At 36.7% G+C, this 144,179-nt stretch overlaps 1 protein-coding gene and 1 non-coding gene across 4 annotated transcripts; one reads left to right on the top strand and one right to left on the bottom strand.

The window, feature by feature from the left end:
* The first annotated feature begins 52,076 nt into the window (after positions 1-52,076).
* On the top strand, positions 52,077-101,505 carry LOC150088983 (exonuclease GOR-like). 3 transcript variants are annotated; one of them, XM_090369750.1, is made up of 3 exons: positions 52,077-52,190; positions 93,668-93,859; positions 99,881-101,505. In XM_090369750.1, exons 1-3 carry the CDS (start codon positions 52,181-52,183, stop codon positions 101,152-101,154), a joined length of 1,476 nt encoding a protein of 491 aa, XP_090225876.1. In that variant the 5' UTR covers positions 52,077-52,180; the 3' UTR covers positions 101,155-101,505. The 3 variants fall into 3 exon arrangements, with proteins under 3 accessions (XP_090225876.1, XP_090225875.1, XP_090225877.1); XM_090369749.1 differs by lacking the exon at positions 52,077-52,190 and adding an exon at positions 62,643-62,792; XM_090369751.1 differs by lacking the exon at positions 52,077-52,190 and adding an exon at positions 63,210-63,335.
* A 38,444-nt stretch (positions 101,506-139,949) lies between these two features.
* TRNAA-UGC (transfer RNA alanine (anticodon UGC)) lies at positions 139,950-140,021 on the bottom strand. The gene has a single exon. It is a non-coding gene; the product is annotated as a tRNA-Ala (tRNA).
* Between the last annotated feature and the right edge of the window lie 4,158 nt (positions 140,022-144,179).

Genomic DNA, 144,179 nt, shown 5'->3' on the forward strand with positions numbered 1-144,179 from the left:
ATTCAATCCGAACAAACTTTTAGTGTTTACCATTACAACAACGTTATCATTCTAAAATTGTTTATATATTTGTATATAATCTATTTTATTCTATATTTTATTATTTTTTATAAATTTAATAGTGTTATTTTATCATATACGATCATGAATTAATCCAAATAAAAGCTCCTTTTTATTCTCAGGTACGCCGCCTAGTGACAAAATAAAATTGCATGTTCATTATGAAAAAAAATTGCATTGAAAATTACCAGACAGGCAGAGCCCTCTGCCGATTCAAGAATTTTTTATTGAAAAATTATTCGAATTAAAAAAAAAAAATCAAATAGGAAATAAAAATAAAATAGAAATATGTAAAAAAATAAGTACAGATGAAATATATAAACACGGATTCAAATATAAATCTTTAATAAATTAATAAAGAAAATAAAGCCATTTTTTTCTCATTATGATAATGTTTCATAATTTTTTTTTTTTTTTTTTCAAAATTGCTAAAATTTATGGAAAATCACCAGATAGGCAGATTCAAGAATTTTTTTTTGGAAAATTTTGCCAGATTAAAAAAAAAAAAAAAAAAAAAAATAGGTACAGATACGTATTTGGGTTTACAGGTCCTATATTTATTGGGTTTAAGTTGCACCATCATGGCATCGGATATAGCAGCGCCCAGGCCCTTATTGACCGCAATGGTCACAAATCGCTGTTCTTCAACATCGTGAGGGAAAGGTTTGGGTTCGAATCCTGTGGAGATGGAAAGAATTATTTCTGGCTTTTTTCACTCTGATGGAGTTAGTCGCTTTTTTCTAAGATGGCGTTTTTCAGATGTCGCTATCAGCAATACTGTAATTTAGATTGATCAGTTTTGGTAAGGGGATCCATGAGGAGAGGGGAACTATCATGAAATAACATTATTTTATTTTGGTTTTTGGACACTAGGGTGATCATTGCTGAAAATATTTATTCGTTTGTTCGTATTTAATTAACTAGTACGAAATGGCTTATAACTCATAAAATTCAAGTCACATCCTCAGCTGATCATTTGGAGAACAAAAGCAGCCAGGATATTTCTGCAATACCAAGCAGGACTTCTAAAATAAACATAACTTTGCATGTCTGTTTTATAGATGACTTTTTAAAAGAGAAAGAGATGGTTGACGTGTCGAAACCGTAGTGGAACGTTTGACTATTGGGTAATATGTAAAACTGGCAGCCTGATCTTTTACAAACAACCTGTTGCGACTCATAAAACGCAAGGTCAACAGTAACCCCTTTTCACCGAGCTGCCACGTCGAAACCCAAGGACACACGAATACTCATTTGGTGAGGTTCGCTAACACTTTCAGAAGCGAATAGAGGAAAACAGAAAAACTCCATCTGCATTATATTTTCCACAACTTGAATCGAATATTGCAAATGCACATGTACTATGAATAACTACAAAGGTAGGAGGACGATCGAAATTTCAAGGACTTCAATAGATACAATAATAGAATTTAACTTTTCCTCCATATTCCAGTAATAACATTTTAAGACAGCATTACATACAAAACAGATGGTTGAGAATATCAGTCTCACGTCCCAATTCAAAACCATAACATACTCTTTAACCTTGGAATCTGCCATTTAACCTTTCCTTTCTTCGTGTTTATGAGAGATTAGCGGGTGTGGTGTTCTTATGCGTCTTGTTTTACATGGCAGGTGAAAAGTGACCATTCTCCTTTTGAACAAGCTACTGTAAGAAAATTTTATGGTCGGCCATGTTCTAATGTGACCTCCAAGGAATAAATCATTTGGCATTTTCAAAAGATGCGTTTGCGAGGGAGAAACGCGCTGGAACTGTTTGGGTCAATTTATTCGTCTGCTACTCCCTACATGTCGATTTTGAGTTTGTGCGCATGCGCCAGTTATTGCAATGTTTTGGCAACCGATCAGAAATTGTCCATTCGTAGTTTTCACATACGTGCGAGTAAATATTACCAGTCAACATTTCGAAATGTTGACTGGTGGTATTTTTAACCATAAGTAGTGGGTTTGCTTATCAATTTGTTGCTGTCAAGAAACGTAGAGAGAGAGAGAGAGAGAGAGTAAATGACGTTGATGGGGAAAATCCTGTATTAAAAATTAGTAAACCTCTGATGAAAAGTAAACCTTTTCATGAGAAAAGGTTTACTTGCATGCATGAAAGCTAATTCAAAGGCAATCTTTGAAACGACGCCATAACGCAACAATAAGCGGCGCATGCGCACAAAATCTACATTTATGTAGTAGCAAAACAGAGCAATCAGAATAACGCATTACAGAATTGCAGAGTATTCCTGGAAAGGCTGACAGACTCCAGATTGCAGATCTCTTTAGAAATATTTTACAATCATAAACACTTTTTGCGCCTCAAAAAAAAAAAAAAGAAGCCTATAATTTTCTTGTTTTATATGTGTCCCTCAGGGATCGACACTAGAACCCTTCTGATCTTCTTTAAAGACGTTGAAGAGGGTGTACATGGTAAACTGTCAAAGTTTGGTGATTTGATTGGGTGGATGGTTTGGGTATAAAGCGTGGTCTGAACCTTTCCCTCTGCAGGTTACAAAACATCTGACCTCCCCCTCCCTGGTGAACGTGACGTTACATGTGGATGGTCCCTTATTACTCTGTGCGTTGTCAAATGCTTCAGAAATGTATTATCGTCCCATACACGTCAGAACTTGGTACCAACGGAGAAATAGGAGATAGCAATGGTGAAGTCCTTTTGGGGATTTTCTAATGAATGTAATTATGCCCTGAGCCAAATTTGATGCGTCTTATAGTCCAAAAAATACGGTAATTTTATAATACAGATATCTTTACTGGTACATATTAGTAAAAATATCTTTACTAGAATTAATCGACATTCTATCGCAGGTTTGCGAACAGCAACCTATTGCTACATCTTTCCAAACTGTAAACAGCGTTAATGGTAAGAGCCTGCAACTTTTTCACAGCATGGGCCATTTTGAAACTTATGTTGACAGGAGCACCATAACGTGAACACCAGAATAGCTTATGAATTTTTTATTCTACATTAAAATAGCAAATAAAAGTAATAAATAAATACAGATCAATGCATTTTAAATAGGAGGAACTAAACTCACTGGCCAAAAAATTAGAAATATTTTACAATTGCAAATATAAACTGTCACATGGCATGATCACAAATTCCTTAGTATCAGATAAACACTATATACTTTCCAGGAAGCATAGCTGTATCCAATTTAGGTCTCTCATTGACCAAAATTGAATTCAACCTTGAATTAAGGGTACCTTGACAATATTCCCTTAAAATTAGGCCCATGTCTTGTTTCATATGTATTGTGTAGAATGATAAGCTTCCTTATTGTGTAAGTTTTCATTAAGTTATGTTTAACTTTTCTTTTTCTTTCCTTGGCTTTGTTAGGATTACAATAAAAATACCAATTATTATACGGGTAGCCTCCATTACAGTATTATAAAGGCCAGCCTGAGTTGTTTAATAATCTAAAATAAAAAATGATGAAACTCTTAAGTTCACCAAAGTTACGTAACCTCTATTCACATGGTAATTTAACTCTTCACTATCATCGAAGACTTCTTCCTACTATCAGTTCCTGTCTACTGCCAACTTATAATTACAATACCGGTATTTCAGTTTCTTGGAATCTTTTTAGACTCGACACACATCCTGAAAACCCACATAGAGTATCCTAACAAAAGATCATTAAAGACCCTTTGACTCATGAGCTTAGGCTTAGTAAAAATTAAAAACACCAAGGCTATTTTAAAATGCATAAATGCTTGCATTTATATATACTATTTGGTCACTTTATTAGGACCATACCGGGTGGAAAACACCCGAGTTCGAGTCTCGTCGATGACCTGAGGAATTTTTATGGGCCTTTTTCGCAATGTGACTGAGTTAGGCGGTCTAAGGCAAGGGTAGTATGTTTTCTCTCCCAGAAACTCGGGTTTTTCGTCCAGCAAAGAGCAAATCGACAACAGAACACATGCAGTTTACAGAATATTATATACGGCGTAATACAGCCTAAGTTGCTGATGCGTATAAAACCCTACAACAACAACAATAACAACTTCCAAAGAGGTATGATTGTCGGTGAGCGTTTAGCAGATGATACACTTCTTTGTTCACAGAACAGTTCCATTTGTGTCTTTGCTGGATGGAAAAATGTCCCAAAAATATCTGTGAACCGATAGAACTGTGGCCGAAAATATAAGTTGACAAAGTGAGGTACTCAATAGCTGGCGCACACTGGTGTAATTAGAGTAATTAATTGCTGAATTTAATGGAGACCATCACAGGACATCAGTACATGCACCATGTGAAGAACCCTTCAAAGAATGCACTCTGTAAGAGACCCTCACTATCTTGGAGAGCAACTTGAAAATGCGGCTGCATTACTATCAACAGCGCAAACGGTGGATATAAAGTAACTAGAAGCAAGTCACGTGGTCCAGTTAGTTCCGATTTACGCTTTACAGCGCCGATAACGCAGTGTACATAGAGAGGAAACCACGTGACGCACCAGATTCGAGTCAACGGTTCTCAAACCCTATTAGCCCATGTTCCTTATAAAGTAGCCAGGCAGTATACTTTCCAGAATCTTGTTTTCTTCTAATCTCTGCGTTAGTGTGCGTGTGTGTCCCTCTTGCTTAATTGGCTCTCCTCGGTGCCCCTAGTTACCTTTGTACATAAAGATCTGTAATACGATGGGGTTGACCTAATGTTTCGTCATATGTCCTCCGTTAACGGTGCGGGCGATCTCTTCTACTATTGTTGTATAACCCATCTTGTCACTCACTTAATTCCCGTGCCCTCTCTCGGCCCCCTAACACGCACTGATTCCTATGACTACACCGCAATGGTTGGTGCAACTCTCAACTATCTGCCGACCCAGACTGCGCTGTTACTAGTAAAAATCACGTGACTGAAGAGGCCGAAACCCAGCAAGGAGGCTGACAAATGACACGCAGATAGTGAATAGAAAGATAAAGGCAGGAAATGTTCGAATTGAAATACCGATTTTTACCAGTGGGCGTATTACTTACAACGGAACACGAAACAAAAATCTTTTTTTCTTAAGTCAGACGTCTTGCAGAGAGATCGGGGTTATTTCCTTTAAGAAGACAAGAGGAAAACATCCTGTTGAAAGTTTATTAACTTATTTCTGATGACCTTCCTTACTTCCTTCCTGCCCTTAACTACTTATGGCCTACTGAAACCACAAATTACCCTCTAAGAAATCTAAGAAAGGATGCCATAACACTGTCCAGGCCTTTCAAAGTACTGTAGTAGCAGTAAAAGGATCAACACCTGCGGATTAACTATTTAAGATTAACTATAGATAGAAACGGATATAGGTGGAGAATACGTACATTAATTGTATAATGAATATTTCTACAAATTAATGCATAGACAAGCTTAATCTTTTTTATTAGTATTACTTTAGTATGGAGGAACATAGTGGATATAAACACCATCTTCTCCACATCGAGTGGAAAATGCGCGGGTTCGAACCAATCAATTACGCGAGGAATTTTTATGGGCCTTTTCACGTCTTAGCTGAGTTCTCGGGTTTCAGGCGAGAGTTGCATGGCTTTTTCTCCAGGAAACTTCGGTTTTTCATCCAGTAAGCCATAGAAAATACACAGTTTATGAACACCATTCAAAGTTTATGAATACTGTTCATAAATTATAACTTTGTCGTTCTCAAAATGTAAGGAGAAACAGGTAATTAAGCGAAAAAGTTTCTAAATTCGTGATATGAGGTCACTGTGGCAGGTGGGACAGTGAGAGAGAAGTAATATTCCTATGTCGTTGAAAGTCTCAGCAGGGAATTTCTCATGGAATAGTCATTAGAGAATAAGGGTCAAATTGCATGATTGGAATGGATGTGACATAATTTACATTTAAGCGGGTTTAGAAACTTTACTTTTGTTGATGCAATGAGAATCGAGACTGGATTAAAATTCGTCAATCTAATAATTGACGACTTCGTGAAGTTCAAGCTCATCTATATAAAGTTGATACCGGAATATAAGCAGATTTAAATACAGTTGATGGATTATTGAGGTAAGCAAAAGTAAGCAATAAACTGGAGTGAAATTAAGGTGAACCTTGAAGGATACTTCGAAACAGTAAACGAAGTTGATGTGATCTCTTTTAGCAGATAGTCTAACGATTACTAAGCGGGATAGTTTAAGCAGATCCCTTGAAAAAAGAGATATAGAGCACAAGATTGATATGAACAGAGTCCAATTCATATGAAATATCAAGGGATAGGTATTCTATTTGAGTTGTTTTATCCGGATTAGTTTGTAAGAAATTAAAAGAGAGGGACAGGTTGGTTGGTTGCTCTACGATTTCAGGTGCATCAGGAACTTAGGTCATATTGCGCCGTATATAATTGATTGATTGGCTATTTTTTGGACGAAAAATCCGCGTTCCGGGAGAAAAAACAATACTGCCCGCTTGAGACAGACTAATACATGGTCTCCCCTGAAAAGGACCCATTCGTCGCATCACTGACTGGATTCGAACTCAAGTATTTTCTACCTGGTCTGGGCAGAACGGTGATTATACTAATTATACTACCTACGAGGGTATTTCTGGAAAGAACGGCATGTTGGTGTTTATTGATGAAAGGATTCAAAGTTAAGAAATTAATAACATCAAGTTTCAAAATTATTTTGATAATTTGATAATTGATAATTAACTTGTAACTTCAGGTTACAAGTTAATAAGACTTATCAAAATTGAATATGGTAAGTTAATTATTAAAAAAAAACGATGCACAGATATGGCAATAAAACATTTAAATGAGCCATGGAATTCTTTAGAGAATACTGTCCCTCTGAGTTTTCATCGACTTTAAATAAACCCATGTATTTAGCAAAAGAACTACAAATTGAAACAGAGTTTAAAGAATTTCATTCTATGAAAGAAACTTTCCATTATGAACCATTAAAATCAGAAAAATTATTTCAGATTTAAGTTCGATTAACCAGATTCCAACCCTTAACTAGATTCGATTAACTAGACTCCAATCCAGCCCGTAACAATAACCCGTAAGACTGAAAAAGACCTGCAAAGTACTAAATAAGAAAAAGCCAAAGAGGGACCTAACACAGAACCATGAGGGACTGCACCCATAACATTGGATCATTCCAAACATTTCCCATTTATAACCACTCTGTAATCATCCGTTTATCCATTGTAGCAATCAATTCCCGATGCCATGCTCCTCTATCTTATGCATAAAGACATTCATATGGTACTGTGTCAAAAGTAACCTTGCATTTAGTTACTTTTCGATTACCACATAACACCATACTATGAGGTCAGACGAGATTTCTCTTGTAACTCTTATAATATCATGGCTACTATCATGGTCAACCGCACTGTATCCTTAAAATATAGAACCAGATTTCTTTACTTTCACTATGCATTGTAGCTTACTTGAAATTCGGGTCATTTGCCATTTATTAAGAACAGTTCTGATGGTTAAAAAGCAATTTTTCTTTATAGAAATATGAAACAGTTTTGCCCTTTAGGTTTAAAAAGGGGGGTGACGTCCACCATATTGCGCTGGACATTATTATCTGTAAATTGCGTGTGTTCTGTGGTTGATTTACCTATATGCTGGACAAAAACCCATCCAGAAAACAGGCAAATCGATTAGTTTCCGTAAAAAAAACATGCAACTCATCTCCTCATATCGACTAACTCAGCCACTCAAAAAAAAAAAGGTCCATAAAGATTTTTCGCATTATTGACAGGTTTCGAACTTTCCACCAAGTTTGGAGAGGACGGAGAGGACCGTTACATAACTAGGGAATCATGGACAACTATTCTTATTTTCAGCAATTATTGAATCTGAAGATTATGAGAAGTGGAAGCTTGCAGCTATTTCTTTCTAATTCCATCCACTGTAGTGGAACAGGGCAATTTTTTCTGTAATGTAAACCGACAAACATTTCTTCTTGCTCATTTCGAAACTGCCTCACTGTTTTTTCCCTTTTTACTAGTAGACTATATAAAAAGCGTTCTGATTTATATATTGAGATAATTCGAGTGTTTAAAAACCAAATTCAATAACTGTCCCAAATACAGAGATAAAATTTCTCAATAATATTATAATTGAGAAATCTCAATTATAATCGCTTCTTTAAGAGGAGTGTTTCCATTTGCAATGGATTTCCTCAGGTTACAAGTTATTTTTGGCACTAATCCCCCCCCCCAAAAGTGCAGTTCAAAGTGTCTTGGTCAGTTAAAACTCGAACTGTCGTGCACTCCGTACTCTATCTATCCATATCCTCCTAAGTCTTCCTCTTCCCCTTCTTCCAGGAAGTATCCATTCAAAGATAGTCTTTAGATATTTGGTTTCTTGCAGATATCTAAAAGTTTACATTTCCATACCATTTTAAACACTTTTCTTCGATAGTAACAATTATATTCTTTTTCGTTTCCATTTTCTCTCTTATATGTTCATTCCGTTTACTGCCTTTCCTAGAAGAGCTTGCTGAGCGTCTCCAAAAATCCATTTCTGTGGAGAGCGATTTGTTTTCCTCTCACTAAGAGTACATCTATCCATGTACTCTTAGAGCTTCCTCTTCTCCTTCTTTCAGGAGGTATCCATTCGTACACCATCTATTCATGTCCTCCTAGATCTTCCTTTTCTCCTTCTTCCAGGAGGTATCCATTCCAGGATAGCCTTTGGATATCTGGTTTCTTGCATGTTTTACATGTCCATACCATTTTAAACGCTTTTTTTCTATAGTAACAATTATATCCTTTTTTGTTTCCATTTTCTCTCTTATATGTTCATTCCGTTTACTGTCTTTCCTAGAAGAGCTTGTTGAGTGTCTCCAAAAATTCATTTCTGTGGAGAGCGATTTACTTTCCTCTCACTGCACACCATATATCCATGTTCTCCTAGATCTTCCTCTTCTCCTTCTTCCAGGAGGTCTTCATTTCAGGATAGCCTTTGGATATCTGGTTTCTTGCATCTGTTTTACATGTCCATACCATTTTAAACGCTTTTCTTCGATAGTAACAATTATATCCTTTTTCATTTCCATCTTCTCTGTTATATGTTCATTCCGTTTACTGTCTTTCCTAAAAGAGCTTGTTGAGTGTCTCCAAAAATCCATTTCTGTGGAGAGCGATTTGTTTTCCTCTCACCGTCAAAATCTATTCATGTCCTCCTAGATCTTCCTCTTCTCCTTCTTCCAGGAGGTATCCATTCCAGGATAGCCTTTGGATATCTGGTTTCTTGCATCTGTTTTTACATGTCCATACCATTTTCTCTCTTATGTCTTCATTCCGTTTACTGTCTCTCCTAGAAGAGCTTGCTGAGTGTCTCCAAAAAAACATTTCTGTGGAGAGCAATTTGTTTTCCTCTTGCCTATTCGTTTTATTTAGAATATAAAATTTAATATTTTTATTTAAAATTAATTAATTATAACATTTAAAATTTAGAATATAAAATTTTTAATTAAAAATCAAAATACATAATTTTGAAAACCTCTTAAAAATTAATTAAAAGTAAACTTATTTTATTTTATAAAATATCAAATATTTAGAAAATAATTTTTAATTTTTTTAATTAAAATAAATAAAAAAATAAATTTTATTATTATTTTATTATCTATTTTATTTTAATATGGTTATTAAACATTTCGAGTATATTTGAGGAATAATATTTAACGAAACCTTTCCAGTATTTTATGCTCGAAATGCAAAATACAAAACACAAAAGTACGTCAGACATTTTCAGGAATATTCTCTAATTTTTATTTATTTATTTTTTTTAAAGCCTTATATTATTAGTGTCGAATATCAAGGAAAAAGCTTTTTTAGTTTTCATTTGCAATTTGTTTTCAGTGAAAACAAAAACAAAATCTGTATCTACACAAGGAACTGATAAAAGCAAAGTGTGACTGATAATTGGCACTTTCCTACCATTTTGTGTTTAGTACATACTCCAATTCATGAAGTGAAGAGTGAAATCGTTAAACTGTGCTCGTTCAAAAGTAAGTAGAAAATATTAAGTATAAATTACAGTTAAAAATAATATTAATAAACTAAATTGGACATAATTAATTTCAACAGTTTTGTGTTCTTCTACAAAAATATATTTCACCTAATGTCGGTATCGATGTGTTTCAGCTACAGCGCATGCGCTATCGTTGTCTAGCTACGTATGCTGTTTATAATTACTCACTCTTCAGAATATGGTGTAAGAAATATTTAGCATAAATTCCAAAAGTTAAAAATAATAAATATTGCAACAGTTTTGTGTTTGTCTAGTAAAATGTATTTTAGCTAACGTATATTGAACCAATGTCTTTCAGCTACTGCACAAGCGCCATAGTTTAGTTTAAAAAATTAATATTCCTGGAATGCCATCGTAGGTTGCTTTTAATTTTGGTTATTTATTATTAGGTTATTTATTAATAATCTATTATTAGGTTATTTATTATTAGTAGTACTTAGTAAAGTGAAATATACTCTGATCTCTGCTACGCTATGTAACAAAAAATTTTTATGCTTAAATTTAAGTAGTCCTTATGTTCTGAATCTAATGGTAGTAGTAGTGATGCAAGAAAGCAAGCGTATGAAGCATCAGCCAAAAAAATTCACACAACCATTCCCTCTAAATGTTTGTCCAGTTCCTCCTTGAATATATTTAAGCTATCAACTTCCACAACAACAGATTGCAGTTTGTTACAGTAATTAACCACCCGCTGGCTAAAGGCAAATTTCCGCATATCTATTCTACATCTGTCTTTCCTCAATTTGAATTTATGCCCCCTCAGGTCCGTACTCTGGGCAAGTGGAAGAATCCCATCAGAATTCAGCGTGCTCAACCCATTCAAGGCTTTATACACCTCAATCAGATCACCTCGCAGGTGCCTAGTCTCCAGCCGTTGCAATTTTCAGAACTTAAGCCTTTCTTGGTAAGAGGATCCCTACATTTCCCTCACCAATCTTGTTGCCCTTCTCTGTACACGCTCAAGCAACTCTACATCCTTCTTAAAATGAGGCCTCCAGACCTGTACGCAGTACTCAAGGCGTGGCCTGACCATTGCCTTATACAAAGGGATAATCACCTCCTTTTCCCTACTAGCAAAATTCCTGTATATCATTGACAATACCCCATAGCCTGCTCTGGCAGCCTGTCTGCATTGCTCAGAAAATTTCATGTCTGACTGCACAATTACTCCCAGGTCTTTTTCATTTTCTACGACCTTAAGTGTAGTACCACACAGTTGGTACGTTCCTCTGAGGTTACTTCTACCCATACGCAGTACTTTGTACTTGTTAATGTTAAACTTCAGTTGCTACTTTTCAGCCCATTTATCTAAATTTTCTAGATCCTGTTGCAGTAGTACACTGCCATTACTGTCATTAACAACTCTGCCAACCTTTGTATCATCTGCAAACTTCGATATTAAGCCTGATATACCTTCATCAATATCATTGATAAATATACAAAACAACAGAGGGCCCAACACCGAACTCTGGGGGACTCCACGAATAACATTAGTCCACGAAGAGCAGCACCCATTGATTACCACCCTCTGTCTTTTCCCACTTAACCATCCTTTTATCCATTGTAGCAACTTATCCTTAATACCATTCTGCTCCAATTTGTATAGTAGTCTTCCATGCGCAACAGTGTAAAAAGCTTTCCTGAAATCCAAGTATATGATATCAAAATTAATTTCTGCATCCAGTTCTTTTGTGACCACATCATAGTATCCAATCAATTCAATTGGTGTTGTTGTTTTTTGTACAATAATTTTGCGGAAATTGTAGGTTTTATAATGTTGGAGACTTTTATATACAATATATCATGTAGGTTAGTACAGATTCATCATTTTAACATAGCTATCTACCTAAATAGTTAAATTAATTAATTAAATTGGCATCGTTTTGGTTATATCTCATATTGTGAATGCCTTCACAACGAGTTGCCATGGTATTGTACTATCTCGAATAAATAACACTTCACTAGTGGAGAAGACATTGTTATTTATTCTCAGAGGATACCACCACCCAGACGGCACCGTTTCAAAGCTCGTTGGCTTCTCTTCGGTGGGTGGGAAGGTACCCTGGTGAAGTGTTATTTATTCGAGGTAGTACAATACCAGGCAACTCGTTGTGAAAGCATTCACAATATGAGATATAACCAAAACGATGCCAATTTAATTAATTTAACTACTACTTTGGTAGATAGCTATTTTAAAATGATGCATTTGCACTAACCTACATGATAGTCATTCTACCTCGTAGCATGAGGCCTTTGCCTTTAAATACTTAATAGTCTCTATACAATATATCAAATATGGGGGGGGGCATTCAATAAATTATCTACCTCCCTATGCAGGAAATGATAGAGGCAAAAACCTGGTTTTATTTTTCAATGTAACCCCCTTGTTCAATTTTGTTGCCATTGAGGAAATACCAGACAAATAAAATTCTTTGTCCTACCCATCAAAGAACGCAAAAACAGCAGACTTCAGTTCATTGTCATCAGAAAAGCAACTTCCACGTAAGTTTTTCTTGAGGTGTCGAAACAGGAAATAGGGACCAGATCCGGTCTGCAAGGTGGATGGGTAAGTTCTCTGAAGTCGCAGTCTCTCAAAGTAGCAGTAACAGCATGTGACTTGTGTACCAGTTGTCCTGAAGAAGCAGCATACATCTGGAAAGTTTACCACGGCGTTTTTCCTTTATAACATCCCTTAGGTTGCACAGTAGGGATGCATATGACTCCTCAGTGACTGTCTTCTTGTGTTTCAAATAGCGAATGTACAAAATTCCCTCAGCATCCCAAAAAATGGTGGCCATAATCTTGCCAGCTGAGGGTTGTGAAGAACCTTTGTGCTTCCATTGCATTGATTCTTGCTTGGTCTCAGGATCCCAGTGATGAACCTATGTTTCATCACCTGTAACAATTCTGCAGATGAAAGTTTCATGAGCTCTACTATAAAACTCTAAATTCTCCTCACAACACCGTACTCTGAATTGCTTCTGCATAAGGGTCAGAAATCTGAGGACCCACCTTGCCCTGACCTTAGTCATCCCAAATATTCATGTAGGATGGTTATAACTGTTCCCTCAGACATGCCACATTCCCTAGAGATTTGGGACACATTTGAACGTCTATCATTCAGCACAAGGGTTTTCACAGCTTGGCACATTTCTGGAGTGGTCGCTGTCACAGGCCTTCCTGCAAGTGGATTATCTTCGATGGACTCTCCACCCCACTTGAATTGTAAGAGCCTGTAGTATTCGTATAAGTTATTTCTTTTTTTGCAGTTTGCTATTGTTAATAAACGGAAGTGGAAGTTATTTTCGGATTCGCTCTGGCAATGCTTGTAGATGTTACATAAGCCCAAAAGTAGGTGAGCATGAGATCGTTCGTAGCATCAATTTTTACAGTACATATGAAGCTTAATTTGGAATGGACAAGGGACAAGTTGTAGGTACCTCAGTTCTAATTAGTTTTAAAATAATTAGCAAGTATGACTTTTGCTATACCTCGAATGTGGGAAGAGGGGGAGAGAGCCCACAGACCATCGTGACGACTTGAACCTTTTGTATACTGGATATATCAAAGTTTCAAAAGTCTGTGGATAGAAAAGCTTTGGTGTATCCCAGCATATCAATCTCTATTGAAACCATCCGCTGTAGCCAAGTGTTCAAATGATGTCTTTGTATTCTCTATATCATATGTATTCCTATGACACTACGTGGTCTTCCCTGAGTATAAACTGAAAATTTATTTTGATTTTATTGTTCTGGTGCTAGACAATGAAGACCTGCCAATTCCTAAACCACCTTAAGGAGAAGTGTGTCCAAAATTTGACGATGAACTTAGTGAACAGGATAATTGGGATTACCCCTCACAAGTCTGTTCAATTAAAGGCTGCATTTCCCTAATCGAAAAGAATTGGATGACTTAGTGAGGGAATTGGGTCTAATCAAATCCAATCCAGATCAACTGAAATCCCGTTTAAAAGAGTGGAATCTACGGAAAGATTCTAATAGCTAATGAATAGTTATTTTATAGTTACTATAATGAACAATATACAACGTCCAATTGCAGTGCTGTACAACTAGGTGTTATTGGAAAATTCTAGAATTTACTAGAATATTCTGGACACTGAAGATTCTAGTAGATTATAGTGAAGGTTCTATTAGATTCTAGTAGATTATAGTGAAGGTTCTATTAGATTCTAGTGAAGGTCCTAATAGATTCTAGGGAAGATTCTAGTAGATTCTAATATATTCTAGCAGGTTCTAGTGAATCTACTGGAAGATTTTAGTAAGCGCTAGTGAATCTACATGACGATTTTAGTAGGCTTTAGTGAATCTATTGAAAGATGCTAGTAGGCTCCAGTGAATCTTCTGGAAAATTCTAAGATTCCAGTGATTCTACTGAAAGATTCTAGAAGTAGAATCTAGCTGAAAGACTTCCGCAAACAGAGCAAAGGCATGCCACTTATACACGTTCTTACACTGTTGCAGAATGCTAATTCTGTTGTTTTGCTGCCGCAGTAAGCTGAGTGGACAAGCGCGAGGGTGCATAAGACATGTGGGTTTAAGTGACTGGGTTTGAAGCCCTTAACTGCTAAATACAGTGCTCTTTCTCTCTCTCTCTCTCTCTCTCTCTCTCTCTCTCTCTCTCTCTTGTGAATTCCCGTTACCATGTGATCCATCCGGAGAAATTTTTAGCCACAATTCAGAAGAATGGTGTCTTTTCAGAGACAATTCAAGTAAAAGTTCGAAATCTGCGTTGCTTCACAATTGGAATATACACCCATCACTTCCTGTTGCGCATTATTCATATTTAAAAAGACTATGGAAATGTGAAGCATGTAAATATGGACTTCGAGATATCGGGATCCCTCCTGGGTTTGCTAAGGACAGTAGATCAGCACCACAGGAGGAGAGAATGGTCTAACAGAATTGAGTTGCAGTCTGGAGATTGAAATTGAAAGTGTAGTAAACAGTCCCTTGGTTCCAAGAAACAAGGTCTTCTTCCTCCACTCCATGTCAAGCTGGAACTGGTCAAATAATTTATTAAAGCATTGGAATCTCCAGATGATACTTTCAAACATACTCGTATACAGTTTATGATTTTATTCGTATATCTGTAATTATTTACTTATAAATAATTACTGATATATTTACAGATATTTGTGTCCAATTTATGTGCAGGGAGTATGAGTTCCTTGTTATAAAATTAGTGGACATTCATTCGTACACTTGGGTTAGTTACAGTGTCCCAATTGTAGTTTAATAAAAAAAAAAATTGTCGAAAATAGGTCAGCAGGTTTATTTTAAGTCATCTGTCAACATTTATTTGAATATCGTATAGGAAATGAAGCTACTTTTCGAAGCCCAAAGCATGACTTGAAAGGTGGTTAATGATTTATGGTTGATCTATATCGAACGATTTATTTCCGCTTTGATGGTTTCCTATTCGGAACAAACATCCCTTAACCTTTGCTTTATGATAAAAACAAAAATTAATAAATCATATCTATTAAAGACAGAAAGAGAGAGAGAGAGAGAGAGAGATGTGAAAGTTTACTACTTGTAAAGTGGCTGTAGGACTCATATCTTCAGAATACGTGGGTAAAATGGAAGTTTTGTTTTCAGTTCTACGTCATCGTGACGTCACTACCTTAAATCTTTAAATTAGTCTAAATGGAAAAGCCCATTATTTCATAGCAATATAGTAGCTATGTATTTCAATTGTCTTCACCATGTCCGTTCATCCGTCCGCATGTAATAACTCGTCTCCTACTGTATTTATCATTATATTAAATTCAGATAACTATTAATAATGAAAGAATATTTATATAAAAATAGCATTTCTATCTACAATTCTACTTTTTAAACATTTATTATTTTTATTATCGAAATTTAATGAGCGTGGTATAATTTTATTAAGTAACACAATGTGTCCACTTGAAAATACAAAGAAATGTTACCTTAACAACTGATGATGTAATTATTTACCAACTGTTGGTCTCTTTGTTGATGACTGACCGCAATAAGCAGCTAGTCCGATGTCGGGCAGCCGGTCAGTGTTCCTTAATTTTCCACCAACAAACCTGTTCACTGCTGGGACAGATCTGTTTTTGCAGTCCATGGGCCTGCTTTTAAAAATACGCAGTACTTTCCTGGTAGCGATATGTTTCAATAGCAGGACTGAGAAAAGCCGGAAATACAACCATTGGTCTTGAATGAGTGGAGTAAATGGCTTACCTGCATGCTTAATACGAGTCTTTGAGGTTAGTGCCTTCTCAAGGAGGGCAGTAGCGGGCAGGTATAGAATTATTCGTCCATGTTGACATGCAGTAGCCTTTATTTCATTCCGACCTGGATTTTATTTTTATATTTAAATCTACGTTGCCCTTATAATTTCAATCAATGGAATGCGATAGCCGGATGCATAATAATAAGAAAAACAGGTTGGACCTAAGTTCCTTCTAAGTTGTTAAGTAAATACCCGATTTCTATTGATTAATTATTTTTGTTGTTCAAAACGATGTGCGATAAACGAGTGGAATTTTTTCCTCATCAGATGCATTAGCTGCTAACACTGACTGAAATTGTTGGTGTGAAAAAAAGCACGGGTTCGAATCCCGTCTAGATGAAAGTAATAATTATTATCTTTTCACACCGTTTCTTTGGGGAATTTTCATGGCTTCCTCTCTTTGAAACTCATTTTTAATCCCTATTACTGAGAAAACTGATTATATACTTGCTGGCCGCAAAATTAGAAACCAACTGGTTTCTAATTTTTACAGAAAGTTTGTACTCCAAGAATCAGAACAGTCGGTACTCCAAGAACCAGAATCAGAATCAATTTAGGCAAAGAAAGATTCGCCTGAAGTAGTGCCACCAATGTCAAAACTGAACTGTGAAACAGTAGAAAAAGATCATGTGGTCTGAGGAGTTTCGCTTTACACTTTTTTGCACCAATGGCATGGTGAAAGCGTACACAACAGTCTCATGCCCATCACTCAAGCGATTGGAGTTGATGTCATTGTATTGGATATATTCTGTTGGTAGGAACTGGATCCGGGCGTATCGTTATAAGGTCCTGTTTACTTCAATGAATATCTTTCTGTCGTATCGGACCAATAATGCTTCATTTTTACCCGGATTGCGATGAATTCTTTCAAGACGACAACGCAATTGTTTACCGTGAAAATTTTTTATCTGATTGATTGGATCCAATGAATCCGATTGATCTGAATCCAATTGAGAATGTCAGAATGTAATTTTTATATGTTGGAGCTTCATTTTTTTACCAGGATTGCGATGGATTCTTTCAAGACGACAACACAGTTGTCCACCGTGAAAAATTCAGTTGAGAATGTCAGAATGTAATTTTGATATGTTGGAAAGGGCAGTTTGCTTTCGGAGTTCTGTACAGACCATGCCATGACGTGTAGAGGCTGTAATTCGGAAAATTTGGCCCCGCTAGATATTGAAAAATGGTATCTAATAAAATTACATTCATTCGTGGTATCTACAGGTTTCAAAGGATTCAGGTAAAGCTTACAAGAATATTCCACAAGTTTTCAGAATGAAAACTTTAAACAAAATGGCTTCATGCCCTTGCTGCTTTTCACTTTAGGTATACCAAACGAAAATAATGACATAAAAGCTTATTTACTTATAAATAAGCAAAACAACAACTGAACTTGGAGTTTGCATGTTGTGTTGGCAATAGTAGGGGAAACCACAGGGGATTTCTGAGAAAAGAATGAGTATTAATTTTGATTTAAAAAAAAAAGAAAAAAGTCATTTCTGAGGATAGTGCACGTCCCCAACCTTTCATTATCTTCTTCTCATGACGCACCAAACGAAAACATTCAAGCGGATCGAGTTCATTTCATGTTCAGTGAAAAGTACGGAAGCTGTACTGTGCCGTGGTAGCAGTAAAGTTCTTGGTGGGCTTCATTTTTAGATCATTCTGAGGTAATGCTCAATATTATTTATGAAGACTTTTATAGGAATATAAATTATTGTTATTATTATTATATTATTTTTTTTCTGGTGGATGAGTCCACCCGGTGACGGGTACTGGTACCAAGTGCACAGGGTGGTTGTTATGTTCGGCTGTTATTTCTGCTGGTTGAGGAACTCTCTGACTATCTACAGGTGTTCAAGATCGCGACTTTCTGGAGATCCTTGTAGGTGTTCTCTGGGAGGCCTATTGCTGCTAGGCTATTATGCAGGGTCTTTGACACCATATCGGTGGTTGACACGATGATCAGGATGGTTGTTGTTTGTTGTATATATCACATCTCTTGGATCCTTGTTTTAGGTCTGCGTACTTCCTGATCTTTTCCTTGTAGGTTTTCTGAAGTTTGCAGTGTTGTACACCGCTATGTCGATCAGATAAGCAGCCTTCTTCTACTTGTCGACAAGGGTTATGTCCGCTCTGTTGTACGTCAAGAATAGTAAACCCAAGCCCGGTACTACTTACCTAGGGGCGGCCATCAGGGAGCAGCTGTCCGGGTGTCGGCTGTTCCCTAGTGTCAAAAAGCCTGCCATACAGGCTTGTTTTTCAGAGGTTCTGCTCAAACTCAGTTTATCAGTCTAGGTACCACCATAGTCTAGGTACCACCATAGACATAATAATAATAATAATCGTCAGCCATGAAATGGAAGCCATTTTATCTATGTGTCCTTGATGGAGGTCACTGTAGTGTCTCCTTTGCCCATTTTTACAGCTTTATTTGTTCTGTCTGGGCGGGAAGGGTCTTCTTACTTAGGTTCATTGAAGTATGCCTCTTGTCTATCTTCTTTATGGCCTGGTTGAGTGGCGCTGTGTTTTTCTGGAAGTAATCCTTCAGGTTAGCTACCGCTTTCTTCTGTTGCTGAATGAGGCCAATCAAGCCGTTTCCTCTTTCTTTCCGAGCTATAGTCGGTCTTTCAACTACCGACTTCAGGTGGTGTTGGCGGATCTTGGACATCATTGTCCTTGTCGTTCTTATAATATCTTCCAGTTCAGTGTTAGTCCAATCTGTGATCCCGAAGGATTATTTTAGTTGAATTAACATTCCGGGTAACCCTAATATATGGCTTTAACTGTGTTCCCTCCATTCGCTTTGCTTCGAGAACGCTTCTGAGTCTCCGATGGTATTTTTCGGTCAGCCAGACCTTGATCTCATTATACTTTAACTGCTGAGCGTGCATCATCCCCAGGTATTTGTAGGTCTCCCCTCTGCCATGGCTTCGATCTCTTTACTAGTCTGCAGCTGGTAGTTTCGGCTGACTAATTTCCTCTGATGTAATCCGTGGGTTTTGCATTTGTCAAGACCAAATTTCATCCTGAAATCATTGCTGAATTCTTCGGTGATCCGGAGTAGTTGGTAGAGTTGCTTTTCTTTTGCCGCGTAGAGCTTGATGTTGTAAGGACCCATCCTTACAATAATTTAATAAAGTTTTGTTAAATATTGGGAGAATTAATTGTAGTGTAAATAGTTAGTTTTCAGCAAAAATATGTGTTAGGAACCACTGGAATTTGGAAGTTTATTCCAGCCACGCCTAGCTCTAGTTATATCTTGTTTGTAAAGGATTCCTTAAGCGAGTAAGTAAAAGTATAATAGACCGAAACAAATCCCACTTAAGACAGGAGCATATACTCTATAGAAAGGGCACTGAGTGCGGGAGTGGCCCTCTTAAAGATTTCACGGTGCGACTCTAGCAGGTGTGGGCGAGGTAGTAATGGATGTGAATGTGAGGTCACAAAGAAGGCCTGAAACTTGCTTAGTTGACCGGAACTTACATTTTACCTTCTAGAATGATCTCGTAATTTCCAGACCAACGGAAGTTCGGACACAAAAAGGATGAAAAAACACGCCCACGGAAATGAAAGAAGACGAATAAGAATCACGAAGGAAAGGATGTGGAAGTCAACGATTGGCCAGGAAGAAAGCGGAGGGATTTTTGAGAGAACGTAGAGAAGGGTCTGAAAAAATTGATGCTGAGGGAGATTCGAGGAGTTTTTCTTAGGAAGGAAAGTCGTGGTCTAAGTTGGAGTCGTGGTCTAAGTCCTGGGGTAGATGGAAGTTGTGATAAGAACTCTGCGTACGACTACAATAGGAAGGAATGTTCACCTGTAGACATTGAAGCAGTATGGAAGGAGTAAAGAGAAACACACTCTGAGAATTCTTTAGGCAAAGAATAATAAAATGAGCAGTCGAACGACCGGCCTACTAGGAAAGCACCTCAGTCCACGGAAGAAAAAATGCCGACTAGAAAGGGATATAGGATCCAGATTTAAATCCAGCCGCGCAGTACCCTGTAGGAAAACATCAGAAAGATTACCGTGATCCCGGATGGGCGCCTTCCGCATTCCAGTACACGAAGGGCAGATGGGAAAGGAATCCGAGCAGGGAGAAAAGTCCAGACAATCACGTAAGTGTTAGGAAGTTTACTGAGAATAAATGTACCTATATTAATAAGGGAAGGACTATAGGAGAATGCTATATAGTTAAGGAGGGATGTCTAAGTGATGAATATATGTATATAAGTGTAATATAATTAAGGCGTAAGTAATCTGTAATTGGAAATGAAGTCCTATATATTAAAGTTTGATAGAAAGAAAAGAGGTAATAATTAACTAAGAATTGTTACGATTGAGTAAAGGTTTTCTAACTAGTGTGAAGTTAAAGGTTGAACTTTAATTTATTATGAAAGTTGAATTATTGTGAGTATATCTGATTGGAGTAGGAGTTGATTAACAGGTGAACTATTAAGGAGTTGTGGATTAATTGATCGGAAGGTACTATTTAATTGAGTTGATTAATGTTTACTGTTAACCTGGCTACAAGAAAATGTTTGATTGAATAAATGTACTTTCCTTACAAGTTTGAGAAACGAACTCTTAAAGATTTTGTTAGCCAGTTCATTGACTGGTAGTTTGTTGTTCCATTATACAGACTGTTTAGGAGTAGAGTGAGACGGATTGTATGAGGTGAATACTACGCCCTATCGAAGCCCATGTAAAAACATGAAGAGACACCATGATATAATGTATAAGAATATGTATTAGAATTGGATAATTGTTGGTAAAATAATTGGTTTGAGATCAAGATATATACACATTTAAAAGTTAGAAAGATAACAAGTTTCCAACCAAATATTATAATCAGTTAGATATTATTGCAAGTTTTTATGTATGACATGTTAATAAACATTGTATCATTCTACATTCATGTGTGTGTGTCTGTCATTCCGAAACTCAGCCAGTCCAGTGGAAGAATACCTAATATATTTGGGGTCCCCTTGAGTCTGGGATTTTCTGTAATCAAAACAAGTCAGGTATCAAAGTGGGAGGGGTTTATAAGGGGATATATAAATATAATAAATAAATAAATATAAATTAATACAAAAAAAAGAAGATACAAGTAAAATCACACAGATTTACCACCCCCCACAATGTCATCCATGTACATCAGATGGGAGAGGGTGCACATGTTTTTCCTTCCTTTTTTGAGATTATATACATATTTTCTGTTGTTGATCATGATGGATAGCGGGTTGAGTGCTAGACACAACGACAGTGGGCTCAGGACATCTCCCTGAAAGATCCTTCTCTTAATGGGGATCGGTCTGGTTGTAATATTCTTGACTTTGATGGTGGTACTGCATTTCGTCATGGTTGCTTTTAGGAAGTTTGTCACTGTCGGATCGACTTTGCAGATCTTCAGTGTCTCTGTTAGCCAGCTATGAGGCAAGGAGTCGAAGGCCTTACGGTACTCGAAGTAGGCCGTGTACGGGTTGCGTTGCTTCTTGCCGACTTGCTCTATAACTGTGGCATCAATGGTCAATTGCTCCTTGCATCCCATGATATTCTGGCTCTCTCTTATTATTATTATTATTTTTATTGGAAAGAATTACAATTCAGGTAATCAATAAATTAAATCAGTAAAGAGAAGCATTTATACGAAATCAGTAGGAGTATGTTTTTTTATTTTTTATATTCTTATGGCAGATGGGAAGTCTCTAACTTTGTTGACGTAGAGGTGGAGATAGAAGAGCCTAAACGGGTCAATATCGTCAAGAATATCTTATCGGTTAAATTCTGATTGCGCATTCTAACATTTTGTTTTGCCGAAGTAAAAGAAGTTGACCTTGTGTATATATATATATAATCTTTATTGTATACAAACATGGTATATACAATAGACCCTTCACAGCAGCAATGCCAGGGGTTTTACATTGGATGGTGGACAATAATAGCCTTGGGGAGACGGGGCCCACATCGAAGTTCGGGCTCATTCCCCAGAGCCAACAATAAAATAGAATCAGTGTCAGATTATTTACAGGACATTTTATGGTTTTGACAGTATTTACAATGAAATAAAGATATTCATATTTACATTATGTTATATTAATATTTATATTCATAACGATATTCTTCACTTTATTTACAACACATTCATAAAGACATCGTGCTTTCAACATTATTTACAATATATTGGACATTATTATGCTGCTCTTATTAATGTGCACTTTGCCTGGCCAAGGTCAGGCTCTTAAGGATCTGTCTTCGGTACCCCCGATCCTTCACAAACCTACAGAGGTCGCCGTCAATTGAAACGATTGTGGGGAGCATCTCCTTGGGGAGAAAGCGGTCACTGAGCGATAGTCTGTTATAGTGAGCTGTGAGCATGGGAGCTGACCTCAGTCCGGGTAGAGGGATCCTCCAGCCACACAGTTCCCAGATGCTTGGCTCCGAGACCATTCCGGTTGTCATCTTGACAGTGAGAACAAGGCGTTTTTCAAATACAAGATCTGGAAGTCGGGCAAAGTGAAGTGACGTCGCCATCGCAGTTGTCCTTTGCTGGGGTGGACGACGATGTTTTTGCGTGATCCAACGAAGGAGCCAGTATTCGGCGGAGTACACGCGCTTGATGTTGGTAGGGGCTGCGGACCCCCAAATTTCCGAGGCATACAGTACGACGGAGTATACTGAGGTGTATACGTATCGACGAGTCACATCCAGATCCCTAACGTGGAGCAGTTGTTGTTTTGTGGTCCAGCGCATTTGACAGAATTTTGCTGTGAGCTTGTCAATGTGGGGGTTGAAGCTCAGTTTATAGTCGAACACGACGCCCAAGTCTGTATGCATCTTGACCATTGGGAAGGGAATGCCGTCTAGAGAAGCTTGGATTTCAGTGGGTTGGCGCTTCAGAGAAAAGACCATTTGGGCTGATTTGGCGGGGTTAATGAGGAGGCCAAATTGATGGAGATAGGATCCTAGGTTATGTAACTTTTCACAGATCTTTTTATTGATGTTTGAGAGATGTTCGCCGGGGTTAATCTGAGTATATATTTTAATATCATCGGCATAGCAGAGTATGTCTTCTCTCTGTTGCACAAACGGAATAATAATTGCGGTGAATAATGCTCCGGAGAGAACTCCACCTTGGGGAACTCCCGCAGTGATCTTTCTCCAGATTGTGTGTTGATCCACTTTGAGAAGAATGGTTCTGTCAGAGAGCAGGGCTGTGATAAACCACAACATGTCACCTTTTATGTAGAAGTAGTTTTCTAGGAGGTGAACAAGTGAGGGAATACTGATGGAGTCGAAGGCAGCTTCCAGGTCGATGTAGGTGACAGAAAGCTCTGCTTTCGCTTCTAGTGCACTGAGAATGGTGTTGGTTAACGATGTTAAATTGGTGACTGTGGATCTACCTGGAATGCCATAGTGAATCTGTGGGGGTTTGTGAGGCATGATTTGATTGATGATGGTGGAAAGTAATGTCTTCTCCATGAGCTTCAAGAGGCTGGAAGAATGAGAGATTGGCCTGAACTGTTTAATGAGGGTTGCAGATTGGCATTTAGGGTGTGGCTTCACAGTATATCTGTTCCAGAGAGGGGGAAAGTATTGCTGCGTTAATACACGGTTAAAAATTGATAGTAGAGGACCGATTATAAACGAGCTAAGACATTTAATCATGAATTGTGGCACAAGATCGGGGCCTGCAGTTGCAGTGGGTGGCAATCCATTTATAGCAGTTATAAGCTGCTTCCTGCTGATGCGAACGGTGGCGAGCATATCAGTAGGGACGTCGTTGATGGGTAAGTTGCCTAGGTGCATCGGGGCCACATTGTTTGAGAACCGTGCAATGTGGTCCATCCACAGTTCAAGGTCCAGTGCTTTAGGGATTCCTGTGTGCTGAGAGTCATAAAACGATTTGCCTTTTCGTAGGGTTGAATTTAAATGCTTTTTAATTGCAAATATTTTCTGACGGTTGAAAACTGCCCGGGCTCTGGAGAAGGCAATACGATCTTGTATAGCGCCTGATTTTTTCCATCTCTTATGGAGATTTTGTTTTTGTTGAAAGCTGTTGTTCAGTGCTGGTGTCCACCAAGCTCTCGAACGGGGAGTGATGCAGACAGTCTTTGTAGCACCATAACTTGCAATGGTTCGAATCCATCTGGTCATGAGGTCCACAGCTAGCTCGAGATCACAATTATTGAGAGCCTCCCAAGGTATCGAGGATGCAGCTTCGAGACATCGTGATGGATCAATGAATTTGGGTGCTGTGATGTCTTTTTTCTTTTTTGGGCCTTGGATATCAAAGTTAGGTGCGGCTAAGTGCAGGAGTATGGCAATGGGTTCGTGATCGGATTGAAATAGGTTTTGAGGACTGTCTTCGAGGTCGCATGGTGCTGAAGAGAACATTAGATCCAAGAGATTAGATCCTCTCGTGGGGTGGCAATTGAGTAGGCCGATACCCAATGAATCCATACTTCTAATGAGTTTCCTACTAAGATGTGTGAGAGTAGGTGGAAGATTGAAATCTCCACAAATAATGTGCTTAGCAGAGGCATGGAGGTGATTTACCAGCCAGTGGATCACATCTTCAATGATGTCACTGTTTGGGCCTGGTGGAATGTATACTGTTGCTATGTCTATCAGGTTGGCATTGAGCTTGAGGGATACCATAGCAGCTTCAAATGCAAGGGATTGGGTTACTACAGAATGTGCCAATGAGAAGATAGTGGTATTATAGAATATTGCGACTCCCCCACCTCTACGATCCTCTCTGGAGGAACTGAGCATCTGGTACCCAGCCTGAGGAGCACAGGCAAGGGAGTCCCGCCCGTTCCCAAGCCATGTTTCGGCAATGCAGAGAATATCAAAGGTTTTAGAGAGGAGAAGCTGTTCGACAGTGTCTAGCTTGTTACAAATACTCCTTGCGTTTTGATAGACAATTCGAATGGTGGTAGCCATAGTAACTGGAGTTAGTACAGGTGGCAGGTCTCTTTTTAAGGTTCGCACTGGTCTACTGTGCATTGCCATGTGTACAGGGATATTCTTTACAGGTCTGAAGCTCTGGGGATTATCATTATAATCTGCCGAGAGTTGGATTGAATGATATGTGGACAGTTTGTTTCCTATGGTAAGTTTGTTCTCAGTGAAGTTATTTGATTTCTCATGCGTTTTTTTGGCTTGGGAGCTTGGTAGCTTTAATTGCTATTGCGTTTGATGTTGATGGTTTCTTGCGGTTCTTGGCTTCTGATCTAGGAAGGGTTTGATGAGGGTACCAGGGGGCCATAGCCTTGGATCCAGTACGAAGCTCATCTTCTCTGGGTGGCAGGTAAGGATGAAAGAGGCATAAGTTGGATACCTGGTTCTTCTCTGATATCAACTTTAAAAGGACACTCACCGGTAGGGAGATTGAACCTCCTGTGGAAAGATAGGCATTCGTGCCCTTCTTCCAAAAATAATCACATGCCGTGTGGTTGAGAAAGCTTTTTTGTATACTTAACACGTGATTCATGACAATTCAGTGCACGACAGGTGGTGCACCAGAAAATTTGGTGAATTACATTTCGCTGTATGTGCTGTTGTTGTCATCTCAATCCTGGTTTAGCTTCCATTCCCTATTAGTCTCTGATGCTCCTAAAGGGTTTTAAGAACATCAGAGACTAAGGCCATATTGCGTCGTGTATATTGTCTGTAAATTGCGCGCGTTCTGAAGTCAATTTTCTGTTTGCTGGACGAAAAACCCAAGTTTCCGGGAGAAAAACCATGCTATACTCACCTGATACCGACTAACTCGGTCACGTTGTGGAAAAGGCCCATAAAAATTCCTCATATCATTGACGAGACTCGAACTCAAGTCGTTTCCACGTGGTGTGGGAGGACGGCGATTCTACAAACTGTGCTGTCCAAGAGGGCACGCTGTATTTGACAATTTGGTGAAAGTCAATTGGTGGCCCGAGAAGGAAAAGGTTTAGAAAAACAAGAGAAATTTTGGAGATTTAGAAAGAGGAATTCAGAAATTTAGAAAATATATATACATATATATTTTTTATTCATTTATTTTGTATAAAAGGATTCCTCGGATCCTTCTCATAGGCAGATTGGAAAGTGAGTGCCTACTTCAGCATAACCCATCCATATTGTAACTCCTTTAATCCAGATAAGATTATTTATTTACCTACTTAGAAAAATCAATAATTTAAAAAATAAAAACACGCCTGAAATTGTATCAGTAAAAGGTTTTTTGAAACTGTCCTGTTACTTTTGGCAATACAACGCATATAATTAAGGTCCGTGAAAAATGAAATTGCGCCCAATTTATCGACCCAACTTCGAAATATAGATATAAATCTTCAATCAAACACCCAAGGCGATCATGGAGGACTTTATATTAACTCTTTCTTTCTCTCCTTAAAATTTATTCACCTGGTCTTTTGGATATTCCAAGTACTTCGGACCTATTGGATGATGCGTGCTCATTGTGTGGATTATCCTGAAGTGATTGCCAAATGTGTGTGCACGTGCAGCCATTATTATCTTGAAATAACGCTCTCGTCCTCGGCGATGGTAGTGACCTTGCGCACTATCATAAAGATAGCAAAAAAGCGACCTCTAGTTGAACATACACGCATGCAGCTGACCAAATTAAGCAAATTTACAGAAGGCGCATGAAAGCTACATCTGAGACTGGATTTTGTAATGGTACAATTATGAGGAAAGGGGGGAGAGAGGGTGGTTTCAGAGACCATACTCGTGGCGTGGACAATCTCAGCCAATCGCACAAAGAACAAAAGTGGCTGCTATCCAACTCTTTGTTCCGTTAAAGTTTGCAATTGCATGTTTCGTGTTTCTAAACCTCTATACATTGCATGTGTAAGGCCGCAATAGTATTTCAGTAGAGCGATATTAAACACGTAATTTATTATTTTTTTTTTAAGTTCTGTACAATAGGACAGGCTTGCCAACCTTAGTGCAATTCCGGTAGCCTTCTCTCGGGTGGGTCCATTGGAGTAAGAAAGGGGTCTCTCACTAAATTATAACCAATCTAATTTTTTTAGAATACTCAAGGAAATTTCAACTTAAAAACGTGAACAAATTAGGAAGAAAAAAAACTCAAGAGAATACAATATATGCTCATGTATTATATTAGAAGTGTACACTGTTAATTGAAGAGGCACCAGGAGTTCTTCCTCCCCAACTCCTTCTTTGTATACCATAGTCACAATACAAACTCTGCAAACGCCAGAGATGGTGTAAGTTTTGGTGTTGGTCTGCGTAGTGGTGCAAGGTTGTGTTGGTCAGTTGTCCACTGCCACGAGGAGTTAGTCGGGTATGGTAGGGAGCAGGTGGGGAGAAGGCAAACCCTGATTTGCTTCTGAGCTTGCCATATTCCACATTAACGGTCCCAAAATCGAGCCTTAAGGACACCCTCGAGTAACTTTTCTCTTTACACACAGAAATTTTGAGTTCACCATTTTCCTTTGTGAAAAATAACTTAGTACTAAATTATATAACTGCTGAGGACAATTAGCTTGAAGTAGTCTTGCGAGGGAGCTGTCTCACCAAAGGGAGTCGAAAGCCCCCTCGAAATCAACGAAAATAGCAAGTACATATTTATAAGAAGAATTTTTTATGTGACTCACAAAATTCACAAGCGCTTCCTCACTGAATCTTCCAGGGCAAAATCCATTTTGCTTAGGGGAAATTAAATCAGCCCCATGAAGGAGGGGAGTTATTCAGGAAGCCATAATTCGTTCCAGAATCTTCCCCATATTAGCCAACAAATAAATTGGCTCAAATGACCTAGCATAATTTCTTGGTTTTCCAGGCTTAGGAAAACAATAAGTTTTAATAATGCTGTTTACTAACTAATAGGAAATAAACCCTCACACACAAACACTTATTATATAGTACAAGAGAAAAGTCTTGGTCTCATCTTGTGAAACCCTAAATATAAAGATAATTTCTAAAAGATCCATACCAGGGCATTTAGTAGTTTTTATTTTCTTAATTACTAAGTGGATCTCATCAATACTGTACAGCTCTGAATTCCCATTGGTGAAGTAATTATCATTAGCTGAACAGATAGATAAATGAAAGTCTGTATTCAATCCTTCATCATAAATAGGAAAAAGCCCATCTAGTATTACATTAATTGTTCCTTACCAATCCAAAATTCGTTCCCAATTTGCCTGTAATGTCCCAAACATTTCTGGTGAAGTAAACCAATCTCTCCTCAATTTATATAGAAGTTCCCATGGATTATTATTATCAGATGATTGAACTATTGAAAGATTGAACTGCTCAACTCAGAAGAAGGGGCCAATGTCGATGGCGTTGGCCACTTCTAATTTCTGTGTAACCCAAAATACATAATATGAAAAATACATGATTATTCTTTCATGATGACACAAAGTTTTATGAAATCTCGATTGGTGACGTATAAATATTTCTAAAAATGTGTACTCCCTTCAGTTTTTACGCCTGACTGTATTTATGTGATGTAAAAATATATAAGGAACGAAAAACAAACTGGTTGCTATGATCTTACACGCACCGATAAATAAATAGGTCGTTAAACTGTTCATCGTGACCGTGGCTAGCTTTGGTTGACCTGTCCAAACTATTGCTTCTTTCTGAATGTAAAGAAAATTTGTTTGTAGATGTAACCTTTTAAGATCCAGTAGTGATCAATACAGTCAAGTTTGACAGAGCCCTTCTCTTTCATCTGGTGGCTGCGTTTGGATGCAAAATTTTAATCCTTTGCTGGGAAGATGGGTCGAAACTATTGAAAGAAATGTTGGATCAGTATAGTAGACAGTAATTCAGTTTCCATCAAAAAAATGTTTTTTGATGTTTTTTGCCTCTCCGGGGTATTAAACTGCGTAATCCTACAGTTATTTTGATCGGGTTTTCACCAAAATACATTTCAGAATGATAAAAGCGTTTTGTCCAAGAGTTTAATTACAAAATAATTTAATTAAAATTATTTGAGGCATTCCATCAGAAAACTTTACAAAGTAGTATGCTTCCGAGATGGATCGTTGGTTGTTTAGAGCAAGTTGTAAAGAGGAAATTAAGGCTATGAGGAATTCGGTACATTATGTTCGTAAACTGGGTTTATTCTGTGGTAATTTTCTCACTTTTTGAGATACAAAACTTGAATTTCGGAATAGAAAATCATATATTTTGTTTGAGACTGATTAACATGGCCACACACTGTAAATTCTAAAAATTAATTAATAATCCTCATTAATAATAGTGCCTTTCCCAAAATGTGAGCTTACGTTTCTTGTTTGAATTACGTTGACTGGCGTAGAAGCAGTTCAGACCACGAACGTGTGTGAGTAGATCTTTACTTTGACTACTCTAAGCTCACTTTGTAGTGGGTGAATAGAATTCCTTGCGCTACCACTTACTAACTTAGTCTCGCCTTACAGGCTCTCAAAAGTTCCCCTAATCATCTTTGCGCGTACTCGGTAGTACAGTGACAAACATGCTCAGCCACTGAGGTCCCGTTCCTAGGCTCTTTCTTGTCATAATATAGTTTCTACAGTAATTACATCCACAACAAACGTTGCAGTTACTATAGTAACTTCTCTTTCTCTTTGAGATAAAAGCAACTTTGGTAACATCGTTGCATTGTTATTTTCAAAACTGTAATATAAAACAACTCGGCTATTGCGTTTAAAATATTCATGAACCGGTTTAAAGGCAGAACTGAGATATTTGAAAACCCAGGAAATGTTATTACATACTATAAAACTCAATACGACTATTACTATGTTCGAAAAGCCGATAAAGGGTGTCGGTGGTTCCCCATATATGGAAGTAAACGAATGCCAAACTATCTCACATACCTGCAAAACCACGGAAGTGGTGTCTGGGAAAGGGTCAGTGACAACACAAATGCCATTGACCCTGCCTTGTGCCGTAGGCGACTTTCACTTCCAGTTGCTTTACTTTCTAGGTCAGGCGTCCAAGAGCCGATCTAAAGCGACCCTCAGACATTAACATTACTAGCCCCTTTGCAAAAGTATTAGATGACCAGTAGGAACAGCATTAAATTGTAATGCAATGAGTGTAATGCCCAATTTACAGACCTATTATATACGCGCAATATGGTCTAAGTTGTCAATGAGCCTAAAACACTACAACATGCTGCCGATAATTTCTTTGCTCCCTTTTCCTTCTAGAAAATTGTTTTTCTCTTCTTTAGCTTCGAAAAATTTTTGCTTTTGTCTCTGACACATAAATAGACAAGAGTATATTCCACTAATTAATTACTTTTGGACTCAGGATAATTTTCTTAGAACTTTCTGCAACTGCTAAGAAAGAAAGAAAAAGTTCCCGCTGTGTATAGTTTACTTAACCCTTCTAACACCTTAAAGACCTCAATCGGGTAATCGTGTAGGTGCATGGTTTCCAGACATTGCTCCTTACACAATTTGAACCTCTCCCTATAGAGAATAACCCTTTGCACCCATAACTAATGTCAATGCTTTTCCTTGTACCCTTTCGAGAAGACCCATATTCTTTATGGAATGTGGTTTCAAAACCTGTATGTAAGGGTGAATTGCCACGGGCTCCTGAGAGCCTGTAATTAGATTTTGGATGGTGCCAAGCTGATCATTAGCACAATCAGGTATGTATGCTGGACAGCTGGTCCCAGTTATCGAGTCTATTATTAATTATATTGCGAAGACACTGCCGGTATGCTTTATACAAAATGTGACCTGACCATTGCTTTTTAGCATAAATTAATGGCCAGGGTACAATGTACTTAGACTTCCTTCTCTGCTAGAAAAGATCCAGTGTTACCATTAATGCTTTCGGATAATTTAATTCTGACCATGGACTACATCCATGCGAATTTTAAAGGTAACAAAAGTAATAGGCACAAAATAAACTTTGAAGATTAAATTGGGTATTTTAAAGATGCCAGTCATTATAGATATAAGATCGTCAATCTTTTGTGGATTTTAAATGCACCTTGTTGGATTCAGACTAAAAGCAGTTGTATGGAACGTACTGGTAACTTTTCTGAAAATATTTAAGCGTGCATAGAGGAAAATCATTTATCCGAATAACAATTTCACGACAAACCTTTAGTTAATCAAAAGAGTTGGTTACCATAGTATACTTGTTGATATGATGTGGATAAACTGTGTTGCTTTAAACCGGTCACGATGCTAAAGGAACTCGGGTCACTGACTTTTGGTGCACACCGAAGCATTTCCAAGTAATTGTATAGTTCTAGGGATGAAAGCTGGTTATTGGCTGGATGCAAACATTACACTTCCGTTATTTTAGAAGCAGATGTTGAATACAATGAAGCATTCCCTGTTGACATTTTGTTATGTGTAAGGGATAAAATGGAAAAGATGAGAAAAAAGAATAAATATTTTCAAAGAAAAGATCTTTTAATATGTACAAAAGACGTATCATTCAAAGCGTCCATTAGCATTTATTATTATTATTTTTATTACACTGAATATTATTCCCACAAGGTGGCAAAACCGTCGCATATTAAGCAGACGTAATCGCTTGCCTATCAAATGCGTTCTTTTCAAAATGCGTCTGCACCAGCATGATGACGTGGACATAGTGAGGTGGCTTTGTTTATTAAACAGTGAGTCATGATTCGTAAAAGAGTGTTTGACCTTCATAGCAGCAGATGATTCATGTAATATTTGCTATTTAAATTATCCGTAACAAACCAAAACAAGATAAAAATTCTGTTTAATGCTGGGTTCAGTCAATCGTTTTTGTTGCAGCCGATGTTGTCACTGTTACTACACTGCTCGACAAAATAAACAGAACAAAATATTTTTCATGAATATTTTATTGTGACCAGTATCGCCGAAGGCGAAGAGCTGACCAAGGTCGCCTGAGCGCTACGTAAACCAGAACAGACCGCTATCTGACTCTAACAGCAAGATGGAAGCCAACGATGTCGTGCCATCAACTGTCTGTTGAGGTTTCTGCCACCACAGGTGTAAACATTTCCAACCAGACTGTGTTAAGAAAGCTCAATTCAAGTGGACTCTACATAAGGAAGCCAGTGGTTTGAATCCCATTAACCCCAAGCAGAGCCTGTCGAAACTGGTGCCATGAACATGTAACTTGGAGCCCTGACAAATGGAGTACAGTTCTGTTCTCTGATGAATCCCGTTTTAGTCTACAGATAGATTCTAGACGTTATTTCATTTGGATAGAACGAGGAATGCGGTACCCTTCTAGCATCAGAGAAAGGGACACTTACGGTGGGGGAAGTGCTCTGGTGTGGGGCGGAATAGTGGTCAACACTCGCACCCCTCTTCATATTTTTGATAGGGGTGCCTAATTGCGCAGTGATAGCAAGAACAGATCCTATGTAGGGCCTGTTGCCCCAGATTTTCTTTTCATGCACGACACCGCCACTGCACATAGAGCTCAAATGGTGGAGGAATATCTTGAAACTGAAGATATCTAACGACTGCTGCGGCCCACGATGACCACATTTTAATCCGATCGAACATGTGTGGGACGCCCTTGGGCGTCGCCTTGCACGCCGGGCAATAGCCATCTCTTCGGTCGCTTGGTCAACTAAGGTCCACGCTGGTAGAAAAATGGGATTTGTTGCTACAGAATCTTATAGACACCATTTTATCGAGCATGGTTCACAGCTGTCAGGGGGTGAACCATGCTCCATTGGAAGGGATTGTATGCCATACTGATGCCATGTGATCATATTTTCCAGCATCTTGTATCGGCTTTTGTAATGTGACCTTTTTGGTGATCCTTATACAACTCCTTTAAATGTCCCTTATACCTATCCGAAGTTTCTTTCTGTCTCCTCATTTCATTGTTATTCTATGGTGCACCACCATACCGAATTTTGTCCCGCTTCATCTCAAGCTGCACGTGTTACACCACATTTTCTACGTGTTCTGTTAATTTTGTCGAGCAGTGTAGGAAACGTGTTGGTACATACCAAAAATGTATTTTGTTCGAATAGCATAAATAAATTCACAAAATATGCTTAGAATAGGGCTATAATCACACAATACACCATCACAATAATCCAGTTGGCTTAAACCAAAAACTCTTTCTGTAAATTGTTTTTATATCAGTAATACAGCTCATCGAGCAACAGAAGACAGTGATTGCTAACTTGAAGGATCATTTCAAGAAAAACACAGCAACATTACCAAGCTATAAAGAAGATAGATAGATAAGCAGCATATCCCACTCAACCGAAGGGAGAAATCCCCTCCCGCCCAGGCGTACCAAATGAAGCTTAAAAGATGGGCAAAGAAGACACTCCATGGTAGACACTACAATGGCCTCCATCAAGGCCACATAGATAAAACGGCTTCCAGTGCATGGCTCACGAGTGGGACGCTCTTCCCCGAGACTGAGGGATTCATGCTCGCCATCCAAGACCAAGTAATTAGAACCAGGAACTATAGATTTTTTTTATTCCAGCTCGCCACCATGAATGAAACTTGAATCCATCACTATGATTCTGAAAGTAAACAAATGTCAAAACAATGGAGGCATGTAGAATCATCACTCCCAAAGACGGCAAAGGGCCAACCAAGTGCTGGTAAGGTGATGTTGACAACTTTTTTGGATCAGCATGATATAATACTAACTACCTTCAAAAGGGCTGTACTGTGGAGGCGAAGTATTATTCCAACCTCCTCATAAAGCTACGTAGACAGGACCATCAGGAGACAGGTACATCCTGTCTACACCCACAGTGGGGAGGTCAGCGATTCTACGAGCTGTGGCAAGGCCCCACGATTTTAAACATATACCCAGCACGCCTAATTCTCCATATTTGAAACAAATTTGACCATTCTTTCACCAGATTTGGTGAAAGGATGGTCAAATCTGAAGTTAGGCTCCCTGAGATACCTAGTGGAATCGATGCCAAAACGTATGTGGGCTTAATACGAGTAGAAGGTGGCTCTACTAGATATTGAATAAATGTTTCTCATTTTTTGGCCAGTGAGTTTAGTTGTGTGTGGTCTCACCTTCAAACTCTTTCCACCCAGAACTAAGATATAAGTTGTTTACCATTTTATCAATTGTAATGTTTTTTTATCAGCAACTGTTACTGAATTAAATGACATAAATCTATTATCTTTCTATAGCCAGAGTTTGTGTCAACCTATCGGGGGTACATGTACTGTCTATTGTTTCCCAGGGTAATAGGGGCGTAGAGAAAAAGAGATAATGACTGGAGTTTGACCACACACATAGAAAAAAAGGACATACGCTTTATTGTCACCTTGTATCATTTATTCATGAAGATAATTCACTCTCCAGATGGCCAAAAAAAAAAAAAATTAAACGGACTTGAAGATAAGTTATTTATCACAACCCTTCCAGCGAGGACCGCTGTGAACAGCGCTTCATGACGTATGCATCTCAAGTTGCAGTGCTGCCAGAGTAGACATCTGTTGGTACTTTTTTTTTTGGTTAATGTTTACGAGCGGGTACTCCTTCCCATTGACTGTTGCGAGTAGCAGTGACAGACCCAGCCTGCTATGGTTAGTTTTAGTTAGGGTTTTAAAATCGGGAACTCGTTTTCCTATTTTAAAACAATGGCAAGGGGGGGGAGGATAAACACCTTAAGACTAACTATAGGGTTTGTACCTTGCTAGAGAGTTCACCACTTCATAGCAACTTCTCCCACTGTTCCAGAGTCCTTGAACATTGCAAAGGGTTTCAATGCAAATGCAATTTCGCACTGGTGAGCATGGTACTTAGCTTGTGTTTATCTTCCATGGTCAGTTGGTTGTTGTAGGATTCGAGGGGCATCAGAAACTAAGACCATAATGCGTCGAATATAATATGTCTGTAAATAGGGTGTGTTCAGTGGTCGATTTGCTGTTTTTCTGGACGAAAAACCCGAGTTTCCGGGAGAGAAACCATGATGCACTCACCTCAGAAAAAGACCCATAAAAATTTCTCCCATCATTGATGGTATTCGAACCCAGGTCTTTTCCACGCAGTGTGGGGAGGACGGTGATTATGTCAACTGTGCTATCCACGAGGGCTATCTATCTTCAAGGCACTTTTAGCACAGTACACAGTATTCTTAGAGTTGTTAGAATACTTTTGGTCATATAATGTACATTTTTTATTATGTTTTCAACAAAAAATTTAAACTTCTAGTTACATTGTCTCCTTGAATCGTCCAATGGAAGTTTATACTCCTTTAAAAGAAACAGTTTTTTTAACCAATACTTACCATGGAATAACTTTCTTTATACAGATATAAGAGCTTCTTTTTTGAACGATCATTTCCTTATTTCTTACCATGTTCATCACGAAACACACAAAGCCTACACCAACCACTCTTTCTAAAAGACGGGTGTTCGATTTTACAAGTTACAGCCTCAATTTGTATTACTGCAAAACACTCTAGAATCATCTACCATCTTCTATAATATTGAAAGAATACTCCCACTTTCCAGAATATTCTAGAATGATCGATAACGTCCTACCACACCAACAATCACTCCTTTGTCGAAGTGACTAAAAGATATTTTTCCTTCAGTTTTCCCATCATAATCGTCACTGGTACAGATGAGTTCTGTTATATTCTTATGACATCATAACCAAAAAAAAAGCTTTCTTTATAAGAGCTTTTTATGAGTTTTTCTATTCGGGGAACTTCCTTTAAATACTTCTAAAGGAAGAAACTTATTCCGAGAGTTTCTCAAGCTTTCAACACTGTTTTGTGGTTGCACATTACGAGGGTCGGCGATGCTTCCTTCCTGTTAACACTGGTAGGTTGAGGTAGTAAGGAGGAAAATTTTCCACTCCCGTAAGACTGCTTTTACAAAAACAAGGCAAGCATGAAATTGAGGCTGGCGCAGCTACCAGAGACGTTTCTGTGGGATAGGCATAGTTAATGAAATTGTTACCAGCAGGTCAAGGGTTTATTGATCCCCCCGGTAAAAAGTAGGACTATTCGTCAAATTCATTAAATTTTTAAATTAAAACTCGTTCTTTATACGACCCCAGGCTTTCCTCTACAGATCACGAAAGTTTACCATTAGGTTCTACTATATTTCTTCGAATGATAGATTGAGTACCACGCGGTGCCAGGAACAAAAAAAATGCCATTAAAGTGAGGAAGAAGTACTTTTCTTCAGCAAAATTCAATTTATTCTTCTTATATTGTATATAAAAGTTTAAAATTGGATCAAAGACGTTTCGAAATGGTAGCTTAATTCTCTTCTTCAGTGTATAATGTGGGAAAGCAGGTGAAGGAAGTTATTATTGTACATGGTTGTACATTACTGTTAATTTCAGACTCTTAAGAGATTGCTGTTGACCTTCCATTAATCGCATGGTGTCTGACAGACGTACTATTATTTATTTGTATTTCTAGAATTTTATGAAGTCCGGATTGGAATGATCACACTTTTTCAAAAAATCAGAAAATAAAATAATGCATCGGCCAGACTCTCAAACAATGGTCATATTGCTGTTTACTGGACGAAAAATCGAGTTTCCTGGAAAGAAAAAAACCACGCTACCCTCGCTAAGACCGACTAACTCGGCCACATTGTGAAAACGACCCATAAAAATTCCCTCCTTATTGATGGGATTCAAAGTCTTTTCTATCCGGTGTGGGAAGGATGGTGATTATACCAATTGTTCTATCCACGAAGGCGTATTCTGTAGAAGGGATTGAGTTAAAACAGCGAAACGTTTGTGATCTAATTTTAAGTTTACACATTCATTAGAACTCAATTATTTACAGATGAAACCCTTCGTGGTGAGGAGAAACTGTGCGAGTGAAAAACGTTCAAGCCTAAAGGCGAATAGTCTCAGGAGTTCAGGGAGACAACGATAAAGTGCATTGAACTATTAAGATTAATTATTAGGGAATCAGTTGACTTGGGAGGGATTCCTTTGGATTTGGGAAGTACAAATGTATCGCCAATATACAACGGCTGCTCTAAGAGCGAAGTGGGTAACTACCAACCTGTTAGTCTGACTTCAGTGGTAGGGGAAATCAAGGAGGCAACGATCAAGAGTGCGATCCAGCGAAACTAAGATGAATTCAAAATACAGGGACATTTAGATGGAATTCAAAAGTCAACACAACACGTTTAACCAACTTGGTTAGGTATTTTGACAGAGCCACCTCATCAGCTGAATGTAGAAAATAATTTCGACATTGTTTGCTTGGATTTCGATAAAACACCAGACTCAGTCCCGTATAAGAGGTGTTACCGTATAGCAAGGATCACTGGTAAGATTCTAAGATGGACCCCACGATGGCTGCAGGGCAGAGGTAGATGGTTATGATTAATGATTACTCTTCAGATTGGTCTAACGTTAGAAGTGCGTCCTGACACTCTACAAAGATTGGTTCTGGGACCACTGTCGTTTCTGATTTTCTTAACTCAAATCGACGAAGAAATATGATGTTAAGATCGGCAGATAGATAATGATCAGCTCAAAGCACCACTGCTCCAGGTCTTGGATAAGCTGGATGGTCAGGAAAGTGGCAGCTATGTCTTAATGCAAGGTCTTACACTTGGAGAAGAGCAACGCAAAATAACTTATACGCTTGGTAGAGTTGAACTAAAGACAGTAGAGGAAGAAAAGGATTTGAATAAAGTTCTCCAAACATTGTAGACAGGAGCCAAGGAAGGCTGTTAAGCTTGCTGTCTGGAATTTTCACTGTTATAAATTATTCCAGAACTAGGGACCATTAATTAAAATTACGGGGAGAGGGGTATTTAGACTGGATTATAGTCAGTTTTCTTTTGGCTAGCGGTTGTTAATTGCTGGAATAAGTTACCTCTGTGGGTAGCTAAGGCTGACAACTTGGGAAATTCAAAAGTCAGTTGGTTAATTTATTTTATTATTATTTTTTTTTTAGGCAGTGCAGTAAAAACTGGTTCTTCCTTGTCCCATATGGCTAATACTAATACGTTTTAGTGATATGCATAAGCCTTCAACACCATAATTTACCATGTACTTCATGATTCACCCACGAAGAGAGCAAAACAAAGTCAAAAGTGCCCATTTAACATTCCAATGTTAAACTTCCCCGGATGATAAGCTTGTTAGACAGAAAGGAAGGGTACTGCACATGAGCCGGTTTGATCAGTGCACCGTCCATCATGTTTTTCATCCAGAATTTGCATCCTTGTGGGAGTGAAAGTCGCCAGATTTTAAAAATTTCCAAATTCTGTCATAATTATGGGATAACAAGAAATCATCGATAATCCAATAACCAATCAATGCAAACGCTGCTGTTAGGCTTATTCTAACTTTTATTTAATATATACGATATCTATAGACACGTAATGGCTACCCACCACGAGCTAATTGCGCAAATAACGATCGTTAGGATTTATAATTAAATATTTCTCCTTGAGTTGTGTACAGAAATCAGCCGAATATTTCCTTAGCCTAAATTCACCAATGATCAACCAGCATTCCATTAACCTCATTACTCATATCGTGTGTGCGGTATGGATGAATGGTGGTATCTTCAAAAATAGGTCCCCGTATTTTCATCCCCCATTGGACATGGCACTGAGACTCGATGCAACTGATTTGGCGTTCCATTTGGGTGATAATACACAGCGGGTAACCACCTTAAGTATTCTCACGGTCGAGAAGTCATTCCAAATAAAATGCACCAAATGGTTTGCTGATTTTTTTTTCTTTATACGTCATACGTGATGACATCAAATAATAAATTTAAATTTAGCAGACGAATCTACGTAGAAGTATAGCAGACGAATCTACATAGAAATATTAGCAGACGAATTTACATAGATGTATAGCAGACGAATCTACATAGAAGTATAGCAGACGAATCAACATAGAAATTTAGCAGACGAATCTACATTTATTATTTTTATTTCAATTTTTTACTGTAGTAAGTCAAGAGTAGGGGAGTTCTGTGTCCCCAAATATTTACTGTTCTTGTGTGATATAAAAAATGAAGTAAACCGATACTACGTTATTTTTAAACTGCTTTTCTTAACTGACATGACTTTTTTTTTTACCTACGCAATCATTGCGCAGATGAAAATAAATTATCTCTGCAGTCATTGACACACAACTTTCAGCAGACGACAGTTTATTTACTTCCCACCAGGTGCGCTTTTCAGAATTTATTCAACTGCTGTTCGGTACAGATTAAGGTGAAAATTTCTCATATTTTAAAGATTTTTGTAATGTTTTGGTGCTCAAAAAGCTAAAGAAAAAGGAAAAAAAAAGGAATATTTTTTAAATGCCAGTAAATAAAAATAAATATTCATTATTTACGAAAGAAAACGACTTTTTGTCTGACTCAGAAAATGAAGTTTTATACTGTACCAGTCAAGAAAACACAAACACTTCCCATTCACCTATTCATTCGCTCCAAAAGTTTGTCCGGTTCTTACTTGAATTTATTTAAGCTATCAACTTCCACAACGACAAATGGGCCACAACTATATTCGTATTGTCCTTAGCGGGCTAAATCCTGCATAGGACAGTAGGACAAGTGCTGTGGGTGTAAAAAGAAGGAAAATCCCACACAACGACTAGCTGAATGCTAGAAATGTACAAGAGAAAATAGTAGAAGAAAGAACAGAAAGGAAAAACTGGAAGCTAGAAGCGCTCAAAGATTAAAGTAATAAAGAGTTCCACACGAGGAGGATTCCAAAACAGCAGGAAACGAGGTAGAAGCAGAAACAGCAATGAGTCGTGTTCTTCTAAAGGCTTGTTGGAACAAAGTCTTGGATCTTCTGTTTTGGAAATACTCCTTGGACTGTAGAAGAGTAGGTTTAGATCCAGGTTGTGAAATTCCAGTGAGACAAACAAGGAGTTGGTGGAGGTGTGGACAGTGGAGGTAAAAGAAAATAATATGTTCCCAAGAGTGAGGGGGGCATAAAAATGTGCGTGTTCGTGTAGAATTTCCTATCCTGAAACTTCATGTAGCTTAAGAAAAAGAAAGAAAGAGAAAGACGAAACGGACAAAACTTGATATGGTGACTTACCATAGAATAACGATGAAATTAGGAGACAGCGAGACTTCGGTCAGGTATAAGGGACATTTATAGAGGTTGTATAAGAATTACAAAAACGATCACATTACAGAAGTCGATACAAGATGCTCGAAAATATGATCACGTGACATCAGTACGGCGTATTATCCCCCCCCCCAAAGCAGCTAAACAAGCCTGACAGCGATAAACTATGCTCGATATAAGTGTGTCTACAAGATTCTGTGGCACCAAATCCCATTCTTCCATCAGCGCACCCCATCTCACCAAGTGACCGAGGAGTTGGGTTTCCGCGTGTAATGCGACGCCCATGTTCCCATGGGCATCACATTACACACATGTTCTATCGGATTTAAGTCTGGTCATCGTGAGCCACAGCAGTCGTTGGATGTCTTCAGTTTCAAGATATTCCTCCACCACTTCAGCTCTATGTGCAATGGTGTTGTCGTGCATGAAAATAAAATCTGAGCCAATCACATCCCTAAGAAGTCGCACATAGGGTTAGAAGATATGTTCACGGACCTCTGCGCAGTTAAGATACCCCTGTAAAAACTATGAAGAGAGGTGTGGCTGTTAATCATTGTTCCCCCCGACAGAAGAACACGAGAATGCCTCCTCCAACGTGAGTGTCCCTTTCTCTGATGTTGGAGGAACAATACAGCATTCCTGATCTGCAAATGAAATAACGTCTAGAATCTGTTTGTAAGCTAAAACGGGACTCATCAGAGAACAGAACTGAAACTCCTTTTGTCAGAGCTCTAAGTCGCATGTTCATGGCATCGGTATCGAAGAGCTCTGCAGTGGTTTGGGGTTAACTGGATACAAACCACTGGCTTCCTTGCGTAGAATCCACTTGAGCTGAGACTTCTTAACACAGTCCGGTTTGAAATGTTTTCACCTCTGGCTGCAGCAACCTCACGTGAGGTTGCTGCAACCAGAGGCGAAATCATATTTTTACGTCATATTCGAGATTTTCCATGTTAAATATCATGGAATTTGAACTGCATCTAAAAAATTTAAGCTGAAGAAATAATATACACATATATAAATAAAACAAAATGAGAAAGATGTAATATAAATTAGCTTTCCTCATCGCTGTACTTAGCAATTACAGTCCTATTGATTATTATCGGTCTATTATTTCTAATTAGAAGGTGGTTTAAATTACAATAGAAATCTTTTTCTCTTTGTATGTAAATTTAAGGATCAACATAGTTCTTTGGAGTGGCTGAGAAACGTTAATTTGATTTTCTTAAGAAGTTTTTATCAACTAGTCCCTGTAAGAATATATTAACAGGAATTTAGTGTATTCTTAAAGATATATCTTCCCTCCCATTTTTCAACTTTATTTGTGGACATACTGTTGCTAAAGGTCGTTACTCTGTACTATCAGTTCTGCGTCATTCGATCGGATTATATGTGAGGCATTGTAAGCGGAACTTTATTTACAACGACCTTACTAATCTTTAAAAAGCATGTATTACGCAGATTTCGTCGGCCCATTTGGGAATCCAGTGTGTTATGGCAGGTGTGTCACGGTCACGTGGAACAAATACTCTTCTCCAAAGAGCCTGTTTGCAGAGAAGAATTATCACACTTAATCTACCTAGTTGTGCGCCGTTGCTTCATCGACACAAGGACGTAAATAACAGGTGAATGGTGCCATCTTGTCAGAACAGTTGGGTCATGTAGTTTCTTGGAGGTCAAACAGTGACAGGAAAAATACGTTACAATCACAAATGATTATGGAAGCTGGTTGGAGGACAGATATCGTTATTTTAATATGCTCAAGGTAGTGTAAGGGCCTCAGAATATAACACTTTTAAACTTGTTGGAAAGATAGAAATCTTGGAATCCTTACCTTCTGTTTTATTCAGACGTAAATCAAATTCACACAGTTAATTTGATTTATGTATGCTAAATCACAATAATAAACATAGTGATTTTTATTATGGTGAGAGAAATTAAAAAAAGCATCTTTTTTAGCGTGTAAATGGGAAACGTTTGGCTATTCTGTGCAGATTTATGTAGTGCCTTTCCAAATGGTTCAGAAAATGACATTTTGTGGAATCGAAATTACAAAAAAAATTTTAATTAATTTTGCAGCGATCTAATTGACTGAAAGCAAGGACATCGGGTGAGGGGAATAAATTGCTTGAATAAGGCTATGAGGCATCAGTGCAATGTGTCTGTAAATTCCTGTCTTCTGGTCGGTTTGTTGGATGAAAAACCAGACACCATGAAAGTGGGCAAGGAAAGAAATAAAATTTTTTATGGCCTTCCTTGTTCGAATCCCTTCCATTTTAATGGGAATCAAACTGAAGCCTTTTTCAGATAGTGTGGAAAGACAGCGATTGTAAGATTGCTTGCTGCTCTTTTTGCTTGGCAGTTTCCAAATGAGTCGTGATCTACTCACTTGAAATTCATTTCTATAGCATAGTGTTATTTTGTTATGCATAATATCTTTTAAATTCTAACGATGCTTTACAAATTAAAAAAAGTCATTGGCCATTTAATAAATCGCAGACAGACAGCCAGCAGAAAATGTAAATCCTTAGGTTTACCACAAAATGCTAAACCATAGATTTTACACGAATTCAAAGTAATTTGTGGTTAACATGAGAAAGCAGTCTTTCGTAATCATAGCAACCATGCTAGAATAAGTAACCCGGTCAAGGATAAAACAAATAGCATCAGAGGACACTTAATACACCATAAACTTGTTAACATATACCTCTGTGTATACTAATGGTGCATATACAAGAGTCATAAATGCAAATATGTAGGAACTATATTATAGTTAAAGAAAGATACTGCGGTAACGCAATGTGAAAGAGAAAGTAAATACTAGCATTGTAATACCAGGCTAATATGACATTTTTGATATTTTAACTATCCACCAACCCTCGTGGGTAGCACAGTTGGTGGAATCGCCGTCTTCCCCACACCAGGTGGAAAAGACCTCAGTTCGAATCTCGTCGATGATGTGAGGAATTTTTATGGGCCTTTTTCACAAGGCACCAGAGTTAATCTGTCTCAGGCCAGGGTAGCATGGTTTTTTCCTCCTGGAAAGTTGGGTTTTTCATCCAGAAAACAGCAAATCGAACAACACACGCAATATACAAATAATATATTCGGCGTAATATGTCCAAAGTCGTTTATACGTCTAAAACCCTACATCGATAATCAAATAATAATAAAATATCCACCAAGCGTAACAGCATACAAAGGACGCCATTTTTTTAAATTAAAAATCTCCTAGAGTGATGTAAAAATGAATTTTATTATTTCTTCAGTAGTTTTTTGACCACTGATCTACATCACTGAGTGATGGGAGGCTCAGTCAGTGATGACTGAGCCTCCTTCTGAGTAAATGAAAATAACTGAGAACGTCGAGTCCAGTAGTACATATAAACACCTAGAATGTTATTGTATTCTGAGTCGGACTGATTTAATTAAAACTCTCTTACAAATAAATATGAAGGTCATGTTAGTAACCCCGCATATATGCGCGTGTCAATGTCAAATGATCCTGTTTCATCACTTGTTTACAGACAATTTTTATGCCTGAACACACATTCATATAGGGTGTACAGAAAATCACGTGTGAGAACATAACAGACCACATGCTTGTGGTAAAACAAAAATACTCCCGAGAATTTTTAGATTAATGGTGACATTTCCAAATTATAGCAAGCGGAAGTTTTTATGTCGTCATTTCCTGTTCTTTCGCAGATATGTAAGATATCTCTGCCCACGTGTACTAATAAATTCAAGCCTCCCTTTCACTAGCATAGTGGTTATATACAACGTCCTCACATATCCGGTTGAAAAAAAACCAAAAACGCTGGATTCAAATTCCGTGAATAAGGGTCGGAAGTTTTGTAAGCTTATTTTCAAAACATGGCGAGTTGATCAGACCGAGTTAGTCTCGGGCGAAAGTTGCATATACTGGGATTTTTTTTTTTTTTTTTCTCCCGCAAACAGGCAAACTGACAAGACAACACACCAGTTTATACACACACAAATTTCACGTGGCGTGTGTGAGATCATATATTATGCAAGGTGCTCACTTTAAACATTCATTTTAGGGATGTAACAGTGCTGGTTCTCCATCCTCGGTATCTTTTTTTGTTGGTAATAAAATAAATAGTTTGAAGATAGCATCTGATTCCATTTGTTACTTACGCTTATATCTTCACCACTCTGTAAACAACTACAGTTGTTTTGAAAAATAACAGTCCTGAATATTGTATATGGACATATTATCGCAGATTTCGATCGGATGAACCCTATACAGTGGCTACTGATGGTTTAGTCCCTATTAAACATTGTTTGTCCTGAAGAGAAGTTCGCCCAATGACAGGTGTTATAAAACTTTCGCGAGCTGTTTTCATAAATATCGTGGAAATGACGCCCTTAATTTAAAAATTCCCCCATGAACAGAATATTTTCCCCTTGTTTTCCTCACCCATTCGACCTGTTAGGTTTCATATGCTATTTTCTGTTCCTCTTGCATGTTTAGTGTTATAAACCCAACTCATGTGGTGGTATATATTGGGAGAAAATGAGAAAGTAAGTTAATTTAACCGACTGTACATTATGATATCAAGGTACAATTACTAAGATAGAGGGGACAATTTTCACTCATGCCCAGCTGTAACATGGGTCCACACTCTTTGTAAAGTAACGGAGTCAGTGTTTAGATTGTCACAGGGATCTATTCTTTGCTGATTATGCTATTGGAACTAGGGAATTGTAAATTAACACTTCCCATAAAGTTGAATAATAGTTTTTGAAAAACTTAAGGAACTCTGTTAGATTGCATTTCCGCAGTCTTTGAGTGAATATAGGTTTTCTACTTTTTTTCTTTGGACAATTTCCCAAGCGAGAAATAAACCTAAGCTAAGCGAACTGGGGAAAAAGAGAAACTGTTGATTTACGATAGTTTCTTCAAGTAGAACAAGGTAATTTTTGGCGAATGTGAAGATTAAAAAAATTATTGCTACTCTTTTTCCTGATATGAAAAATTATGCCCTCGTAGTAGCACAGTTAGTATAATCACCGTCCTCCCCACACTAAATGGAAAAGACCTGAGTTCAAATCCCGAGGAATTTTTATGGGCTTTTTTCACAACTTGGCTGAGTTAGCCGGTCTAAGACGAGGATAGCATGGTTCCTCCCCCCAGAAAGTCGGTTTTTTGTCAGCAAAACAGCAATCGACCACAGAATACACACAATTTACAGATATATTATATACAATGTGGCCTAAGTTTCTGATGCACCTAAAACTCTACGACCAACCTCACCATGTGAGTGGTTGCCACGAGTGGATATTGCACAGCTGTTTTTTTAAAGTGGGAGTTGCTAATTCCCAAATGAGCCAAAAAAAGCATCCTGGAAAATGATTTATTAATTTTAACTAAAATTAATTAACCTTTTGCCATTAATGCTTAATTAATTAATTGAAAGAAACACACACGAAGTTTCCTTGCTTTTATCCAAAATACCTAACAATTATGATACAGGTTTTATCATAAGATTGCATGCTTCACCACAAGAGAAGTCTTTTAACAGGTGGAATATGGTTATTTTTCCTTGTTAAAGAGCTGAATTTTGTAAATTAACACAACGTTTTGGTACCTTCAAGTTCTAATCACAGTATATATTTTTTTCATTTTCCTCTTAGTCTTGTAATGTATTTAGGATAAACAATATGTTGGTTAAATGTGCATTCTTTGACAGTTTTAATCCTTTTCAAAGTTATTGATTCGTATAGTTGTTGTTATTGTAGAGTTTTTTAGACGCATCGGAAACTTAGGCCGTATTGCTCAGTATATAATACGTCTGTAAATTGCGTGTGTTCTTTGATTGATTTGCTGTTTACTGAACGAAAAACCAGAGTTTATGGGAGAAAAAACCATACTACACTCACCTGAGACCGACTAACTGAGCCACCTTTGAAGAAGTCCATAAACATTCCTCGAGATTTTTAACGGATTCGAACTCAGGTCTTTTCCACTTGGCGTGAGGAGGATGGTGATTGTCCTAACTGTGCTACCCACGGGGGCTGCGTTGTAGTAAAACGTTCATCACAGCTTTTTACCTTATTAAAGCATGACGCAGAAAAACAGAAATTGCAAAGCGGAAACTAGAATCCAATATTAATCAGTTAGGATTACTTTTGTATTATATTATATTATATTATATTTATTTATTTTTCGTTAAGCTCAGTCTAATTTTGTGAATAATTCTTATTTTTCAAAAATGCTGTGAGAATTTTCATTTTATTTACCTAACAATCAGAACTAAAGAAGCTCTAGCGGTAGAATTGAAAATGAATATACAGTACAGTATATAAAATAGGTCGTGTGATAAACAATGAGACTAAAAATTAATATTTTTATTTATATTATATTATATCGATTTATTTTTGTCAGCATCGTTTAATTTCCTGTATAAATTCTTGGTTAATTTTAATAACTGCAGAAAGAATAAGCCAAATACGCTACTTTAATAATAAAGTATTTATAGAGGTCTCTGCTAACTGAGAATTGAAAACGTATTAAGTTTGTTATTATCCAAATGTTAGAAACATAACTATTTATTCAATGGTAAAAGTAAAGAATATTCAAATGAAAAAGAAAACAATAAATAAAATAAGTAATAACAGGAGAGTTGCTTCATTTATGATCAGTGAAAAAATAAAAACATCCAAAACAACAAATACAACATACACGTTCTTTACCCGAAGACCTAGAATACATTTTTTTGATGTAACCCTCTCTGACCCCGTTGGAGATGAAAAGTAGAATCTAAATAGTCTCTCTCTCTCTCTCTGTTATGCTATTTCTCAACTCATTCATTTACATGAGAATTCAAAATAGCTTAACACATGGCCTTTACGAAAGAGTTTAATAGTGAACAGATAGGAAACCTATTTGGGGGTGAAGAGAATAGAACATACATAGACATAAAATATCAATTGCTATCACAACAAAGAATGGAAATAATTTTGAAACCTCACAAAATATAGTTTCGAAAATGTCACTACCTGTATTCACGAACTGACCTAATGGTGACTCTATCTTAAAGGCTGGAAAGCAATAAAAAAGCAAAGGGATTACGAAAACTAGAAACCATGGATTCGTTCTCAGTGTTTTATATATGGGTATTTCAATTCTTGTGTTTATTTTATTCTATTTTATTATATATTTGTTTTATTTTATTCTCCTGTTAAAATATGCTTATCGATATTAAAACGTGGGATGATATTTTCTCCTCAGAATCTTTAAGAAACACATTCGAATATCTGTAGTTCAACGAAATGATCTTCAGTGTAGACAGCGCTTTTCTTTTTTAAATTAACTCATATAAAAACCAGTCAAACAACTATTACATCATCGGTCAAAAAAAAAAAAGAAAAAAGAAAACGCATTCAACTCATCTGTCTATTCTCTCTAATAATTTGCTCCATTCATCCTTAAATTTATTGAATTACCCACCTCCACAACGCTGTATGGTAGCATGTTCCCACGACCCGGGAACAAGGTAACGTGACCCTGGGATTACCAGAGTTTGCAGGAAGGAAGAGTATTCCGACTGTTCTTTGTCCATCTGGCTGTTGGCCAAATCTGTTAGTGATAAAACAGTTTCCAGAAGAAATTTTTTGTAGTTACAGTTTTATAATCCTTGGCTGTTGATACATTTTTGTCGTAATCCTTTTTCGTTATGATTTCTAACTGCATAAGCATTTCTACAGATTATAGAGGGGGAGAATACACAAGCTACTAAGGAAAGGGAGCAAAGTCAAGTAATGACCCTTCCAATATTCACAATATAAATTTTATAAAAGCATTTCTGTCTATATTCCTGGGCAGTTGCGAAGGAGCATATATGAAAGAAATTGCAAGAAATTGGACAATATTTTGTGTCTCATATGTGCAAAGAATCATCTTCGAACTGCTTATTTTGTTTGTTTGTTGTAAGGTTTTAGGCGCAATTAGAGACTTAGGCCATATTGCACCATATTTATTACGTCTGTAAATTGAGTATGTTCTGTGGTCGATTTGTCTGTTTGCTGGATGTACAACCCGAGTCAACCTCCAAACCTGTAAAACGCGTTGCGTGGCTGACTTAGAATATATAAAAATTCCATAGGTCATCGGCAGGATTCAAATCGGCTCTTTTCCACCCGGTGTGAGGTGGTAGCGATTTTACTAACCCACGAGGGCCTTCTAACTGCATTAACAATTATTATAATGAATTGCTAAATAATATATCGTGTAAAGCTGGAATAATTTTAGTGCAATAACCTTATGAAGATTATAGCGTTATTATTTAAATATATAATGGACATATTAGTTTCATTTTTTCTTTTCATCCACAATGCATCACATGATAATAAATAATAGCGAATATATCATAATTATAAAAATAATAGCGAATTGGTCCTCTTAAATGGCGATGGCAGACAGCGGAGCATTGATTCTGTAAAACATAAAAGTCATGGTAATAATTAATTCTGGTAACATTGCAATCAAAAACATCCTGGATGTTAGACCAGTCCAATCCACTAGTTCTCGATTGGATTCAAAGTAGGAGCCTGCGGGAACCAAGGAAGATGTCGTATAGGAGGTGTGGCAATAAAGTTCCCGGATTGGTGCAATTAAAAGAACACAGTGTGCACTAGCTCAAAAATGATTTTATTTTTATTCAAAGTAATTGCCACCTGAGTGAATGTACTTATTACACCGTTCTAAAAGTTTCTGAAAAGATTCAGCGAAGGCGTCCAAAGAGGTGATATTCATGTTCGGAAATTACGTTTATCGTTATGTGCTCAACATCATGAAATCTAGTTCCTTTGAGGGCAGTTTTCACCTTGAGAAAAAGAGAAGTAAGGTGGTATTAGATCAGGTGAGTAGGGTTGATGGTTGATGTGTACAATGCTATGTTTCGTCAGAAATGTCTTCACAACAAATGTGGAATGAGTGGGGGCATTGTCGTGCAACAAGAACCAGTTCCCTTTGTCTATAAAGTTCGGCGTCACTCGAGAAATGCACACCAGTAGCCTTTGAAGCTACGTACTCCTACATAGTACGCAGCATCGACTCTCTTCCCTTCAGGACAAATTCCCTGTGAATCACACCTTTGTCGAAAAACAGGATCAACACGACGTTGATCCTGTACTTCTGTAAACGTCTGACGCTTCCTACTAGGTAGTACTGAAACACCCAACACTCACCTCTAGTGACAATACAGTCGAAGAAATTAGGTCTGTCTTGACAAGTCTGTATGAAGACTTCTCATGATGACACGCTTCGTTGCTTCGTCTCATTCGTGAGACTGTGTGGCACAAATTTTTTTCAGGACTTCCTTTTCCCCAAATCTTCATGAATAATTTGACGAATCGTCTTCTTATTCACATCCAACTCATCTTCCATCATTCTGAGGGTCCAACGGCGATCTCTTGTCATAATTTCTCGAACTTTTGCAATTCTATCCTCATTTCGAGAGGTTGACAGACGCCCGCTTCTTGAATCATCGCGAACATCTTCACGTCCTTCTTTGAATTGTTTATAGTTTATACCATTCAAATACTGAGCTGGTATGACAAAGTTTCATCATCATGAACAGTTTTTAACACATCACACGTTTCCGTTGTAGATTTTCTCAGTTTAATGCAAAATTTGATGTTCGTCCCTCCATTTCAAAATCTTGACACGGAACGTTAACGCTAATAACTAAATTTGTTGTTACCTGCAACCTGTCAGTCTACTGGACAATCTCCGCACCACCATCTGTTGGAGGGAGTTTCAACTACTTCCGTTTATTTTCAGACTCATCGAACATGATCGCAACAGCACCAACATACTTTGTTGCCACACCTCATATATTCGGAATGCTCTTCAAAATACTGCTTTAGAGTCTTCGCTCGATATATTGTAGTATTGTAGTCCTGGGTTTCTCCATTTTGTTCTTTTTTATACTCCGGCATGGCCACCAGGTCAGTGGGGTTTACAATAAATAATCATACAAATGTTAAACGTATTTAGCAATCACGGGCTTGAACTCCGGTCCACTCAAAGAGCGCGTGCCACTACACTCACACTCCTCACCACTCGGCAACGTTAGGCCCCATGCAACATTAACAACTTAGAAATAACTTGGTCAGCAACAATGATAAAATTAATTCAAGAGCAATCAGCGCTCAATTATAAGAGAACACTACTGGTCCACAAACGTAATCAAAATTACAGGTGTTGACAGATAAACTGGCTCATTGAGCACAAGTCTAAATACTGCCTTCTTTTACACCCTAATGCGTTCATGAGTTGTAAATAGTGTGAATTCACTATTTACAACTCATCAGACAATACATGTTCCAATAACCCTTACCACCATTCACACCATTCGAAATGGATATGTATCTGCTTTATTCAGACAATTTCCTTAACTTCCGACCTGTAGCAGTGTTTGAAATGGGTACTTCTATTCAGCATTGTCAGTGTCTGTGATTTGGCATTAATTATTGTCACTGATTGCATATAATAACTCACTTGACACAGACTACGCTGATACATAAATCGCATCTTCTGTTGCCTTATGAATTCTTCCGTTTAGAACAGAGAGAAGTGGCTCAAATTGGGTCGAGCCACTCTGTAATATTTTGGTTGGGCAGTGTATTATAATAAATTGAGATATATATATATATAAAAAGGGTATAGTGATATTTTCTATGATAATGGTTTAAAGTTTCCGCTGTACTTTTGCCATTATTTTTATTAATTTAGGCTTGAATTTTCAGAGTCGAGTGCACTATATGGATAAAAATGGGCATCAACAGATCCATTTGAATAAAACAAAAACCTACATTATTGTTTAAAGCTACTTATGGGTTTTATGCCTCTTCCTGCAGCTAAGACTTCATTACGTATGCTAGCGATAACCTCTTCTGATAATGTCCATTCTCCAAAGTTATGTGAGAACTAGAACAATTTAAACAGTGGTCAAGAAAATCAGCCAGGTCAATGGCATAACTCTGACCTAGTTTCCCCATTCAACTGGGGCCATGGCCTTTATGGAAATAGTACATAGGAAGTTGCACAGCTTGTTACTCTGTGATGCTACCCATGAACTGTTGGTCATCGGGAAGGGAAAATGTGAACTTTGCTTCGCACATGAAAACTGTCTTGATATTTTCATACAAAACTCTCCTAATTTAATATATGACAACATGAAATATATGGGACAGACTGAATTTTTAAAAAATAACTATTTATCAGGGGGTAAAAAACAGGAGCCATAAACATTCTCCATATGTGCGCCATATATAAGATGAAAAATACAGTACTTACATTTGTAAGGTTCTTACTGTGTTGGACAAAGCAACCTCCAGTGCTGAACTTATTACTTTATTCTAATTTTGTGCATGGGTAATTTCGAAAGTAAAATTTACTCGAATACGGAAGTTTTGTTATGCTCCAGTAGGTGTCACGCATAACGCTCTTATGTTGATATTGGCTTCTTATATTTTTATTTATTTTTTATTTTCTAAGTCGGCTGCGTTTTGAACGTGTGGCTGGTCGCAAGGTGGAGTTGCGTGTTTCGTTGTTGGATCGTCCATGATGTTAGTTTTTATTAAATCCCGTTATTATAATTGTGTAAATACGTGTGTAACTAAATCCTATATGAGAGATTTGCTGGCTGTGCCTTGCATTTTCTCACTTTTATTTAAAAAAAAGGAACCTTTTAATAATTTTAATATCACTGGATCGTTAAAAAAATCAATACCAAATTTGCCCTAATGAAGTATCGTAAGTACAAACTTTCATCCAATAACATCAAAATTTAATTGAATAATTAATATTGGTAGTTATGAAGTTTCTTGTAATAACGCAAATTAGGTTGGTACGATAGCTTTTTAATTAACCAGCTAAATAATTATCTTATACATTTAGTGAAAATGCATAAATTTTGTACATACTTATAACTGAAAGTCGAACTTCTCACACAGAAGTCATGCATCTCATTATGCAAATCTGAACAGGATTCCTCACTTTTAGTATTTCGAATAAATAGCATTTATTTTTTCAATGCAGTACGTTATACTATTCTTTATTTTCAGTAAGTGCTATTACTGAGATGGGCCATTTCAGGGATCGACCCTTCATCGGTGGGTAACTATGCACCTTCAGTGTAAAATCATACTTTTCATAGTCAAGAAAAGTATGATTTGACCGACTTTTCATCCCCCCCCCACGTGATATACCTCACAGTAGTTATCTAATCAACTAGAAAACCCTAAATTGCATATTTATTTGGCTTTTATAAAATGTGTACACGTTACATAAAATATATAATCATATTTTGTCAAAACGTAATAATATACTTGCTGTCAATATTCGTAAACCCTCTCAGAAGTTCAAATCTGGGGGAGTCGAAATTAAATATCTGATAGTTGTGGTTCAAGTTACGTCGGTGGGAGGGGAGGGAAGGATGAAGGAATCTCGTTTATACCTACTAACGTATTTGAACTTCGTTTTATAAATTGTGGTAAAATGATTATTAGGACACCAGAAAGGTTGCAATTGTGAAAGCCAAACTGCAGATAATGGGTTTGACCAACTAAAGTATTATAAACCTGTCACCAGCGTTCAAATGTTGACTTTTAAGCTACCAGTGAAACGAAAATACCACTCTTTGGGTGTTTTGTAACGTTTTGTTATTTTAGTATTGTATGTACACGTGTACATTTGTCGCTCCTCAGACCAGTCGGAAAATGTATTTGTTCAGCCTTGTTTATCTTAGTCGGTGAAATTTCAAAAATACACTGAATATAATTCGTTGATGGTGAGGTGAATAAAATTGTCTAGAAAAATTCGTTTCTAACTATAGATTGAGTATTTACTAATTCAAATTAGTAAATACTGTAGAAAAGCTGAACGAATTGCATGAAATTTTCAGAAAAATGAAGCCACGAATTAAATTTAAGTGTGGCTAATTGAATTTTGTTCTTGTTTGCATTTTAATTTTATGAACGTGGCTTGTACCTCCGTTTATGTATGTTCAGAGCCACTAGAGCATTTGAACATCCTTGCATTTTTCACATGCAAATAAAAAAGAAAAGAATGTGTAGAAGAGAATGTATAGATGTAGTTCAAATCATTTATATTTATTGCGTAGCTGTTGAGATAGCCCTGGAACTCGTCTGAGGGTTAGATCAAAATGGCATTTCAACACTTTTTTTTAAATTTTTATTATTCTTATACTTTATTGCCATAATTAAAATAAAATTAGGAGCAACCAGAAGGCCCGCCCATCCCGGAAAATCCACTCATTGCATTAATTACTAATTTCCCATTATTAACGTATGGAGACACCCTTTTCCTTCTGGTCCACCTGGCTGTGGTGGGGGAAGGGAAGTGGGGACTTTTTTTTATGCGAACGCACAAATACTTAAACCGTGAAATAACATCTGCGTCTGTGGGGACAACGACTCGAGCTTCCATGCCTACTGCGCTATTTGACCAGACGCGCATAATTCGGCTATGCATGGAGGATAAATTACTGAGAATCAAAGGCACTGGATCGTCACCCTTATTGTACTGCTGCCAAAATTGATGTTATAGTGTGTGTGCGCGCGCACTTAGTTTCTGTTTGTAAACGGAATCCAGCTTCCTTCTGAGGATAAATGTAAACAAAGGACTTGGGCTTCTCTGAAGTGAATCAACTCATTTAGGTTTTATAAATAGATCGTGACCTGCTTACTTCAAATGTAAAAAGCGTTATAAAGTTTTTGTAATGTGTTATGTAACATCTTAAGGTAGCTAACGGAGAGGACTAATCCCTATCCCCTCCCATTTGAGAAACTGTGTCCTTAAGTATGAGAATAAACGCAGCGTACATATCCAACATAGGGGATAAAGTTTTTCTTGAACAAATCGAAATATCTTAATAAGTCTAATAATTGGACTTTCTCGACTTTCAATCTCGCCATGGCCCACCAAGATTATTGAGGGGGGTGGGTTCTAATAATGAATGGTGACATGAGTCACCTTATTAGATACTTTTGGCCTGCCTCTTTTTTTACCTTGCAATTTTTTGTTAGTAAAAAAGGCAAGGTAAGCAGCAGCCGTTATCATTCCACTGCAGAATGGAAGCCTCCTCAACAATTCATGTTGAGGGGAACTGATCATCTGCCACACTGGTCCAGTGCGGATTGGCAGATCGACCGCATTTTGCAGTCAGGGGCTTGAACCCCGATCTACTCAAAGAGCGTGTTCTACTGTACTCCCGCTCTTGACCACTTGGCTATAACATCTTCCAGTACGTTGCTAACCCTGGGGTTCGGTCGGAGTGGAATTTAGCCGACCCCTACATTCTATGCTGGTTGCAAGGGAAGCCTTCTTCCACCACGCCTTTCTCTGTCCTTCCGCATTCCTCCCTTTTCATTTTGCTCATCCCTGACCCTGCTGGGATGGATATAGACGGGGGTCATTTCCTCGCTGATTTTCTTCCTAACCTTTCTGCCTCCTGCCCATGGGGATAGGTCATAGAGGTCCAGTCTTTTTTACATTTTAAGGGTACAGCTCTAAAACGATGTTCAAAGAGCAGTCGCTAAACAGTCCACCGGACCAAACCATTATATGGTCCGATGGAATAGGTAACTCTTTGATAACTAAGTGGCATCCGAATCTACTCTACGAGCATACTCTCTGCCCCTACTCCTCCAGATAGTGACTGGACGGAGTCCGAGTAGTGTGTATACAGGGTGTCATTGGCGAGGTCGTGTTATACCAAGGAGTTGGGTATATTCTTGCTGTGTGTACGCCATTCAGCTGCGTCTGTGGGGACAACGACTCGAGCTTCCATGCCTACTGCACTATTTGACCAGACGCGCATAATTCGGCTATGCATGGAGGATAAATTACTGAGAATCAGAGGCACTGGATCGTCACCCTTATTGATGTTAATAGCATGTCTACCTCCACCTTTTCCTACTACTGAAAGCATCATGAATTTGACAAGGCCAAAGTGTATTTGTTTAATCGCAGTCTCCAGAGTTCCCCCTATATATCGTTGTAGCATCTCAAAAGGCAAAGCAAGTGTAGGTGTGCAAATGTGTGTTGGTATGTTGAGTGCTGGCGACTTCGCGGTCAGGGGACAATGGGTTCCCTGTCCCCTGATTCTCAACCTTAGCCACGAGAAGGTGCGCCATGAATTAGACAGAAATAAAGCACAGCGACTGGTCCTATACTTGAAAAAAGAATTCTCAAAGTTTCACTTATCTCCGTGGCCGAGTGGTCAGACGCCAGAGTGCATAATTACACGTGTTTTGAGTGACGGTGGTTCAAACTAGCGTGACTACAAAATATGGTGCTGTTTTTCTGAATCTTGTGAACTCCTCTGACCGTGTGGTCGTCCTGGAGTATAAACAGAATTTATTATTATTTTTATATATCTTTAAAAAGTACAGGTGGTTGCATATAGTGCCACAGGAATATAAATGAGCTTTTTTTTTGGGGGGGGGGAGGTATACACTTGCCCTTTTTCACAAAATGGAACGCTCCTTCAAGAACAGCATAGCATGTTCGTACCATATAGAAAGCAGATATCCAGAGATGTGCTGTACATCTCTAGATTTTCTACCATTCGGTGTTAGGACAAGAAGTAAAATTTAAGTGACTTTTAATGTGGCATGGTAGTCGGCGCCAGATGCTTCGGTATGAATATCTCGGAAACTGAAACGCTGCTGCAGCTTTCACATACTGTAAGACTGTCTAGGGTGTATCGACATTGATCTAATCTTGTAATCGGAAACAGTTGGTTAATGCGAGAGGTTAGTGGTGGCTGACAAGGCTCTTGCAGAATAACAAAAAGACTAAGACTACGGTCAGCTATAACTCAGTACAACGGGGATAACCAAAGAAGAATTTCAGAAAGTATAACTCGTCGTAACCTGTTACAGACGGGTTATCGGGAGCAGCAACACCAACACTGGGACAGTCGAGGAGTGGAGAAACGTTGTCTGGTCTGACGAATCCTGGTTCTTGCTGTTTCATGTTGATGGGAGGACTATAATATTGGAAAAACAGCATGAGTCTCATGGACCCATCCTGCCAAGTAGCAACAATATAGACCCGGAGCAGTGGTGTACATAGTTGTGGAGAGTATTTTCTTGGTATCAATGGAGATACATGAATTGTAAATTGTCTGACCAGACGCGTTTTTTTTTTTTTTTTTTCGTGACTGCAGTGTATTCAAATGCGAATGGGTTCTTCCAGCTGGATAATATGTCATATCACAAGGTCAGAATTGTACAGAACTGGGAGCATAAGTGAATTCAGCCTACTGGTATGGTAGATAATATCTGGCAGAATGTCATCCATCAGCCAATCAACATCTTTTTCACCGTAGACATTTAGGATTAAATGAAATAAATTTTCTGCTTATACTGCTGGACTACTACACGGTCAGAGGACGTCACAAGATAGAGAGAATATATTCTTGGTAGAGATTTAGTGCGTTTAAATTTGTCCAAGAATTATATTATCAGAATCATAGCTACAGACAATGGGGATAGAAAGTGATAATTTTACAATATTTTTGTTTAAAATAAAAAAAAAATTTTTTTTTTTGTTTGGAAGAGAACACATCTTTCACGTGACCTGATGGTACTTTGAAGTACAATCGCATTTTTTTTTTTTTTTAAACACGTTCGTACTAAGCACCTATTCTCTTCACCATGGCCGTCCGCATGTATCAAATCGACTCCCAGTGGACGGATTTTCATGAAATTTTATATTTTGTTATTTTGGGAAGATTTCTTGAGCCATCCCAAATTTTATTAAAATCAGACAAAAAGAAATTTTTTTAATCATAACTCAGTGAACTACCTGCAAATGGTGTAATCAGGATATATTGAATGCTGTTCTGGTTTTCAGTATTTTGTACATGAAAATACCATTAGGATATAAAAGATTAAATTAATCGTTTGATTTTTTTTTTTTTTCCCCTCCTGTTCTTTTTATTTTCTACCTACCTAAAACGTAACCGTATTTCCCGGACTACAAGACGCACTTGATTTCCTGGAAAATGTTGCCTAAAGCTCTCTTGCACCTTATGGTCCGAAGGACCGCTAACACATTGTAGCGTTTTTATCTCTAGCCGTTTATGGTCAAAAAAAAAAATGTAGCTCTTCTAGCATGTAACCAATTCAGATCACAGTTGCTGAATTAAATACTTCCAGGAGGCTTCATTTACAGCCAGTGGATATCGTAATTAAATCACTGGATAGACGCACGAAACCACGATTTTACATCAACAGGACGAATAAAATGACCAATAATTTTAGAGTAAGAAGAGTAAAAAAAAATTCGTGGCAATTACCAACATGATAGTTCCAAACTTTCTAAGAGATGTGAAACCAATGCCTTTGATGGCAATGCTTTAGATGTACTCTTTGAAGAAAGTGAAAGTTTAGACCACAACATCAGTAATGACGAATCTTCGAGTTCTACAGCGAATGAATACACTGATATTTTGTTCAGTAAGAATTTTTAATTTGTTTCAAATATATGCAATTTTTTTATTTTTCCCACCAAAAATTTCCTTCTAAAACGTAGGTGCGTCTTATCGTCCGCGAAATACGGTATTATGTAGGATATAAACCTACATCTGTTTCTCTATTAAAGTTGTGGGCGTGGTAGAGATTTGGCATGCTATAATCCGTGCAATTAAAAATGATCAGATTTTTATAATCCGTGCTATAATCCGTGCAATTAAAAATGATCAGATATCCCCACGGGACTGCGGAAATTTAATCCTAACCGCAAGGTACATCTTTTAACAAATCCTTAAATTATTAAGAGAATTTACAGCCATTTTTGAATGGATGACCATTTCTACAATTACATCTGAAATAATGAAAATTGTAAAATTTGGAACAAATTCTGCTTAATATCAAAAATATATTAAAAAAGTAATAATATATCATATTAAAAAAATAATAATAATATTATCATATTTTCGTATTCCTTGTCTTGTGACCTCCTCTGACCGGGAGTATAAACAGAAACTTTATTTTAATGAAGTTAAAATACCGTATTTACCGGACCATACGATGCACATTTTCTTATGGTCTGAGGGCAAGTGAGAATTTGCGCATGTCTCGCAAGAACTCTACCTTTGTTCCCAAAGATCATTAAAACTCTTCCTTCTAAAACCCCGCAGTCTTTCAAAATACGTAGAATCAGCAATGCCCTTGAGAATTGTAGGGAAGATGACGCCTCCTTTGAAGAAATTAAAATGTTCAGATTATAGCATTGATAATGAACAGTGCGATAGCAGTGAATTTTTGGAATTATATGATCAATAAATTTATTCTACACGCTATTTTGTTTTGTGATATATGCCTATTGTTTGCGAATCTTTTCGATTCCACGTTGGTTATGTTTGGAAGATGTTCCACTGTGGATGCAAAAATCTTTAAAATAATTCAGTTTTTAATTTTTCGAAAAGCAGTTATTAGAATAATTGGTGTCCACTTTCGAAACACTAAATATTAGTACTAATTGTTTCTAGTTTCAGCTGACACCCAATTTGTCAATACTCATTTCAAAATAAGGTCATATTTCTTAACACGCTAAGAAATGCACGCGTCATTTTAATTTTGTTTTTAGGTTCTTTAACCAGTAGTTCAAATTCGTATTAAATAATTGAAATAGTACATTTTTTTTTGGAATAATTTAATTTCAATCAAATTTTACTGTTTCGAGCATGTTCTTTTTTTTTCTTAAATGATTATTTTTCTCAGATTAATAGAAATAAAAAAATAAATTAAATTTAGTTATCTCCTTAGCAATCAATTGCTAAGATTCTAATTCTATAGAACACTTGATAATGCAAATTTTACGTTCTCTAAGCTGACCCCCGCCCCCCAGTTTAAATATACACTATTTATTACTTTCCTCTCATATACTTTTTTTTTAAAATTCTTCTCTGTGTATATTCTTTTTTCCCCCCTATATAAATTGAATGGAAAAAATAATTTCTGGATTTCTATTGTCCGATTTTAATGAAATTTGGTTTGTCGGCAACTATTTTTGACAAGCCCAAATACAAAATTTGTCCACTGGGAATTTTCTGTTACATGCGGACGGACAGATTGGTAAAGACAGTTGGCCCTTATTTATATGCGAAAGTGTCTAAAACATTTCTTAGTAATGTAATTAATAATGGATTTTTGCAGCTTTTTAAATTTTTTTTTATTTGCATAATTTCACATTAAACCAAATTGTTTTAAAATTATTTAAGGGTTTTTTTTTATTTGGAGAAAAGACTGAATTGTTTAAAATTAAATTCTCTGCATTTTCCTTGGCCTTAATCTTCCGTTAGTTAACTAATTTAAGTAATAGTCGGGATTCTTAGTATGATATTAGACAATTCTCATCAATAAGGATTAAAGTCGGCACACCATTATGGGAGGTGTTAATCTTGTGACACTAATCTTTGGGGGAGGGAATGTGTTGGATAGGGGCTTTGGTTATCTCTACAAAAGACTAAATATAAATTACATTACATTAATTAGTATAAGAAGTGCGCTGTTTAGCATTAGCACTCAAATTCGCTAACTTAATTTTTAAAGCTTTTTTAAATTTTTCGAAAATTTTATTATTAATGTTAAATAGGTGGATATAATAAAAATTAATTTTAATAATTAAAATATTATTAATGTTAAAAAGGTGGATATAATAATGATTTCGTGACAAATTAAACATTTTTTGATATTTTAAGAAATGTTTTGTGATGGTTAATTTTTTTTTTTTTTCACGTGATTTTTCCAGATAATGGCAGTCATGTAAAAATTTATTTTTCTAGCAAAATTTTTTTACCACTTTCATTGCCTCCTTACCTACCAGATCGTTTCTGTTGGAACTTTATATTTACGATAAGAACTTAAACGAATTTATTTCATTTATTTTTTTTATATATTATTTTATATTTTAATAGCTCTCATCTCGTTGACCGTACTACAGTTCAATACTATAGGCTTAATACTGTGTATGATTACCACTTTGGATATACAGGCTGTTTCAAAAAGTATGGGAAAAAAAATTCTGGTGTGCAAAATAAGGTCATAAATATTAGTCCTTTGTGAGTGGTTACAGATATTTTGGCTATTTTGAGTTTTAAAAAAATGGCTATGGAGTTCTGAATAGTAAAAACAAAAAGTAATAAAAAATAAGAATTAAAGAGATAAACAAACTACTTTATGTAGGTAGATGCGTACTTAGTGTGCATTGTTTATCTGTTATTCCTATTTATTATTTTTTTTATGTTTATTGTTGTATCTGATTCTTAACGACTTTTTGAATTTTTTAAAAATGGCTATGGAGTTTGAATGGTAAAACTTACTAAAAAAAATAAGTAGTGACGTACTTAGTAAAATATGCATAGTAGGTGTATAGGCACGTACCTAGTAATAACCATTTTTATTAGGTAGGTGCCTGCTTTATTCTTGTTTATTTATATATATATATATATATATATATATATATATATTTTTTTTTTTTTTTTTATACCAGTCGTAACCATTTTATAAAATTAAACCGGCCATAGCTCTGTAACCATTCAGAATTAATACAAGTTTGGCTTTTTTCTCATTTTGGACCAGAGATTTTGTATTTTACTATTGAAAGTAAAACTACGCTATATTTTTTTTTTATAAAAATGACTAAATGATTTATATATGACAATACGTGTCTAGTCATGCGTATAGATTAAATGACAACTAAGTACGCTGTTATACCACTTGAATGTATTTATTGAAGTGTTACCACATAAATCTACACTTAAAGTATTGGAACGTTTCAAGGCACTACTGAATCCCATCTTCAGAACAGATACTTGTCTGGAACGACATGTGCAAGTAGTCATACTTGAGATGATTATCACTTCTAAATAGACCTTGAAACATTGTCAATATTTTAAGTGTAGATTGATGTAATAACACTTCAATAAATGCATTCATGTTGTACAACAGTGTATTTGGTTGAACCTTAATTTATAGGTAAAAAATATACTTAAATTCATATTATAAATATTTTTAAGAGTAAACGTTTCACGTTAATAAAAATTAGAGGGCCCTTCGATGTCTGCAAAAGAGGTACAAAAAATGTAGCTACGCCATTGGGTGTTCAAAATTATGTAAATAAATTTTATTGAATGTACATTATGCTGTACAATTGCACTTTTTTTATATAAATCTGACTCCATAAAGAATAAAATATTACTCATCTGACCCAGTTTAGCCTTTCAGTATTCTTCTCTAAGAGAATTTACTGTGGTCCATAGTCATTTATTAAAATATCATTAATAAAGGTTTGGTTTTCTCTTTCATTTTTTGCTTATATGTTCTACTATGTATTATTCTGTTAACGACCGACAACTAATTTTATTAAAATAAGATAAACGTTTTAAATACAGGTAAAAATAAATTGAATAAATCATAAGACATGTGATCTATGATCATGCCTAGTAAACTTCTATTTTACTTTATCTAACGCAGCACAGCATTCACTGTCTAGCTGAAGAAGGGACACATCGCCCCGAAAGTTATTTTTATATTATTTATATCCATTTATTTTTACCTGTATTTAAACTTTCTTTCATTTTATACAATTTTAACGTATATTTTATTTCAATAAAATTATTTTAAATTAGTTGCCGGTCGTTAACAGAATAATACATAGTGATATGCAACCCCCAAAGCTCGAGGCTTGTTTTCTAATTTGTTTATATTTTGGTGACGGGGGGGGGTGTTAATAGTAATAGGAGGAACAAAAAATGAAATCTATCTTTATAAATGAGAGGATAAAATTCCTTTCATTCTAAGTTCTAAAAAAAAAAAAAAGCATTTGATTTCCATTTAATTAGAAAAAAATTCTTTATTCTCTCCTATGAGAGGAACAACTATTAAAACGTATTGCGATTCGTTGAATAATATTTAAAATGTAATGCTTTCCATTACTTGGAAGTGTGCAGGACATAAAGGCCATGACTAAACCAGGGATTTCGTAGGAGCAAGGTATTCAGAGCGCATACTCCAGATTATTATTCGGCTACTACAGTGCTTTGTAAATTACGCATTCGTGGAAGCAGAATTGCGCATGCGCACGTCATATGCGCTCTGATTGGTTAACGAAGCAGAGGAAGATATGTATTCTCCCGGTATTGCAGTAGCCACGTTAGTTTTGTGTGTACGCACTGATGGAGAAGCATGGAAGTCTTGCCGCTGTTTCTTGCTGCCAATGTGGAGTTTGTTTGCGTTACAACCGTTTTAGCTACCTTACTTTCAACATTCATTGTTTTTTTGACCCGCCGTGGGCGAGAAGATGATATACCAGTGTTAACAGGTACGTTAAATATATATAATTTGTCTTCATTTTAGTGTTAAGCTCCTAAGGAGCGCTTTTTTACTCCTTGCACGTTTCGCGAATAATGCGCCAAAAAACCATGTGACTATTATTTACTATTTTTCATTAAAAGCAAAGTTCTTTTATTTTATTTTTTTTTCTATTTCATTTTCTTAGACGTATCCTGAATGAAACTCTTTTAACTACTATGTAATTATGTCGGTACAGATCAATGCTGACCATGTGAATTAAATGGGGGTTAGGCCTAACCATTGTGTGAATGACCGATTCTTTTGTGCCACGCTCCTTCCATTCCGTCATCGCCGTTGATGTAACGGGAACGTAGATGACGCAAACATGAGGTCATTGTAGTAGTAATAACTGCGTAGAAAGATGCAATATCCATCCGCATTTAGTGGTAAATGGAAGTGATTTCACTCGACTCTGATGTTATTCAGTGATTAGTAACGCACCCAAATCTAACTGCTGATAGCATTTTGTTTTTATTTGGGTAGATTAGCAGATGTGTCCATACTGTAATAGGTACGGTACGTTTGTTTTTTTTTCTCTCCTATTCTGTTATGACAAACTGCTGTTTACTACTGTAAGTAGATGCGATTCCTTTACCGCGTTAATTTTTATTGAAATTTTGATTCTGATTATTATTGCCAGTACAGTAGTCGAAATGCGTGGGCAGTTTATGCACTCTTTATTCGGAATATATCGTAATTGATACATAATTACTCATTAGTAATATGAGTAATGGCCTTTAGTCATGTATTATAGCTCAGTGAATGCAGAATAATTACGTTTTGATCCAGTAGAAATTGTCCCATTTATAAAATAGTCTTTCATAAGAGCAATGTTAAATCCTTGTTAATTAAGTTGGTAGGTACTCGAGCTTATTATGGAAGTGGAAGTAATTACGTTTTGTGTCCGTACGCTTTTCTGAATAATGGTTTCCTTTCAGTAAATGGGGAGAAATTTTTACAATGACAAAACTCGGTCAAGTACAAGTTTCTTATTAAGTTCATGTTGCTACTTGAACGCGAACTTGTAGTGACAAGTCCTGTGAAGCTGCTTGTAGGCTTTTTGGATATATATACGAATCTACCAGCAGCTTTCAGCACTGCTTGCCCGTGAAATTTCCAAACTGGGAAGCCAAAAATATTTTCTTATCTTGCTTTATATATTAATATATATATTAATATAATATGGCTTTCTTACAACAGTGGGGCCAGTGATGAACAGTTGCTAGCGGAAATGTTTACATAGTGACAGGAATTTGTCCCAAGGTTATGCTAAGTGTTGAGATATGTTACCTTAATGGTGTTTTGGATCGACTTTATTGAAGAAACACATGGGACTAATAATTTTTATTATTTTTTTTAAAAGGATTTTTCAAATAATGAAACACCACGTTGGCAATTACGATTACCGTGTGGTTGGACATCTTTGTCTGAAGTTTCATATTATGAACTTCAGTGATTTGTTACTATTTTTGATTGTTTCGCATTGATTGTTCCACTATACATTGTAACCAAGAAGTAGTTCTGAATCACTGTTTGAATGGGGATTTCACCACTGGTGGTATTTTTTTTATTTTATTATTATTTTTTATGGAAACCCCAAACACGAAAGGTATCAAAACCTATAGTACTTAGTACCGTGCATGGGTTGAAGGAGAAGTATGAGGGGAGGGGGATGCCGGAAACTTTGCTCTAGAGACCAAACATGGTTTTTTTTTTTTTTTTTTTGTAGTTGTTGGCGCATAGGCTTCTGTGGTCATAATGCACCTCCCAAGGTTTTTGCAGTACTTTGATCCAAGCCCGAGGCGGGAATCGAACCCGCGACCTTTGGGTTGCCAGGCAAGCACTTTACCCACCCGGCTAGCCAGGTCGGCAACATGGGTTTCACCACTTCAAGCCTCCAATAAGCAAAGTGGTGGTATTTCATCGGTTGATGAAAGTCATCTACCACCTGGTTTTGTAAAAAGTAAAGGCTCGTTTTGTTCAAAGTGTGGATTCTAATTAAATTAAAAAAAGCTACCCAAAGAAATTATGAATATGGTGCTCTAGCGATAGTGTTAAATAAAATTTAAGTTGATGTGAAAATACAATTAATTTTTTCAAAGTTAAAATGATTGGTCACAGTGATTGAGTGGAGAATATTCTTGAGCAAAAAACAAGTTGATTATTCTTAATTTTTTTTTTTTTTTTCCACTGTTAGGAAATGTGAAACTAACTTCATTTTGCATTTTATTTACTAATATTTTTTCCCATCCTCAGTTAACGTGAGTATTATAGTTTGTTGGTTGAATATCACAGTATAACTCCTATAATCCATACATCTGTATTGGCTGCCATAGGGTCTGTTACTTCATTGTAACTTATTGCAACAGATGCAGCCATTATGGGTTATGCATTTTTTTTTTTTTGCTCTTGCTATTTACATATATGTATGTTAACTCAGGAACAGTCTGGCTCTGATCATGAATCATTGTAGTTTGTAATGAGTCACTACTAGATATTAGGTTTTTAATAATGAACAAATTTTAAAACATTTGTATAAGAATGCCTCAATTTTTATTACTTGCTATGTATTGAAAATTGACTGTTTCAGAATTTAAATCCCATCTTTTTTGAACAGATTCATTAATGTAATTTTACTAGTTTTCTTTGTATTTTGGCCTGATTTTCATAAGGATGCTTAATTGGAGGTGTAACAGTTACCTTGATGCAACATGTCACCTCCACACTGTAGGAATAAAGTACAAAATCCCAATAAGTGCTTTGTGGAGAGTTATTTGGACACCTGGGATGCAATCAAATTTTGCATTCTGTGCCACATTGAATAATTGTTTTTTTTTTTTTTTGCAAATTTGTCTCTAGTCGTATTCAAAATTCTATAAACACTATTGTATTCACTGTTCTGAATGGAGTTTTCCTAATGGTAGCACAACTTGAAGTTGCTTGCAGCACACTAAATGCTAGTGCATAGTTTGGAAATTACTACCATGAACTAAACATGTAATCTTTTGTGCAGTACTAGTTATTCTATCAAACAGGTCAGATAGATATTAGATGCACTTAGCTCTTTTTTTTTTTCTTTCTCTCTCTCTCTCAGTAGATTCCAAATTTTGGGTGGTCTATAGTATTTCAATTTGAGTTCAGCATTTTTGTGAACACAATCATTAGGATTTTTTTTTTTTTTTTTAAATCTGAATTTCTAATAGTCAAACTTGAAGCAGCAAAAAGTCTGAAGGCTAACTCCTATAAGTGTTTAAACAAGCAAATAACCTTACAAGTTTTGCACTTCATAAAGATTTTCATGTTGTGTTGTTATGATCCACAGAATTTTCAAAGAAAGATCAAACTGTCTTTTGAGCCCTTTAATATAGCATTTGACTCTGACAGTCATTTATGTGTAATATGTTCATATGAGTGACTCTCAGACTAACTTTAGCAAAATTTTATATTTATGTCGAATTGGTATCACTGGACAAACAATTTTTTTTTTTTCCCCTGATATTTAAGTACTGTATTGCTTATAATAAGATAAAGTTGGATCAGAAGCAAGTCTTAATTATTTCAATCTGCTTTCAGTTTCTGGGATTGTTTAGAATATTCTTAACCTTTGTGCCTGACTGCCTGTATGTGCTTCTTTCCTAAAAAGACTTATACAAATCTGCCCTTACAGTTGCCAATCATGTGAAATATTTTATAAACACTTGAACTTAGGATACAGTTTAGAAATTTAACCCCTTAGCTACATTATTTAATAATTAAATATGCTTGAAACATGTTTAGCTGTATTTACCTAATTTATTATATATAGCTTCTTGTTATCCCAGTGGAGTTAAAAGTGAATTACCCTGTAATCTTGATTTAGCTGACTAATTAAAGTATCATGATTAGGATGACATTTGCAGCTCACAGAAGTGGCACTTCAAAAAAAATCTTCCTGTGATAGTAAAGTAAGTGCTTGTTTGGAAAAGTGAGTTCAAATCCTATATTTCTTATATCAGTTAGAGATAGTAGTAATCTTCTAGTGAGATTCTGGATTTTTCTGCCTATAGAATACACTTGCACAGATATACATAAAGTTATCCTGCTTCAAGGATCTCTTTCTCTCTAGTAAATAAGTGAACAACCAGTTTTCCTGTAGTTATGGAAGTCTTGCCACTGATTGGCAGCTTCCTGGGATAGTAGCTTGTTTGTCACATCAGGAATTCTTGTCATCATTACTCGGTTAAAACACATGTATCATGTGATTTCAGAGTAATGACAAGTGCTTGTTGTCCCAAGTTAATATGTATATGTTTAATAATGTAGCAGCATGCTATTCTTTTCACAATATTAGTCACATTGGCATTGCTGCTACAAAGTTATGGCACAATAAAATGCTGTTTAAGGGAGGAAAATGTTTCGTTGGGAAGTGGGATAAAAGCAGCTGTATAAAGATTTTATCTATGCTCTTGTATATCTACTTACTTATGCAAATTGTACAAGACTTAAAACAATTTCAGAGGGGTACACTTTCAGGGCTGATTTAAACAGCAGTCTTAGTCTTAAATATTAGTACTAAGTGTTTTTTTTTTTTTTTTTTTTTTTTGACAAAACTCAACTTTTAAACAGACTACAGAGAGGATAAATATTAAATTTTGGAAAAACCACGGAAAGCTTCCAAATGTGTGGAAAAGGAATCTGAAATGCAGTCAGTCACAAGGAGAATTTGGTAAACAAAAACTGAAAATGATATATTATATAGGAATGTTGAGAGGTATTAGGATTAGTAGTACCCTATCAAGGTAACATTGGAAAAACTGCTAAGTGGTTTGCTAGAAAGCTTTTTTACAAACCTAAATACTGTAATATATTGCTCAATGGTGTTATTGTTTGTAGTATACTATGTATTAAGGTTCCGTCTTGGTATCAGTCATAGACTTATGCATAGTAAGGTTACACATATGATTGTTTTCTCCTGGTACTTGTTTAATGTATGGCAACATTCTAAAAAATGCTGTGGTTGACTGATTAGTGATTACAAGAAATGCCTCTTTATTTATCCCTATTGAAATATTTTTGAAATCTGTTTTGATAAATTTGAAATGGGATGAAATTTGATTAGAAACATTCAACCATTTTTTTTATAACTTCCCATTTCATTAGCATTTATTGAGTTCTGTTTTTCTGCCATCCAAATCTAGATGTTTTATATAACAGAAACAGATGAATAAATTTTCTGTATTAAATCTTGATAAACTGCTGGGAATAAAATCTAAGAATTTAGCTATTGATTCTGCTAATTGTTACCAGTTAAGGTTAGTAATTGTTACCATGAAAACTAGTTGTACTAGTGAATAACAACTGGCATCCTAAGATGTGAGAAAATTAGAATAGTTTGGCTCTGTTCATCTGTTACTTTTATCACAAAATTAAAGATTTGCTTATTTTTCATAATTTACACAAGAATTGGGCATTTGAAATAGTCATTCTGTGGAATCATGATGCTACCCTGCAAACTTGTCTAATTATTGTAAACACTCAAACTTCATAATAGTGCAAGCAATGGATGTTTTCAGATGCACAGATGAAGCAGGCAGATACTTGTATATTGAATTCCACTGGGATATAATACTGTAGATGAATATTGTATCCCACTATTGGATTTGGGTCAGTGTTAGTCAGGCCAATTCTATTATATTGGTCTCATCAAACATGATCTTTAATTTTTCCTTAATATTATGCTTGTATATATAGAATAAATTTCACAATGCAGATGAAGCAAAAATTGAGTATTACGAATGTTTATTTGCTAGAACTTTAGTTTTTTTGGGTAATTAATTCTAGAAAAAATATTTAAGGAGCTCTACTGTTTCTTAAATTCTTATGCATTTACAAAGTATAAGTTACATTTCAAGAAAAAATCTCCCATGATGATGAATTATGAAAATTCAGAATATACTGAAATCAGAAAGAAAGATTATATAAAAAAAAAAGAAGAAAGATAAACCCAGAGGATTTGTATTTTTAGCAACATTAAAGCTTTGTAAACTTGGCAGAAACTACTTTTTAATTTATTCAGAATCTGACACTTCGAGCTTGCCATCTTTAACATGTGTATAGTTTACTGCAACTTTTTCCATGTCCACTCAAGTCACACTTTGAATTTAAAAGATGCATACTCAGGACACACCTAAACAGTGATTGCTATTGAACACAATGGTTTTCCTAATCTTACAGCACACCAATGTGCTAGGGCACACTGCAGAGACATAGCATTGGGGGCAGTTACCCCAGGTGTAAACTGAAGCAATTGTCAGGAAGGCATGTTGCCCCTGGGAATTGATGACCCTAGCTACACTACTAACACACTTGTTGGGAAACACTGCATTAAGGGAATGTTATGCCAGATTTAAACTCCCTTGTTTGCATGGACTTCACAGCTTAAATTATATTGGAGATAATGAATTTTATAAATGAATTGCATTCATTAAAATCAAAACTAATAATTTAGCATAACTCCCTGTAAATACTAGTAAACTGACAACTTTTTAAAGTTTATTATATTGAACCTTTTTGCAATTTGAGTACCAGATTAATTGGCAGTGCCTCAGACTACTGACTTGTACCACAGTATTCTTTCATTTAATTCCAACAAGGCATTACCATAATGACAGCTATGCCCATATTCCAATTTAATTGTTAAAGTGAAGCTCACATTGCGTGTGTATTAATTTTAGTGAATAATGGTTAGCTTCTTCATACAGCAGTTCCCTGATACAGAAATTCACTGATCTCCTCCTCTATTCCCACCAGATTTAAATTAGCACGTCACTCATAAAAATTGTAGGTGACTGAGCAATTTATATTGTGCCTGGTTATCAACTTGCTTAAATTTGCAAGGTACAGGAATAGATCTTCGATGACTCATTAGCAATATACACAGTAATTCAGAACACACTTTACCAGAGTTCAGTTAAGGTAATGATACCTGAGTACACCATTAAATTCTTAAATAGGTGCATTAGTGAAAATAATCAACCACTAATGGATATTTTTGTGAACTTAAGTTCCTCAAGCATGTTATTTGCTCTTCCCCTGCTATGTTTATTTTATTTTTTTAATAGAAGTATAGCAAAACTTCTTTGGGGATCTACTAAGGAAGACACTGCCCTACCATGCTTAACTTCCCATTGACTTCTTTTCCATTAACTGTCATTGAAGGCAGCCAGGCAAATAATTTTTGGATAACAAGTGTACCTGTATTTTTATAATGTAGTGTCAACTTTGGAATGTCCCATTTTCAATTTTTTTTTTTTTTTTTTCCCCTTGACTATTCTGAAAAACCTCATTGCTTAAACCAAATTTTTTCAAAGTGGGTATAAGACATCCTGGGGTGTCATGGTCATGACCCAAATAGTGTCACCAGCTTTTGGCATTGCAATCATATTTTTCACTCATTTCTCTTTACTATATATTACTGATATAATTAAACAAAATATTGTAAATTAAAAAGGTATTGCTTCTTATTAATTAACTTTGTTTCTTCATGTATGCTTAAGAAATTTTCTATATTCTGGAATGGCCATAGTTGATGTTTTTGTACTCTATTTGGTAACATTTGGGGGTTTTTTTTGTTTAAAACAGTCATGTATTTTGCATTTAATGTCAATTTAGATAGGAGGGAAAAAAGGATGGTGTCATCAAGTTTGGAAAGCACTGGTTTAACCTTCTGATGGGCATGTCAAAAATAATGTGAACGACCAGGTGGATTAAGTGACCCCAGCAATAAATATTTTCTTTTTAAGTATGCAAAATAAAATGTAATACAAAGCTACCTGTAAAATGAGTTTATCTCTCTCTCTCTCTCTCTATATATATATATATATATATATATATATATATATATATATATATAAATAAATTTTTTTTTTTTTTTTTTTAACTCTTATTGACTATCTAATACAAAGCTACATAAACATTTATTAGTAGAAATAACCCATAAAAAATAAAAATTGAACATAGTTAAGTTCAATACTGGTAATGAAATATTCTGTATCATTATTAACTAGTTTTGGTAGATATGCATTCCACTGAATTGAAATTAGTTCTGGTTATTGCATGATTGGCATATTGACTTTATTACAGTGCCATGGTTCCTGCAAACAAACCAATTACACTTTTATATTTTTAAATTACACTTGCACTTCTACATTTTACAATGCTATAACATTGATGGCCATGTAGGGTCACTAGGTTACCCCAATCAAGAAATTTTCTAAGTTAGGTATTCAAATTTTTGAAGTAATTACCCCATAGAGATCTGGAAAAAGGTGAAAAACTTGGCTATAAAAAGTAAAACCTCTAAGACAGTGGTTTTTGATCCTTTTTTTTTTTAATAACTTCACCCCTAAGTAATTTATTTTATTTTGTAGCACTCCTAATCAATCTAATATTTAAAAAAATATAATAGTTATTACAATAATAACTATAAACAAAATTACAATTCATAATACAAATTATATATACTTATATAATTTTATTGTACTAAATCAATTATAGATCACCACAAAATTAAATAAATACCGTACACCTTCTTATAATGAAATAAATGTTTAAGTAACTTAAACCTAAATTACGTGGCACTCCAATTGAAAACCTCTACTCTTTAAGACATTAATTGAGAAAAATATTGTAAAAAAAGTGTTGGGGTTGCAGTGATCCCCACCTGGTCATCAGAAGGTTAAAGTACCTACTGCTGTCCCCCACTCTCCATTAGAGGCTTAGATATTGCATAATGAAAATTTATAAATGACCAAAAAGAGGGGGGAAAACAAGCTTCTTATTCTTATTTGGTTTTTAGGAGCATTAGCAACTAAGGCCATATTGCTCGGGGAATATGCGGTGGTCATTCCCTTGACCTTTCGCATCCTCCGTATTTGGTGGTGACGGGCTCGAACCCCGGTCTAATCAAGAAGCGTGTACTACGCACTGCTGCTCCTTCCCACCTGGCTACGGAGGCGCCGGGAAAACAAGCCTGGTTCTGGAGTTATTTAATAATTAAATGACTTCTTTTAATGCAATTCAGTGGTTACTTTTACAAGTGTTTTGACTTATGAACTTTTGTGTGTGGTTTGCAATTGCAAAATTTGGTATGTATTCTAGGGTTACTGTTATCCAAGTGCAGTCAATGATAAACTTCAGCCCATTGCTTAATTTTTCTAGCTGTAGGCATTTTCTAGGCTTTCATTCCTGTCATTAACCACTCTGTTAGCCTTTGTACCATCTGCAGATTTAGATATAAAGCTTTTTATGCCTTGATCATTATCATATCATTAATAAATATTGAATACAACAAGCAACCCAGCATCGAACCCTAAGTGAATACACTAATAATCTTAGTTCAAGAAGAGCGGTGTCCATTTATAACCACCCATTGTTTTCTGATAGTGTTCCAATTTGTACATTCTTTTTTGTGGAAGTGTTAAAAGCTTTACATCAATTTAAGTATGACTTCAATTATTTTTGCTTCCAGTTCCTTTGCTACAGCATGATAGTAGCTAATAAAGTTGGTTAGACAAATCCTCCCCTTAACCAAATCCATGCTATGATTGCTATTATAACATTCCTGTCAGTCAAGATGATCCTGCAATACTTTGTAACAGTTGACACTTATTTTCTCAGGAACAGAAGTCAAGCATGCAAGTCTATAATTACTTGATTTGCCCTTTGATCCTCTTTGTGAATAGGAGAGACATTTGCACATTATCAATCTGTAGGGACTTCCCCCTGAAGGTTTGCTTACTTCTTTTGCTGCTCACTTTAATATAATTATTTAGAGTACATCAGCCCCCCAGGTACTTTATTTACTTTTAGTGTTAAGTTTCTCTTCCACTTGTCTTTCAAAATCATTAACTTTATATTTCTAGTGTTCCCACCTCAATTTCTTTGTGAATGCAAAATGTCTGTTCAGTTTGTTGTTGGCAGCATGAACAGGATTATCATCAGTTATGCCATTTATATGTAGTGGGCCAATATAGTTCTTTCCTCTTCTAGTGTTAACATAAGCAAAGAATACTTTTCCTCACTTCTGCCACTAGTTTTTATCGGTTCATCAGACATCTATTTAGGTCTGAACCATTAAGAAATATACCTCATTTGGTATATTTCTTAATGGTTCAGAACTAAATAAAGTTTCCATGGTTATTTAGCATAAGTTGTTAATCAGTTGGTCTTACCGAAAATAATTTCAAATTATGACCACTGTGGTCACAGCTATCAAAGCAAAATTCATTCCCTTTTCCTCTCACATCAGTTGATTGATACCTGCCACCCAATGGTTCCTTTATCCCTGGAGATCCATGTATTGTAATAATGCCAGCCGGGTGGGTAAAGTGCCTGCCTGGCAACCCATAGGTCGCGGGTTCAAATCCCACCTCGGGCTTGGAACAAAGTACTGCAAAAACGTTTGGAAGTGCACCCACAGAAGCCGATGTGCCAACAACTACAAAAAAAAAAAAAATGTAATAATTTCTAAGCTTATTAAAGATTTAGTCATGGCCCAGTTTTGTATGCTGCTTCTCTAGGGACCATTTATCGTGGTTCAAATAACTCATTCCATTATGAACTTAACTGACTGTCCTGCCATATTGAAATTAATATTTAAAAGTAAACTTGTGAAGGACATGTGGAAATATCAAAATATATATTTTTTAATAAAAGATATTTACTGCATGAAAGGACAAATTAATACAATTAGATTCTGTTGCAGTAAGCAAAAATAAATTTTTTATTAATTTAGATTTTGGGTTTAGAAGGTTACTGAATTTTTAGTGAGATCTAACTGTACCATTTGTGTTCTGCTTAGGTCTTCTATGATCAGGTGATAGTCTTTTAAAATTAGTTTCCAGTTAGTTATGGGGCTGTATCTAATTGTATAAAATTCTTTTGACACTAATACACCTCATTAAACATTCCATGCAGTGTAGTCTTTTATTAAATTTTATTTACAATTATATTGTAAACTTCAAGCCTTTACTCGAAGCATCTAAAATGAATTTGATAATGTGACCAAATGAATTGACAGCAGCAATCTAAGCATGCTTGAATAATTTTATACTAAACTTGTGTGCAAGGTATTTTTAAAATTGAAACTTACTGTTTGCCTCAAAAGGCCTCCTTTTTAAACCTAAAGAACTGCAAGATGCAGTTCTTGATAAACTTAAACTGCAAACAGGTTAAGTTTATCCAGTGTGAGTGTTATTTACTTATGCTAGCAAAAATACCTTGAGATTCCAAGCATTGGTAATAATGGACCTATGCAGTCATATGAAATTTTATACAGGCAGTCTCAGCAGTGAGCATGGCATATGTATTAACACTAATTGTAATAGCAAATTTGGAATAGGGTGGATTTGGCATTCTGTATTAACTTTGTCATCAGAGATTATGTGCTGTGTGATTCTGTAATGTGAATCTAACCATCGTAAAGGGAATTGTTACATGTTGCAGTAATACTTACCTCTGTATAAAAGAAAAACCTATATATACCATATTAACATAATGAACTTTTTAATAAAGTGGCTAGATTTTGGAGATTTGTTATTTTGGAAGTTTTTAATTTTAGATGAGAGTTCACTGGTATTACACATCTACTTGTATTTTTAGTTGCATTAGTGTATATATGCCATGTATCAAGTGCCTATTGTCTTCACAGTAGCTGAACTTCTAGTGGATAAATTTTCACAATTTCCTGTGTGGCTCTTAAAGATTTGAAATTAGACCAATACAAAATCTGGCATATATTTCTTAGTCTGTTTGTAAAAACTTGCTTCTCAATGGATGGATTTTTGCTTGTGTATGTTTTTTTTTTTTGTAAAATGAATTATTACTATTGGTTAAACCATAGTTTAACTAACAATTTCTCACTTTCATCACTTCACACTTATTACATTATTTCTGTGTAAATTTTGAATTGGTATCATTTGATAGTTTTTATTGCAGTATAAAAGTCCTTTATTAGTATATTGTGCTGTTAGCAGAGCAATTTTGGTTCATCCCAATTACACAATCTTTATTAATACAACTTCTAAATTGAAGATATCAAAGAATATAGAATGAAGTGTCTTATTTTTAATAAATTATATTTCATGTGAGTAATGCCTCTTACATGGTGTATATAATCATAACTTTCTGCCATCTTGGTGGAAGGTAGCTTTCATTTTGTTTGAAATGAGAATCTAATCCAGTCCTTTCTCACGTTGTGAGAGGGCTGAAAGCTGAGTTTTCTAATCTATTTGATATTAAATGCAGTAATATTATATGTTATGAAAGGTCCTTCAGTATTGTAGCCATTGTGGAATATAAAAATTTTTTTTGAGATATGAACAAAAGAGCATTGTACAAGATATTGTACAAAAAAGCATAGGCTTTGCCAGTTTAAAACAAATGTGAGATGGCCAAATGTTTAAAATAAACACTTAGGTAATGATTGGATCTAGTGTAATAAGCAACTTAAATTACAGGAACATGGTTGGAATAACTTGCATATTACTTTGACCTGGTAATTGTAATGCATGTGTGGGATGTTCTAAATATTTCTCTGGGCAGTATTCTTCCGGTAGGTATCAATTCACAGTGGCACACTGTGGTACAAGTTGTTGTGGCAAGTGGTTCAATTACTGGACATTCATGACTTTTATGGCATAAGTTTAAATTGCATAAATTTGTTTTGGGTGTGTGCACAAATGAGTACCTTGCTGTGTCCTTTTTGTCATCTTAATAATGAGGTCATAGTTATGCTGGCAAACATCCTTACAAAAATACCCAAATTTATCAAAAAATAACTATTAGGTGAAGTCTTGTTACAAAAGATTTATAGTAAAGCATATGAATTATTCTATTCTAAATATATATTAAAGCCATTCATTGAGAATGATTTTTGTTTAATATTGAGGTATTGAATTACCTTTTTAAAAAAAAAGGTACTTATTTGAGTTTTGCATACTATAGATTCAGGTTGTTTAAATGATATTACCCTAAATTGCAAAACAAATCCATGGTTTTTTCTGTATAAGTTACTACAAGTAGTAACTTAATACAGAAATGCATCCACAGCCATTATTAACCATTCAGTTGTAAAAGGACTTGGCCTTTTGTTCAACTGAAAAAAATTAGGGTACATTAACAAATAGAAACAGTTTATGCTATATATAGTATACAGTGTGAGACACTACTAATGTATTTCTTGAAAGTGATTTTTTTTTTCTTATTGATTGAAGACAGCCTATGCATAAACCAATACACACATTGCTGATGTCCTTGATATGATTTGAACCCTTGACCATGGTTGAATAGTGATTCTGTATGTTGTGATTGCAGCCAGTTATACTACTTAGTTAACTTGTTATTCAAGAAAAAGTGAGTTATTCAGCCGTAGCTTCAGCTGCTTTCAGATAAAACAGGATTTTAGAGTACAGTTTCCGAAATGAATCTTCTCACTTTTTTTTTTTTTTTTCAGTATTTTCTTGTGCTAAATTCTGATAAGGCTGCAGTTGAATAAGTTCCTTTTTGATATAATGCTAAGAATCCTATTTATGAAAGCTGGAATTAAATATCTTTAGGGCTGTATTTGTATTAAGTGGGATGTGAACATTTAATGATGGCTGGATAATAGATAAACAATTCTAAAATTGAATTGTAAATCTAATGCTTTTCATTTCATCTAACCCTCTCTTGATCCACTTCAGGTGGCTGCCTTGTGATAAGATAGTCTTGAATTTTGCTTCTAGGTTGACTGATTTGACTAGCAATAATTCTTTTGAGCCAGGTATAAGCTTGTTTGAAGGCCTTGGTCACTCAGTTCATAGGTTGTAATTTGAGCACCCTTGCTTCATGTCATGGCACAGTGTCTTGTGGAGCTGGGGTTGCATGCCTCCCAAACTGCTTTTGATCCAGCCATTAGGCAAACAAAGACAGGATGGGGGCATTTGAAAAATTTGCGGCCTGTGTATGACAGTAGTGGTATAGTGTTAAGTTTCTGTACTTAATGTGTAACACTAAAGGTCTTACGGCTGAAAAACAGACTACAGAAAATTGTAAGATGAACAAGTTAGTGCAACTATATAACACTTCATATAGTAACTTGCCAAGTTTCATTAGTTTTTTATGTCCTCAGGTAAATGAAGGTGTGTGAATGAGGAAAAACTGACAATCAGTCGCCATGCAGTCTTCCAATATTTGGGTGGAAAGGGACTAATGCCAAAGGCAATTCATGAGAATATGGTTACAACATTGGGGAAAGAATGCCTCTTTTTATTCTATGATAAAGAAGTGAGTAGCAGAATTTAAATGAGGGAGAGAATGGAAGATGACCCATGCTGTGGAAGACCTGTGGTGTCCATCACTCCAGAAAATGGCAGTGTACATAATCTAATAATGAGCAACAGCTGGTACATTGTTGACATCTAATCTGAATGTACATACCATGTAATAAGAGGTTTTTTGCTATAACAATGGTGCCCAAAGTTGATGGCAGATTATTTAAAAAAAAAAAAAAAAAAAAATGCACAAGAGTTGTCAAGTGAACATTTGCATCATTTTCAAACAGATCAGCAAACTTCCTTGCAGTGTTTGTGACTGGATGAAATGGGGTATATTGCTTTTAGCCAGAGACAAAGGAGCAGTCCAAACAGTGGGAACACATCTCTTCCAGCCCCTTCTAAAGAAAGACAATTCCTTCAGCTAACAAGGTGATGACATTGGTTTTTTAGGATGCTGATGTGGTGTGTTGCTAACTAGATTACCTTCAGAAAGTAACATGTTACCAGACTTGTTAAATAAACCCTTGATACTTGGGTCACAATGCCCCTTGTATATGCAATTTACAAATAATTCAGTGACACCTATATCATTGGCTGGTCTGTTTTCACAAAACCAGTAACTCATTTGTTCATCACTAGAACAAATGAAGTAGCAAATTTTTTTGCTTCCTTTTATCCAGAAAATGCAAATTTTACATAGGCCTTGTTCTTGGGAGGAAAAATCTGTTAAACACCATTACAAATGTTCTGTGGCTCCACTACTGTTACAATGAAAACATTTTTCTTCCACCTATCTAAAAATCTAACATTCATTGCCCCATCAAAATATTCAGAATCATGTACTTATGTGTAGTAAGAAATGGAAATTATATTGTTATTAAGTAAGCAATAATTTGTTAACACTGACTTTGGAAGAGAAATTAAATTTTCACCCTCCAGTTACTCTCAAGCCTTTTTTCTTACTATTAATGTTTATACTCTATATCCAATAACATTCTCTTTTACTGTCCACCCTTGCAACAAATCAATAACATATATACAAGTAACTCCCTCAATTTCAGAACTTCTTGAATATTTCTGAGAAAGTCAACTATATAACAGAGGAATAATAAGCTTGCCAGATTTAAAAAACAAGTGTCAATTTATTCATGATATTCCATTAATTTCCATAGACAGTATATTATTGTTACTGTGTAAAAAATCATTAATTTCACAAGACTTGATACCAATTTACAGTATAGCACAAGATTGCATACTTAAAGGTTGTTGGTGTTTAAGAGTTTTAAGACACAAGAGCATCAAAGGCCAAGATGTGTTTTCCAAGTTTTTAATGTAAATCTAACATTTTTATTTATCAAATCAGCTCTAACTTTTCCACTAATGCTAGTATCCCCCAAGGTTCAGTTCTTTCCCCCACTATTTTCCTCTTGTATATTAATGACCTTCCATTGACTGGAAATCCTATCCATAGTTTTGTCAATGATAGCACATTGCTTTCCATTTTGAGAAACCTTGCCCTGCTCAATCAGCTTCAACTTCTCGAATATCTGCTACCAATTCCTTAAATGCTGATCTGCAGATAATTCTCCAGCGGTTCAAAGACAACTTAGTTGATTTCAATCCTTCTAAAACTCAGTTTTGTCTTATATCTTGCAAAAATGATTCTTCTGCTCCTATGCTTATATGGTGATGCTCCAATTTCTAGGCAAAGTGATATCTCTTTTGGGGATTACCATGACTTCTAATCTCTCTTGGCACAAGCACATTACAAATATTTTTTTTTTTTTTTTTTATGAAAACCCCAAACACGAACGGTATCAAAACCTATAGTACTTAGTACCATGCATGGGTTGAAGGAGAAGTATGGGGGGAGGGGGGTGCCGGAAACTTTGCTCTAGAGACTAAACATGGGTTTCACCACTTCAAGCCTCCAATAAGCAAAGTGGTGGTATTTCACCGGTTGATGAAAGTCATCTACCACCTACGATTGCTTCCTCTGCATCTAAAAAACTTGGTTTTCGCTTTCTCTCTCAGCATTACTTTTCTTCGAAACAGCTGTTCACTGCAAATTGCAAATCTGCCCTACCATGGAATATTGTTCCCACATCTGGGGGTGGTGCCCCCAAAACCTCTCTCAGGCTTCTAGATTCCATTCAGAAGAGGGCAGTTAGGTTAATTAACGACTCATCTCTAACAAAGTTTCTCCACTTGCTGTCTCATAGACGTACTGTTTCTGCTGCATGCCTTTTCTACAGATACTTCCATGGGCACAATTCTTCTGAATTGGCTTCTATAATTCCCGCTCTCTTTTAAAACAGTCCGAACATGTGCTGCCACCAGCAAACATCCATTTACTCTCCAATTTCGAACTCTCAGAACCAACTTTTCATCTTCCTTGTTTATTCATTCACTGCCGTTTTCTGGAACAACCTTCCTCCATACGTATTTCCTGAAAATTAGTCTACAGAAGTTCAAGTCTAATGTCAACAAATTTCTTCTTTAGTCTTCTCACCCTCCAACTGAAGCACGGTACTAAGTACTATAGGTTCTAATTCCTCTTGTTTGGGGTTTTTGTAAAAAAAAAAAAAAAAAAAAGTTGGTGATTCATTGCTTAAATCATATTGCACTACTTATACCTACCTTATATATATAACCTTAATATCGGAAACGTGCTGTGGCTGTGAGGATACTGAATTTGAGGTTCTGTTGTCTATTTAATAGACAACAGAACCTCTTACTATAGTCTGTAAGAGTCAATTTGTTCCTATACATCTCAGGTACTTGTATGACAGGGTTGTTAATGTGTGTAAATTGGCCTTGCTGAAGGTTTGGAAAGCAAATATGGGATTGACTCTGCTTACTATATAAACATTTTTTTCTGCTGTTGTATGGAGAATAAAACCATACAGTTTTTCAAAAGCTGTTGTTTGGTTTTTAGGAGCATTAGCAACTAAGGCCATATTGCTCCGGGGATATGCGGTGGTCATTCCCTGACCTTTCCACATCCTCCGTATTTGGTGGCTCATGGGTTTGAACCCCAGTCTATTCAAGAAGCATGTGCTATGCACTGCTGCTCCTGGCTACGGAGGCACCAATTTCAAAAGCAGTGAGGAAGTTATCCAGTAATATTAGGTCTTATGTGGGTTTTGGAAGATATTTTATTTGTAGGGATATATATTGAAAAGTAAATAATTGACAATTAAATGGAAGAAATGAATGAATCAAATAACATTTTAAACTAATTTTACAGCAACATTTAAGGTGCCTCCGTAGCCAGGTGGGAAGGAGCAGCAGTGCATAGCACACGCTTCTTGATTAGACTGGGGTTCGAGCCCGTCACCACCAAATACGGAGGATGCAGAAAGGTCAGAGAATGACCACTGCATATCCGCGGTATGCCTTAGTTGCTAATGCTCTTAAAAAACCAAAACAACAGCAACATTTAAGAGAAGTATATGAAGTGCTAATGCCTTGTTAGTTATGTTGAACTGTGGTAGTAATCACTAGTGACAAACACATTCATTGCTTCCTTACACAAGTATGTGGCATTGGATTTTTTTTAATCTACTTGGAGAGAAGGACCACCCTGCTTTTATATCTTGCTTTCAATTTTGGCAGAATAAAACTAGATTTATTTTTTTTTGTCAAGCAACCTTCACTTGGAGTCTGATTAATTCAGTCTTGGGTCAAAAAGATTGTTGGAAAAGCCAGCAGTGAAAGTGCTAACCGATATTATCAAAATAAGCAAAAAAAAAAAATTGTTGGAATATTATACTCTTTTCACTATATTTAATCAGCTAGGGATCTGCCTAATAGTTTAATTTCAAGTTTATCACATGTCAGTGAACTTCTTTTTTAATCAATTACTCACTTTTACTATTTATTCATTGTGAATAAATAGTAAACAATAGGTGTGAGAGGGGAAACTAACCAATCTTTTTGGTGCAAACTAGAAAAATCCTTCAAGCATGGGCCTATTTGCTATATGTAACAATGAGAGCCAGTTTTAAAGTGGCATGCTGCTTCATGTTGACACTCAAATATGAGTAAGTTATGATATTTAATCACTTAATAATTTTTTTCCCTTCTCACTTTTACTGTAGCAGTGCCATGACTAAATGGCTGTTAGCTGGCTACCATTTCTGGAAAAAAAAAAAAAAAAGTGCAGCCATTATCAACCTACTGCAGATGGAAGCCTCCTCAACAATTCATGCTGAGGGAAATGGACCATAATCTGCCATGCTGGTCCAGTGCGGGTTGGCAGATCGACCGTATTCAGCAGTCAGGGGCTTGAACCCCGGTCTACTGAAAGAGCGTGTGCTACTGCACTCCCGCTCCTGACCACTCGGCTATGAAGGCCGTTTCTGAACGTTGCCGAACTGGTGTCCAACTTTTAAATTTCAGCTCTAATTTCTAGAAGGTAATTTGTTTTGTTGTGGCTTAAAACTACTCATAGAGCTATTGGTATGGCCTACTAGGGGAAAAAGTCATGAAATAATGACTGTTATAACAAAGGAGTTTTTTTGCAAATACCATGTAGTTGTGCATCAATATTTACCTAACATAATGGCTGAATTATCAGTTTGGCTCGCTTACTTGGGTACCAGATTTTTATCTTAAATTAATCAGATTTCAATTTGTCCTGCATTTTCATTCATGTTTTAATCGCTTACCCAATGGTCATGTAGACCAGTATTACTTAGTTTGCAGTGTTCTGTATAGTACATAAAATAACTTTACTGAAAAGACTTAAGTTCAAATTTAAATTAAACAGTGATACACTGGTGGCAGCTAAGTCTAAAAGTGTGGTACTTGGATTTGCATTTTCATTTAAAAAAAAAAAAAAAAATGGGGTGGCCTGCAGTAAAAATTTTGCAGGTGGTCCCTAACTCTTGCACAACACGAATAATTACAAGTTGTGGAAAATTATTAACTTTTATCTGTGCTACGTTATAAATAATTAATTATTACCAAAGCAGCATAAATCAAATACACATCTGATGATAAATTATCGGCTGACTACTACAGTTATGAACGCTCGATTACACATGCAGGCGAAAAAGTTCCATAAGATGAATTACTGTTTTCCTGAATGAATTCAACTTTTATTTTTCTCCCTAATCAAGTAAAATATCGATGTTTCATAAGAAACTAATTATGAATAGCTATATGGCTAGCTTTAATTTTTGCGCTGTCCGAACGAAAACCAGATAAAATTGGTTGTACTATTCATAACTGCATTCCTTCAACCAGTAAGATTCATTTAGTAAAAGATAGTGAGTTTTGCCTCCATACCGAGAGTCCATTTTGTACCATTGTCAAAAGTCGTGTACGAGCCTTGGCAGTATGCAGACCACACTGATTGTAATTCCAGTGGGTGTGAAGTCTTGTTCAACCTCGTAACTGATTTATAAAATAGTCACCATGGCAACCGGGTTTGGTAAGACCTGCCTTAAGCTAAGGCGCATTTAGGGCTAGAGCCTCAAGCTGCGAACAAATTTAGACTATGTATATAAAGTGCTTAGCATCATAATACACAGCCATTTCTGTATAAACAGAAAATTTTTAAGGTGGCATCGTTTTAGGTTATATAGGTACCACCTATATAACCTATATAACAGATAGGTACCACCACCCAGACAGTGCTGTCTGGGTGGTGGTACCTATCTGAGAATAAGTAACACTAGTCTTCTCCTTAGGTGAAGCGTTACTTATTCGAAGTTGTGCAATATCATGGCAACTCGTTGTGAAGGTATTCACAATATGAGATATAACCTAAAACGATGCCACCTTAAAAATTTTCTGTTTATACAGAAATGGCTGTGTATTATGATGCTAAGCACTTTATATACATAGACCTGCCTTAAGCTAATATACTAAACGAATCATTCCCAAAAAACTCACCTGAGTAATTCTATAGCATTTTAGAACTGAGCTATGATGCATTAAATTGATCTCGTGAAGAGATAGCTAACTGTTATTATCCTTGACTGGATTGGAAAGATGCTTAAATTTAAGTTTTTTAGCATATTTGCACTTCAACCAGGGATTGATTTGTGATTCTTCCTAGCCTTCAGTATGGACTTTATTTCCGATTTTACAGGGATCCTCCATGATTGAACAAAGTTACCTTTGCATGGTACATTGAAAACATACCTGTTTTTAATGTATGGAAAGATCATGGATACGAAAAAAGCGTCTAGCATTTCTGCGTGTAATAATGTGCTTAAGTCAGTGCAGCAATAGCTGAAGTTTTTTCATTTGAAGCTTCATCAGCATCGCACCTACCCCTCTTTTGAAGAGGGGTGTTAAGGTGAACATGGGGATGGAGTGATTCCATCCCCGTGGAATTGTTGCTACAGTTCGCACTGACTAGTGGCCTGAAGCGGTAAACTGGAATCAAGCATTGAATTACATTTAAAAAAAAAAGTAATAAAATATAGACGTAGAGTATCATTTACATATAGTTTGGAAATGATTTTGGCGAGTCGACGTTTCTCTTATCACATAAAATAAACTTCCCCAAGGGGTGAGAGAAATATGGGGGAATGAAAGCGGTAGAGGTATATCTGTATCATCCACTCGATGTCACTTGACTTTACTGTTCGTCTGAGTGTTCTCTGCAAGGAATCGATATGGCTGAAAGGTGTTTGTAGCTTAGGTTGTCGCTCGTACGTACAGTATTTTCTGCTTTATTTTCAGCCATATTTGAGTTTTCCGAGTCTAAGACCACCACGCTCCATTTTTACAACTCATTAGCGTTTCAAAAGCCTTCCGTTTGACACCATTCTCGGGAGAATGCCCCTATTATCAGTTCATAATCAGGCATATTAGCAGCAGTAGTTTACACCATTAAATATCTAGTTCGTCATTTTAGCCATAGAAATAATACTGAGTATGTCTAGCAATCAGTTGTGCGTAGTTAACCATACACATTATAGTACTAATGGAGAATAAGAAATTATTTTTAAGACATCAATTTTTAAAAGCGCTGGACAATCAACACTCTAAAATAGAACAGAAATTTAATAGTGGGTAGCGAGTAATTAGCTTTCTTTCCTCCTTCCCCCATCCATTTTGTTTATTAGATGTAGGAAGTTTCTGTAGGTTAAAATATGTCTGCGCATGATACTTGCTTATTAGACCTTATTTTCAATACACAGCTGGTGCTACTTCACCTTGGGTGGTGCTTATTCTTTCGAAGAAGCTGACGTACTTTTGTGGTAACTTTGCTTTAATTTCCTTATTGTAATTCCGTCGTAATACTCCAAGGAAGTGATTACCTTTTTCTTTTTAACGTATTAAGGAAACTCGTAAAAGGAAATAATTTGTGACTTTAACTGAATATCTACAATAGCTGAATGTTAATTGTGCTCCTGTGGAATTTTTAACTTTTTTCTTGCTTGGCTTTTAGGACAATTTTGATGACTCTGCATGAACGTTGTATTTGCCTCTGTCATTGTGAATAGATAAGCGCTATATTTATCACAATCAATTTACCACGAAAGTTCAAGGCTGTCTTTATTATCAGCATATTCCCAATTATTAACTAAATAAATATTTTTTAATAAACGTTCTAAGGTAAACTGTTTTTTTTTAGTTGCATTCTCCTAGGGGGCGCCACTTCATTGAAGATGGCAGATTTTTAGATATGAAGAAACTTAGAGGTGTCCTAATTGTTTTAGGGGGACGATTTTTCGAAGAAATTTAAAAAAAGGGGGTTGCAACCGTTATTTAATAATGCGGAATTAGTGCAGTTTCAGAATAGTCAAGAAGGTATTTTCATTGCTAGTAATGAACGGACATGTCTTATGTAGTGTGGCCCCTGAACGTTCAACTTGTTACCTGTGATACACAAAACTTGGAAAATGCCAGAAATTCGTGTAGTGCGAAACTTTCAAGAGCAGAATTTCTTGGAATTTTATATTCATCTCGCCCTCATTGTTAAAGAACCTTTTTACCATGATCTTCTGATCAAGATTTAGTTTAGTGACATTTCATGTAGTTCAGAATGTCCGCGAGGTGGTAACCCACTCTTGAACCTAAATCATGTTTTAGTTAGTCATTTACCAATGTTTGTTACTTTCAAACATTTTTAATGAATTAACACTGATTTTACTGATATCCTTACCAATAAAATCATCTTTTGGAATAACAAATGCAGCTTGTTTGCCAGGTGAAAAGTGATCAGCTACAATCAATTATAATGACCTGTTATTAAAGTCGTTTCCCCCAGAATGAACCCCTAATTTTAAAACTATATTCTGGACTTAGACCTAACGTTTTCAACTTGTGATCTTCCAGCGTAAATTGATTCAGCCCTAAACAGATTTAAGAATGCAAATCTTTTGACTGTAATTCCTGAATCTTGCGCAATCACCTTGAATACCACTACTCGTATATCCTTTGTACTTGGAATCGAAAGGGAAACTTTCTGCGCGAAGAATACTTGATGGCCTTGCAATTCATTTACAACAAGAATTGATTGAGTTTTACCCCCTTATATGAGAAGGGCAAATTATTTAAAAGAACGATGACCTCACTTTTGCCATTAATATCGAAGGCTTTTAGTGCTTTCAACGCAATATTAGGCCAAGGTTCCTCATGCTTAGCTACTGCTGCGCGTCAATTACATTGACTGTGCCTCCTCTAAATATATTATTCCATTTCTTGTTTTTTTATGACCTTCCTTTTGTTAATTTATAGTTTTCGTTCTTATAAACCTGTGACACATGCATTCGAAAATTGATTCCTCTGCTTAATTGCTGAGGGGACGGGACATAATTTAGCGTTCATTAACCCGTGGGTTTCAAAAGCGTAGTCAACTCTAAGCAGTGGTGTTCCTTGGATTGGTAGCATCGTATAGTTATTTTATTTATTTTTTTTTTTAAATAAGCAAAAGTAGTTAGAACAATTTGGAGTGTTAAATGTTTAGTGGTTACCTTTTCAGTTTGAATAACAGTGAAATTAATCACACGAGGGAAGGTTAAAAGTTTCTAGTCTCTCATAAAAGGAATGCTGGAAAGTTGTGAAAACACATTTATTTGTTCTGTTGAATTCCCGCCCTTTCAAGCTTTTTTTTTTTTGAGATTTGGAAATAAAGTAGTCCTGTGGAACCGAATGTGATGATGGGAGCGGATGAGAGAATGATACCTTCACTTTTTCCCCTCTGGGTCGAAGTGGTGCACCCATGTTTCGTCCATCGTGACATACCGCCTCCCCCCAACTGAGCTTCAAAATGCTTGCATCTTATGACACTTCACTCTTTACCGCTTCTGATCTGCATTCAGTAGTTTAGGGACCCATCTCAAAGAAACTTTCATTTCTAAAACATTCACCACAGTATCGTGAGCTCGCTCATGGGATATGTTGTCTCAATGTTATTCTGTGATATTGCATGGTCAGGTCATGAATGACATTTTTAGCTGTCGACACGGTAGCAGGTCTCCCACTGCGGTGTAAATCTTCAACACCACTCTTAAATTCTGCAACCCAGTTCGTGGTGTATGTGAAGGACAAGGTTCCTGTTTGCTACATGTCTTCATGAATTTCTTTCAATGAAGGCAATGAAATTCCAAACATAAAATGAATGCACGGTGCTTGATTCTCTCAATATTGTCTTTCACGAAAAAACAATTTAGATACTCCTTTTGCTAACGTATAGGTTTGTGCTATAGCATCATGTTTATACATAGCTAAGTGGTAAAAAATTGACATCATTTAAGTATCTCATTGTGAATACCTTCACAACTTAAATCATGACAATTTGTAACTACTTAGTAGTTGACTATGTATAAACATGATAAACTTCTCTGATAATTTTATATTAGTAATACAGATATAAAAACTTGGCAAATCTGCATAAAAACTATTGATAACTTTTTAAGAATGGTCCACATCAACAAATCATTCACTTTTCCTAGTTTTTATTTATTTTTTTAAATAAAAGCGCGGGGGAGATTCCAAACAAAGCATATCAGAACCTGTAATGCTTAGTACCGTGTGTGGATTGAAGGTTGGAAAGACACTTTGACATTAGAATTGAATTCTGTAGGTCGTAATTTTCAGGAAATACATGTGAAAGGGAGCTTTTTAAAAGCAGAAATTGAAGGGATAAATGAGGAAGAAGTAAATGTGGTTCTGTCAGGTTGGACAATAAATGGATGTTGAATAGCTGTGGCATGTGTTCGGAAGGTGACGGGAAATTACAGAACCCAGTGAAGAACAGTGCCCATGGAAGTGTCTGTAGAAAAAGGCATGCAATAGAGACGGAGTGAAGAGCTTGTAAGATAAGTGATAATTAACCTGGCTACGCTCTTTTGGAGTAGAGAAGCCTGAGGGAGCATCATCTCGGATGAGGGAACAGTATTCCATAGTAGTGAATTTGTACATCGAGTAGTTTAGAAAAACAATAACGCCGAGAGCAAAAGCGAATCCAGTTTTTTTAGATGCAGACGAAGCAGTATTTCTGAGGTGTTTTTTATCTCAAGAGATTAAAAGTTAGAGTAATCCCTAATGGAGATGTCATCTTGTCTAGAAATCTGAGTGCCATTGAAGAAAGTATAGGAGCAAAATTATTTTTTTGAGATATAAGACAAACTGAGTTTTAGAAGGGTTGAGATTAACTATTTCTCTGTCCCACTGAAATTACCTGGAGATCAGTATTTAAAGAATTAGTAGTGGATTGCAATATGCTATCATCAGAAAAAAACTATGGATAGGATTTTCAGTCAATTGGAAAAGTCATTAAGATCTTTTGAAGAATCTGTGTTCAAATAGTGAATTACCTCTGTACAAGCAATTAAAATTTAACTTCTAAATAAATGAAACAACTTATTCATGTAGGTGTACACTTTTATATGCGTACAGTACGGGTATGCTTAAATTTTAATTGTAGTTAGTTTTCAGATAACCAGCAAATTTTGATTAACTGACACACCCATTCTCCGTGGATTAAGGGCAAAGCTTTTGTAGAGGAAATGTTAGTTTAGCAGTGTTGCCAAAGCACCGTTACTATGGCAACTGGTGAGTGTGTTGAAGCTAGTGGAAGCGTATTTAAAATGTCTTCCCCAAGATTGTCAACTGACTAGGTTTTTTGGCCGGGAATTCTGGATTAAGAGCCAGTTTTTGGGGAGGGGGGGGGTTGGAAAGATCTCATAATTGAACCACCGAAGAAGCAAAATGTGAATGCCTGCCGTTAATATTTTTGTCTTGAACAGTTTGCCATGTTAATACGTCCCTGACTGCAACTACAAACTTCTTGTATGGACAGTTCTATTCTTTAAAATTTTTATTTACATTAACGAAAACTGATTTTCATATCCATCCATTGTGTGTTTTGGGGTGGAGTACATTAGGAGAGTTGCCATAAGCAAACCATGACCTGTTTTGTTTACCTTCAAGTAAAATTGAGTTAAAAAGCATTTTAATTTTCGGCCAGTTTCTTCAAATCGGTTCACAAAAAAAGTACTGTTATTGTTGTTCAGATCACATTAGTCTTTGACGTCGTGCATCTTGATGAAGCCAAGGTCAGATGTTAGATTGGCTGCCTTGGCGAGTACATTCTGCCAAACCGAAGATAAAGCGTGAAAAATAGCCCTTACTAAGAATTTAAGCCACGACAAGTTTTTGCATTTGCGAGAAACAATTTGGTTTTAATATTTAATGATTCTGCGCTTCTTGGCTGATCGATAGTCATGGTATTAATGTTCTCCAAACTCGCCATTCCGCCTTCTTTAAACAATTTTACTGTATCCATTCGATGATGTCATACTAGCAGCGAATAATCAATATTGTGGCAGAAAATAGACGCAAAGCCGTAAAAGAAAGTGGCAGCAGAATCGTCTTATTTGGTCCTCGTTCTACTAAAATGGCAAACTGTCACGGATAAACGCAATTTCTTCTGTCGTCTTTCTCCCTAGTTCTTCAGGAATTGCAATAAATATGATATTGAGTTTACTTCCGGCTTAAAATTTGTTGGTTTCCAGCACTTTTCTCCCTTTTGGTTGTTCTTTTTCCCTTTTTACTTCCGCGTGATTATTATTCAAACCACACAACACTTCCTGCCATGGCTGTTGTAGTCAAAATTAATGCATCACTTCCTCGTGGAATCTGATGAAAATGATTGTGGGCTGCTGCACACGACGAATACGAATGTTTGGTTCGTTGTGTATTCTGTTGCTACGAACGGGAACAGTTACTTGTGAAAAGATTGACATTGTTTTGTTGCATACTTTTGTGTGCGCTGCACGCTTCGATGCCATCATGTACTGTCAACTAAGCATGCTTTCCCAGCACGCTCATCGTGCAGTTGTGATTTGTCACTGCACAACGCCACTGTGTAATTTCGGAAGTAACTGGGTAAACATCGCTCGTGAATCTTATTGTCCTCAAAAATGGTGGAACGTCTTCCTGGGTGGTGTTTATTAATTTATATGTATTTTAATGGCAAAAGTAGCCTCCATGAAAAATAGGCTAATGCATCTGCAACCGGAAGTGACAATGGTTACGCTCAATGCCCTTAAAACAATTCGGAAGTCGTCTGCTTTGTTTTTTTATTATTATGTAAAGTGGCCAGATTTGGGTATATTATTACCGAAAACTGATTTTTATACACAACTTGTCTACATTTTGAATGATTTTATTTAAATAGTATATTTTTTAAGCTTCAACAGAAATTATGCAAAGTACAAAGGATTGTGAACTTGCACTCTTACTGATCCCATACTTAGATCAGAAATATTTGGAATTCATTGCGGAAAATTTAAGACCAAAGTTAAAGTAGGCAGCGTGTGATAACAGAAAAGCCTTTGTTGAAATAAGGATTTGATTTGTAAATGTTTTTTGTAAATTCACTTTGAAAATCATGCTGCCACCAAATTGATTTGATCAACTCTAACTGATGCTTGCGAAACTTAAGCTTCGTGATCCATTCAAAAGAGCAACCAAGTTAATGTCCCGTCTTTTACTGTCTCTCCACTGTCTCGTAGACGTCCAGTTTCTTTTGTGCCCTTTCATGGTCCTCCACTCTTCCAAACCAGCCTGGATTTACGCCCCTCAAACAGGCAGCGTCCATTCATGTCCAACTTTCCCTCATTTACTCCTACTTTTGTTCTCTGGAACAACCTTCCTTTACACACACTTCCAGAAAATTACAATATATAGAAATTAAAGTGTAGCTACCAACAATCTTTTGTCTCTTCAGCTTTAAACCTGTGCACTGTCGATTCTAATATTTTTCTCATTTGGGGTGTTTTAAATAAATAAAATAATTACACCCCATCAGTAAAGGCAGTTCTGTTTAAAGAACGTCTTGTATGGGAAGACATTTGGTCGACTAATTGTGAAGTAATTTTCAACGTGGAGAAGAAATTAAAGGATCCAACAGTAAATTGGATCCTGATCTGAAAAAGGAGAAAGGTTTCGAAATTAACTTACACGGAACAATTGGGTTTCAGTAATCTAAAAGATAATCTATCATAACATAACATAATGGTACTACAGTAAGATATAAATTGTTTACCTCCACTCGAAGAGAACTACGTGACATCCCGAGCGTTTGACCCGTGTTTATTATGACTGCAATGCTTAATCCTTGTACGCAACCACCGGACTGCTCTACTGGGGTGGTTGCGCAAAAACGTGCGTGGTTTTCCTAAAGTTCCTTAGCTAACCCCTCACCGTCACGTACGCTATACCAGTGCTCTGATTTGACTTAACCAGCCGGGACATCTTTTGTGTATTTTTAGGAAGTTGGGGGGCTCCACCAAAAAGAACCATAATTAAATATTTTGTTTCACATAATCTTCCATTATTAGTCGTGCTTCAAAATATATGAAAAATTTGCAATACCGCTGTTTCCCCCCCACTCCAAATAAATTGATCTATATATCAAATAAAACACACAATTACATTTAAAACAATTGCAACTCAAGTTTGAGGATCCCTGCATAAACCTCAACTAATTAATAAATTTGCTTGTACAGATTTAAGTATTTTTGAGTTTCTTTTTTTTTTCAATAATGGAACATTAATTTTAGAAGTACGGGAAAGGGGAAATTATAAATGCTTAACACTTAATTTTATTTCAAATTTTCTCCAAGCACATCTTAGAAAAGGTTATTGCCTATTTCCGGGTGCAGCCTGACCTTACCGGGGGGAGGGGGGTTGGAGGAGGTATATGGTTAATTATCTCCTCAAAAATAAAATTTTCGACTTAAGCGTGATACTCTCATTCCAAACGGGCCTCCGTGACACGGAATTCGCTGCTTCTCACTGGATTGGAACACCTCTTTTGAAACGGAGGAATTCTTAGGCCCCTTCAATTGGAGTAAGCCGATACCAAGTAAGGTTATTTTGTGATTTAGCCCGCATAATACGCAGTTAAAGGAGATGTTAAAAAAACAAACATCTAGATTGGCTGTTCTATACATTCTATAATATTCGAAGTGTGGCTGATAATTACTCTCCCCTCTCTTAAGTTGGCAACGTTTAAGCTTTACGCGTTTATCTCGGTCTCGTCCATAATTTAGCTCGTAACAGATTTCGAGAAGAAAATAGGTCTTCGTGGGTTGTCTGCTGGAAGCATGACCTTCCCGTGCTGTTTAAGGATTAACCGTAATCGTTAGTGACCTACAAACCCACATGTTATCGGTTTGTAGTCGGCCTAGGAGGAGAGTGTGGAGGGAGGGTAATATTTAGTGACTCCATCAAATATTTTTGTTCTCAGCTGACATGCAGGGGTGTGCCAAACAAGAAAGATCTTGCTGGCTACATCTGTAGGTCATAATTACCACAGGGAATATACGAAGACTCCTTCCCTCTTCGATATTATTTCTCGCTTAGTAACATCTTTTGATTTGTCTAACATTTTCACATATGTGATGTAGGCCATCACCGATTTCTAAATAAGTATGGATGGAAGAACATGGTATGCTAATAGAACCGTATTAAGGAAGGCCAAGTTAAAATGTGTGGAATTTTAACTTAGTCTGCCTATTTATTTAAAATACTAATAGACGATCGGGCATTTTTCGATACTCTGTTAACGGGTACCCATTGTCCTACATACCAATTAGCAAAACGATCAGGTGTCAATCAGTAACTAGTTTCCTCCGGAATTAGTTCCGGGTTGACTAAAGACAACCTCTAAAAGGATTTGAAACGTGGCGACTTTAATTGAAGCCGAAACAGATTTGCTAAATATTTCCAATTTAGTACCTTGTTCATTGACATACGATTGAAGGATTTTCTTAGTTTATATATATGCAAATTAATTCGGTTGGGTGGGCGTAAAGATGTTTTCTCTCATCATGTAAGTAATGGTAATTGTATATCTGTTCACTGGTATTTTTGTTGGACGAAAATTAAGTGGGTTATGGAAATAAGACGAGGACACTCCATTTGCCCTTCAACGAGGGAGGACATCGTTCACTTAGTGGTCTTGCATCATGTTTTTTCCGATTTTCTTGACACAATTTTCTTCTCTTCGTATGCCATTAGAATTTCCATATTGCATGGTTTAAATCAGCTTTTGGCAGCACCTGACCTGATGTTCAGGTGGCGACTCGCCACGATTCGAGTCTTTAAACGTAAAATAATTATAATATACATACATGAAAATATCAAACCGGATCCTGGACGCTATTGTATTATTTTTCGCAAAAACTTATGAACTTTACTACTAAATATTCGATTATCAGCTTAAAGTTCAAAACACGTCATGGAACTTCAACTGATTAAATTTTAACTTTTGTTTTCTTTTGCAGTACTCTTCCTGTTGATTTTTACCATATATGGAAATAGTATCTTAGCACAAACCTGACGCTGTGCAGGAAATAAGATGTAAACAGTTACTTTAATCTTAAAACTAAGCCCGCTTTAGGCATCTAAACGTCTGCCTAAAAGCAATCTTGCTTTAGGCAGACGTTTTCCCTCCATATTTTTTCGTCTGCCTGTTAATTAATGAATAACTACTGCTGGCAAAGGACGCAAGGAAGCTGGGCTTGATTTTATCAAAATCAAATTTCATTTCTTAGAATGACAGTTGGGGTGTTAAAGGTTGTTCCTTCCCCTTCCTCTCCACTCCCTGCGTCAACCAATAGCTTTCGCCGTTTGGGGCGTTTGGCCATTTCTGTTAAATGTAACGCATGATTCGATTCTTGAAAAGTTCAAGACTATCGTATAATTAATTGCTCACAGTAGACGTACTTTGCGTAGGAAATTGCGACACAGCCCCTGGTATTAAAACCACAGATCTGAGGAAATTGCAGAATTAAGGTTGCTTTTGTTTATCGTCCTGTGTTACGACTTCTGCTGCTGATGTCTCGCGTTATCGTTTCGTAACCAAAATAGTCGGGCCATTCGGAGCACAGATGATGCAACTGTTTGCTGATATTGGCCGTAGTATCTTTTACTGGATGAACTATGTATGATCATTTCTTTATGGCGAATTGTTTTGCTCCCGAAGTAGAAATGTTGTTTTTGATATGTACCATACATTATTTGTGAAGTGAGTTTTTTCCTTTTCTTTCTCTCCTTTTCCATTCAGAAAATCGAACGCCGGAACCAGTGCAGGTTGCAACTACCATTCAGCCCCAGAAGAAACACGCAGCTGCAAGTGGGAAAAAGAAACGAAACAAAAGCCACCGTAGTCAGACTTGGTTACAGAGTGCATTGGACAACGGGAAAAACGACTTGGACATGACACGTAGTGAAGTGCACAGCACGACTCCTCGAGAAGGTATGTAATGGAACTTGGTACTTGAGGTAGCCCCTAAAAGATGTTCAGTTTTGTTAATTCAGTTCCGATAAATGTTTTTACCCTTTGCGGAGGGGGAGTGCCAATAACATTCTGTTAATGTGGAGGTGGGTTCTAATTATATCATTAATTCTGCTTTAATTAATGATATAATTAGCTTTTGCTTTAAACGTTTCTTATTCAACTTTCTTTTTTTTTTTTTACATACTGTGACATATTGTATAAAACTTAAATTTCTGCATATTTTGGTCCATGCTGTTTGTACTCAAATTCTTAAGTAATATTTATTACTACTGTTTTAAGATATCTTTTAAGTCAATATTACTAATTTTATACAATATGAATACAATGGGAAATGTAGCTTTTTTTTTAGTAGTATAATGGGAGGAAAACTTTCTTGGGGGGGGGGGACCCCCAAGTTAACTTTGAATGCTGGTGAGATATACATCCTTGACTGATTCTTGTTTTGACTTTTGTGAATTTTTTCTTCATTTATGAAAACCCTAAGCTTGAAAAGAAATTTACCAACTCCTGAATTTTGGTGTTTTCCTTTTCCGGTCACACTTTCCACTACTTTAATAAATAAAAATTTAAGCTACATTTCCTGTTTGGTTAATGTTGTCATCAAGAATACTGTATTTACTCCCCCTCCTTCCCCAAGAGGTATTTTTGTTTAATTTATAATTTTACATTTAATTAAGTGGTGGTAGTGTTGGCATAATTTATGTGGAATGGTGGCTAAAAAAAATAATGGTTAATCTAATGTGATTTTATTTTTGGAATTTTTTTTTTCTTTTTTTTTTTAACAGTGCATGCAAACTTTTCACTGCAACTCTTAGTTTTGAAAAGAAAATAGTGAGAAATAAGCAAAATGATCAAACCACAATTGGGAAAATATAGTCAGCAAATATTGCTTTAGGAAGCAATTTATTTTACAAAGCTGGTAGATCTTGTCAACACTTCATCACCAGAGAACTGAATGCTTCTTAAGTGTACCACAAAATTGAAAAGCTTGTATTTCCAATAATTTCTCATCTTATTTGATTCATTCTGATCTTTCTCCATAATTTTGAAATGAAGTGTAGTGCATGCAATAACTTTTTCTCTAAACTTCCCTGCTATTTCAAATGCACTTGACCCACCCCACCTATGTTTTGTGTTTAGCATGAAGAAGCTAAATTTCATTTGAAAACTTATCTTTGGTTTGTGCTTCTGCATATTTAACTTCTAATTAGATACGTGTAGTCATTGGTAACACCCCATCTACCCTGGAATGAATTTTGCCACCCTGCTGTAACCTTTGGTATCTCCCAAGCACAACTACATAGTGGGGAATTATTAGAGGAATCAGTCTTTAGTGGAGAGCATTGAAGCAAATGATTGTGTTTAGGGCATTTATACCCCCTGCCACATATGCATACGGTGAAAAACTTAAGTCAAGATTTGTTTCAGCCTCTTAAGGAAGTATTTTCTGCTCTTCTATTGTACAGGGTCAATGACTTGGGTCATCGATTTGGGCCTAAAGGGGTATGAATGTACATTGCTGAAAATTCTTTCAGCACGTTAAACAAATTATGGCTGTGTATGTATCTTTGTCTTGAGTCTACAGGATGTACTGCCATATTTTTTACAAGCAAAAGAACCACTTTTTATATTTGCAGACTGTGCAGGAGAGCACACGATTTGAGACTGGGGCTATGAAATTTGACTTTTTTGCAAACTCACTCTGCTGTTCAATTATAAGGAAACAGGAGATTATTTAAGTATGTGTGTACGTAGTTTAACTTCCAAGTTCCTTAAGCTCACTACAGGTGACTTAAGTACTGTTTGGAAATTTGCTCATGAAATGGTTTAAAGTATTAAACCTTTACTTGGCCACCTTAAAACCGAACAGAAAATTATTTTAGCTTATTGTGTGCTGTACTGTAACTTTTGTGATTAATTGTGGTTAAATTATAGCTGTTGTTTTATTTTATAGTTTAGCATGTTTGCTGCCACCTATATTTGAGAGCCCATTGAATGTTGAGAAATAACATTTTGAAATCCTCAGCATTCTGCAAATTCGTAAATAATGGTTAAAGTAAGTCTGGAATTTATAGCTAAAAGCAAACACTTATTTTTGGGCTGAGCTGAAAATCGGAACAAAACTAAATTTTATCGAAAGCTTATTCTGTATACAAATTAAACCCAACAAGCCAAAAAACTGCACAAGGCTATTTAAAAAAAAAAAACTCGGTTTAATCAGTACGATTCACAGAATCAAGCAGTTCATTTTGTGTGCCATTTACATTTGCACACTAATGACTGTTAAGACTGTGCATTATGACACATTAGGTCTGTGCTGTTACGCTTAACAGCACTTGAGATACTGTTGAACACATCTACATCAGATGCAGCAAATGCTGTCTCAAATGATAATGTGAATATTCACGTGCCACATCTAAGCTTTAGATGGGATATTTTGTATATGTTCTGAATCCATTTACTTGTCAAAGGCTAAGTAAACAGTGGTTTATATTAAGTTGCTGTTTTGATGCTTATGCTAAATTTGTTATGTATTTAACCAGCGGGTCCGAAACTTTTTATACCTTATGCCCCTCCTTAGGATATTTAATAAATACCTTGCTCCCCATCCCACTTTCAGAACCAGTGCAAATAAATGGATTCAAACATAATTCAGCTATGATTATATATGTACTTTAATACATTTAATTTCAATCTTTGAAATAAAATATGCTTCCCACCTGGATTAGTGGGATGGTTTGTCTATGTATTTCATAAAAAAAAAAAGTGCTTCATAATCTCCACTTCCCAGAAGTGTGGAAACTATAATAAACAAAATGGCCCTTATAATTAGAGGAAATGTGAAAAATCCCACTTTCAGAACCAGTGCAAATAAATGGATTCAAACATAATTCAGCTATGATTATATATGTACTTTAATACATTTAATTTCAATCTTTGAAATAAAATATGCTTCCCACCTGGATTAGTGGGATGGTTTGTCTATGTATTTCATAAAAAAAAAAGTGCTTCATAATCTCCACTTCCCAGAAGTGTGGAAACTATAATAAACAAAATGGCCCTTATAATTAGAGGAAATGTGAAAAATGCATGAAAACAATCAGTTATATAGGTTGTAGGCATTCCTTTGTACTATATTTATTTTATATATATACATTTTGTTCACCTAGTGTTATTTATTTAGGTTAACATTGTTACCTTGTGCCACTATGTATAGGTGTCCAGGGATCTTAAGTTAAACCAGAATAAAGTGAAACAACTGACAGACACCATTTCATCATGTTTAATATAAAGGTTTCGGGCATGGGTTTATACATTATTGCTATAGATAATGAAGATTAATTTCACGAACAAGTTTGTCTGTGACAAATACACTTTTTGTACACAAATTCTAAGCTTTATAATAATTTCAGTTCTTGGCATTTATCTAGAAATCAGATAAATTTTCCCCTTTTTTATTACACTTGTTAGTTGAGCCTTTTCTTAGCAGGAACACAGTGCCTTCTTTTCTTTTTCCTTTAATTCTTAAATTAAGGTTTAATTCCTCTTCTCAGGACAAACTATACATAATATGAATAGTGTACTTGCAGTACTTTTTCCCAGCTAGGTTAGGCCAGTTCTGTGTGGCTTGCAATTTGGGGATCCCTTTCTTGTGCTTCCTCCTCCTTTTAGGACCATCAGACCAGACTCGGGTGCTAGCAAACCATCTGGTTTTCATAACTTTTCACAGATACTTAACTACAGCTAGTCTAACATCACTCAAAACCCTTTTAGCCTACTCTGCTTGTACTCAGCTAATTTTCACTGATCCAAAACCCTTTTCGACCTACTCCCCAGTACACAACTACTACACAACCTCTAGGCAGCACCAAAGCTTTACCTGAAAGACCAACTCATTTTCCTGCCACTCAGTTCCTTATATACCAAAATATGTTCTCATTTCTCCTCCCCTTATAATTGTCCAATCCCTGATTAATTCTTTTGCCCTTGAAGATCTGTTCATTTTGCCGTATTCTGCCTTTTCAAGGAAATCTGACTTTACCTTCTCTGGGTCAAAGTTCTCTTTCCTTTCTGGGAAATTTACCTCACCTTTAGGCCCCTTCTTTACCTGTTTCTAATTTATTCAATTTAGTGTATTTAAATAAATATTTGCTAAATTAAAGAGTGTCCAGAAAATTTTTTCATTACTATTAAGCCAGAGCTTACAATGTTTTGGGAACAGGAAACTTAAAACATTCAACTGGAGCAGAAACTTTTTGAATCATTTTTATAGTGTCTTGATGTCCAGTATAGGACATCAAGACACTATAAAAACCTGCACAGCATTACTAGTGTGTTTTTAGAAAATTTTTTTAGATTATAATTAATGTAGATTTGTGTTATTTAGAAGTGTAGAGGAAGAAAACACAACAAGCAGTTGTGTTTTCAATTTACAATGCCATAAACTATGGCATTGTAAATTGCAAATACTCACTCACCAACTCAGCAGCACCATTTCCTGTTGAAATGTGATTCAAATCTGCTGATCCTTCTCCACATGTTTGGAAGAGCAGCTATCATAGCTGCTGTGAAACAGCTGTGCCATGTCGAAATATAGGCAAGCCTTGCATGTGCCTGTATATGCAGCATATGTTACACAAAATAATTTACCTGCAATATGTAATTTACTTATTTATCTGGTTTACCATATTTGCATATCTGAATTGTAATCCTTGTATATACAACTTGTTTACTAATTTTGGTTTAATGATATTCATAAACTATCATTTACTCTACTGTCTGCGTGGGGAACTCTTTGCTATCCTTTTCCCATCATTAATTCTTTCCTCCCACTTCTACCTGAACTGTAGACACAACCCTGTCTTGGGGAGTAGTTCAATAAGTTACAACCATAAAATCTGGAAAAGGTTCTGCTCTATAGTTTTCTGATTGTGTTTAATCTTGCACAGTATTGCATATTCTTATAAAATATGGTTTCAGAACTGTTAAACATTGTCATGTAGCTTGTTTCATTATTGATTTTCCAGGTTGTATTGCAGAAATTGTACTTTTCTATATATTAAAAATTTAGTAGAATTTATTTGAACAATGGTTCTTTTAAAAATAGTGATTCACTGGAGTGAAATTTTGGTACAACAGATGTTCTGTCTGAGAAATCTATAAAGTGTTGTATATGCCAAAAAGTTTCTTGACTCATCAGACTTAAGTTCCGTAGGTTACCAGTAGTTGCTTTCTCCCCCTCCCCGACCTTTTTCTGCAGAGGAAGAGCCTGGTGTTTTGAAATATCCAATTTGGGTGTGGCACTTTAATAGTATTGCTGTCTCAGTTAATTGAGGCATGGTGCAAGTTGATATCCTATAATTAAATAGGATGAAAATGAATTCTGAATTGGTGACATAGCATTACAAAGCATGTTTTGGATTGAGTAATCTATAACACTACATCTCAACGACATATAGAAAAGTATAGCTTTTTGAAATGTTAACCTTTCCTTACTTTCATGGATCCTTAACCAGTTTCCAAACTGTCTTGGGCATGTATGTTTTGCTTCTACCAACAAGAAAACTTGTTCTGTTTTTATAGAACTGAATGCTTTGATTACCATCTTTATATCACAGAAATTTGTGAATTGGTCCAGAGTGGTGTATTTTGCACAGAGAAATATTACTCTGGCTGTGTATGGTTTGCTCACTGAGTGTGTGTATAAAGTCATTTGCCACTTGTTTTAAGGACATGTCTTGCTTACCCATTGATGCAAGAGACTTATTCTCCCTTGGCACAGTGTGATAGTTATAGCTTGCACATAGGACTGGTTTTTAGTATTAGAGTTGATTCTCAAATTGATTTGAATAAATGAATTCATAAATAGTTAAAATATGGGGGTTGGTTGTTCTCTAATCCAGGTAGCATTTATTGTATAATAAGATTATTTATTTAACAGATTTCTTATTTTGATTTTTGATATTTTTCTTCTTGCAGAGAAGCAGTCAAAAGGAGAGCGTACGCGTGGGAGGAAGGGCCGTCTTGCAAGGAATAGTGTTGATCTCGGCAGTGCCATTGTAGAGTCAACTGTGCAGCAGCGAATAAAGATATATTCACCCCTATTGATTTATGATAGCATTGGATTGGAAGATGTAGAGTTATATCGTCGCCTCCTTCAGTACATTCTCTCTAAAGAAGAACTCAAAACATATGGTTTTCCTCTCCAGTGCCCTAATGTTCCTGGTGGTGCATATTTTCATCCATTATTTAGTGATGATAATAATGAACTCGATGATCCAGTTCGTCGATCCTGCTGCCGCTGTGGAGCAAAGTTTGTGGTAACAGAAGATGGACGGTACATTGGCAATGAAGGGTGTTCTTATCACTGGGGCAAAAAGCAAGGTGGGGTGATGGGAACAGCTGTGTATGCTTGCTGTGGTCAGGAATCCAAAGAAAATGGCTGTTGTTGGCACAGAGTTCATGTAAGTTCAAGGTTTGTGTCTAAAGGTGGTGACTTTGTCAAAACCAGGGCAAAGAAAAATAACACACGTTCAGGGTCATATGGGATATATGGCCTAGACTGTGAAATGTGTTATACAGTGAAAGGGTTAGAAGTTACCAAAGTAACTGTTGTTGGTCCTAATGGATTGGCCATCTATGACACATATGTCCTTCCTGATAGTCCCATTGTTGATTATAATACCCAGTACAGTGGCATAAGCCCTGGCGATCTTAAAAATGTTACGACAACATTGGAGGATGTAAGAGCAAATCTGATGCGCCTCTTTAATTCAAAGACAATCTTAATAGGGCACTCCCTCAATAATGATCTCAAAGCTTTGCGTCTGATTCATGAAACTATCATAGATACATCTGTGGTGTTTCCTCATCATTATGGACTGCCTTTTCGACGTTCACTCAAGTCGTTGATCAGTGCATTTCTTCACAAGACAATTCAAGATGGCCCTTGTGGTCACGATAGTGCTGAGGATGCCAGAGCTTGTGTAGAACTGATGTTGTGGAAGTTACAGACTGATCAGAAAGTACTACAATCTAGGGAGAACTCTGCAGCATCCCTGCCTGTTCCTGTACCTCTCCCTTCCCCACAGAAAAAAGTACTATCATCATCTTTATCTGCTGATCAGAGAACTCTAGTGGGTAGTCCAGTGACACTAATGCCTTCACTACATTATATAGGGCAGACTGCCTTTTCACCATATGCTTATGGGTATATGGTACCACCAATAGGTTCCCAGATGGAACTATATTGAATTAGTGATATACATAAGATGTTATCTCCTTTCTCTCATTGGAGGGTTTCAACATTCTAGTGGGAATTTAGTGTGGACAGTGACAGGCCACTATGTGGCCAGTGGACATTTTAAATGTTGCAGAAAGATTTTTGTACCTCTTTTTTGTACAGTTTTTACTTTGATACTAAAGTCTGTACAGACTTTTAAGTTATTACCTTTTACCCATGTGACTGGAGTTTTGAGGAGGCCAAATTTCTCTTGTCTGGTCTGTGGAATGTAGGTAAATTATTGGATAAATACATTTGTGGACTAAGATGGGCAAGTTTGGGCAAAAGTGTCCCAATAAAGTTGATGTGATTTCTTTTTTTATATATCTACTTTATTTCATTTTGCACATAAACTGATATGCCAATTTTTTTTTTCTAAAAAAAACTTCAACAATAAAAAGCTATTTATTCTTTTTGTAGCTCTGCTGCAGTATCTTCAGTTCAGTTTGTCACAAATTACATATACAAAACTTACATTCACAAAACTGCCAATTTCTTAAATTGTAGACGTTAATATGTAAACTACTCTTGTTAATCAATTTTCAAACTTCATGATGTGTGATGTTTTAAGAATTTTTCATCAGTGTTCTCCCCAGGACCTATCCAATGGGTGCACTGCCCGGCTAAAATTTAAGTGATTTTTGTGGTACTGTATGGTACTGATCTCAATCAATATTAATTCAAACATACTATGCTATTGAGGTTGTGACAGGAGCATATGTTAAATTATGCAATTTTTGAAGTAAAATAAATTATTTTACTTCATAATGTCACCCAGCTGGCAAAATTTTCTGGGGAGAACACTTTCATATTCTTAACTTATGCACTACATTATTTTTTTTGGTGCTACCTATGAGATGTTTAAAATTTACAAATATAAATTGTAAAATCTAGTTTGAAGATGGGAATTTATTGGTAATTAGTAAATGATAGATGGTATATTTTGACTAAAGGCAAATGAACTGTCTTGGTAATGTTACTGACTAGACAATCATTTTCTAATTCTTTCATTCTCAGCACTGAAAACTCGTGGCTTCAGGTATATTACGAGGGACAATCATTTATTTGTGGGCTGGTGCAAGATCCTTATCTTAATTATCACCTGAATCTCTTCTGTGGATTTCTCCTTCTCAAAATACCCTCCCTTGAACTTTACACTTGAACTCCACTGTCATACCCAGGCATTAAATGCTTTGTGCAAGCCATTTTTTGAAAGATTGCGAAGTGCTTCCGTTGTGGCTCTGCAAGCATTGTTGACAGATGCAAAACACTTGCCTTTCAGAACTTTCTTTAGATGTGGAAACAGGAAGAAATCACATTGGGCTAAGTGCAGTGAATGGGGGGAGGGTTCAGAACTTCAGCAGTATTCACTGCATGCCCAATATTAACCGTATGGGGCCTGGCATTGTCCTGGTGGAGAAACCACTTCATACCAGAAAGTTTGGTCACTAGTGTTACTTTTTGTGTTGATAAATTGACCTATAAAGGATCTTTTATAAATATAAAAATGTGACAAATCAGCATATGGGCAAGAGCCCAGGTGGCTGATGGAGAAGTTTGACAAATGACACCAGAATATGGCTGTCCCGCCAAGGCTCTCATTGCCATCCGCTTCATCTCTTAACTGTTTCCAATGCATTTAAGCCCCGTCTGACACATTTCTGTACAATCTGTATGTCTGACATGATACTTCAAAAGATTGTCAGCAACACATGGTCAACTTGCTTCATGCAACACTAAGCAATTGGGGTGAGTGGCAGTTATGGAGAGTTTGCAAAATATAAATAAAATCTTGTACCAGTTCACAAATTAAATGATCTCTCATATTTGGAATTGTGCTATGTTACTCAAACATCAGTCTTATGTGGTATGCAACAGTTTAAAATAAAAGCTTCTCTACCTTTTAAGAACTGTAATACAAGGATAATTAGTCACATTTGTAGCTCGGCAGCATTTTTTTTAGTTTAATTACAAACATCAAGTTTTCATGAATAGCCACTTGTAGAGTAGTAGAAATATTGTTCTTTTTACTATTTCTAGATCTGAAAGACAGACTGGCTACTAACGGGAGGAAAAACAATGTTTGTTTTGTTTTCAAATTAAGTTGCCTTGTATTTAAGCTGTTCTTAAATAAACAGTATTCCACAAAAGGAATTGGCTGTTTCTGTGATACAGTCACCTTATCAGAGTGAATGGGTGTCTTTTTCCCAAACTTGTGGGTACACTGACTGAAGTTGTGCAACAACTACTCTGAAGTTTAGCAGTTAATGGCTGCCGTACCTGTGTGCACAAGCAGTTCCACTGGAGAGCATGAGGTGAGAAAATCTTGATGTGAGGCAAAGCTTGATCATACCTTTGCTGAAAGAAAACTTTCTATCCCTTTTTAATGGGTATATTCTGAAGATCTGAGGTCTTGATTATGGGTGTATATGAATTTTGAGTAGTAGCTGTCTGTGGCTTGGATATTGAAGATGATTGTGCCATCCTTATGGTAGATCATGTTTGGCATATGAAGCCTGTAACCATTGTGGTAATGTGGCCCTACCTTAACTTGCCTAATCCTACTGGAAACACTTGGCTAGATGTTGACTACAGCTTAGTGTCACTTCACTTAAGTGCTGTCAAAACTGATGGAAGTGCTGTGCAATGTGCATAAGGTTTTTTGGACTAAAACCTGCCTTAGAAGCTTCTTGACTGGCCCTCCCTCCAGATGGGTGCCTCAGTAGCCAGGTGGGCAGGAGCAGCAGTGTGGAGGACACACTTCTTGATTAGACCAGGGTTCAAGCCTGTGACCACCAAATACAGAGGATGAGGAAAAGTCAGGGAATGACCACCACATATCTCCAGAGCAATATGGCCTTAGTTGCTAATGCTTCTAAAAACCAAATAACAACCACCCTCCAGATGTTCTTGTAACATACTGATTCTAGTTTTAATTAGGTTCATATACTCATAACTGGGAATGTTGACTGCCTTCTGTTACCTAGCCCTACCATTGCAAAAAGTGCAGTGGGGCCACTAATCTTCAAGTTTAGCTGTGGTGAGCAGGATGGCTTTTGAGAATGGATACAACCCACTCGAGAAGATACTGTTTGTAATAGCTCTGTAGTGGGAGAGAGTTGCAAACTATGGGCATCCTAGCTACCTTAGGGTAGGGGATTATCTGTGAACAATCTTCCACCTCCAACAGGAGTGTTAAGGTACTAAGAAAAAATCAGTGCTATGGTCAGTCTACTTTGGGTAATCTGGAAGGTGGATTAGAAGGTGCCCTGTCTAAGAGGACATGTTTACTGTAGTTGAAGAATGGAGAATCTGTGGGAGTTATTTGTGGTCTACAATTTTTTCCCCTCTCCATTCTTGCTTAGATTTGTTTGATACTTTGTTAAAAAAGGGGGGATACAAGGACTAATAGATTAACAGTAGCCACTGGCAGAGGTGGAAGTGATTCTTGCACTGCTTCTATTCAAATGAGCAGAAGTCTGAAAAACAAGATGCAGGATATTTCAGAGACTGCTGGTAGTCATTACGTTACAAGTAAACACATGGGTTGTGTTAGGGTAGCTAAGAATAGAAACAGGTGCATGCATACCTGCATGTACACCAATGCTAGGAGTTTGGTAAATAAATTTGATGAATTTGAGGTATTGCTCAAAACATCAAAGGCAGATATTGTTGGGATATCAGAGACGTGGTGTCACACAGATATAAGTAATGCGGAACTGGAATTTGGGGAATACAATGTGTATAGAAAGGATAGACAGGACAGGGGGGGAGGAGGGGTTATGCTATTAATTAAGAAACACATAAAGTCAAAGGAAGTGAAGCCAGTTGACATCGATGGACAGGGCAGTGTCGAGTCAGTTTGGTGTGACATAAGCATAGGGAAATCAAAATTGAGAGTAGGAGTGTGCTATAGGCCTAATGACTCTGATGAGTATAATAATATATTGTACAGGGAAATAGAGTGGGCCAGTAAATCAGAGAGTCTTATAATGGGGGATTTTAATTTCCCAGATATTGACTGGAATTTGTGGGTTGGTCACTCGCACACTAGCAAGGCTTTTGTGGATTTATTGGATGATTGTTTTCTACATCAGCATGTTCGTGAGGCAACAAGAGGGAGCAATACTCTTGATCTGATTATCAGTAGTGATTCTTCATGCATTAAGAACCTGCAGATAAATGAACCACTAGGTGGCAGTGATCAGTGTGTTGAAGTGGGATTTACTCAAGGAGGTAACTACCATCAGAGGTAAAGGGAAGGGTTTTTGTTTTCGTAAAGGCGACTATGATGGTCTGAGACAGTATTTAAATTCTATACAGTGGGACCAACTGATGATGTTACCAACAGCAAACTCAAAATGGGAAGCATTCAAGGAACTAATCTTGGTGGCTACCAGGCTTTACATACCAACTAAGAAATATTGTTCAAGGTTTAGGCCTAAATGGTTGTCAGATGGACTAATGAGACATGTGGCAGAGAAGAAAAATGCATGGGATACATACAAATTAATGGGTGACATGGAAGCCTATGATAGATATAAGTTGGTCTGTAACCAAGTCACAAAGGAGATTAGGCAGGCAAAGGCAGACTACGAAAAATCCTTGGCAAAGGATGCAAAGAAAAACAGAAAGGAGTTCTTTACATACTTGAACTCGAGAAGGAAAGGGATGAATCAGATTGGTCCACTGGATATTGATGGTTCAACAGTTGAGGATCCTGCTCAGGTGGCTAACAATCTAAACGAGTATTTTGCATCTACATTCACGCACGAGGAGTTATTCAGGAAGGAGAATGATGTAGGTAAAGTAAACATTGGCAGTGAGCTGGATGATTTTGTAATAACTGAGAGGAAAGTGGAGGAGAGATTGTTGAGGATAAACATAAAAAAGGCACCTGGGGTGGATGGGATCTATCCAGTTATATTAAAGGAGGCAGCAAAGGAAGTATGCAAACCCCTAGCCATAATTATGAGAGCTTCTTTGGACTCAGGGGAGGTACCCATAGACTGGAGATGTGCAAATGTAACCCCAATTCACAAAGGACGATCAAAGGCTGACACAAGTAATTATAGACCTGTTAGTTTAACTTCTGTTCCAGGTAAATTAATGGAGGCACTGGTTAAAGAAGCACTGCAGGATCATCTAGACAAGAATTCAGTTATAGCTCAGACGCAGCATGGTTTTGTTAAGGGCAGGTCTTGCCTGACCAATTTGATTGGATACTATGATGTAGTCACAAAAGAACTGGATGCAGGGAATAACTTTGATATTATATATTTGGATCTTAGGAAGGCTTTTGATACTGTTGCACATGGAAGACTGCTGCACAAATTGGAGCAGTGTGGCATTGGAGGCAAATTGCTGCTATGGATAAGGGGATGGTTGAGTGGCAGAAGACAGAGTGGTAATCAATGGACACTGCTCAACGTGGACTAATGTTATTAGTGGAGTTCCTCAAGGTTCAGTGTTGGGTCCATTGTTGTTTTCGGTGTTTATGAATGATATTGATGATGGGATATCAAGTTTAATGTTTAAGTTTGCAGATGATACAAAGGTTGGCAGGGTCGTTAAGGACACTACTGATGCTATGCTGCTGCAACAGGATCTGGAAAGGTTGAACAGATGGGCTGAGAGGTGGCAAATGAAGTTTAACATTGACAAATGTAAAGTACTACATATGGGTAACAGTAACCCCAGAGCAATGTATCAACTCTGCGGTACTACACTGACAGTGGTGGAGAATGAAAAGGACCTGGGGGTAATTGTGCAGGCAGATATGAAGTTCTCTGAGCAGTGCAGACGAGCTGCAAGAGTAGCTCATGGTGTCTTGTCAATGATATACAGGAATTTTTCTAGCAGGGATAAGGAGGTGATTATTCCCTTGTATAAGGCAATGGTTAGGCCACATCTTGAGTACTGTATACAGGTCTGGAGGCCTCATTTCAAGAAGGATGTAGAGCTGCTGGAACGGGTACAGAGAAGGGCAACAAGATTAGTAAATGGAACAAAGGGTTGCTCTTACGAAGAAAGGCTTAAGTTTTGCAAATTAGAGTCTGGAGACTAGGCACCGGCGAGGTGATCTGATAGAGGTGTATAAGGCTTTGAATGGTTTGAGCATGCTCAATACCAATGGGATTTTTCATCTTTCTCAGAATAATCACCTCAGAGGGCATAAATTCAAATTGAGGAAGGACGGATGTCGGATAGATGTGTGGAAATTTGCCTTTGGCCAGCGGGTGGTTGGTTGGTGGACCCGACTTACATCACTTGTTGTTGAAGTTGATAGCCTAAACAAATTTAAAGCTCAACTGGACAGGTATTTCGAACGAACGGAGGGGTGAAATGGGAGAGGGGTTTTTTTTTTTTTGGCTGATGCTGAATAAGCTTGCTTTCTTGCATCATATGCCTCTACTAATGCTAAATGTTTCTGAATAATTAAAAGATAATTAGCCAGTAATTATCTGTCATCCTGGTTCTACTGGGCTTTCTAGTCTCCAATTTCAGAAGTCAATTTTCCAGCTGTGCATGTTTTATTAACACCCATCTGATATAAACTTCTGGGGGTGGAACTTACAAATAGCAGCACTTCTGGAGATGGTTGTTGTAGGGGTTGTCGTGAAGACACTGAAGTATTTTAGACATGCAGCATTTTTCTATCTAACTAGTAGATAAGTGCATATCTGAAACAGGCAAATATGTCTGGAGGAATTAGATTTTCACCAATCCTGTCTCCCTCCAGTGACCAGTACTGCAGAGAATTCAGTGGCAGAAGTTTTCCTGATGAAACCTTTATAAAACAAACACCTAGTGGACATGCCAAATTTAGGAGTAGGTGGGCTTTGTATTTATTTTTTCCTAAAATATTGAGTAGTGATGCAGATGAAACCATGCTTAAATTAATACAGGAGTTGATGCATAGCATGCTAAAACATGTAGCTGCAAAGAATTTTACTGCTATACATATATAATAAAAAAAAAAGCACATACACTGCATTTTGAAAGTGAACACTGTATTTGAATAAGATTTAAACAATGTAATTCTAACATATATTTAAGTTGAAGTTTAGTGAAAAAAATAACCATGGATGACTGCTAGATGATTAAAATTTGACTGGCCAATTAATATTGTAAGCACTGAAAAAAAAATTTAAATATAAACTGAAGAATTATGCTATAACAAGGTCCTCCAAAAAAAAAATCTCTGTTTTAACTGAGAACTGCTTTAATTGAGCTAAATTCAAGTTGGTTAATTAAGTGTAGCATTTTGATTGTTAGAACCAATTAAAATTGGATATTTGCATGCAGTGGAGGAACTTTTGTGAGAAAAAATTGTTTTCAAACATCCCTGTTTGTCTTCTGATTAGAGCACTGATTATAAAGTGACTATTCCTTCTACAATACCTGTGATTAGTCAAATAATTAGAATTTCTGCATTGGGATACTAGTATCAGTGGAGGAAACTGAATGTTATCCCAATACTGTTTGAATGTCTTAATTATTGTAGTTAGTAAATTTATTGTTAAGTTAAACTTAATTATATTAAACTTGCAACCCCCTTTCCTCCAGTTGGTAAAACTACCTGACTTCATAACATTAATGCATTGTCTGCAATTGAACTGTTTATGTGCACACCTTGCGTTTCATTCTGTGAATGCTGATGTTTGTGATGTGCTCTCCTTGAATCAAAGCATAGGTTGAAGGGTGGTGTTTTTAAATTTGAATTATCAAATTAAAATTTATTTTTATTTCCAAAAATTAAAACATGGATTTTTCACGGTTCTCCCTCATAAGATTCAAATTAAGGTGGCAAAGAAGTTTTGAATTAATTTTTTCAGGCAGAGAGGTATTTCATATTTTCTGTGTGACCAATACAGGGTTTCCCACAAAAGACAACTTTCAAATGTGATCCCAAGCCAATAAGGAAATTGACTGCTGACTGATCCCATTCTTCTTTTTTGATTAAGTCTACCTAAAAGGTAGGACTTAAATTTGAAGGTGCTGAAAAATTAACCATTGATTGGTTACTGTTTTTGGAAAGTAATTTGAGACTATGGACTAGATCTTGGTAACTCCTTTGTAGCAATAGGTTCACCATCCAAATTTGAGAGGTTTGGCATAATTGGCTGTTCTGTTCCTGTGCAATATCCTTTCCCAGTATTAAAATTATAGTTAACAGCCCAGCCAGTTGGCAAAGGTTGTTTGGGAATGTTTTATTTTTGTTGATGAAACAATTAGTGCAAATGATGAATTAACTTGCTAAATCTGAATTTTGACTTAACTGTGTGGGATGCAAACTTTTTATAAAATTTATATTTAAGAAATTCTAACATTTAAAACTGCAGTGAGTTGTAATTAGATCAATTGTAGATATGGTTTTAAAAATGGAAACCAATGCTTACTGTTAATTTTTTTTTTATGAAGTTTATCATGTGATATAAAGATGTGGCTAGGAAAATATGCCCTACATGTGATTTACAGGATCTTTGGAGGAAGGATGTCTGGTCAACCAGAGGGCACAAATATAAAATCCTAGTAACAAAGTGGTATGTCACAAAGTCAGGCAGCATGTTATGTATAACTAGAATAAATAAACTACCCACCTAAAGTTTTAAGCATATCTCCCCTCCCCTCCCCTCATTATCCTGGGTATTGAATCTTGGCCAAACTGTGGCAAATTGGTGTGTTTAAATACTGTACTAACAAAGACCACTCGTAGTGGTGATTGACCTCTAGTGTTATGATGCGACTAGTTACTCAGCCCAAAGAACTGTAGAAACTGCAATCATTTGTTTACCATCCCAGCTGGAGTAACATTGCCCAAATTTCTTTTAAACCTAGGGCTGAAAATAAAGCAGTTTCAGAGTTGTGAAATAAACTGAACTTTAACAAGTATTTTGCAATCAAACTTTGTAATAAAGGGTGGCATGGAAAGTATAAATTAAATTTTTTTTCCCTTGAATTTATAATAATAAATGTCAAAATTTGAATGCTGCGATGGCCAATTACAACTTTATAGCCAATTTTTAAGTGGATATTTTTTGTAGTTTACATTGTTTTGAAATGTGACTGAAATTTTTATTTCAAAGTGCTTTCTGAAACATGGTTTTTAGAAATGATTTGAAAGTATTCTACCATAGTTTGAGTATGTAAACTTTGCTTGGAGGCAGTCACTAGTGTTTTAACTGAAAAGCCTTGCAACCACATGTTTGACAGCTTCATTGGTGGCATAATACTATTCCCAACATTTACCAGTACATTCTGAAATATTTTTGAATATTTCATTATCAGCTTAAAGATGCATAATTGCATACATAAGTTGGTGCAAATGCACTATCTATACTTAGGAAACTAATAAGTTTTTATAGTGGAATTGTTTCATTATCTCATATCACGAATTGCCTATTGGGTTCAGCTGTTTATTACTGTCAGGATACCTATCCACTAGTCAACAAAGGGTAAATGGTCATCTGGGTGATGGTATCCACTGATAAATGCCAATAGTCTTCTCTATTGGGGAAGTGTTGATTCTGAAGGCATTCACAATGAGATGTATTGAAACAATTCCATTGTAATAAGTTAATTTACTGCACATAGATATGGTGTATTTGAACTAACTTATGTCTGTAGATTTTCCCAGTCTGAGGTTTTTAGTCATGTATTAAAATTTATTTTTAATTGATAAAAGAAAACAAAAATAAGAATTAGCAAAATCTGCTAGAAGGGCATTACTTCATAGTCAACATTTTGACATCAACTTGGAAGGCTGTCTACCCTGCGATGATTTAATTAGTAATTTTTTTTTTTTTAAGTCTACCTGCAGTGTTATCTCCCAGAAATTCTGGTTTTTCGTCCAGCAATCAAGCAAACAGACCATGCTATGCCTTGTGGCCTTAGTTACACTGGTGTTTGACATTCATTTTAAGATTAGAATTTTCTTGCTTTAAGCAACAGAACATTAACTGAGTTTTGACAGGACCTTTTTTTACTAGTGTGTCAGTGAACAAACATTGTAATGTGTGAGCCCATGTGAAGAATATATTGCCTGTTGAACTCCATAAATATGGATGTTAACATTACCATTAGTTTTGAGTTTCACTTAATCCCACCTCTTCATTTTGCACAGTTTTATTGTTAGTACTTCAAGAACGGTTGGTGGTGTCTAAATGACACCATGGACTCACTGTGAATATGCATCCTAATTTTTTGGCATTTAATTAAGAAAAAATAAATTTCAAAAATGAAATTGAGTATATATGTCTAGGAAGCTAAATGTGAGCAAAAGCTTTCTTTATTATTGGTATTAAAGAAAAAAAAGCAGTATGCATTCAGCTTGAAACAATTTCTGAAAGGATAGTTTTTTAATAAATTTCAAGAATTTTTTTAACCTAATATTCTTTATCGAAGTTTCAGCACCCATCCAACTTATCTTTCATGCAGTGGTGCGTTATGCATTCATGGGGCCCAAGGCAAAATGGAATTTGGGGGCTCAGGCTCAGACCAGTATTGGACATTCTACTCACTCAATACTGGTTGATAAGATTGGCTACCTTCTCCTGTTACGGTACTGCCTTAAGCACAGCAGTGCCTGTTACGTATACAAGGCAGTCTATATTTTCAATTAACTCGACTATTTAAGGAAGAACTATATATAATTACATCAAAATCGATAAAACTATTTTTGAAAAAGTCATTTTCAAATCAATCTTAGTCCACTGACCTTGGCAGCTGGAAAGTTGTTTTTTTATCAAGTAGTGGTTTTTATCAAGCAGATAGACTGAAAAATACATTTGTTGCTGTTGTATAGCCCTTGTTGGAAGAAACTCCATCTTTCCCACACCAGATGGAACAGAGCCGAGCCCTTGTAGAAAGGTTTTTTTCGGTGCCCTCATCTAAGGGGGTATATATATATATATATATATACATACAGGGTATGTCCCATTGCAATTACTTCTACTCTTTCTAAAGTAATAGAGAAATCAATTAACTGCCAACTCTTAAACTACCTAGAAACCTTCCGTCTGATCAACGATCACCAGTATGGATTCAGTCAGTGTCGATCGACTGGTGATATTCTGGCTTATGTTACCCATTTATGGGCTAATCAATGGAAAGGTTCGGTGAAACACAAGTAGTCACTCTTGACATCTCAAAGGCTTTTGATTGTGTTTGGCATAAAGGTCTTCTAAAGCTTCCACCTTATGGTTTGCCAACTGTTTTTAGGAATTGGTTATCCAGTTTTCTCTCTGATCACTCACTGAGGGTGATGGTAGATGGCTCTGTCTTCTAACTTCTCCACTAATGCCGGTGTCCCCCAAGGTTCAGTTCTTTCCCCCACTCTTTTCGTCTTGTATATTAATGACCTTCCATTGACTGGAAATCCTATCCATAGTTTTGCCAATGATAGCACATTGCATTCCACTTTCCATTTTGAGAAACCTTGTCCTGCTCAATCAGCTTCAACTTCTCGAAGATCTGCTACCAATTCCTTAAATGCTGATCTTCAGATAATTCTCCAGTGGGGCAAAGACAACTTAGTTGATTTCAATCCTTCTAAAACTCAGTCTTGTCTTATATCTTGCAAAAAGGATTCTTCTGCTCCTATCGCTCTTGGCATTACTTTTCTTCCAATCAGCTGCTCACTCTATAAATCGCAAATCTGCCCTGCCATGGAATATTGTTCCCACATCTGGAGTGGTGCCCCCAAAACCTCTCTCAGGCTTCTTGATTCCATTCAGAAGAGGGCAGTTAGGTTAATTAATGATTCATCTCTAACAGTGTCTCTCCACTCACTTTCTCATAGATGTACTGTTTCTGCTGCATGCCTCTTCTACAGATACTTCCATGGGCACTGTTCTTCTGAATTGGCTTGTATAATTCCCGCTTTTTCTTTCAAAACAGTCCGAACACGTGCCGCTACCAGCCAACATCCATTTACTGTCCAACTTCAAACCCACAGAACCAACTTTTCATCTTCCTCATTTATTCATTCAACTGCCGTTTTCTGGAACAACCTTCCTTCATACCTATTTCCTGAAAATAACTTCAATCTACAGAAGTTAAAAGTCCAATGTCAACAAATATCTTCTTTCATCTTCTCAACCTCCAATCCAAGCACGGTACTAAGTACTATAGGTTCTAATACCTCTCGTCTTTGGGGTTCATATAAAAAAAATTCTTAGATGAAGTATCTGAGGGATGAATGAGTTGTGCACTGATCCATTACAACTGGTATAGGTTTTGACTTAGATTGTGGCTACGTGCTTTCATCCTTGGAATCTTGGGGTTTTTATCAAGCAGACACTGAAAAATACATTTGTTGCCTTTGTATAGCCCTTGTTGGAAGAAACTCCCATCTTTCCCACACCGGGTGGAACAGAGCCGAGCCCTGGTAGAATGGTTTTTTTCGGTGCCCTCATCTAAGGATATATACAGGGTGTCTCAAAAATATTGGTACAAACGTTTGGGGAGGTAGGTAACATCTAAAGGAATGTGAATCGCATAGGAAACCATAACCAGAAACATCACGGGAAAGTAGTAGCAGAGGCACAAGAAGCAGAAATGACACAAGGCAGTAATTAGTGGCAAACATTTATTTGACAATATTAACAATGGAGTACGAGATGGATGCATTTCATGATGTTACAACAGATGCACGAAGGTTCCAACATGAAACGTGATGCAGGCGTGACACCGACGCAGCACGGATTGGCGGACATGGTGGGAAACACCTGGAGTTTCTTTGACAGCAGCAGCGCAGATGAGTCTCTCCCCGAGATCCATTTCCGTCTCCACAGGCAATTCATACACGAACAGAGAAATCAAGGCTCGATAAACCAGGTGAGTGTGGGAGTCAGGCAATGGGTCCATCGACGCCCAAAATGCCTGTTCAAATGGTCACAAACACACCTTCCATAATGGGCCTTGTCATGTTGAAACCAAATGTTGCATCTCACGTTTGCTGGAACATTGTCAAGTAACACTGGTAGAACTTGTTCAAGAAAGATCTGATATTTCACGGAGTTCATGCAGGATGGTAGCAGGTATGGGCCGACTAAGCAGTCGCCGACCATTCCTGCCCACACATTTATTTCGAAGCGATGTTGTGTCACATGGGGGCGCACACCATGTGGGTTGTCGTGAACCCACACATGAGCATTGTGCTGATTGAATAAGCCTTCCTGAGTGAAATGAGGCTTATTTCACTCACAACATAGGCTAGAAAATTCAAGTCTTGAACACTTTTTTGGAGAAACCACTGTGCAAAAGCCACACGTGCAGGATCTTGGGGGAGAAGTAACTGAACCCTTTGGAGATGAAAGGGGTGTAAGGAATCGTGCCAAACACTCATTTACACTGCAATGAGACACTCCTAAGGCAGGGGCAACAGCACATGTGCTGGTAGTAGGATTGTTCTGGACAGCATTCAACACATGTTCTTCCATGGTGGGAGTTCGCGTCGAATGTCGTCTGCCCGCACTACTCCTGAAATTACCCATAATCACACAAATTTTGATGCACACGCGCAAAAAACGGTGGTCTGGTACATGTCTGTCTGGGAAGCCTCCATAAATTCGTTGAGCGGCTCGTCCATTGCCCTCTGCTAATCCATGCACTAGGTGCATGTCTGCCAGCCCACAGTTCTTATATCGATGCATGCTCTTCGTGCGGCGATTACTGCTTGAATGAGTAAACCAGAAATTTTCCCTCTCGCGAACTGATGAACAGCCATGTACCGAATTACGGTGACGTTTCCTGTTATGGGTTCTTATGTGATTCACATTCCTTTAGATGTTACCTACCTCCCCTAAACGTTTGTAGCAATATTTTTGAGACACCCTATATGTATATATACACACGCAGGGTGTTTCAAAAGTGATGGTCAATAATTTAAAGTGAACTGTACAATATGCAAAAAAACCCTAGTAAACATGGGTCCTTAAGTGAATCGTTTTCGAGATATTGCTTATGCTCGTTCTCTCCATTTCCACTTTCTCAATGCTCTGAGACTTAGTAGGCATATTAGTACTTGTCAAAGGATAGTCAACATGGAAAGAGGTTACAGCAACGAAAAGTATGTGGACGTGCACTTCATGTATGGTAAAGCCAACGGCAGTGCACTCAAGGCTGCACGTTTGTATCAAGAAGCATTTCCCCACTGAAGGCAGCCCAACAGGTGCACATTCATCAGGGTACATCATAGCCTTAGAGAACGGGTGCTTTGCTCATGGAGTACGAGCAGGTAGGCCTAGAAGCGTAATACCTGTTGAGGAAAGGGTGTTAGAAAGAATAGAATAAAATCCAGGAATTTCAACAAAGGAGGGTTGCTCTGCAAGAGCGTGTACTGAGTCATAGCAGTGTGTGGCAAGTTTCACATCACCAATTACTGTACCTCTACCATATCCAGTGTGTACAAGGTCTCAGCAATTAGACTACCTTCTCAGAATGCTCCCATAAATCTTAACAGAAAAATGTGCATTATCTCAAAAACTGTTCATTTGGGGCCCGATGTTCACTGGGACTTTTTTTTGCTTATTTTAGTTTATACTTTTCACCTTTAAATTATTGACCATTTTTGAAACAACCTGTATATTTTTTGCCTTGTCCCGGGCAAGGGCCTTACTAGCACTTGCCTTAATCTGGCACTCTGGGGAAAAGACCAGAGTTCGAGTCCCGTCGATGATGGGAGGAATTGTTTTGGACCTTTTTCCCAAGGTAGCTCAGTTAGTCCATCTCAGGCGAGGGTAACGTGGTTTTTCGTCAAGAAAACTGACCATGGAACACGCCAATTGACGGCGTATATACGGAGAAATATGGCCATAATCGCTATTGGCCCAAGATGTATTCTGTAATCATGTGGTACTGATGCCATAGCAGGCTGGACCCGTAATCTGTGTCCAAGGAGGCTACACGTTAATAGGTAGGTCAGTGGGTCAGCAACCTGTGGTACGTGAGACTTCGATTTGTTTGTACATGTACCAACAAGGGCAGACAGGTGTGTCTGTTCCAATTTAATTTCAAGGTGAACCCCTTTAAAATAATAGCATGTATTTTTTAACAGTCAAAATGGACCTGGCACACACCTGAAAGGTTATTGACTTTTAGTGGGGTGGTTTTATTTCACTGGCCACGGAGTGTGTACTTTAGTGTCAATCGTTTTGTTCCTCTCCTTTGACGAATGCCTAGAGAATTGATTTGTAGGTTTTGGAGATGCCCCTAGGGATTTAAAACCTGGGCTTGATTTTAAATGATTTAATCTAATTTCCCGACACTTGAATAATTTAATGAAAAGTGGCTGGAAATTTCTTGCTTTCGTCGATATAACCAAGTCTGCCTTCAGCAGAAAAAAAATAAGAAAAATAATTACTTAACACTAATCTTTAGAACTAATTTATTAACTTCTGTCGGGTCAGGTCGCGACCCGCACGTCGACAGTCATTCTTTTGATCATCGATAAATCTAGGTCAAACTTCAGATACCATATGGCTGCTTATTGTAGCCATATATAGCCTGCCCCTTTGATTGTTTGGTTTTTCTTACAGGAAACCACCCCATTCACCTGATCAGTGAGTCATTATGCACTTTATCAGTGCCACTACTTCATAACTAGCTTTATTTCCTGCTACTGGGGATTACTCTTAAACCTTAACAATACAATCTGACCCTATTAGGAAATATTCACCTTTTTTTTTTTTATATTTTCCTTCTCCCCCCTCACTTGTTACAGATATTCGCTGATCATTATTTTAACAAGTACACTTAACCGAAGAAAGAACTGATACAGTATATATGTTTACCAATAGTTTTTTAAAGGAATTTTAAAACTACTGTACGTATTAGGATAAACTTTTCAACGTACCTTTTGAGTAGAACCCGATTTTAAAAATCCTCTAATATGGCTGATTCTATCTTTCCGTTTCTTTTTTTTTGTACTGCAATTCCTACTTGAATCAATATCGTTGTACATGTATGTGAATATCCTTTGATATAAAATATATACAATTAATCTAGATCTACAAATTTTGTTAGAAACTTCTAACCGAGGTATAACAGCTTAAAAAATGCATTCATTAAGCGTGCGAACAGCATGATGGGAGATAAACTTCTTACGAATTGGTGGTAGATGTCGCTTCAGGAATAAGAAATTTAATATATAATTTTGAGAAACTTAATCAAAATATATGCAAAGGCATCTACTAATGCGAAAATTGTTTATTAATCCCCCCCCCCCAAAGGGATTGTTTTATGGTTGTCTAAGACAAAGTAGTGCTCTACTTAAAGATTATTAAAAACAAATATATCAACCCGTCAGAAAATGAAACTACTTGTTGGGACAACAGATCTGTGATAGATATATTTATCCTACTACTACTAAAAGTTATGGGACATTGATTGCAGGAAATGGCTGGACTGATTCTGTTATTTTCTGCTTTGGTGCTTAACACGCTATACTAATAGAGAAGAATGGTTATGTCACAGTATGTTTACTGCACGTGTCCATGTTTGGGCGCGTGCAGTAAACATACTGTGACGTCATTCTTTACAATATTTATGATAAATGAATCACTGATAATACGCGATGGATTTCGGTTTCTGAATTTCACAATTCGCATATAAAATATTAGCTGTGGTAATGATTCTTCACTAAACGTGTTTAGCGAATACTTTTCGATTGTCGTTTGTAAACACACAACGTAGCCTTCATCCGTTTGTATTTGTCTACGAGTGACTTAAAATATTAAGTAGCCCGGGGGTTTGACGTCTTACGCATACACAGCTCCTTATTGTGGAAAAGTCTGTGCAATACTGCTCAAGGTTTCAGACCAGGGTGAAACAATTATGTGAAACTTTCTGCTTTCCGGAATACAGATAGTACTTTTCCAAGTATTGTATGCTACCTTTCTTTCAGGACAAAAAAAAAAATTACGCTTTTACGGTACTTTGTACAACAAAGTGGAAAACATAGGAAAACAATATTTTATTATTTTTATATACTGTATATAACAATAGTATGATCACTAGAAATCCGAAAAATACCAAGACCTGGATTTTTATGGGCCTTTTTAACAACTTGGACTGGGGGTAGCATAGTTTTTTCTCCCGGAAATTAGGGTTTTTCGGCCACAAAATACCAGCATAACATCGGCTGTCTGATGTGCCTATGCCTAAAATTCGACAACAACGCGACATTTTCTTGCTTTTTTTTTTTTTTTTGAAATCTTCAGTCATGAACAATGAAATTTCGGGCCAAGCTTTCTACAACAACCCATCATAGTTGATTGCTTGATATTTTCCCAGCTGGTATCAATGTTTCTTACTTGCCAGGTTGTTCATCTCAAATAATACTACTTAAACCCAAACTGCACCCTTTAATCCATGGAGGGAAGTGGATTTTTGGGGAAGCAACACTACTTTAGTTTGAGGATGCGAATCCACGTTGAGTAGAAGGATCAGGAGTGCTGTCGAGGATTATACGACGGGACGATTATAGGGATCAGTAGAATGTACAATTACAGTAGTGGTTTAAGGACAGTGCAACAAATTGTAACTGCAGATGCAAGAGATGTGGCAATAACGTTTCAGTACTGGTACTTCTGCGGTCATGTTCGATGAGTTTGAAAATAAACAGAAGCGGTCTGTTGTAAATTAGCTTATACATATAGAGCAAAAGGAAAAAGAGACAGAGGAAGACCAAAGAAAAGATGGGCAGACCTCTTCGAGATCGGAACAACAAGCAATTTGTTGACACGGAACAACAAATTGCAAGTAACAACCAGTTTTAGTTTGTAGCGTGAATGTTCCGTGTCAAGATTTTGACACGGAACATTCACGTGTTTCCGGCTCAAGCCCATTGCAAAAGTTAGGGAAATCATGGGTAAGAGATTTGTCCCTCAGAATGACGGCTGATGAGTTGGATATGAATAAGGAGACGATTCGTTAAATTCTCCATGAAGATCTGTGCCTCACGGATGAACAGAAACAACGCAGTGTCATCATGTAAAGACATCGTCAATACAATCCTAATTTCCTCGACTGTATTGTCATTGGAGATGAATGTGGGTGTTTCAGTACGCTTGCTTGAGCCAAAGCGTCAGAGCATGTAGTGAATTTCAAAATCTTTACTAAGGTCCGAAACGATTCGTTTAAATAAGTCCAGGATCAAGACGATACTGATCATGTTTTCGATAAACAGGGTGTGACCAGAGGCGGACTGGACATAAGAAGACGGGAAAATCCCAGTGAGCCGGAGGCCGGTGTGATTTTGGTCATAAATACTAGTATAAGGCTACTACAAGTTTTGCCTGGTAAAATTTTTAGACCCAGCTTGCCTCTACAAAGTCACAAATTCCGTTCAAGTACAAATTCATGAGGAATTTTTTACCTGAACAGAAGAGTCAATGCAGTCTACAGACTACGCACAGGTGCTTAAAAAGACTATTCGGGTGAGGCCACAATTTCTAGGGAGGGAAGAACATCTAAACTGAATTTGTACAAAATTTAAAATATAAAAAGTTACCAATTTAAAATAACATAATTTAGTAAAAATTTGAGGCACTTACACTAAACTGTCTGGCCAATCGAAACACTCTGTACTTCGATAAATCGTGGTCATGTTGTAGCTTGTTGAAAGATATGTACCTTGGTTTATGATTAATTATTTATTTTATTTTTATTTATTTATATATTTTTTATCTTAGTGTTTTTTTTTTTTTATTAGGAAACGAGGTACGAACTTAAACCATTAGTCCACTGTTGTTGTTGTTGGGTTTCTAGGCGCGTCAGCAACTTTGTGTCAAGTGACAAAGCTACGAGGCGATAGTATATTTTGTCTGTAAATTGCGTGTATTCTGTGGTCGATTTGTCTGTGCTCTTGAAGAAAAAAAAGAGTTTCTGGGAGATAAATTATTAATAACACTCGCCTGAGCATTACTAACTCAGTTACTTTGTGAAAAAAAAAACCGGCCAAAAAAAAAAAATAATTCCTGGCGTCATTGAAGCGATTCGAATCCACTTATTTTCATCCCGGTGTAAGGAGGACTGTGATTATATCCACCAACGAGGGCTCATCACACATCTTTCAAAATCCTTAGGCCTACTTTAAGGCGGTGATCGGAACTACTGTTATCAATATATGCCACCAATAATCAGATTAATAGAGGGGTATCCATTAACCGAATTAAGGGATTGAGAGTTTGAAGAATCGATTTTGACGCTCGTATTTTTGAATGTCCGAAATTCTTAATTATGGTACTCCATATTATGTATAAAATAGTGCAAATGCATCAGAAATACATAGCTATATCTGAATAAATCAGAATATTGGTAAAACGGCATCGTTTTAAGTTATATCTCATATTGTGAATACCTTCACAACGAGTTGCCATAATATTGCACTACTTCGAATAAGTAACGCTTCACCTAAGGAGAAGACTAATGTTACTTATTCTCAGATGGATACCACCACCCAGACGGCACCGTTTCAGAGCTATTTGGCTCTTCTTCGGTGGGTGGGTAGGTACCCGAGTGATGCAACGATGGCAAAACAGTTATGAAGTATAACTCCACAATATGAGAGATGCCTGATGGTGTATCATGTATTTAGACTCAAGCGTTTAGGGCATAAGCCTCAAGCTATGAAGGAGTCTAGACTATGTATAAAATAGTGCAAATGCATCAGAAATACATAGCTATATCTGAATAAATCAGAATATTGGTAAAACGGCATCGTTACTTATTCGAAGTAGTGCAATATTATGGCAACTCGTTGTGAAGGTATTCACAATATGAGATATAACTTAAAACGTCAGATATAGCTATGTATTTCTGATGCATTTGCACTATTTTATACATAGTCTAGACTCCTTCATAGCTTGAGGCTTATGCCCTAAACGCTTGAGTCTAAATACATGATACACCATCAGGCATCTCTCATATTGTGGAGTTATACTTCATAACTGTTTTGCCATCGTTGCATCACTCGGGTACCTATCCACCCACCGAAGAAGAGCCAAATAGCTCTGAAACGGTGCCGTCTGGGTGGTGGTATCCATCTGAGAATAAGTAACATTAGTCTTCTCCTTAGGTGAAGCGTTACTTATTCGAAGTAGTGCAATATTATGGCAACTCGTTGTGAAGGTATTCACAATATGAGATATAACTTAAAACGATGCCGTTTTACCAATATTCTGATTTATTCAGATATAGCTATGTATTTCTGATGCATTTGCACTATTTTATACATAGTCTAGACTCCTTCATAGCTTGAGGCTTATGCCCTAAACGCTTGAGTCTAAATACATGATACACCATCAGGCATCTCTCATATTGTGGAGTTATACTTCATAACTGTTTTGCCATCGTTGCATCACTCGGGTACCTACCCACCCACCGAAGAAGAGCCAAATAGCTCTGAAACGGTGCCGTCTGGGTGGTGGTATCCATCTGAGAATAAGTAACATTAGTCTTCTCCTTAGGTGAAGCGTTACTTATTCGAAGTAGTGCAATATTATGGCAACTCGTTGTGAAGGTATTCACAATATGAGATATAACTTAAAACGATGCCGTTTTACCAATATTCTGATTTATTCAGATATAGCTATGTATTTCTGATGCATTTGCACTATTTTATACATAGTCTAGACTCCTTCATAGCTTGAGGCTTATGCCCTAAACGCTTGAGGTACTCCATATTTTAACGCCAAACGCGTACCGCTAACATAAAAATTTTAAATAGTCTGTAGTTTCATTGATGTACTTAAGCATTGTTGCAACACAACAGACGACCCAAAGTGAGACACCGCTCGACTACAATTATAAATAGCAGACGATAGTACTGGCAAGCTTAGCTTAATGTCACCTCACCTAAAATATACTGTGTCACAAACCGTAATATATTATGGTATAACATCAGAAAGGGCTAACTGATATAGTTATTTTATTTAATAAATTTAATAACGCATTAGCTGCGAGGAGGGACACATTTACCACTAGGCGCAAAAGGCGCTCACTAAGAAAACCCTATTTAAAAAGGGTCTCCCAAACTGAATTGAAATTATTCATTTATATACATGGTATCAAAACTAGAGATTACGTCTAGGAAGGACCTCAGAAAGGGCAAATCTGCAAAACAGAAACTTTAAGCAGATTATTGAGTCATATTTCAAACCAGTTACTTTACTGGACTTAGAAGAAAATAAAAAGATTTCATTTTTGAGTTTGGTCACCCAGTATTGTTAAATGAAAGCGTGTTCCATCATCTACATAGCATGTGGACGATGTTCAACTTCCAGGAGATAAATTAATATAATAAAAACTTTAATAACACTTTAAAACTATTTAAGTTTTCAAATTCAATTTTCTAAATTGAATTACGTCATCTTTGAGTTTTAATATTAATCAAATATTAATTTTTGATTATATGCAAGCCCTCTATTGGAGATAACGAGAAATACTCAAAAAAGCAAGATGCAATCAGATAATCAACATCTTGCTGTAAAACGCAAATATCGTAATTTAAATAACAGTTAATGTCAGTAAAAGTTAAAATTGAACTACAAGGAAATAAATTATTATACTAAAAACTTTAATAACACTTTAAAACTATTTAAGTTTTCGAATTCAATTTTCTAAGTTAAATTACGTCATCTTTTAGTTTTTAACATTAATAAAATATTAATTTTTGATTATATGCAAGCCCTCTATTGGAGATAACGAGAAATACTCAAAACAGCAAGATGAAGTCAGATAATCAACATCTTGCTGTAAAACGCAAATATCGTAATTTAAATAACAGTTAATGTCAGTAAAAGTTAAAAGTTGAACTACCAGGAAATAAATTATTATACTAAAAACTTTAATAACACTTTAAAACTCTTAAGTTTTCAAATGCAGCTTTCTAACTTGAATTACGTCACCTAGGTTTTTAATATTAAATTTTGATTATATGCAAGCCCTCTATTGGAGATAACGAGAAATACTCAAACACGCAAGATTTCTTTGGAATGAATGGATGGGTGAAATGGGAAGGTTTTTTTTTTTTTTTGGCTGATACTGTATAAGCTTGCTTTCTTGCATCACATGCCTCTATTAATGTTAATTCTAAACATTTTATAAATCAGTAAATATCGCATTTTCAAAATAAACATGAATGGTTTGAATGTAACTTCAAATGCTAAGCTATTCAATTATCCCAAGCACGAAGTGTTGACGTTCTCTGCGTTCACTTTGCACATCTTTATCGGTCACAACCTTCGAAACTATTTTTACGTGCTGCCGAAGCGAAAGGTGTAAACAACGGAAGGATGTGCGAAAGTCCTGGCGATATTCACAGGAAATAGATGTGCCCTGTTTTAGCACATTGCTATATTCAGTGACACCACATTTACATTTAGCAAAGATGGACGCTACTTCACAGAAACGCGAACGCCTTCCGGTGAGAGGGAGGACCCTATGGGAAAAAAACTTCCCAGAGTTTTATTCATAAGTTTGTTGTTAGACAAGGATAGACAGATGGTATCTAATTGTTAATGCATTAATTGGTAGAACCAGCACCCGTATGTTCTCACCTCGCACTTTTCGCCTTACAGGTAGGCGGTTATTTAAGGATCCTCCGCGACTTTTAAGAGGGCAACCAGCAATTCTGTATTATAAGTCGGGTTGCCAAGAGACAGCACGTTCTAATCCAAGAGACACGTGCACAACGACTCGTCACAGAGTGTGCCAACTCGTGAGGGCGAAGACAACAAAAGAGCAAAGGATATTTTGATAACGGGTGAGTTGAAAGCTTCGGTATGCTGGTCACTAATTAATTGTTGCACGTGACGTGTTTCCGGACTACATGCTTCTGATGAAGCGATTCAATCAAGTTGTGTAAGATAAGTGAATAAAAAAGAAAACACTTTAAATAAAACATTTAAAGCCGCACGATTCAAGATGGCACCGTATGTGGAAAGTGGTACCAAAATGGAGATAGGGCAGCATACGAAATGCAGGAGTGAAACACATTGAAATTCATGACAGGATAGTTAGCATGTATGGTGTCACTATTTGTCATAAAGGACAGTGTACGAATGGGTCCAAAAGTTTAAAGATGTACATGATCTAGCAGAAAAAGTGGAGCATTTTTGGGACAAAAGTTGTTTTGGATTTTTACAAGGGAACAACTGCTTCTTAGTGCTATTGCTGTAGTTTTAGGAGAATCAGTGACTAAGACCATATTGCTCCGTGTATAGTGTCTGTAAATTGCGTATGTTCTGTTTGCTGGACGACAAACCCGAGTTTCCGGGAGAAAAACCATGCTACCCTCGCTTGAGATCGACTAACTCACTCACGTTGTGAAAAAGGCCCATAAAACTTCTCCACCTCATGTCTAAGTATTCTCTGATTTTTGGTCTCGTGCTTGCTGTGGACGTTGTCTCTCTTGAGGATTCTCTTCACTTTTCTAGTCAAATTCTTACTCCTATTACCCCATTGGTACTGGGTCAATTGGCCTATCTTGGCTCTTAATTCTTCTGCTGACATATTCTTTTTTCCTTGTTTTTTCATTTCTTCTGTTACTAGTCTCTCGTTTCTCTTCCATTAATCATAGTGGCTACTGTGGCAGCACGGCATACGATTGTGTGGATGGCCTCCAGTGTTGCGCCGTCGTTTTCTAGTTAATGTGGTATTTTTTGCCGATTCAGGTGGTCTTTGTGACTCTCCATAGGATTTGGGTCTCTGCTTCAGTATCACATGGGTCTTTGTGTGGTCCATTCCCTCAAATTCTGTTAGGACTTTATACTCGTATTCTATTCTGGATATCATGGCCTAGTCTCTTTCCACTTTAGCTGCTCTGGGTTGTATTTCTTCTTCTTCTGGTTCCTAGTTGTCCATATTCTTTATAATTGATAGCTCACATCCTGCCTTCATTTTTTCCAAGATTTCCTCAGCTATCAGGTTGACGATGGTCCTTCTCTGGTCTGCTGTTCTCTGACTTGAGTATGCGGGAATCGTTCCAAACACCTGGTATGTAGTCTCGACCTGTACATTATCATATGGGTCTCTAGCTTGGTTATTTCGTAGTATGTTCGTATGATGAATGTATTCATTTCGCTGCTCCAATTCATGCGTTAACGTTTTTCTTCCTTCCTGAGTGGTCACTGGCGCAGTTGCGCAAGAAGCACTTCCAGTATGTTGGGCCGGATGGTTTTGCTCTTCCCTTGTGGTAGCCATGCTGGGGTAAGCGTCACTTGCTCCACTGTCTTCCTCGGGAAACAGTTTCCGACTTTTCAAACCCCGCTTCCTAAGGCCTGAACGCGAGTAACTTTATCGTGCGCCACACTCGATGCAGTATGATTATTACTTTTCTTCGACATCATCATCCATCTATGGAGGTGGACCTGTTTAGCTTCGGCTTAGGTCCAATGGTAGCATCAGTCCTTGAAAGCCACTCTAGATGGTGCCACTATCTACCTCATCATCACTTTGACTTTGGGAGAGGTAGGTCCGCTGAAGCGACTTTTGCGATGGTTTTTTTATTATTATTGTAATTTATTATTATTATTATTATATCGGTCTCCTAGTGTGAGGGAGACGCCTTAGCTTCCGTCAAAGCAGAAGCGCGAACCCGGGTTCATCAGGTTGGTAGTCCAGTGCCGTAATCACCGGGCCACCCTGCCCCAGTTTTTTATAATAATAATAATTATTATTATAATTTTATTTTTAAAATTTTATTTTAATCTTTATATGTCAAGGCAAAGAACGATTATAATTAGAAAATATTTTACGTGTTTAAATTATTTCTTCTTCACCAAGCACCTTGATGGTTACTTCAATTACGTTGTGTAAATCATAACCCTACTCTTGGAGGGAGAGAAATTATCACCAAGCACTTTGAACCACTTATCACTCCATTCCACTCCACAACATTCTGCTGAACAAACGAATTCGTGTTCTTAAATAGCATTCAACTTCTCCGCAATCATGTTATCGCATTGCAATCACCATCTGAAGGAGTCTTAATGTCAAGTGAAGTTCGCATTTTTTTTATATAACTTCAGTGGTTAGTAAGAATAGCAACATCATTTTCTTCTAATACTTTCTTCGTTCTTTCAATGTAATGGAGAGTAATGTTTAGTTAATTACGATTATTATATCCAATTATTTAACATATCTTTATGGATCCAGACATTCCCCAGTGAGCTACTGGTGATACAGTTCCAAAAATATAGCTCCTTCGTGATTTTTAATATAAAAGTAATCTACTCTGTCTTTATTATTACACGAGGACGGGAAAAAACAAAATACTTTTAATAAAAACAAAATAATAAAAAAAAGAATACTTTTTTCGCACATATCAAAGTGATGAGATCCTGTTTTTGTTATCAGTTCGCTAAAATATATATAATTTTGCTTCAATATATCATCATCATCTTTTTCAGCCATTGTCATTCCACTGCAGGATGAAGATCTCTTCAACACGTTCCAGCAACAGCAGTCTTGCGCTTCCTGTTGCCATTTTAAACAAGAAAATTTCACAATTTCATCGATCCCCTTCATCTTTGGAATTTTTCTTGAGTGTTTACAGTCAAGCGGGATCCATTCCAAAATTCTTTTGATCCCTCTATTGTCAATTCCTCTTGATATGTGACCTGCCCATTTCCATTTTAAGCGCTTTGTTCTTTCAATGATACCACAGACCATGATCTGTTAGCGAATTCATGCACATATTTTCAGTCTCTGTTGGTTAGTTCAAAATACGACACTCCATACTTCTCTGTGTGACCTGTCTTTGTAAAGCTTTGCCATTCAATGTCCATGTTTCACAACCATATGCTAGAACAGGGGGGGGATATATTGATTAAAAACTTTTCATTTGAGATAGAGTGGAAAGTCTAAATGCTGCCATCCCAATTTTATGCACCGTTCAATTTCCATCATGATGTTTCTTTCCATCTGTTGAAATTTTTTGTCCAAAGTAAACATAGCTTTCCACATCTTCTAGTTCTTGTCCATCGGCCATAATTTTCTTTGGTCTGGTAAATTTGTCGAACGTAACCTGTGTTTTCTTGATATTCATCTTCAAACTTTGCTTTCAATGTTTTGCTGCAAGTTTTCCGGATCATTGGCGAAGAGAATGATATCATCTGAAAATCGTAAGTGATTCAGGTAATCTCCATTTATCTTGAGTCCTTTATTGTCCCAATTTTACATGCAAAAACTTTATTCTAAACAGGAAGAAATAGTTTTCATATATTGGCGCTTCAATATATATAATTTTATAGACCTGAGTTCTAGTCCCGTCAATGATGGGAGGAATTTTTATGGGTGTTTTTCACAACGTGGCTGAGTTAGTCGGTCTCAGGCGAAGTTATGGTTTTTTTCTCCTGGAAACTCGCGTTTTTTGTCCAGCAAACAGAAAATCGATCTCAGAACACAATTTACAGACAATATACACGGAGCAATATAGCTTTAGTCGCTGATGCTCCTAAAACCCTACTACAACGTATATTATTTTGTTAAATATATATAAATTATGAATTATTACTATTTGTTTTTTATATTAATCACAGCAGAAACACGAAATACGCGTTATCTTTCAATTATTAATAAAATACACGAGGACATCAGTAAAGTTCATTATAAAAATGTTGACTGCACACTATAAGAATGAAAAATGAGAAAATAAGTAAACTATTATTACGTTGTGAGGTATGTGAAGCGATGTTAAAACAATTACATTAATACATTATTAGTAAACTAATTAGTAATTTACTTTTCACTTCTATTAACAGAAAAACAATGCAGTTAATTTAAGAAATAAAAATCTAACCAGTCTAAAATGCAACGCAATGCGAACATTACGTAATTTATTTTCCTAGACAGTATATTAGCATAAATAAAATTACAATGCTGTTTGAGTATTCGTTCAAACCTAATAACTATCAGAGTTAATGCAAATTTGCTCCCTACTATGCTAATAAAATAGATGGGCGTGTCTAACACAGTTTTTCTCAAAAACCTTTCCAATTAATAGCGCTCGTGTGTGCGTGAGGAACTGCAATCTTGTAGCTTTGGGAAGGTAGCTCACAAAGCACGAGCCAATATACGTGGTTGAATAAATTACTCTTTATGTACTAGTATAATAAAATCTTACTGCTCTTTCGACACGTTAATGGAGCTGTTAAAATGCGACTTTGAATTCCAATGATATAGTTTTAATATTAATGATGACCAATACCCTCTAGCGACAAGAAACTTAAACCTGTAAAAATTTAAATTAAAAAAAAAGAAAAAATCGTATCATTGGAGCAATAGGTAGTTGCCCTCTGTTTTGTTTATATTATGCAAACTTCCGGGGTTTGACAACTTCAAACATGGCTGCTATTTGATTGAAGAGAATGGTAACTTCACAATATATTTTCCCTTGTTTTTCTCCCTTAATATTATACGCCATACGTAATATATGTTTGTAGTTTATTATTATCTAAATTACCTGTTTATCTGAAAGGGGAACTGGAGGAAATATATCAGGAAACAGTGGAAGTTCTTCACCCCCTTCCCTCACGTTGTAAACCGGTGCATGAACTGGATTAGTTACTTGGAAGAGGGGGGGGGGTCTACGTGATTGTTTATTATTATGTTAATGAATTGATAGACACAACACTGTTATATTACGTTGTGGATTAAGTAATTTATTATCGAAATTGAACCACCTCGATGGTCACTACCAAGTAGCACTGTTTCAGGGCCCCTCGTGGGTAGCACAGTTGATAGAATCACCATCCTCCCCGCACCGGGTGGAAAAGACCTGAGTTCGAGTCCCGTCGATGAAGTGAGGAATTTTTTTGGGCCTTTTTCACAACGTGGGTTTATCGTCCAGCAAACAGAAAATTGACACACAGCAATTTTCACACAGTATATACCGAAAAATATGGCCTTAGTAAACCCTATTATAACGAAAACACTCCTTCAGGATAACTTGAGAGAATAATCAGAAAGGTGGCAGCTTGTTTTAATGCAACAAAATGCAAGGTCACCTGTGGAATAGCAACTCCAAAACAAATTACACACATGGTGGCATTGATTTAAAAACAGTGGAGAAAGAAAGGAATCTTGGAGTTACATACGGGCAGATATAAAGTTTTCTGAGTAGTGTAAACAGGCGGCCGGGAAAACCCATGGTGTCCTGTCGATGATTTATCGAACATTATCCTGTAGAGATATGAAGGTCATAGTCCCACTGTACAAAGCAATTTTAAGATCACATCTGGAATACTGTGTTCAAGTATGGAGACCTCATCTGAAAAAAGATATTGAGCTGCTTGAAAAGGTACAAATACGGGCATGGTGAGATCGGCAAAAGGGCGACCATATGAGGAAAGACTGATTACGTGGGCTACAGCGCTTGGTAACCAGGCACCTCAGAGTTGACCAAATTGAGGTTTATAAGGCTCTGGGATTGGTTAGTAAAATGAATGAAGGTGGAATTTTCAATGTTAAAAAGAATTCCAGAACTCAAGGGAAGAAGCTTAGACTAGATTGTAGAAAGTTTTCTTTTAGCCAGCGCATGGTTGATTGAGGTAACAGGTTGCCTTCACAGGTAGTTGAGGCTGACAGTTTCAATAAATTCAAAGGTCAACTGGATAGTTACCTGTGTGAGGAAGAAAGTAAATAATTTGTATTTTCTTATCTATTCGGTTTCCCCCCCCCGCGACCAGTGTAGTAAAAACCCGTGGCTTCCTTACACTATATGGCTGTTACTATTACTAACGCCAAACACAACCTAATATGGCTACGTTTCGGGAACTCGCTGTATCCTGTCTTTAGGCCTATGGGGGGTTACAAAATTGAGGCATGGTACTACAAGTTTTCAATTTGATAATGATATTTGATTATTTACACTACAGTGTATTATAATTAAAATATATGATAGTTATATAATTATACTACACGATATTATACTCTACTATAAAAGTTGGTGGCTGGTGCAGCATAAGCCTCAGGCTTCCTTGCACCATGTAGCTAATAATAATAATAATAATAATAATAAAAGTACGATACGTTAGACATAATTTGTTACTTTTCATATAAATGATAAGTCAGTTTATTTTAACGGTTATTTTATTTTTTTATTTTAAATTAAATTTAATTTAATTAATTTATTATTTATTTATTTATTTTTGGCCTCGCATTAATAAGAAAATTGAGCTTTGCGGAATGGTTCTAAGGTGAAAGGGCAGAAAAAAAAAAAGAAAGAAAAAAGAGGCCCCCATGTTTACTTCGATATAAGCATTTTATTTACTCTACATAGACAGAAAAAAATATATATATATTTATTTTTAAATATATATACATTACATATTTTTTATATATATATATATAAGAAAAAGTACCGGTACTAGGTTTTTTTTTTTTTTTTTGTGTGTGAGATGGTGCCAGTACACAGTACTATTGCGTACTACAGGTGAAAAAAAATCGCGTTTTTTTTTGTCGTATCTTTTACAACTTCCTTTTATTATTATTTTATTTATTTATTATTATCTTTTATTGTTTAAGCGAATCCTCCCATAGTAGTATTTACAATATGGGCTACACAGTGCTTTTCGCTGTAAACCAGTACATTTTAGGCATAGGTGAACTTAGAAAATAGTTGCACTGAAGTTTTCATCAAAACTCAAAGTATCAATCAGTCGGCCGGCCCTAGAAAAATTTTCGGGATTTTATTGTATACATCAACAGAGAGAGAGGGCAGATCCCCAAGTCAAAAGCCATGAGAACAGAATGACCCTCTTTACTGCCTCTTAAGATTGGCAATCTTGGACACCTCAATACATAACTTCCGATATTTTCTCTACTTGGACACACTGTAGCTTCTATAATATTACGTCATCCAATTGTGGTTTCCCTTTTGCGGTTTACGCAACGTATTGAATCACTGATTACTGCAATCATCTCTTTTACTAAGAAGTCGGGAGGAAGTTAAGTATTACTGATGATGTAGGTGGAACTTCCTTCTTTGTGTGTAACGTTCGAAGTGGTTTTAATCGGAATGGCCTGTGGTTTATTCTTAACGAGGTCGACAGACACTACGGATGTGAACAGCTACGCGTATCTGAACTTAAAACTATTTTCCTGTTGAGAAGAAGGAAAAAAAAAAAACAAAATTGGCGCAATTCCACTCCCCCCCCCCCTTTCAGTAACTTCTACTATTCTTAAACCATTAGCGTATTCTTTGTGCGTGTTAAGACACCTACTGACGTCATGAAAATACTGGTATCAATGTTAGGTCACTACAGCTTCCGGTACCTTTGATACACGAAGCTTCCCAACTTCAGCTGACAGTTGAAGTCAAACCGGATATATTTTAGGAGGTAACTTCTCTGAGTCAACAGTGGTTTGTGAAAGTCGATAATTGCTAATATTTATTACAGCAAGCATAACATGTAATTAAGCTGGCTTGTTTAAACAAACACTGAAATTCTGAGAAAAGATTAAAGACTAAAATTGAAAATTTCGTAGAAAGTGAATAATAAATAATAAATAGTAAGAAATGATAAAAACATATACGTAAAAATTATGCAAATTACACAACTTTAAACTCAATACCTGCAAATTGACGTTAGATCAGAAAACAGCGACCGTTGCGACATCTTCTGGTAGAGGAAACTGTTTTAAGTTATAATAAAAATACAGTAAATAAATACATAATTTTTTATATAAAATTTAAAATCAAATACTGAAATTCTAAGAAAAGATTAAAAACTAAAAACAATTTTCACAGAAAGTGAATAATAAATAGAAAGAGATGATAAAAAAATATATATGTAAAAATTATGTAAATTATACAATTTCAAACTCAATATCTGCAACTTGACGTTAGATCAGAAGACAGCAACCGTTGCGACATCTGCTGGTAGAGGAAACTGTTTTTTACATTATAATAAAAATACCGTAAAATACAAAATTTTTATATAAAGTTTAATATCTAATAATTCTAACCTATTTAATAATAAATAAAATAAAAATACATTAATTTTAAATATGAATTTTGATGTTTATGTTTAATATTAGCGAGTAAAATACAGTGATAATATGCATTATATATTATATTAAAATTCAACAAATATCACGTGCTATATCGTAGGTTGGAGAAAGACGATAAATTAAAATACAAATCTACCGGTAGCTTATTTAAGTTTGTAATTCTGTTTGATTCAGCAACTGTTTTAGAAGGGTACATTTTTAGTAAGATTGCCAGACGTCCTACTTTCAGCAGGACAGTCCTGTTTCTTGAATCTCTGCCCTGCCTTTTGTTTTCATGTCCTTTTTTGCCCTGCTGCTTCTAGCGATGTCGATTTTACACCTAGTTTAGGTAGAAGCTATAAAAAATAAAAAATTCGCTCACCGTACCCATACATCTTTATAACGTGACTGCGTTATAAGGAAGTGCCCTGCATTCTGGACTTCAGATCTGGTCTATCAATTCCCCCCACCAAAAAAAAAAAAACCCTCGAATTATTAAGCTAGCCATTGCCAATTGAACAAGTTCAAGTACGTAGTGTTGCTATATAGGGCACATTTTTAATTTTAATTTTATTACTAAATTTAGCACTCCTGCTGCTCTCCAATTCGCACACTGGATGTTACTACACAAGCCCTATTATGCAAACTAGCGAATAAATTTAAAATTTTTGTTAACTGAAACGATAAAATGAGCCATAATAGGCAGACTGGAGAACTTTTTTTAGAGGTCCGCAAATTAACCGTAAAATTCTGTATTTTAGAAGTAAAGTTGTAGGTTAAGAATTGATCGACCCGTCAAATAAACTACTTCCCTGGGTTATCGAGGTTAATACCCTTAAATTAAATATCAAATTGTTATTTTGACTGCACCAGTACTTGCGGTTCATATTTATATTGTTTATTTTGTAAATAGAAGCATGTGTTCACTGGCCGAATTGCATGTTGGACAGGCTCAAAAAACACAATAATCACGGAGAAAGCCGACTCCTGTCATCTTAGATCGGCTAACTACAGCCTCGATTGAAGACGACCTCAGAAATTCTTTCGGTTATTGGAGGGAATCAAACCCAACCTTCTCCAAACAAGGGGTAAATGGAGATGTATTCTGCTGACTAAGCTGTCTGCCATGGAAAACTGTTGAGGTTGAAAATGTGATTAGATTTAAGGTGACCGGATCACTGATGGGCAAAAACTTTTTTTAATTTTCTTCTTTTTTTTTTTATAATGCAGCAAAAGTCTGGCATCCTTTCATCTTTTTGTCTCTACTAATATTAATAGTATAACAATTAAGTGTTCGTTATAAGTGTTTCTTGGCTGTCAGAAGCAATCTTACGCTCTGTTAAAGTCCACAGCAGGGGCGTCCAATCTTCTTGCAATAGCATAACCTAATAACCTGATTCCTGTCATTAACCATCCTGCCAAACTTTGTATCAGCAACAAATTTAAATATTGAACTTATTATTGGTTAATAAATACTGAAAACAGTAAGGTAACAGTGGTTAAAAAAGTACTGCAAGTACTTCTTTAACCACTGACTCCATTGTTTTCCTTGGAACAAAAGTTAAGCTTACAGGTCTGTAATTCTTTTGTTCTTTGATTCCCCTTTGTGAATAGGACAGACATTCGCACATCTCCAATCTATAGGGACCTCCCTTGAACCTAAGGATGCTATCATAATTACGGCTAAAGGTTTGCTTACCTCTCTTGCTGCTTCTTTTAATTGGATAAATTCCATCAACCCCAGGTGACTTATTTACTTTTAATTCCAACTATTTCTCTTCCGCTTTCCCCTCAGTTGCCGTAAAATAATTTAGCTCCCAGTTAGAATTAGTCATACTTCTGATATTCCCAATTAATAACTTCTTAACCGTGAATTATATGCAAATATTTATTTAGTTTGTCAGAAACCTGAAAAGGATTACAATAATAAATCTTCTTCACGTACGAATGCAGATGCAAAAAAAAAAAAAAATATTTTTGTTTGTCGGAAACCTAAACAGGATCATCAACAGTTATGCCCCTCATACCTTTCATTCATAAGCAAAGAATTCTTTGCTACTTTTCTTTGCACTCTTAGTCTAAGACTTTTCATAATCTCCCTTATCTTGATTGCGGATTAGTTTATACTCACTCTGGCTTCTGTGCCTCCTGATAATTTATAATCATCCCACTCATTTTTCTTCTCTGCAACTAGTCTCATCAGTTTATGTGACATCCATTTAGGTTTAAACCTTGAACAATATCTCATAGTTGATTATAAAAAGCTTAGTATTACTGGCCTTAACGGTTTCTATTTACTATTTGCAGTTATTAACATCAGTTAGTCTCACTGAAAAGAATTTAAAATCTAAGACCACTATAGTCACCTTTGTGAAAGTAAAATCCCTTCCCTTCCCTTTATCTTTGACAGTAGTTATATCTTTAAATAAATCGTACACCAATACGCTATGTTTACTGCCATCTAGTGGTTCTTTGAAGATTCTTAATGCGTAAAGAATCAAGACTGGTAATCAGAGTAAGAGTATTACTTTCTTTTGTTTTCTCTCTAACATGCTAGTACAGAGAAGTCATCCAGTAAATCTAATTGACTCAAACCGTATTCAAATTCTGCATCTCTCTGGGTGGCACCATGTTCCTTATATCCCTACAAACGCATTTGATGACATAACCAATATTTCATATTCGTTAACTTTAGTACTATGCTCCTAGAATTTCCAATAGACATACTGCAAGAATCAATTTCGTGTCGTCTTCTATTGATCCCTTGGTCTGTGTATCCTCCAAAGTAGCAGTTTTGTGAAGCAGAACACCACGAGTAGCCTCACCCTTACAACACATATAAACACTACTTCCCAATCAAGAGTAATACACTATATTGATACCTAATTGTAATGCGTGCAAAATTACTTGAATTTATGAAGTACACACGGAGAAAACTAGTTTTCTTTTGCATTATACATACATTAGCACAACTAGTTTGGACGCGTCTTTATTCGAACTTTTTGCACCCGATACGGGAGAAACTATCACTGGCCAAAAAAAATTATAAATCTTTCGCAATTGGAGCCAACAGATAATTAACTGTGCAGTATGTACAAGTAAGTTGTCACATGGTATGATAACAAGTTCCTCACCATCAGATAAGTACTATACGCTTTTTTGGAGCTTTTTAGTTGGTCCGGTAATGAAAAAGACAGATGATCTTTCCGATTTCCAGAAAGGTTGGTTGGAATTGTTGGAATATATTTAGCACGAGTCACAGTTGAGAGAACAAAAGGAATCACTGCTGTATCGAAAGCAACCATCTGAAAAATATATAATGAGTAGAAGTTGTTGTTGTTGCTGTAATAGGGTTTTAGGAGTATTGGCCACTAAAGCCATATTGCTCCGTGTATAATGTCTGAAAATTGATGTGCTCTGGGGTAAATTTTCTGTTTTTGCTGGACGAAAAATCCAGGTTTCCGGGAGAAAAAAAACATGCTGCCCTTGCCCGAGACCTACTAACTCAGCCACGTTATGAAAAAGGCACATAAAAATTCGATTCTACCAACTGTGCTATCCACAAAGGCTGATTAGAAGTAGAAAAGTAGAATGCAGTTCTAAAAAGAAGAAATGTGGCAGAAAGTCAGTACTCTAAGAGAGTACTGACTTTCTGCCAGTACTCTAAGAGAGAAAGAGACCGCAGGAATTTGTGCCTCAGAATAAAAGGTACAGTGCAAATGACGGAAAAGTTCAATTTAGCCATAGAAACATCCATTTACAGCTAAACTATGTGGTGTGAGTTGAAGAATCTGGGATTTGGCAGTTGTGTATGTATACAAAGCCACTTATTTCTATAAAAAAATTGAAACGTTCGACTGGAGTGGTGACACCAAAGCCAAGATTACTGTGTAACAGTGGAAAAAGATCAGTGGTTTAACGAGTCTCGGTTTACACTTTTTTGCATCAATGGTAAGGTGAATGTGTGGCGTGAACCTCATGAAGCTATGCATCCAGACGGGGTCGTGTTCTGTTAGTATAAACTGGATCCGCTCATACCGTTAGAAGGCCGTGTTACCTCCAATGAATATCCTTCTGTCGTATCGGAACAACTTCAACCTGCAATGCTTCATTTTTACGCGATGGATTCTTCCAAAACGACAATGCAACTATCCACCGTCCAAAATTTTATCTTAATGTTTCGAGGAACATTTCCAAGATTTCCAACATTAGCCAAATTCTTCAGATCCGAATCCAGTTGGGAATGTCTGAAATATGTTGAAAGGGGCAGTTTGGCTTCTCAGCTATCTTACCGACCACAGTATAGCAGTTGACAAATATCCTTTTGGAAGAATAGTAAAATATGGAGCTAGACTCTCTCAGACACCAAATTTTAAGATGTGCACAGGCTGTAATTGAGTAAAGCGTAGCCCTGTGGTCCTACTAGATATTGAATAATGATTTCTAATTTTTTGACCAGTGAATGTAGTTCATTGATGTTATGTAACTACCGTAGCTTGAAACTTATTAACACTTGAATTTCTGTCTTTGGGCTACTTTGCTATTTAGTGAATATGCTACATTTAACGTCTTCTAACCTTGACTACTACCTTTGTTATTTCTATAAATGAAGAAACTATTTATTTTATTTTTTTTAAATTTTTATAACTTCGAGTTAGTGAGTACAAAGCATTTTTAAACAAAAACAAGGAAAAAATCGCCTAGAGACGTCTCAACTACCTATTACTGGAATAATCGAAGCATAAAGCACTGACCCGCATTTTGTTACATGGTGATTCATTAAACTGGTGATTCAGGAAGAAGCTCTTCGATTGTCACACTTATTTTCTTTATTTCTACACAGTTCCTTCATCATTTCAGCGGAAGAAAACATGACATGGTTCTGCAACACTTACAACAGCATATAATTCAACGTAATTGAAGACACGAAATGCTCAGCGAAAAGACACATTAGGTCATGTCCCTTTGTTCCAGAGCTAGGACGTCGTATCGTACCCAAGGCAATTCTACTAAAGAGTTCGTCCTTTTTGACTAAGGCATCTATCCAGAAGTATATCCCCTCCTTACGAAACAACTACACTGCTCGACAAAATTACCAGAACACGTAGAAAACGTGGTGTAACTCGTGCAACTTGCGATGAAGTTGGACAAAATTTGGTACGGTGGTGTACCATTGAATAATGATGAAATGATGAGACAGCGAGAAACTTCGGACAGGTATAAGAAACATTTAGAGGGAGTTTTTCAACCTGAATTGTCTGCCTAATTACATCATTCCCGATTTTTTCGCGTCTTATCTTTCCGGCTATGCTCCTCACAAATCTCATTTCTGCCCCCAGAATTTTGCTTTCATCCTTTTTCCCACATAGTAGTGGTGACAGACGCCTCCTTGCCCCAAACCTGATGTTATTTCGAAGCTCCCCGTTAACCCCATCACCTCACTGTATTAGCGCACATGTTCTCAATTCTCTCCACAAGATGTTCCTCTATCCCCAGGTTTCTCAAAACCTCCCACACTTTCTCTCTCTTTACGGCATCAAACGCTTTCTTTATGTCAAAAAATGCCATCCATAATTCTTTTATTTTGTTCATAACACTTTTCCATCAGTTGTCTGCTGCAGAAAATTAGATCCACCGTCGATCTGCCAGGCCTAAAGGCCTAAAGCCCTCGGCCGTCCTATTTTCAATCGTTCCTCTTATCTTCCGCTCGAACACTCCCTCATACAGCTTACTCACATGTGATGTCAGTGTAATACCTCTATAATTGGAACACTTTTTCCTGTTCCCCTCCTTGAACAACGGGATGATCAAATCTTGTTTTCAGTTCTTCGGCACCTGTCTCTCATCCCAGATTTTAGGGAACAGCCTGTATGTCCACACAATCCCTGTCTCGCCTGTAGCTTCTATACCAGCAGACTTACCGGACGATGTATTTCTATGCCTGCACTACATCATTTCACATCAAGTCTTCATCCCTTCTTCTATGATCAACCTGCCTTTGTCCCTTTTGCTGGCTGTCCTACACGTTCAACAGATTTTCAAAATACTTCTTCCATGTGTCTCTTATCTATTCATCCTTGGTTATTGGGTGCTCATTTTCATCCATCAAGTATTTGCTCTGTTCACCATCTCTTCTCCTGTTCCTCACCATAGCATACAGCGTCTTTTTTATTATTAGCGTCGATATCTTGTAGTAGAGTTTCACTCCATTCTTCCAACCACAGTCTTCTCTCCTCGTTAACTATCCTCCTGGCCTCTCTCTCTTCACGGTTTCATATCTCTCTTTATTCTCATCATTTCTGTTCTGGAAGTAGGTCCTGAATGCATTATTCTTGATTTTCACAGCCTCTCTCATTCCATCACGGGATTTCTTTCCATCTCCTTCTATTGCTTGTCCTTCCGCAAACCTGCTCTGTCAGTTCTACTATAGTCTTTGAATGCTTTCCATTCTGATTCCACGCTGTTCAACACTGTCTTAGGTACAACCTTCCTGAACTCTTCTCTGAACATCGCCCCTTTTTCCTCTTCTTTCAACTTCCACACCCGTAGTTTTCTCTCTTATCATTTTGATCCTCTTCAATTTATGGAATCTTAAAACTCCAACAACTAATCTGTGATCACTACCCAAGGAGACACTCGAAATGACCTTGACGTTTACTAGTCTTCTGTGTCACTCTTTATCCACGAGTATATAGTCAAGGAGGGATTCCTTTCGACCGTACCTTGTCACTTTGTGACTCTTTCTCTTCTTGAACCAAGCCATTCCGTAAACAGAAATACAACAGCCTGTCACCATCATCATTCCTAGGTCCCCAACCATGCGGACCCATAACATATTCCAGTCATTGTCTCTCCACTCCGACTTTTGCATTCGAGTCACCCATGATGACTACTGTATGTCTCCACCTGTGATGTTTTCACAGGTGGAGACAAACTTGAAAACACTGTGATGTTTTCAAGCTTGTCCTCAAACTCCAGCTTCTCCATTTCTTCGCAACCGGTTTGCGGTGCATAACATTGCACTATCTTCAATATTTCGCTGTCATTCATTTGCAGTTTAATTGACACGAGTCTGTCACTGTTATTATTCACCTCCAGCAGCCTTTCCTTAATCCTGTGATTTATAATGATGGCTAAACCCCTCCTCGCTACATCACCCTCAGACCGATATAGGTAATAGCCACTTCGTAACTCTCTACACTCATTTCCTTTCCATTTTGATTCACTCAATCCAAGTATTCTTATTTTTCTGTCCTTTAAGATGTCCACACACTTCTCAATTTTTCTTGACAATGTCATAATATTGAGTGTGGCTAGTTTAATATGTCATCATCAGGCTTGTTCGCCTCACAGGTATCAAATCCACTGAAAACACTCCATCCAAGGGAGGGGATCTCTGAAGAATCAGCGATGAAATCACTCTCTCTATCAAAAGAACATCATCGGAAATCAAAATATTTCCTCCATTTACAATGGATTGGTATTTTTAAAGGATACTGGAAAATAATTACATCTGTGGAATGGCATTGAGAAAATTGTCAAAGAATCATTAATAAATAATTTACTAAGGATAAATGCGCAAACTTGAGTATTCCTTAACCTTTGTCGAATAGTGTATTTATCTGTTCTGGGCGACTCATTGTTAAAAAGTAAAGGTATCATTCTTTAAATTATATATTCCGGATGAATGTAAATATTGCTTAGTTTGATGGATATGTATTTAAAAAAATAAAAATTAAAAATAGCTGGAATCAAGAAAATGATTGGAAGTGCCGGGGATTGAACCCGGGGCCTTTCACATGCAAAGCGAACGCTCTACCACTGAGCTACACCCCCGTTATACACGACCACTGTCTTGCAATGTCATAAGAAAGTGAGCTTTTAAAGTACTCAGAATTTTTTATTGCTCTTTGAGATGTGTTCTTTGTACAGCGTTAACAATTCGCTAGGAGCTGGCAGTCTGTAATAGAAGCATTTGGTATGTCAATGGAACAGCGTTCACTCATGCCTGAGAGATCATGTATTCCATTACACCCACTTATACTTTCTATATATTTTGATTTCAGCTTCTTTTTATTTAAATACAAAACTAACAAAGAGGTAATATATATTTTATTGATTAAAATACAATTCAAAATATTTTTTCTACCATATTTTAAACTTCTGAAGTGCAACAAAATTTCTTAATGGTTCTTTAATGGGAAAAATGCTAATTTCTCTTTGGGATTAAATTTATGAATAATAAAGACCACTGAAATTAAAGTAATTCACTTTTAAATTCATTGCAATTTTACTTAAAATATAAAAATTATAACAACAGTCCCTCACAGACGCTATCTAATCAATTGCTTGTCATGAAGGAAGGATTTTTATCAGCTGTTTTCGAACCATATAAGGGTATATGGTTCGAAATATAAGGGTGTCTATAAGATTCTGTGGCAACAAATCCCTTTCTTCCACCAGCGCAGACCTCAGCTCACTAAGTGACCGAGGAGTTGGCTATCGGCCGGCGTGAAATGCAACGCCCAAGGGTGTCCCACACATGTTCGAGATTTAAGTCTGGTGATTGTGCTGGCCATGGCAGTCGTTGGACATCGTCAGGGCCAGCACAATCAAAATATTTGATATTTGAAAAGGAAAACTGGGGTAACCGCAAACCTAAAAAGTCGCACATTTTTTATGGACTTTTTTCACAACGTGGTTGGGTTAGTCTGTCTCAGGTGAGGTAGCAGGGTTTTTTTCCCAGAAACTCAGGTTTTTCGTTCAGCAAACAGAATATCGACCTCAGAACACACGCAATTTACAAACAGTATACAAGGAGCAATATGGCCTTAGTCACTAATGCTCCTAAAACCTACTACAATAACAATAACATAAATTTTTTTCTAATAACTCCAAATTTCCTTCCTTCCTGATAGAACAGTATAGTCATCATTAAGAAAAATCTATGGAATTCTTTAAGAGATTTAAGGAGTATGATGATCAATCACACACTTATAGTTAATTACTGTATACGTGTTTAAGGCGCAAAGTCAAAAACTTTGTAAGCTACTTGTAGATAAATCCTGTTCAAAATTTTAATCATAAACAAGTTTTTCAAGTTTTTGGAATTTTATAAAATTCATTTTCAATTTCGGTCAGCAAATCGCTATCTCAAATAGAACCACAACGTACAACAATTGTCTTTTATTGTAATCGGAATCATGTATACAATTTCCCATCAAGGAAAGTCTCCAGGAGTTGTGTTCAAAAAAAAAAAAAAAACACTACTTGAACAGCAATGCATATTCAACTTGCCTGATGTGTAACCCATTGTAATCCTTGAAATTAGAAAGCTGGGTTGTGCAGCGACGAATCATACTATATTGATGGTTTTCCAATATGATGGCCGTGTTTCCGTGTGGCGAATGCTTGAAGAATATTATTTACAAGAGTGTGCCATCCAACTGCGAAGTTTATCTCAGAGTTACTGTTGTTGTGTGCGTTTTTTTTCGTGGTTTCGGCTTGGACCATCGGTCATCGTTCCTAGAACAGTGAATACCAGTGGCACATTATCATTGGGAATAATTCTGCTCTTCCTGCACTGTGGCAGCAGTTTGGGAAGTGCTCTTTTCTGTTTCAGCATGACAATACACGTCATACTGTACAAAATTCAAATTATTATATTAGGACCACCCGTAATTTATTACATATACCCATTTATATTATGTCTGTAAATATGCGTATGTTCTCTGGTCGATTTGCCTGTTTATCTGGACGAAAAAACCCGTTTCTGGGGAAACGGGTTTTTTAGCAACCTAGAAACCTTGCTATCTACTCCTGAGACCGACTAACTCAGCCAGGGAGCGAAAAAAGCCCATTAAAGATCCTAGCGTCATCGACGGGATTCGAACCCGGGCCTTTTTCAGCCGGTGTGGGGAGGACGGTGACAATACCATTGTGCTACCTATGCAGACTGTCATACTGTACGGCCTATAGTGACTTAGTTTGAGGAAATTCACGTGTGCAAAAGCTTCATTACCCTGTCCATATTGTTATGGGGTTTTAGACTCATCAGCCACTTAAACCATATTGCGCCACATAGTGATATAGTGATCACTGAATTATGACCACCCTTATGAAAAGTGAATGCGACCCGTTGACCACGTGAGGTACGAGAGTGCGCAGTTAGTCGACCTAGTAGCACAGATAAGATGTCAGTGGTTAAGTAGGTAGTAAAATTCCGAGCGTAATGGGTAAAAGGAACGATTTATCGGACTTTGATAAAGGACAGATTGTGTGAGCTCGACGAGCTGGTGCGGCGATTTCCCAAACGACTGAACTGGTAGGGTATTCATGAACCGCCACAGTGAAAGTGTTCCAGGACTGGCGTCAAAATGGTCAAACAACGACCCGACGGCAAAATTGCAAAGGTCAGCGAAAAGTTGAAGTTAGAGGTGAGCGCCGGGTCCGACAACTCGTACAGGCGAACAGGCGCAGCACTGTTCATTAGTTGACTACCCAATACAACATGGGCCAACCCAGAACAATATCTACCATGACCATGCGTCGCACGTATGGGCTATACCAGCAGACGACCCCTACGGCATCCTCTCCTAACCAAGGTTCATCGGCGTAAAAGACTCGTCTGGTGCAAAGAGCATGCAAGTTGGACGTTAGAATACTGGAAGAAGGTGTGCTGGTTGAATGAGTCACGTTATTTACTTCACACCGTGGATGCTCGAGTACGGATTTGGCGTCAACAACATGAGACTCTTGATCCATCATGCATGGTATCAAAAGTGCAGGCCGGTGGAGGCGGTTGTATGGTGTGGGGCGCATATTTCACTGGTCTCCGCTATCGTAAATTGCTTGCTGACTGTGTACACCCCGCTATGTTACACTTTTTCCCGAATGGCGATGGTGTCTTCCAAGATGACAATGCGCCGGGCTATCGGGCACTCGTTGTGCAGGAATGGCTTAAGGAACACAGTTCTGACTTCCAGCATATCGATTGGCCGCCGAACTCCACCGATATCAATCCCATAGAGCACTTGTGGGACACTGTAGAAAGGAATATCAGGCGTCTGGATACACCAATCACCTCCATACCTGCACTGCTAGCCGCGTTACAGACAGCTTGGTTTGCCATACCTCCCGAACGCTTCCGGCATCTTGTTGAATCAAAGACACGTCGGATAGCTGCTGTACTGAGGACAAAAGGAAGACTACGAAATATTAGTTAGGTGGTCATAATTCAGTGATCACTCAGTGTATATTATGTCTGTAAATTGCATATATTCTGTGGTCCATGTGTCTGTTTGCTCGCCAGAAAAAAACAAAAAAAACCCCCCGAATTTCCAGGAGAAAAATTGTGCATCCTCGCCTGAGACCAACTAACTTAAACCACGTTATGAAAAAGGCCAATAAAAATTCCTCACGTTATGGACGGAATTTGAACTCAGGTCTTTTCCACCCAGTGTGGGGGGAGGATAGCGATTCTAACAACTGTGTCAAACTGTTAATCAAAATTTTTTTGGTTGATGCTGTATAAGCTTGCTTTTTTGCGTTATATGCCTCTATTAATGCTAATACTAATTTCTGCAAAGAATTCCACTGCAGATCCCGAAAGATGGGACAGCAAAATGTCTGAAAAATATCGCGTGTTCGAGAGGGCGGAGAGACACAGATGCACAGAACTTCAATCTTGGTATGATTCTCCGTCCTATGTATTCTTCAGATCTAGCTTCCTGCGTTTTGTTTCCAAACCAAACGTTAGTACTCAAAGCGGAGATTTCAGACGTATTGAAGAAGACCGGAAAACAGACTTCAGAAATGCTTCCAAAAATTTAAATTTAAAGGCAGCTTCTTCGACTACGAGGATGACAAAGTAGGATACCCGATAAATGACTTTTATTTATTTATTAATTCAATCTGGGAACTCTTTGATCAAGCTGTATCCATTAGTGCACTGCCGGGGCTAGCGTGACCCTGTTGTTAGAGTTTGGATGCTTT

Source organism: Mastigoproctus giganteus, chromosome 3, assembly GCF_048544385.1.
Source record: "Mastigoproctus giganteus isolate SK-2022 chromosome 3, ASM4854438v1, whole genome shotgun sequence".
NCBI classification, from domain to species: domain Eukaryota; kingdom Metazoa; phylum Arthropoda; class Arachnida; order Uropygi; family Thelyphonidae; genus Mastigoproctus; species Mastigoproctus giganteus.

Coding starts and splice junctions, on each gene's coding strand:
- LOC150088983 (XM_090369749.1), top strand. CDS start 62,657: ATGGAAGTCTTGCCGCTGTTTCTTGCTGCCAATGTGGAGTTTGTTTGC. Junction 62,793..93,667: donor TGATATACCAGTGTTAACAG/GTACGTTAAATA, acceptor TTTTCCATTCAG/AAAATCGAACGCCGGAACCA. Junction 93,860..99,880: donor CAGCACGACTCCTCGAGAAG/GTATGTAATGGA, acceptor TTCTTCTTGCAG/AGAAGCAGTCAAAAGGAGAG.